Raw genomic sequence first — 144,179 nt, forward strand, 5'->3', positions numbered from 1 at the left:
GGCTGAGGGGAGATATGATAGAAGTGTATAAAATAATGAGTGGAATGGATCGGGTGGATGTGAAGCGACTGTTCACGCTATCCAAAAATAATAGGACTAGAGGGCATGAGTTGAAGCTACAGTGTGGTAAATTTAAAACGAATTGGAGAAAATTTTTCTTCACCCAACGTGTAATTAGACTCTGGAATTCGTTGCCGGAGAACGTGGTACGGGCGGTTAGCTTGACGGAGTTTAAAAAGGGGTTAGATAGATTCCTAAAGGACAAGTCCATAGACCGCTATTAAATGGACTTGGAAAAATTCCGCATTTTTAGGTATAACTTGTCTGGAATGTTTTTACGTTTGGGGAGCGTGCCAGGTGCCCTTGACCTGGATTGGCCATTGTCGGTGACAGGATGCTGGGCTAGATGGACCTTTGGTCTTTCCCAGTATGGCACTACTTATGTACTTATGTACATGGCTAACAGGAAAAGGCTGGACTGGGGAATGAGTGCTGACTGACAGCCAAGTGTTAAAGTACCTGTATATAATTCCAGAATACTGCAACTACTTTACTGTTTAATATGTTACATCATTTTGATTTTTTTTTAATACATAAATCCCTGGAATGTATACAGTGTGCATAATACCATCAGTAACAGAGGTACTGGGGAACGCAGCTAGTAGACAGTGAAGGGGTCCTTCCCTGCTGTGTTCAAAAGTGACCCTACTGTCCCTTTTTTTTTTTTGACCAGTTCTTGTACAGGGGGAGCAGTGTTCCCTCTAAGCTGTGCTATGCATTCAGTCACTGCGTAAAATTCAGAGTAGCTATAAACACAGTTAAACTACAGCTGAACACAAAGGGAAAGCATGCAGAGCATGACTTATGGAATTCTTTCCATCCTCCTTGCAAATATTTATGTATGCGTGCGTATTTTATTAGTAAGGTGTGATCACAATGTAATGCAATGGAAAATTTTTGTTCATGTCAACTCAATCCTTAGAGGGAATATTGCTCTAAATTTTTCTTCTCTACACCTTCCCTGCCCCCCCCCCCTCACTCACCCCTGTGAAAAGTTTAGTACCATACCTCTGTACTCCAGGGTGGTGATACTCTAACTGGCACAGTACCAAAAGCATCAATGCTGGCAGGTGCAGAGCTTTGAGCATCTGCGCATGCCCAAGGCCTGCCAGCTCCCTCTCCTCTGGAGGAGTAGGAAGCAGGCAGGGTTTGAGCATGCACAGATGTTCAAGGCCCCCCCCCCCCCCCCCGCACCCACCAGCATCGATGCTTTTGGTGTTGTGCCAGTTAGAGTTTCGTTGCCCTAGGGCACTAAACACTTTATGTGTGGGGGGGGGGGAGGGGGATGAGGAGGCAGAGAGAAGTGTTGGAGAACATGTGGGAGAAGGTTAGGGAAGGAGAGAAGTGCTGGAGACTATGAGGGGAGGAGAGATATGCTAGGCACCATGGTGGGGGGTTGAGAGGTAGGGAAGGATGCTGCACACTGTAGGGGGAATGACTATGGGATGGTAGATTTGGGAAGGGGAGGTGCTGGAGCTGAGGGAGGAGGAGTGGAGCTTGGCCCCCCGGGCCCCACCAAACAAAAAGTTGTTCCACTGTACCTGATCCCTATTGTCCCTCAATAAATACCAGTTCAATAGCCTTGTTGTCTGTTGAATTCTCAAACATTCAGGGACAGTAGGTTGAATTTCATCCCATGCAGGGCTCCCCTGGAACCAAAAAATAAAATAACACTACCCTTGAGGAAAAAAAAGGGGACTTAAACTTATAACCTTTGGTTCTCTGTTGGTTCCTAGCCAACTGCTCTAACCATTCAGTTATGGTTCAATGTAGGTAGCTATGTGGATCTTTTATACTATGGAAGTCCCTTTGCTGCCACACAGACCTCCATGTCCATGCTTTCTGCCCTTTTCTACTTAAGATGTGTCACTGTCTACAAAGGATGTTCCTTTTGGATGTTTATCAGCAAGTGCATTTGCCAGATAGCCCAGAACAGGATCTGCCAATATTTGTCCTGTTCCATCATTAATGAGACATGGATGTCCAAGTGCTGGCTCCATCTAGCATAAACATGCATGTAAGAAATGGAAAAAATCCAAACTATGAATAGAGCAACACAAGGGACTTGGATGTTTCTGAAGTTCTTCAACCTGTTTTATTTTGACTTTATGTAAATTACAACCCTTGAAAAAATATTTAGATTTCCAAGTTCTACATGCATTGATACACACTGTATCAGACGAGTTCCCACTCAGACAGTTCCCACCCACCAATTCCCCCCGAGACAATTCCTACCTAGGACAATTTCCACCAAGTACTCCACACCCCCCCCCCCCCCCCCCCCCCGGGTCATTTCCCACCCTCCCTAGCCTTTTTTTTTTTTTTTTTTTACCAACCGTAGCTTCCTTCTTGAATCTGGTCCAAAAAGTCTTGGCAGTGCTTTTTTTTTTTTTTTTTAAATGGCATCTGGAACAAGGAGGTTAGAGCAGCATACGGATCTACAGAGGACGTATAATAACAGCATAACGTTTCATAGGTAGAGTAGTAATTTGTTATAAATCGTAATCAGTGAATCATTTTGAGGGACTGAATTAAGTTTAAACCTAGTTTGGGGTGTGGGGGGGGGGCATTACCCCCCCCCCCCCCCACATGAGCTGCAGTTTGTATTTATCTATTGATCTATTTACTTACATTTAGATCCCAGATTAAACATGGATTAGGTTGAAACCTAGTTTGGGGGAGTAGGGGGCATTGCCCCCCCCCCCACATGAACTGCATGTCTGAAAGGGGAAAGGGATGTGCCAAAGATGTTTTGGGGGGGGGGGCAGGGTGAGGAGTGCTGCCCCCCCCCCCCCCAAATGATCTGGAAAAGAAAAGGGAGGGAGATTACTTGCCTTGTGAATTTTGTATTTTTTGGGTTATGGGTGGGAATTGTCCTCCCTGGTGAGGTGGGAATTGGGTCAGTGGGAATTGTCCAGATGGGAATTGGTGGATGGGAACTGTCCAGTTGGGAACTGACCTAGAACCAGTGGTGTGCTGGAGCAGGCTCTCACAGGCTCTCGAGAGCCGTTTGTTAAGTTTTGAAGAATTTTGGGAGTCAGTTCTCCATGGCTACTTTAACTAATGGATCCCAAAATGTGGGCTTGGGCCCCTCCTGAATTCTCTTTTACTTTGCTGGCGAGAGAGAGCCCCCTGTTAACAATTTACCAGCACACCCCTGCCTAGAACCATACATGCCTTTGTAATATTTATTTATTTATGTATTTATTTATTTATTGCATTTGTATCCCACATTTTCCCACCTATTTGCAGGCTCAATGTGGCTTACAGAGTATGGTTATGACATAATCATTTTGTGATAACAGATACAATTCTAATGTTTGAGGATTAGGTAAGGGAAGTTAGATATAATTATTTAATGGTAACAGATACAATTATTAAAGTTTGAAGATTAGGTAAAGGAAGATAGGCGGAAGGTGTTAGGTAGGATATGGGTGAACTGTAATAATTGTGTGGATTGTTGAGGTAGTTTCATAGGCTATGTGTTTTCTTTGTAGGCCTTTTGGATGAGATGTGTCTTCAGAGATTTGCGGAAGTCAGTTATTTCGTCAGTAGCTTTTAGCTCTGTAGGTAGAGCATTCCACAGCTGCGTCCTCAAGTATGAGAAGGTGGTGGCGTGTATCAGCTTGTATTTTAGTCCTTTACAGCTGGGGAAGTGCAGATTGAGAAATTTGCGGGATGATCTTACAGTGTTTCTGGGAGGCAAGTCCACAAGGTTTAGCATGTAGATTGGGGCGTCTGCATTAATGATTTTGTGTACAATCGCGCTACTGCTTTCGACTCCTAACCATGACTCTCTTACTCAACACCCTCACTTATCACCCCTACCACTGCAATTTCCCCACCCCTAGCTGTCTGTTCGTCTGTCCAATTTAGATTGTAAGCTCTGTTGAGCAGGGACTGTCTTGTCATGTTAATTTGTACAGCACTGCGTAAGTCTAGTAGCGCTATAGAAATGTTTAATAGTAGTAGTAGTAGTAGATCTTGAACGCCACGTGTTCTTTGAGTGGGAGCCAATGAAGTTTCTCTCTTAGGGGTTTTGCACTTTCATATTTAGTTTTTCCAAATATGAGTCTAGCGGCGGTATTCTGGGCTGTTTGGAGTTTTTTGATAGTCTGTTCTTTGCAGCCAGCGTAAAGTGCATTACAGTAGTCCAGGTGACTTATTACCATTGACTGTACCAGGGTGCGGAAGATATATCTCGGGAAGAAAGGTTTTATTCTTTTGAGTTTCCACATGGATTGGAATATCTTCTTCGTTGTATTCTTCACATGAGTATCAAGTGTGAGGTTTCGGTCGATGGTCACTCCAAGAATTTTTAGGTTTTGTGCGACGGGAAAAGAACAGTATGGTGTGGTTATTTTGGAGTAGTTGTTTTTATTGTGTTGTGAGGTTAGTACCAGACATTGTGTTTTCTCTGCGTTGAGTTTCAGTTTGAATGCATCCACCCAGGAGTACATGGTTTGGAGGCTTTGGTTGATCTCGTTAGTGATTTCGTTTAAATCATGTTTGAATGGGATGTAAATCGTGACATCATCAGCATATATATAGAGATTCAGGTTTTGATTGGCTAGCAGTTTGGCTAGCGGTATCATCATTAGGTTGAAGAGAGTTGGTGATAGGGGGGATCCTTTGACTACCGCAGGTCTACCCCAGTCGGAATTAAAACATCTTCAAACACATCACAATACTGTGGCAAGGTTTTTTTGTAATGCGTCTCTTTTCAATCACTCCACACTTTTGTTGAAATCTCTGTACTGGCTTCCTATTCATTGGCATACTCACTATTCAAAGTATTATGTTTAGCGTTCAAAGCACTTAATCTTTGTGTTCCATCCTATCTTTCTAATCTTATATTTGCTTACACCCCTAGAAGACAGCTTCGCTCCCTGGATACCCAACACTTGGTGCTTCCCTCACTTAAACTGCCCACTATCTACTAATCTACTAGACACTCTGCTTTTTTCTTCCTGGCACCCAGTCTTTGGAATTCAATACCCCAACCAATGTGTGCCTTGTTCCTTTTTAAACCTTTCATGGTTGCCCTAAAAACATTCTTTGAACAAGCCTTTTCTCCACCTTAGGGTTGATATTTTCTGGGATGGTTATCTGTTGTTTTGGTTCAGTTTTATGTTTTAATATTGTATTTTTAATAGCTTATTTTATTTTCATTTTTATGACTCAATGCTCTTTGTCCTTGTCTCTTTCCTGTCAAGAATGGTGTTCGTTTTCTTATTTAGTATATAGTCAGTACACAGCTTTGACCTGTCCAGGAAAGGCGGTATAGAAAGTCTGTTAATAAACTATGTGTGTGTGGGAACAGAAGACATTTCATATCATCAAAAGTTTACATTGGGAGTCAGGTGAAAGAGTAGCTTCATAGTCAGAGCAGGCTGCAGTGAACCAGACCTGAGAAGGTGGTGGTTATGGGGTTAGTGGTTTAAGTCCCACTGCAACTTTTCTTCCTTAACATTCTGTCTCTATTGTCAGCCCGCCAGGGACAGGAACATACTTCCAGTGATTTCCCTTACTGCATTCATTGGAGAACTGGTCAGTACCAGCACTTTTCTCTTACCTGGATGTGACAAGTTCCAGGCATAATTGCAGACATCCACATCCATCTTTTATTTAATTTTATTTAATCAAATTTTTATTCAGTATGATCCTACGTTCTTGGAGGATTACAAAGATCACATACATAATAATAAAAACACATAATAAAACACATCACTAAGACATGGATGTCCCTTCCCCGTCTGCAAATGGGATTGGACATCCACCTTTGGATCCCCTCCCCATACCCATTCAAAGCATGTCCAGACCAAGCTCCCTTGTCCTGTGGTCCAACAGCAGTTGTAGACTTCTATATCCTGACTTCATTAGAGGATCTGGATGTCCATCCAATATGGATATCTATATGGTTGGTTTCAGATGGGCCAAACAAGAGCTAAAATAAGTATTTGGCCCTCAGCACGCAAGCCCTTACCGCCATACAGAGTGGGTGGCAGTAAGTGTTCACATGGTTAGGTATTTATTATGGGTGTGCAGGAAAGTAAAACGAGCACATCGCTATTACAAGAAGAAATACAAATAAACCATGTGTAGCACTGTGGTAAAACTGGCCTTTGCACACAGCAAAGATACACCAAAGGGTACATTAAGGCCCCCTTTTACCTCAGCTTGATAAGAGGGCCTCCAACTTTGGAGCATAATCCTTACAATATAGAGTCGAGTTTTTTGTTGATAGCTTCACCCGAGACATAACTGAATTACACAAGAGATGGATATATATCAAAATTAAAAAAAAAAAAAGTATATATATATATACACTAGTATAAAAGGCCCGTTTCGGTAGGCAATGAAACGGGCGCTAGCAAGGTAATTTCCCCCCCCCCCCCCCCGCAGCGTCCTTCCTGTCTCCTCTGCCCCCCCTGCAGCGACCCATCTGGTCTCAGGACCCCCTCCCCACCAACCCTCCTCTGCCCCTGCAGCCACGCATGTGCAGCAGCTCTCCTCTGCTCCCCCTGCAGCCACCCATGTCCAGCGACTCTCCTCTCCCCCTGTAGCCACCCATGTCCAGCAAACCTCCTCTCCCCCTGCAGCCACCCATGTCCAGCGACCCTCCTCTCCCCTGCCCCCCTGCAGCCACCCATGTCCAACGACCCTCCTCTCCTTTCCCCTTGCCCCTCCTGTAGCCACCCATGTCCAGCGACCCACCTCTCTCCCCTGCCACCCCTGCAGCCACCCATGTCCAGTGACCCTCCTCTCCCCCTGCCCCCCCTGCAGTGTCCCTTCTGTCTCCCCTGTCCTCCCCTGCAGCCATCCATCTGGTCTCAGGACCCCCTCCCCAACTCCCTCTTCCCTGCCCCCCCCCCCCCCGCAGCCACCCATGTCCAGCGACCCTCCCCTCCCCCCTCGGCGCATTACCCAAGCCCCAACCCCCCCCTCGGGCACATCAACCCCCTCGCCACCTGCAGCCGCCAATACTAACGCTGTCTGACCGCTGCTGCGTCTCCTGTTGAGCAGCAGCGGCCGGTACAAAAAGAAAAAAGTAAAAAAAAGATTTTAAACCTGAAACACGGCTCTGTAGACAGCCATCTGGCATTGGCTGTCATCTCTGCAGACGCTCCTCCTCTCCCTTCTGACGTCGCTGCCCTCCTCCGGGGTCTTCCTGCAGGGGCAGTGACGTGGAGGGGAGAGGAGGGGAGAGGAGGAGCGGCTGCAGTGACGACAGCCAATGCCAGATGGCTGTCTACGGAGCCGCGTTTCAGGTTAAAAATCTTTTTTTTGGCTTTTTTCTTTTTGTACCGGCCACTGCTGCTCCACAGGAGAAGCCGCAGTGGCCAGACAGCGTTAGTATTGGCGGCTGCGGGTGGCGAGGGAGTTGATGTGCCCGAGAGGGGGAGGGGTAGGGGCTTTGGTGATGCGCCGGGGGGAGGGTCTTGGGTGATGCGTCGAGGGGGTAGGGGCTTGGGTGCTGCGCAGGGGCTTGGGTGTTGCGCCGAGGGGGGGGGCACTGACAGCTGTTTCCCTACTCCTCCCCTTGCCTTGGAATCAGCTGTCAGTGACATCACTGACGTCAGTGCATTCTAAACTGCCTAGCAGACCACCTCCGAGGGAGTCACGGTACCAGGCACATTAGAACGTTGGAGGTGAGAATTATTATATAGGAAATATATATATATATATATATATATATATATATATATATATATATATATATATAATCCAAAATAAAATCAACATGTTCCAAAACAAAGTTACAGCATCTTGCTTTTCAGATAAATTAACTCAAACATCCTATATAATAAAAAGCACCGCCAACGTTCTGAAGCTGACTCCGTGGCAGTGAAGCCTTGAAGCACGAACTGCTGTATCCATCTCCTGTATTGACGTCACGTACTTCCGGGTTCGTCACAAACAGCACTGACAAACCACAAGAAGGGAACGTTGCAGAGTTGCCAGGCAAAAGGAATGCGATGTCACAAGCATGAGGGTGTCGTCGTCCCTCCCGTCTTTCTTCCCTCCCTTCCAGTTCAAGGCCCCCTCCCTCCAAATTTTAAAAGTCATCTTCACTTACCACGTCGGGTTTACGGTGGCTGGCAGCAGCAGCGGTAAAAGGCGTGCAGGCTCGGCCCTTCTCTCTCTCTCAGCTCTGGTCCCGCCCTTGCGGAAACAGGAAATCAGGGCAGGACCAGAGCTGAGGGAGAGAGAAGGGCCAAGCCTGCACGCCTTTTACCACTGCTGACTGCCGCTGTAACCCCGACGTGGTAAGTGAAGATGACTTCTAAAATTCGGAGGGAGGGGTGCTGGAACTGGAAGGGAGGGAGGGATGACGACCCTGGAACTTGGAGGGAGTGACCCTGGAACTTGGAGGGAGGGGGGAACAACCCTGGAACTTGGAGGGAGGGAGGGATGACCCTGGAACTCAGAGGGAGGGAGGGAGTGACCCTGGAACACGGAGGGAGGGAGGGAGGGGACGACCCTGGAACTCAGAGGGAGGGAGGGAGGGGAAGACCGACCCTGGAACTCGGAGGGAGGGGACAACCACACTCTCATTCTCACACACTCACACTCACACACACACACACACACACACACACTCTCTCTCTCTCTCTTTCTCTCACAGACACACTCGCACCCAGCAGTCTCACTCTCTCTCTGTCACACACACACACTCACTTGCACATTCACTCTCTCTCTCTCACACACACACTCTCTCAAACGTACACACTCCGAGAAAAATCTTGCTAGCGCCCGTTTCATTTGTGTCAGAAACTGGTCTGTTTTACTAGTGATACTAGGAAAAAATGCCCGTTTCTGAGCGGAATGAAACAGGCGCTAGCAAGGGGCCCCCTCCCTCCGTCCCTCGAAGCTACTTGCCTTGTTCGCTGTGGGCCGTTTCGGCCCTCGAGTGTCAATAGCTCCGCCCTCGACGTCATGACGTTTTGACGCTTGACGCGAGGGCGGTGCAGACACTCCAGGGCACACTGGATATCTCGGGCGCCTCAACTTCCGTGGAGCCTTCAGAACGTTGGGGTTGCCTTTTATATATATGATATAATATTCTTCATGATATAATATTCTGCACAAAAACAATGAACATATATCAAAACCTTTGCAAATTAGGAGAAAAGCAATATAATAATATAATATAACAATATAATAATGATAGCTACATTCAGTGGGGAAATGAAAAACAAAAGTTAACAAATACATCAAAGCAATTATTACAAAATCAGGAAGGGGGAGGCGGAGTGAAATGATTCAGGCAAGATGGTGCTGTATGGCTGCAGTGGCTAGGCACACTTCTACCAGCTCCAGCACCACCACGGCCAGCCCATCAATAGAGGTCATCATTTCCCACGTCTCTATTAACAGCTCCCTGGCAATAGGGGGCTGGCCATGAGGGCCAGTATGAGGGTCTGGGCGTTGTGGCTACTGGGGTCCCCTTTAGTAGCGTAGCCAGGTTGAGGGCATGGGGGAGCAGAGAATGTACTGCTGATGACGCCAGCTCATATTTTAAATGCCCAGTCTCTCTCTCATGTACCCCCATCTTCGCCCAGTCTCTCTTTCTATGATACCTCCCCCCAACCTTCACCTAGTCTCTCTCTCTCATGTATCTCCTGCTCCTAGCCTTCACCCAGTCTCTTTCTCAAAGCTTGCAACCTATTCCCCTCACCTGGCTGACTTCAGATGCTGAAGAAACAGCATATTTCCTGCTTCTCTGATGTGACTCGGATCTCTGTAAGCTTAAGCCAAGCAGTTCAAGAAGTTTGGTTTGGTCTGGCTGTTTTTCTGAAGCACCACAACCACAAACCATTCAGGAGCATTAAATCCCCCACACCAGAGTGCAATATTTATGTGCCATGGTGACTTGGTGCCAGGGGTTTGTTGAGCCCTGACTTATGTCATTTTTCATAACTAGCTGCCAAGCCAAATAGCAGCACTTGGTGGGCCAGGTTCTAGCTTGTGGGCCGAGTGTTGGACAAGCCTGATACAGCTGATTGTGGTCGGTCTGTGGTCTATACATACATTCAGCACCGCTGACTACCCAGATAGTGGCACCAAATATTTGTGTTTTTAAAAATATGCATTTATAAAAACCTGCTGACCACTGTGGCTGAAGATTGACCTGTTTGTGTAGTATATATATTTTTGGACCACCCAGAACATTCCCCTTTGAATTTGTATGTCCTCTGGCAATTCTTTGAGTAAACAGCCAGATTCTAAAATTTGCACTTATGCACAGATAAAATCTACACATGTAAATACTGCTATTCCAAACAGAATTTCCAGGCAAAGTTTCTAAAATGACCTCCAAAGATTCATATTTCCAACTGTAACATGCATTACAAATCCACTGAAAACTAATCCTCTGACATGAACATTTGATGATTATTATATTACAAGAGAAAGTGGAACAGCAAAGGGAGTTAATATTGGCTTTTTTTCTCCTAGATATTTAGCCAGAGCTTTCCAAACCTGTCCTGAGAATACCACTGCCAGTTGGGTTTTCAGGATATCCACAATGAATATGCATGAGATCAAATTTGTGAATATTGAGTCTCCAGTGCATGATGATTGATTTCATGCATATTCACTGTAGATATCCTTGAAACTCAACTGACAGGGTTTCCTCAGGATAGGTTTGGGAAACTGCATTTAAAGATACAGTAGGACTGATATTTCTATACAGCAGAGAGGTTAAAGAATTTAACTGCAATATCAAACATTTAATGATGCAAATATAATGTCTGATTTTACTAAACTTCACCCCCACCCATATACACGCAGAATAGGAGAATATCAGTTCCATAGATGAAAAAACGTAATCATTCTCATGTCTAATAAATTATTGTAATCAGGAAGTATCTCAGAGTTGAGTTACCAAAGTTCTATTATAGCTTTTTCCTCTCACAATTGCAAACCATGGGGAAAAGCTCGTGGTTCCTCTCCATAAAGAGCTTTGTCTCTCAGATACTCTTCCAGGCATTCAACGACATAGTCATCCACACGGACATCAAACTTATTGACAAATAAATGATGCTGCTGAAGCATCCAGTGGAGATCTCCAGCCCCATTAATACAGACGGACCGTCGCACAATACCTGTGCATTGCGGATAAGCTGCCCCTTTACTTATATTTCCATCATTTCCAGCCCATTTCTGTAGCCTTGCAATTGCATTTGAGTCTGAAAGGTCATATTTTTCATGGTATGGAGAAGATCCAGGGACACCGGGCATTCGATTTAGTGTTGCCCACAGGTGTTCTTCCGGCATATGGGTATCCTTTGACCATTCTATTAGCTTTTGCACTTCAGGATTTTCCAATACGTACTTCACAAATTCTCTTGTTACCAAAAAATAAGCACTTCCAACAAACAATGGAGAACTGATTGGTGGAGGACCCTTTGTAATATCAGTTTTCTCTATAGATGCACTACTAGTTTTATAAGCAAACTTCCAACGAACTTCTTTACCTCCTGGCTTTTCAGACTCTAAGCTGTTCTTACCATTCAATACCTTCAGGGCTCTGACTATCTCAGCATTGGTTTTTATTGGGAAGTCAGTGCCACAAGTGTTTATCAGATATCTCCAGGGCACTGCACTTTTCAGCAGATCCTCCATGCAGTTCAGATCAGCTTGAGCCCTGAACCATGATGTGTAAACCAGTTTTTCTAACTTGGATGCTATAAATACATTTTTAAAACAAGAAACAATGGCTCGAACAGCTTTCTTGTATATCTCAGGAGACTTTTCATCCACATGGACACAGTAGATATTCTGAGGGTTGTAAATTGCCCTCAAAAGTCTTTCAAACATTTCAATTTGTTCATGGATAGCCATGGAATATGCAATGGGAAAATTCTCTTCCTCTTTGCTTAGTGGAAAAGGAATAAACTTCCGGCTTGTCTTGTAATGCTCACAGTCTTTAGTAAAGTTCAAATAGTCCATTTCGTTTACACGCAGCTCCTTATTGCTAGCATTCTTTTGGAGCAAAAGTGCCCATTGCACCGCTTGTTGATCTCCTTTTATTATTTTGGAACAGTTGGTTTGATCTCTGGAAGACAATTTCATTGAGGTGAAGAATTGGGTCTTGCAGTACCTGTTTCTCAGATTGTTTGCCTCTTGGTGCAGATCATCCAGGCCACATGGTTGAAAAATGTATTTAAGCGCTATGATGGCAATTGAAAGCAGTCCAAGAAACAAGAAATAGTGATTCCGTCTCATTAAAAGCTTTCTCCAACTCATTTTTCAAATTCATATGATTTGCAGTTTTTGTTTTATATCTGTTGTTTGTATTTTTCTCTAGTCCATATGCTGTGATAGGGAAGCTCCTTCTGGTGAGCTTCTCCTATACACACTCTGGTATTCCCTTTCAGATTTTTCTGTGTCCTCAATAAAACCTAGCCCCTCCCCTGCTCCACTTAAATGGGGTGTGCTTCTAGGGATCTTCTCTGCCTTTTAAGCACAGAGCTGGCAAGAAGTGCACAACTGAAGCCAGTTTAAATGAACGACCATAATACAAATTTATTATAAATCATGTGGTAAAGCCTAATACCAACTCACTACAGTTCAAAACATAAAAAATATTATTCATGCCTTACAGAAATGCACATGGTGCCATGAGGCACAAAGACACAATGGGCACCAGTTTCTACCTTACTCAAACAGGACTTTCTGACTCTCCTGAATCAGTGCTACAGTCCTTTATGCTCTGCTTGCAGCTCAACAGAACTCCTGAGTTCCTTCTGCCCCTTCCCCTTTCAGACAAACCCTCATCTCTTTAGTACCAACAAGGTTGCCTGTTTCTTTAGGAGAGTTAAATACAATATTCTAACAAATATTTTCACAAACAGCTTAACTAGCCCTGCTAACATTTCTCTCTTGTTTCATAGGAGAATTAGGCTATATGGTAGTCCTTTCCCTCTAACCAGCAATCTTTTAGAACAATGCCCTTCTACAGCTTTTCTTCAACCAAACACTTTATTTCTAACAAAGACCATAACAAACAACTAAGCCTGACAGAGTAAGGGTGCAAAAGTGTAGTGCTTTGGAATTGTTTTGTTAAAGGGGGAGAGATACCACATAGTCTGATCCTCTGTTATTGGGAAAGGAGAGATAAAAGGTTATTTCACAGGTGGGCAACCTTGGTTGGGTTTTCAGGATTTCCACAATATGCCTGAGATCTATTTGCATGCACTGCTGCCATTGTATGCAAATAGATCTCATGCATATTCATTGTGGAAATCCTGAAAACATGACTGGGTTGCCATCCTCGAGGACCAAGGTTGCATACCCGTGAAATAAGCTTTTATCCCCCCTTTCTCAATAACAGAGGACCAGACTATCTGGTATCCCTCCCCTTTTAATAGACAATTCCAAAGCACTACACTTTTGCATCCTTACTCTGTCAGGCACTTAAACACTTTCATAACACTGCACAAACAGGCTTAACTTAACCTAGCTATTACAGGACACTCCTCTCTTTGACTCTCTCACTGTCAGAATTTTTGCCTTGAAGGATTAATACTTCTATCCCTTTAGCCCTACCTGGGTTCTGACCTCACAGGCTGCCGTGGCTTCCTTTGGCTGTGGTTCTCCCTGTTCCTCAGGAGTACAAGCAAGTGCTAGCTGGGTTCACATGAAATGTTTCCTGACTCCTCCTTCCCCTCTTCAGGTGCCTCTGCCTCTGCTTGACTAGAAATAGCCAGACTTCAGAGGGGACAGCTCAAAGCCTAGCTCTGCTTCTGGCCAGAGGGCTTCTTCTCTTCAGCTAGAAGTATCTTTTCTTCTCCTCTTCTTTCTTTTTAAATTCCTTTCTTTCTGAGTCAGCTTCTCCGGCTTCTCTCATTACAGCCCTCCTGGCTTCAGAGCATATGGGCTTATGGCAGTGTTTCTCAACTTTTATTCTGTTGTTACACTCGTGACGGACAAGGTTCATGTATGTGACACACTGTTTCATTGTTTAACTCTTAGTATGAATTTGCCTATCCCATATCAAAAGCTGTATACAACACATCAGTTTCAGATTTCTCACTTGCCATACAACAAAAAATATATATATACTCAGCTTCTAATGTCACCTCAGTAACAGCAACACAAAATTCCTCCACTGCCAGATACTGTGAAGCAACACAAAAACCTACAAATATGCTACTCAATCTATATAGCAAATAGAATCTATGGATGGCAGACCTGCAACATTTTCTGTTGGGGCTGAAGGCAGCAGTTATTATTGGGGGTAGTGGGGAAGCAGAAATACAGTGGTGGAAATAAGTATTTGATCCCTTGCTGATTTTGTAAGTTTGCCCACTGACAAAGACATGAGCAGCCCATAATTGAAGGGTAGGTTATTGGTAACAGTGAGAGATAGCACATCACAAATTAAATCCGGAAAATCACATTGTGGAAAGTATATGAATTTATTTGCATTCTGCAGAGGGAAATAAGTATTTAATCCCTCTGGCAAACAAGACCTAATACTTGGTGGCAAAACCCTTGTTGGCAAGCACAGCGGTCAGACGTCTTCTGTAGTTGATGATGAGGTTTGCACACATGTCAGGAGGAATTTTGGTCCACTCCTCTTTGCAGATCATCTCTAAATCATTAAGAGTTCTGGGCTGTCGCTTGGCAACTCGCAGCTTCAGCTCCCTCCATAAGTTTTCAATGGGATTAAGTCTGGTGACTGGCTAGGCCACTCCATGACCCTAATGTGCTTCTTCCTGAGCCACTCCTTTGTTGCCTTGGCTGTATGTTTTGGGTCATTGTCGTGCTGGAAGACCCAGCCACGACCCATTTTTAAGGCCCTGGCGGAGGGAAGGAGGTTGTCACTCAGAATTGTACGGTACATGGCCCCATCCATTCTCCCATTGATGCGGTGAAGTAGTCCTGTGCCCTTAGCAGAGAAACACCCCCAAAACATAACATTTCCACCTCCATGCTTGACAGTGGGGACGGTGTTCTTTGGGTCATAGGCAGCATTTCTCTTCCTCCAAACACGGCGAGTTGAGTTCATGCCAAAGAGCTCAATTTTTGTCTCATCTGACCACAGCACCTTCTCCCAATCACTCTCGGCATCATCCAGGTGTTCACTGGCAAACTTCAGACGGGCCGTCACATGTGCCTTCCGGAGCAGGGGGACCTTGCGGGCACTGCAGGATTGCAATCCGTTATGTCGTAATGTGTTACCAATGGTTTTCGTGGTGACAGTGGTCCCAGCTGCCTTGAGATCATTGACAAGTTCCCCCCTTGTAGTTGTAGGCTGATTTCTAACCTTCCTCATGATCAAGGATACCCCACGAGGTGAGATTTTGCGTGGAGCCCCAGATCTTTGTCGATTGACAGTCATTTTGTACTTCTTCCATTTTCTTACTATGGCACCAACAGTTGTCTCCTTCTCGCCCAGCGTCTTACTGATGGTTTTGTAGCCCATTCCAGCCTTGTGCAGGTGTATGATCTTGTCCCTGACATCCTTAGACAGCTCCTTGCTCTTGGCCATTTTGTAGAGGTTAGAGTCTGACTGATTCACTGAGTCTGTGGACAGGTGTCTTTCATACAGGTGACCATTGCCGACAGCTGTCTGTCATGCAGGTAACGAGTTGATTTGGAGCATCTACCTGGTCTGTAGGGTCCAGATCTCTTACTGGTTGGTGGGGGATCAAATACTTATTTCCCTCTGCAGAATGCAAATAAATTCATATACTTTCCACAATGTGATTTTACGGATTTAATTTGTGATGTGCTATCTCTCACTGTTACCAATAACCTACCCTTCAATTATGGGCTGCTCATGTCTTTGTCAGTGGGCAAACTTACAAAATCAGCAAGGGATCAAATACTTATTTCCACCACTGTAGGAACCAGTTATGGGGGATTTCAAGAACCTGACTCAAGATTGCTGGTCTTCCCAGCTTTCAGGCACTAATCGATGTACAGGAAATTCAGGCTTGCTGTCTATACCACATTTTTTGTGACATACCTCCCACCTCTTGGGGAAATACCAGTGTGTCTCAAAACGCTGTCCGAGAACCACTGACTTAAGGGAAAAGTAGTCCTAACTGCTTGTGAAGGGATACAAACTTTAAGTATGCCTGAACTTGTATCTAGAATATTCCCTGGTTTTTTTTCCATTTTTGCTCCTACCTAGGCAGCTGCATCTGGGCTGCACAGCACACTACACTACATAACAATGAACACGAGAAGCCACATTGTTGTAGATACTGTAGTTACACCATCAGGGTTGGGAAAATAGCACCCTTTTGCCAAATTCCAAGTTGTTAATAATTTCTCCAAGGATATCTTCCTTCACATAGCATAATTCTCCTTGTAACCCTGGTTGGAATCACAGGGTAATAAAGGCAGACCACAGAACATAAGCTTTCTCTTATAAAGTTCCAACCTAAAATATTTAATCACTAGTAGAAAAGGCCCGTTTCTGAGACCAATGAAACGGACGCTAGCAAGGTTTTCATTGGAGTGTATATGTTTGAGAGAGTGTGTGTGAGAGTGAGTGAGTGTGTGTGAGAGAGAGAGACAGAGTGAATGTATGTGTGTGTGTGTGTGACATAGAGTGAGGCTGTCTGTTTGAGATTGTGTGTGTGAGAATGAGAGTATGTGCATGAGAAAGAATGAGAGTGTGCGGCAGGGCCCCCCCCTACCTCCCTCCCTCCGTCTCCTGCCCTCCTTCCCCCTCCACCCTGTCTCACCTCCCCCTGTCCTTCCCCTCCACCTCCCCTTTTTCCTCCCCTCCCCCCTCTGTGCTTCAGGGTCATGGCCCCCCTCCCACTGCCACGTTCAAGCTCCCTCCCACGTTGAGGCTGCCTGCGTGCCTGCCTGCCTCCCTCCCATGTTCATGCTGGCTCGCTCCCTCCCTCCCTCCTTCGTTCATGCTACTTTCCTCCGTCGCTTCCTGCTCCGCTCTTGATGTCATGGCATTTTGACGCAAGGGCGTGGCGAAAATGACCCCTTCTGTTGCTGATGCTGCTCCCTTCTTGGTTCAGCGATCCCTTCACTATTAGTGTTCCACCCTCGACATCATCACGGTTTGATGCTAGGGTGGGGCAAAGCGACATGGTGAGTTGGATGGCTTCACCACTTCGAACTGATGAACCGTTCACTGAAGCCGGAAGCTTCAGAACATTGAGGGTGCGTTTTATTATAGTAGATCATTGCCTCCACAAAGCAGCAATTGTAACACAACATAGTAAATGACGGCACATAAAGACCTGAACGGTCCATCCAGTCTGCCCAACAAGTAAAGAACAATTTGAAGCTCTTAGTTCCATGGTATGATGATTTGTCACTTTTACTGTTCTTTGACCTGACTTGATCTGGAGAAAGATAGACTCTCTTAGCTTTGTCCTGGACCATACAAAGATGACCTTATAAATCATTGTCTTGGCTTTGGTTGGCTGCATGGCCCAGTTCAGAACTGTTACTTGTTTTGTTTCTGCATCTAGAAGGAAAATGGAGCTGTCAGGTAATATAATCCTAAACTGTACTAAAATGTGGATTTCAATGCCATAAATTATTTCATGTTAACTCCTTGCACACTAGTGATTTGCACCTAGGATTTACTTTAGCAATGTTAGACTAAAAGGAAGTAAGTACTGTGGCTTTTCTGTGCTGCTCCCTTTTCACTCCTTCTGTGAAAACTTCTACCAAATTGCAAATATTCAGAAACAAAAAGCAATAGCATCTAGCCTGCCATGATTCTGTCCTCAGGTTGTGTCCAAACACCTGGGATACAGAATTTTGCCTTTTCTTACTCTTCTATATGTTACATCTTTGCTTTACCCTTCGCTATCAATTATAATGTTCTATTACGTATTGTGTTGACATTGTAAATAGTATACCATGCCATACTTTGTATTATTTTTGAATATTTTTATTGCTGTAATTGTCTATTGCTCATGCTTACTGTACACCGCCTTGAGTGAATTCCTTCCAAAAGGCGGTAAATAAATCCTAATAAATAAATAAATAAATAAATATTCTGTTTTTCCAGAAAACCTCCCAATAACCAAAAACATTATGCAATGACTAAACCTAGAACGCAGCACGATAATGAGAAATAGGAAAAGTACAGGATTTAATCTCTAATTGACATCTTTCCCAAAGTCCTGGCAGAAGAAAGAAAAAAGGAAAAGATATGTCTGACAATATCTTAGATGTGCTTATCTCCAACAAGAATAGGAAGCTGCACACCATGGTCTTTCGGAAAACAACAGATAGAAACACATTTTTGGATTACAGAAGTTGTCATGCAAAGAAGCTGAAAGACAGTTTACCTTTTTCCCAATTTATACACTATAGACGGATATGCTCAGAAGATACAGAATATCGAGAGAAAGCTAAGGAATTAGGTATTAGACTGATGAATAAGGGGGTACCCTGAAGAGATAATCCACAAGGCATACAGACGGGCCAAATACAATAATCGGAACTATCTTTTCATGCAGAGACACAAAGAGAAGACAACTGACAATGAACCAATTACGTGTGTGTTACGTCACAGTAACATGTCCAGAAAGGTTGCCAAAATAATCAGAAGAAATTGGCACGTAATACAAACACTACCTGGGTTAGATAAAACAGAGCTGAGGTTGTCTTTTAGTAGGGGACGGAACTTGAAAGAGATTGTATCACCCACAGTTTTGAGACAACCATTGACAGAACATGTGAGCGAGAAAGGTCACACCAAGTGTGGTAACTGTAATATGTGCATGATGATGCTGGAAACAAAAGAATTAATAGATCCACAATCCAACAGGATATATAATTTACACCACAGCACATCTTGCACTTCGGAATAGGTAGTTTATTGCATTATTTGTTTATGCAACAAACTATATATAGGTCAGACGTCCAGAAGACTGTCCACGAGATTAGTGGAACACAAAAGCAATGTTAATACTAACAAAATGACAGCTCTGTTAGCAGCGTACTGCATTCAAGAAGGACATGCATTTGAAACTTTAAAGTGCTTAGTACTCCAACATCTTAGATGGAACGTAGGTGGAGGTGACAAGAAACTCCGCTTATTACAACAAGAGCAACGGTGGATTCATCGGTTGAATACTTTACATCCATTAACACCAAAATTGAATGGAATCAATTCTTTTGAAGCAACTTACCTGCAATTCTTTTCAATCAATTCTTTTGAATCAATTCTCCTGCATGATTAACATCAATTAAGACTGACCACGTCAATCTACACGTGGGTCAGGATGTCATCTCCCCATTGGCGAACCACATTTTGAATGACGTTTAGCGTTTGACATCAGGCTTTTTAAAGGGAAGCCATGTTGCTTGCAGTTGAGAGATAGTAAGAACTGCAGCATTCAGTTTAAGGAAATTGTGAGTTTCACATGGAGGTCCCTGCATTCTGAATGAGTGATGCGACTACATTAGCGTTATGTATTTTTCAGGAACCACAGCATTGGTTATAGGCGGTCGATACCACGGACCCTGAGTCAGTCATCAAAACTCGGGCCGAAGTCGGGCCGTGGAGGGTGTGAGACACGACTACAAAGCTGTTGAGATAAGTGCAACTTAGAACCGTTAAGAGGAAAATGGGAAGCTCAGGTCAGGATGTTCAGAATTATACAAAAGACCCTGCTGAACATGGAATCTTCAATCCGTTCAGAACTCTGGTGCGCGTCTTATTTTCCGCCAGAGCTGATATGCTCATATCACCCCTCTCCTCAAGTCACTTCACTGGCTTCCGATCAGGTACCGCATACAGTTCAAGCTTCTCCTACTGACCTACAAATGCACTCAATCTGCATCCCCTCATTACCTCTCTACCCTCATCTCCCCTTACGCTCCTACCTGAAACCTCCATTCACTGGACAAATCCATCTTTTCAATACCCTTCTCCACCACCGCTAACTTCAGGCTCCACCCTTTCTGCCTCGCCTCACCCCATGCTTGGAATAGACTTCCTGAACCCATACGCCAAGCCCCCTCCCTGCCCATCTTCAAATCCTTGCTCAAAGCCCACTTCTTCAATGTCGCTTTTGGTACCTAACCATTATACCTCTATTCAGGAAATCTTGACTGCCCCAATTTGATTGTCTGTACATTTTGTCCTTTAGATTGTAAGCTCCTTTGAGCAGGGACTGTGTTAAACTGTGTTAAACTGTACAGCGCTGCGTAACCCTAGTAGCGCTTTAGAAATGTTAAATAATAAAATATGCTCAGAAGCATACAAGTGTACATAATGTACACCCAGATCATCCGTTATAAAAGCTCACAAGCACAGGAAAACAACAGCTCCACTCCAGACTTTATACATGTAAATGCCAGAATCTATATGGGTAGACAACAGTTTTGCAATGTACATATGTATCTGTTGGCACTTACATGAATGTATGTCATATTTTAACAAGTGCAGGTGACAACCAAAAGGACATTGATGCCACTGGTGTTACATGAAAAGATGGCTTTATTAAATTCCAGATGTTGAATATAAATTATAATGACTAATAAACCTGTTAATAAAAGGTCACTACAATTTATATTCATCACCTGGAATTTAAAAAAAAACATTTATTTTGGCACACCAGTGGTGTTAGTGTCTTCTTGGTTGTTACTGCTGCTTTTGTTCTATCTGTGGAGACAGTTTGTCCTCTTCTTACATAGTAACATAGTAAATGATGGCAGATAAAGACCTATACGGTCCATCCAGTCTGCCCAGCAAGATAAACTCATTTACATGGTATGTGATACTTTATATGTATACCTGAGTTTGATTTGCCGTTGCCTTTCTCAGGGCACAGACCATAGAAGTCTGCCCAGCACGGTTCTTGTACTAAAGGTTCTGAAGCTAATGTCAAACCCCTTAAAATTTACACTCCAGCCCATCCCTATCTATTCAGTCACAATCAGGGCATAGACCGTAAAAGTCTGCCCAGCTCCCATTTTGTTTCCCAATTATTTATTTATTTGTTACATTTGTATCCCACATTTTTACACCTATTTGCAGGCTCAATGTGGCTTACATAGTACCGGAGAGGCCTTTGCAGGCTCCAGTGTGAACAAATACAGGGTGGTGATGTGGTAAGATCAAGTTCATGTGGCACAGCCACTTTAGGGAATCGGAGAACAGAAGAGTTGTGTTATGTCCATTACGTGCTTTAGTTTGGTTGTGTTGCAGAGATTAGGCATTTAAGTTGGATCGGTAGGGTATGCCTTTTTAAACAGGTTGGATTTTAGTGATTTTCGGAATTTTTGGTGGTCATACGTCATTTTCAAGGCTTTTGGTAATGCGTTCCACAGTTGTGTGCTTATGTAGGAAAAACTTGATGCGTAAGTTGTTTTGTATTTTAAGTCCTTTGCAGCTCGGATAGTGCAGATTTAGATAAGATCGTGTTGATTCAGATGTATTTCTAATTGGTAGGTCAATCAAGTCTGTCATGTAACTCGGTGCTTCTCCATAGATGATTTTTACCAGCATCGCCACCCAATCTCCACTAAGATTCCACGGAACCATTCCTTCTAAACAGGATTCCTTAGTGTTTTTCCCACGCATGTTTGAATTCCATTATCGTTTTCATCTCCTTCACCTCCCACGGGAGGGCATTCCACATATCCACCACCCTCTCCGTGAAAAAATACTTCCTGACATTAGTCCTGAGTCTGCCCCCTTTCAACCTCAATTCATGTCCTCTAGTTCTACTGCCCTCTCGTCTCCGAAAAAGGTTTATTTGCGGATTAATACCTTTCAAATATTTGAACATCTGTATCATGTCACCCCTGTTTCTCCTTTCCTCTAAGGTATACATGTTCAGGTCAGCAAGTCTCTCCTCATACAGTTTGCAACGCAAATCCCATACCATTTTGTAGCTTTTCTTTGCACTGCTTCCAGTCTTTTTACATCTTTAGCAAGATACGGCCTCCAAAACTGAACACAGTACTCCAAGTGGGGCCTCACCAACGACTTGTAGGGGGGCATCAACACCTCCCTTTCTTCTGCTGGTTATGCCCCTCTCTACGGAGCCTAGCATCCTTCTGGCCACAGCCGTCGCCTTGTCGCATTGTTTCTTCAGCTTTAGATCCTCAGACACCAACACCCCAAGGTCTCTCTCCTGAGTCAAGCTTACTAATCTCTCCCCTCCTATTCAGTGTCTCTCTTTTGGGTTTCTGCACCCCAAGTGCATCACTCTACACTTCTTGGCATTACATTTTAACTTGACAGTTATATAGAAACCTATCAATTTGTCATATATGTAAATGAATCATGTTACTCTTTGAGATAAAACAATATGTGATAGTGCTCAGAGATTAGTGCCTGTATTTCAGCTATATAGCAGCTTGTACCAGTGCACTATTACCCGTCCATCATTGCGCTGCAGGTCCCTACCTCCTTTCCTGCCTATGCACAGTTAAAATGCAGCGATTTAACAAACTGTACTAGATCATTTTAAATCGGATAACTTATCTTGTCGTGATGTTTGTTGGTCTTCTCACAGTGACGGGTGTGCTACTAGATAACCGCTCTGAGCTGATGCTCTTGGTCTCTTTTTTTCTATTTTTCTTATGCTTGAGTGCTGTTTCCTTAGCCCCAAATTATTACTCTCAGATTATCGTTCTCAACATGCCTGCATGTGAAAGATGCTATTATTATAATTGTCTAATACATTTATCATAGCATCTTTCACAATCCATTTATTTTTATCTATAATTGTTGCTTGTCCCTCCCATCGGTACTTGCTTTTACATTTTGTTTTCACCTTTTTAATACTGCTCCTATTACATCGTAGTCCTAACCCAACACTGCCCCTAGTGTATTAAAAGAGTTACTAAACCTATTTCCTAAAGACTAGGGCGTTTTTCCAATAATGACGTCAGTACACGTAACCCAAATGGAGTATTTCAAGAACCTACAACCACTTGCACAAGTTTTTATGCTTTTTGCGTGATTTTGCTCACATTAGTATAAAGAAGCGTGGATACACTCTTCTTTGAAGGATTCTTCAATTCAACTTTTTCCAGGTATGCAATTGGTTTTTCTTACGCTGTTCGGTTTAGAAACTACTTAGACTGTTAACTAGTAGCTGTTACTTTCCCGCCACTTTTACTGTGCCTTCCGCTATTCATTTTAAAAGTTTATATTTTGTCAAGTCTTCGAGGATTTGATGATAATATTAATCTGGTTCTATAGACCTTGATTTGTAGTTCTTTATAGTAGTTTTAGTACTTTCCTAAGGTTGTTCGCATTAGAACTGACTCAAATTGGTGTCATTGAACTGCTGATGTTTTCCCCTTACTTTCCCGCCACTCTCACCTCATATCTGACATTATTGATCTATTATCTTCAATTTATACTTTTCCATATTGTTTTTTTCTCACCTGACGTTCACTGGACCAATTTTGTCTATACTACTGAGCAGGTTTCATTAATCTCCACTCACATAGTTTTTGCATCTATTTTTATTTTCTGGACCAGGTTTTGTTTGTTAAACTTTACATTTGGAGAAGACTTTCTCTTGGAGAACCAATAGTACGTTGACATACAGGAACTCTTTCTAGGATGAACTTTATAGTGCATTTTTACTAATATTTGCATATGCTTGTTTGCTATGCACAGCATTCAAAAGATTTGTAGACGGTCTGTCTACAAACTGGAATAAAGTTTTTGTTATATTTAACACAAAAAGCATCAAAGTGTTACGTTCACTTCCATTTAAGACACAGGCATTTAGTTCAATATGCATAAAATTTCCATGGTTGTATTTGATTTCAAATTTTCCTGTTTTTAATGAGAGGTTTTCTATTTTCCAATATTTGATTATATGATTGAGATGTAGGAACTCTTGTTTGCCCTTCTACATCATATTCATATACATAAGCCTTTTATGATTGTTCCTTGAAAAATTTTTTGAACTGTTTTTGAACTTGTTAATGTGTGTTTTTAATGGATGTTTTTATGAATAAGTTAAGAGTATTGCTGTTTACTTTAGAATGTCATATTTATGGTCATTTCCATGTGTTTTTTATCAATAATTTTTATTCATATCTTTTATTTCATTAGTTTGCGTCTTTTGTTATTAATTTTTTATATATATTTTTTATATATATTCTTTTTTATTACTATTGATGTTCAGTTATGTTGATCTACTGTATATTATTCATGTTAAGTCATGTTGACTTATTGTATACCATTGTAGGGACTCCTGAGGCAAGCCCGAGTGGCCGAAACACGATTCGTGTCGAGTCCAGGTTTTAATAATAAACTCTTGCTGTGCACTTTTTCTGAGTCCAGTAGAAGTTTGTTGAGCATCATCTACTTTGTCACCTTCACTATGCTCTTCTCTTAAATGTAGGGTTTAAGCAGCTGCTCCATCTGTTAGCCCCAATTTACAAAAAGTGCCCAGCAGAAGAACATTTAGGAGACAAGTGATCCCCCACTCTGTTCACTAGGTGGGCACTGGTGGCATGCAAGGCACTGGGTGGACAACAGTGGCAGTAGGCAGGGCACTGTTGGCACTGACAAAGATCCATAATGGTCTGCCATGAATAGGCATTTTTCTTGCATATGCTAGGAGTGTGTATTCACGAATAGTGCATACTCTCCTCCCAGCCAGAGTGCACACTCCACCAATAATAGTGTGCAATCGGCATGATATCACCCTAAAACGAAAATCAGGACTAATGACATGATATCAAACTGAACAATGTGCCAAATGACACAAGAAGTGACTGTGTATTATTATTATAGCTGAGCCTTGGTTCAAAGCCTGGCTTTGGTTTAGGATCTAAAAATGATAAGAAAAAGTACAGGCCTTTAACTGTAATTTGAACTCTGAAGTTCCAGTAAGCTCCTGAGCTATTGGGACATAACATGCAGCAAAATAAGGAAGGGCTAGGCTGCAAAAACCTCATGAACAGGATGGTGCGGTCTACCAACAGGGCAGGGTCAGTTACACCCAAGAAGATATGGTCAAAAATGTAGAACTGAGTGGTCTCACAAGAAGATGACCAAGCTTTCCGAGCAATGAAAAAAAGAGCCAACCATGTACGGTAAATGGTACCATATATGGTCACTAAGGTGGCTACTACAATATATTATATCCAATAAGGTGTGAAGAGTAGCAAATCTCCTGGACCGGATGGTATTCATCCTAGAGTACTGATAGAACTGAAAAATGAGCTTGCGGAGCTACTGTTAGTGATATGCAATTTATCCTTAAAATTGAGCGTGGTACCAGAAGATTGGAGGGTGGCCAATTTAACGCCGATTTTTAAAAAAAGGTTCCAGGGGAGATCCGGGAAATTATAGACTGGTGAGTCTGACGTCGGTGCTCGGGAAAATGGTAGAGGCTATTATTAAAAACAAAATTACAGAGCACATCCAAGGACATGGATTACTGAGACCAAGTCAGCACGGCTTTTGTGTGGGGAAATCTTGCCTGACCAATTTACTTCAATTCTTTGAAGGAGTAAACAAACATGTGGACAAAGGGGAGCCGGTTGATATTGTGTATCTGGATTTTCAAAAGGCGTTTGACAAGGTACCTCATGAATGCCTGCAGAGGAAATTAGAGGGTCATGGGATAGGAGGAAATGCCCTATTGTGGATTAAAAACTGGTTGAAGGATAGGAAACAGAGAGTGGGGTTAAATGGGCAGTATTCACAATGGAGAAGGGTAGCTAGTGGGGTTCCTCAGGGGTCAGTGCTAAGACCGCTGCTTTTTAATATGTTTATAAATGATTTAGAGATGGGAGTAACTAGCGAGGTAATTAAATTTGCTGATGACACAAAGTTATTTAAAGTCGTTAACTCGCGACAGGATTGTGAAAAATTACAGAAGGACCTTACGAGACTGGGAGACTGGGCGGCTAAATGGCAGATGATGTTTAATGTGAGCAAGTGCAAGGTGATGCATGTGGGAAAAAAGAACCCGAATTATAGCTACATCATGCAAGGTTCCATGTTAGGAGTTACGGACCAAGAAAGGGATCTGGGTGTTGTCGTCGATAGTACACTGAAACCTTCTGCTCAGTGTGCTGCTGCGGCTAGGAAAGCGAATAGAATGTTGGGTATCATTAGGAAAGGTATGGAAAACAGGTGTGAGGATGTTATAATGCCGTTGTATCACTCCATGGTGCGACCGCACCTTGTGTTCAATTCTGGTCGCTGCATCTCAAGAAAGATATAGTAGAATTGGAAAAGGTGCAGCGAAGGGTGACTAAAATGATAGCGGGGATGGGACGACTTCCCTATGAAGAAAAACTAAGGAGGCTAGGGCTTTTCAGCTTGGAGAAGAGACAGCTGAGGGGAGACATGATAGAGGTATATAAAATAATGAGTGGAGTCGAACAGGTGGATGTGAAGCGTCTGTTCACGCTTTCCAAAAATACTAGGACTAGGGGGCATGCGATGAAACTACAGTGTAGTAAATTTATAACAAATCGGAGAAAATGTTTCTTCACCCAACGCATAACTAAACTCTGGAATTCGTTGCCGGAGAACGTGGTGAAGGTGGTTAGCTTGGCAGAGTTTAAAAAGGGGTTAGACGGTTTCCTAAAGCACAAGTCCATAAACCACTACTAAATGGACTTGGGAAAAATCCACAATTCCAGGAATAACATGTATAGAATGTTTGTACGTCTGGGAAGCTTGCCATGTGCTCTTGGCCTGAATTGGCCACTGTCGTGGACAGGATGCTGGGCTCGATGGATCCTTGGTCTTTTCCCAGTGTGGCATTACTTATGTACTTATATGTCAGATTACTTGTATCCTAAATGGACATATAAGAGTGATTGTACTTCCTGCCATAAGAGAGAGACAGGCACAGCTGGTACCTTTGTAGCTGGGCTGTTCTCTCCCATGAGAAACCAATCAATTGTATCTGAATTGTGAATATATTTGGGTCTGCCAGAACGGTTTGGGCAGCGGAAGCACTGGGATTTCTACTACCCTGAAAAGGACTGCATATTCCCATAAAATACTTAATTACTCTGACCTTGTATTTGCTCATGACTGCTTTACGCAGACTGGGCAGTAGCAAGCTCCATAATTAGAAAGAAGCTCAATAGTCAGTAGATATAATAATATAGTTTATTAGCATTAGTATCTTACCCAAAGGCAGTACAGGCAAATTAGGCATTCATCTCTGGATAATGATGGGACATCGTTTCACACAGCCTTCTCCCCTGTTACCCTTCAGACTACCCTTTGTATACCCTTCTGACTCTATTCATCCCAATGGAACCTAGCTTTCTCACCAGAACTCTTTGGTCCTTATCAGTTGATAAGAATGACTTCACATGTTCCCAAACTCTAAATATAAACAAAATATGTTCAGGACAACATCTGTGAAGAAATGACTTCACAGGTCATTTTGCCCTCTTCAGCTCCCCCCCCCCCCCCTCTACTTGCACCTGACCAACTCGTATCTTCCACTAGCCAAAACATCTTTGCTCATGATTTCTCGCAGGTGCCAGTCCCAGCATTGTTGACAGAGCAGACCCTCCTCCCCTGTCAGCTCTCTGAGAACTCACTTCAGCATTTGCTGCAGTGAAATGTATTTTGTGTCAGAGATGATCTTTGATTTGTACAGGCCTAGTTCTTAGCCTGAGCCATTGGCCTGTATTTCACTGAGAGCAAGGGACAGCATATTTCTACAATTGGCAAGTAATCCAATTGCTTTCTCATGAGTACCCTTGGGTCCTTCATATCTGTAAATTGGCTTTAGCTGGTAATTTGGGATGAGGGTGAAAAAGACCATAAAATAAAACATTGGAGATCTCAGTAACTGTGTCACCTGTTTGAATCACTGACTGACCTCCCTATGAGAAATATCTGATTGTATTTACAAATCATCTTGTAATAACTGCTTTGGTGAGTATTAATAAAATTTGAGAGCTAAATTTCTTATACTCGCAGTTTCCTTCGGATTATTGTCTTTTTTAGTACTCAGAGTGTGAGCTCCACTCTGGGGACTAGGGAGTCAATGTAAGAAAGAGAAGAAAATATGCATCTTTTGTGACTTCCTGACTGTTGACTAGGAATGATTTAGCTCTGTGGTTTAATAACGTGGGGATTTCCCGGTTTTTCACCGGTCTTTGACTAAATTTAGTCACTATTAACTTTACAACCCCTTTCTCCTTTTTCTTTTTTTGTTGTTGTTTATTTTTGTTTTGTTATTTTTGTCCTTGCGGCTTAAGTGTAACAGCTGGTCTGTTGCTGCTTGTATATGCCTTTTTGCTCCAAATATTTCTCCCACCGAACCCCCTGATTTTTAGCCACTCTTGGACATCTTGTTCTAGATTTTGTCCTTGACTCTAAATTGCCCATACTTCTATTTTAGAACTTTATATAGTTTGGTGTCCGGGCCTGGAGTTGGTTCGACGCTGCCTGGCAAGGGTTTTACATGTTTCCCTTCCATGATTCTTGCAATCGATCCCAGAAAGGACGTTGATTTTGGGGATGCCCTTATCAATTACTTGGGTTTAGGACGGGAGTTCAACTGTGCCTCTTGACATTATTTTTTTTTTACTATCCCGGTGGCCTGCAGTGGCTCTGCGAGCCCCGTGGATACCAGCTCTTCTATCTGCATACTTCCATTGTGAGCTCCCCCGGATGAGGATTCCCAGTTGTACCCATACCACTGAAGAGCTGTGAGTATACACTGGTTGAGTTATTCCCAGTTGCCGGTAGAGTGATTCCCGGCCGAACGCATTGTACCGAAGAGTTGTGAGTTTCCTTGGCGTGAGGATTCCTGGTTACACTCTTCCCTTGAAGATTGGTGAGTATACACTTCATTTATTTATGATTTCTGTTTTGATGCATTTTTAGGTATAGCGGAATTTTTGTGTTTTGATTCAAGTTATTGTATTTGTGCCCATTACACTGTTCCTTTCCACTCCTTTTTCTTTCACTACTTACAATGACCACACCCCTTGATACATTAGTAAACCCTATGATCTGGCAGTCCTGAAGTTTTATATGAAGCCCATAGGTAGGAGAAAGTGGGAATTTTCAAAAGCAACAGGGAAGCTCTGGTCCTCACTATAATATTCAGTGCTTTCGATGTAAGAACTTTGGACATTTTGCTTGCCAGTGTAAGAGTTCTTAATTGTCTGGTTTAAAACCCTATTATGTGAAATTCTTTGTTCCTCTTTTTACTAGATGGAATTCTTGCAATGTGTCTGATTAGCTTTGTCTTCAGTTATACGCACTAATGATAAGGATTGAGTTACAGTTTTCATTATATATATGTGTGTGTGTGTGTGTGTTCTATAGAGATGACTTGGCTATGCCAGCTGAATATTAGGATTTTATTGAACTCCACGAGATTTGTTATCAGCTGCAGAGATAAGGGATCTCCAAGGAGCACAGTTTTTTTCCCCCTCTTTTTCTCTTCCTTACTGCTGGAATAGTTATGCCATGTAATTACATATGAAGTACTTCAAGAGAGAGAACATTGTAATTGCAAATGACTGAAATGTTTATCTGTTTATTTGCTATTTTTCACTGAAGTTTTGCTTAGATTGCATTTGAAGAAGTAGTTAATCTATGTTGCAGCATGAAATACATATACATTTTTGAGTTCTGCTGAAATGTTGCTAATGGCGAGCTAGCCACTTTTTAGTTCCAGTAAATTGTTGATATAGTTAAAACTTAAATTTATATATATATATATATATATATATATATATATATATATATACATTCACTTATCTTTGAATTGCATTCAAAGTTTGACATGTTTTAATGCAAGGGTGGGGTGAGTTTAGATGGGTGTTTGAATTTGAACAATGTTGAAATGTAGGCGTTGTGTGTATCTAAGAAAAGCAGTCTATTGTGCTGACCTAGAATACAGACAGTGCCTTTTTAGCCTACTGGGGAAAAATACTGATTACTTGGTGCCCTAATTTCATCTGTTATATAAGCTATTGATTAGTTTACTTAGGACAAATTTACAACTTCTACAGTTACTGATGTAATTTTATTTCTAGTTTAATTTTCCATAATTGTAATGTGCCTATTTAATGATTTTAAGCAAAAGCTTACCTCTAGTTAACCAAAGAAGAGAAAACTACCATGATAAAGATTTTAAATTTATGTTTTGAATTGCCAGGGAGAAATTGTACGTGAAAGGTTACAAAGATGCTCAAATAGATGAGTTGTAAACTTATTATCTGCACGTGTGCAAGTTCTATACACTTTTAACAGAGCCTCTTGGTTATAGGCTAAGAATAGCAATTGATTTTTAACTAAAACGTTGACGCTTTCCAGAAACTGCATGCCATTTCATATGTGAAACCCTGACTGTGTATAGTCTGGTGCAACTTTGTGCCAACTTCATTTTGCCGGAAAACAGTAGACGTTGCACAACAAGCGCTGTTAATTCATCTGTTACATTGACTTTATTTTTCTACTTTTCTACTACCGTAGGTTTCCTGATGTTATTCTGTGGTCTCCCATCCCATTGTAGTGAGACAAATTACAATCTGTAATAACATTTCTGTCTTGTTTCCCTCAGAATTCACAAGCCAGAAGGGGGGGATAGTATTGAAGGGATAATCAGAGATCTGGAAAGACCCGAATCTGGAAGCAGGAAACAGATAAATTCAGCATTAAGAATGCTTTCTATAAGACTGTTTGGACTTTATTTATTGAAAAGTTTTGGCAATAATTAGCTATTCTATCACAGCTTTTGAGAATAAGGGCCCTGTTTACTAAGCTGCATTAGTGTTTTTTGCACGCCTGCACTTAGCACGCTCGCTAACCATATAGGCGCCTATAGGCATATTGTAGGTACGTACATGGTTAACACACATTAAAAACATTAACACGCCTATAACGCTGCTAAGTAAACAGGGCCCTAAGAACAGATAAAATAACCTGGCTAGAATTTTTCAGTTTAAACTGGTCTCTGAGCTTCACTGGGTGCAGATAGGTACCAAAGCATAGAGCTGTTGGTCTCAGCTAGGAAATGAAGAGAGTTTAATAAATTGTTCATTTCCTGGTATTATCAGAATGGTTATGTCAGTGTATGGTTAAAACCTATGCTAGGGAAAAATAGCACTGATGACATGACTATAAGAAGTGTTATGAAATTTAACTTTTTATGACAATCTGTGTTAAGTTTCATAACTCAATCACTGAGAAACAGACGCCCGCAATGAAGACCAAGCGTGGGCCGCAACCAGCCTCAAAAAATCCTCAACACCCAGTAATACATGGTTGAAGTGGACCACATACAAGATCACAACAAAACAGTAACCACTGTGTCCAAAGACCCCTGTCCCTCAGAGTCGGCCTCTCAAAAGGGATCATCCACTCAGGAACAGACCCACAAGGAAGAGCCCAGAGTCAAGCGGGATCCAAAATGAAGGTGCCACCAGGAACTGCACCATATCCGCATACCAAGGGCGCCGTGGTTAATCTGGAGCTACCAGAATGACTCAACCCTGGTGGCAAGTGATCCAAAATAAACTCGGCCGCAGAGAGGCTATGGAGGAAACACTATCTAAGAACGTCCTCTGGTTAAGGAAGCAATTGAACAACCAGCTCTGCCGAATCGCCCTCTCTCTAATAACAGAAGAAAGAAGGCATCTGTGCATCCAGCCGGGATGCCATCAGATCTACCTCTAGAGCTCTCTACCTGAGGCCAAACTGGAGAAGCACTGTTGCGGAATAACTATTCTGCTGAGACCAAAAGATGGCAGAAAAGAGAACTCACCTTAGGAAAAGATGGCAAAGTGGGCCGCGTAAAAACAGAACACAAGGTCCTCCACACACTCCATGGGGGCGACATCCCTGATGGCCACAGTCTGACTCAGAGTCCCACTCTGTTGAAGAAGCAGCCACCACCTCATCTTCTCCGACAGCACAAGCACCGCCTAGCCCGCAATGTGTCCTGAAGTGCTAGAAGACGAACAGCACGTCCAGGCAGGGGAGAGAGCACAAGCACCACCTGGCCTGCAATGTGTCCTGAAAGGCTAGAAGACAAACATCACCAAAAGCGGGTCCAGGTGGGAGATCGTCTACACTGTCCTCTGTGCCATCCACCACCACGGAAATGGAAAAAGGAGGCAAAGGGCTCTCCAGTCCGAGAGACTCGCATCCATGACCACCACCATCCATTGCGGAAGTGCCAAGGCATCCCTTCCACAGAGAGGAATTGCAGAGCCACCAATTCATGCACAACCGTACCGAGAACAGCCACTGAAGACACTGCTGACACTCCTGGAACATAGGAGACCACCCGTCGAGAAGTAGGAGCTGTAGATGTAATCTATGAACACCACCCACGGCACTAGCTTCAAAGTGTCCACCACAGAGCCTTATACATGAATGCATATCCAGGCCAGAGGACTCAGCGCCCTGAGCAGACTGCGCACCCAAGTCTGAACCTAGATTCTCCAGTCACCAGAGCTGTCTGGAATGGAACGAGGTGGCTCATTTGTAGGGTGACCACCCAGCCCAAGGATTCCGAGAAGACCCGGGAAGATAGACTCTCAGATCTCGTCTAGAGCAAGGTGCACTCTGATGCTGTCCTTGCTTAGAATGCCGCAAAACTCCCAAACCTAGGAAAAGGTGAATGGAGCCATAGCCATGCCGAAAGGCAAAGCCTGGAACTGAACATGAGGGCCCAGAACGGCCAAACAGAGAAACCGCAGATGAGGGGGCCAAAGAGGAAAGAGAAGAAACTCTTCCCTAAGGGAGAAGTGCAGGGAAGAATGCTAAATTGAAGTAGCTCTGAATATAGCTAGCTATCCAATATAAAGAAAAAGTGCAATAAAAGCCTTAGAGACACAGCAACAAAAACTGCTAGCTAGAGGTGCTACAGATACAGTGGGAGCTGGTATGCAATAGTTTGATCAGTGCCAGAGAGCAAAACTAGAAGAGCAGAACTAATGTGGGAAACCACCACAGCTAACCTTTGGCACTGTAGCATAGTGTAAACTGTCCCAGTTATGCAAAGAACTGCTTGTCAAGGCAAGCAATATGAGAGAGGGAAGTAAATTATGCCCTATAGAAAAGGAGCCGAGGGCCACAGCTTCTAATATGATGCACAAACCAGCCTTAAACTTGTGATCTTCAGGCTGAAAGCCAACCATCTTCCAGAAAAATAAAACTATTTTGCTGAAACTACTGCATCTAGAGAAAATGCCCCCATGACAGCACTGAGGTTCCATGAATACCATAGAGACCAGAGCACTAGCTCCAGAAAATAACAATATGCAACATTTCCCACAGAAACGTGGAGCCAAAGGCACTAAGCCTAGAAACTCCCACCTGTAAAGGTGCAGAAAAAAAGAAAACCCACAGCACCTGGTATTCCCAGGCAGTCTCCCATCCAAGTAGAAACCAGCCAAGCCCAACCCTACTGAGCTTCCAAGATCAGAGATCAGGCACACTCAGGGTGGTCTGCTCATAGGCAATGCCTGTACAGCTAGTATAAAAAGAGTTTCACAAGGGAAGGAAGGAAACTTCCAAGCTGTTCAAGCAACTGCAGTCAGAGAAAAACTGAGGGAACAGCGAAGTCTGTAAATAAAAATACTAAATAGGCCCTTTCAAAGGCCCAACATACAAGGAGCCCTGCTCTAATGCTGTTCACTGTTTCCCATACCAGGAATAGCCTTAGCTAAAGCAGGAACTATAAGAAAATCTAAACTCACCACAGACACTGATGCCTATTACTATCAATGTATCCACTTAGGCAAACAACATGGCTTTTCAGCTCAGGTGATTCTTGCTGCCTTTGTGCAGAAAGGGACTGCCCTAAAAATACTCCATCAGAATAGAGGAAGACAGGGGAGCAATGCAGTGGTGTGCTGGTAAATTTTTAACAGGCTCTCTCCCCGGTCCACCTCGGCGCCCCCCACATATGCGCCCCCCCAAAATTGCAGAGCTGGCTATAGCTGGGGGGGGGGGGGGGGGGGCAATGCATTACTCTCTCCAGGAAAAAAAAATTAAATGATCCCAGATTCCAATCTAATTCATGTTTAATATGGGATAAAATGCCATAAATAAGTAAATAAATATAAACTTTTAATGTTCAGCACCTGATTCTCAAAGTGGACATATTCCAAACACTATAATGAAAATAAAATGATTTTTTTCTACCTTTGTTGTGTGGTGACTTTGTTTTTCTGATCATGCAGGCCCAGTATCTGATTCTGCTGCTATCTGTCCTCTTAACTCCATTTCCATGGCTTCCTTTCCATTTATTTCTTTACTTTCCGCCTTTCTTTTTCATTTCTTGCCCTACATCCGTAAGTAAAGGCTGGGTCCTCCGCAGACTTGACTGTCCAGTGGATCCAGCTTCTGCCTATTTTCTTCATCCATGTGCAGTTTTTCACCACTCTTCCTTTTCCCTCATCTCATCTCTTTCCTCACTCTTCCCTCCTCTCCATCCATGTCCAGCATTTCTTCTCTCTCCTTTCCCTCTCCTCAATCCGTGTCCAGCAACCTTTGTTGTCTGGTGACTTTCTTTCTCTGATCATGCTGGCCCAGTATCTGATTCTGCTGCTCTCTATCTGTTCCCTTGACTCCGTTTCCAGGGCTTCCTTTCAATTTATTTCTTTTCTTTCCTCCTTTCTTCTTCATTTCTGGTCCTCCGCAGACTTGACTGTACAGTGGATCCAGCTTCTGCCTATTTTCTCCATCCATGTGCAGCTTCTCTCCTCACTTCCTTTTCCCTCATCTAATCACCTTCCACTATCTTCCCTCCATGTCTAGCATTTCTTCTCTCTCCCTTCTCTCTCCCCTCCATCCATGTCCAGAATTTCTCTTGCCCTCCCCTCCATCCATGTCCTGAAACTCTCTCATCTCCCCTGCCCCCCTCTACCCATCCATGCCCAGCAATTCTCTCCCCTGCCCCCCTCTACCCATCCATGCCCAGCAATTCTCTCCCCTGCCCCCTCTGCCCATCCATGCCCAGCAATTCTCTCCCCTGCCCCCTCTGCCCATCCATGCCCAGCAATTCTCTCCCCTGCCTCCCTCTGCCCATCCATGCCCAGCAATTCTTTCCCCTGCCTCCCTCTGCCCATTCATGCCCAGCAATTCTCTCCCCTGCCTCCCTCCCCTCCCGCTCCCATCCATGTCTAGCGATGTCCTTCACCTCCACCCTCCCCTCCCGCTCCCATCTGTCAGTTTCAATTACCTCCCTCAAAGCGCTGCATTATTTAAGGCCCTGCTGCCCGTCTCCAGCTGCCTTCCCTGCTTGCTTCTGAGGAGTTTGCGCCCTTAGTCCCGCCGTCGCGGAAAAAGGAAATGACGTCAGAATGACGTCAGAAGGCGGGACTAAGGGTGCGAACTCCTCAGAAGCAAGCAGGCAGCTGGAGACGGGCAGCAGGGCTTTAAATAAGGCGGCACTTCGAGGGAGGTAATTGAAACTGACGGATGGGAGCGGCAGGGGAGGGTGGGGGCGAAGGACATCGCTAGACATGGATGGGAGCGGGATGGGAGGTAAGCATGGTGCCCTCCTGCCATGCTTACCTCGTGCAATGGAGCCGGAACAACAACCGGCTCGCAAGAGATGTCAAAATTTAACAAGCGGCTCTTGCGAGCCGATGCGAGCCGGCTCCAGCACACCACTGGAGCAATGTACCATACTGCTGAGCTGGAGAGAAAACATCCCCTCTTCGGGGCAGGGCCCATCAGAAGAGACTGAGACAGGGAACAAGCCAGAAAATGCCAAAGGCTAAACTAAAAAAGAACTGTCAGTTCCCCTACCAGAGTTCTGCAACATATAGGCATACAGAGCAGCTGAATGAGCTCGGGGAGGGGGGGGGTCAGAAGCCCCCTGGCCCAGAGAAGCCCCTAGAGTGGCTGACGTGCATCCTGAAAAAAAAACAAGGCGCATCAAGGGACCATCAGATTCCTTCTGCAAAACTTAGCCATCTAGAACCCATCTGCCTGAGATGGGCATAAAAACTCCCCCAAATCACGAAAAGGGCTACTGAGGCCAAGCTCTCTTAAGAAGAAATGTTCAAATTAAGGGTCCTATAACAGAGGAGATCCTGCTCAGAAGATATAGAAGCAGCTTAAAGTAGTTCTGTTTTTCCCTTGGATCCCCTTGCATAGTGGGGTCAGTTTGAGAAGAATTTGTGCCACTGCTTCAGGTACATTTTCTGACTCAACAGTGATTTTGGTAAAGGAAATCAAAGGCTGGAGAAAATAAAGGGGAATCCCCTGTACCAGCAGTCTCTAATGGAACACAAGGTCCTTTAGAAGAAGCCTCCCCCCCCCCCCCCCACCCCGCTCATGCACACATGAAGGCCGCAGGGCGGGAAAGGATCAGAGCCAATATCAGGAGAAAAGAGAGGGCATGCGTTCCCACCATTTTAGCGCAGGAAAAGGCTGCTCAGGGAAGGGGAAGTTCAGTGCTTCCCTCTCCAGCGTTCGAATATGCCACCACAGAGTCCCGCTGCGGAACATCTGCTACCGCAGTGGGAACAGCTTTCAAACGCCAGCGTCGCCCACACTAAAGCACGGTACCCCCGTGGTGAAAAGAGAAAGGCAGGGACTCACCGAACAGCAGGTGTCTCCAGAGGAGAAACAGAGTCCCACTGACACAGCAGCCTGCTGCCTAACCAGCACACTGACTGAAAGAACAGCACTAAGACAGGGAAACCCTGTATTGCCCAGTCCTGTCAGAAATCTTCTGTTACACCGAATGAAGGCAAAGGAGCTCCCTTGGGTTTTGTTTTACTGGTGAGGAAGGCTAGAGCTCCAAAGACTGGGAGGCAAGGGGGGAAAAGGTGAAGCAGGGACACAGTAGACTGATTATGCCCCCCAACTTAGCCCCACCAGCCAGACACCCCTAAACTCAACTGGTCCACAGGACCCAGGAGTATCCCCAACAGACAAATTCAGGAGCTGCTGAAGAGCCATCCACCACCTGCTGGAGATAGAGATGTACTGAGGTGAAGGAGGAGCTGGCCGTCTGGTATCACTGCCTTCAGCTTTGTAATCTCTATCTCCACCTGCTGGTAGATGGCCACAACCCCACCAGTTCTTGGATTCATCTGCTGCATACACTAAGGAAAATATAGATTCACAAGTTCAGGGATGTAATATTTATGCCATGCAATGTGATATACTAAGGGACTCTTTTACCACACCACGCTAGTGATTCCCATGTGACAATGCCAACAAAGCCTATTGATTTTGTCGGCATTGCCACGCCGGGAATTGCTAGTGTGATTTGCTAACAGAGGCTCTAAGAGTGTAATTCACTTTTGGAGTGAATGTCATCTTAATAGCGTTGTCAACCCCACGAAGTTACTGTAGGTATAAGAGGGACCAAGTTGTGTAGCAAATACGTCATGGTTTTGGGAGCAGTGGGTTACCATTTAAATTAATATTGTGTTATATCTGATGGACAAATAATTTTGTGAAGTGGAAGACATTCTGCTTTTTCCCCAATTGATTTTCTGTCCAGATATTTTGGAAAATTGATTAATGAGATCTAATATTGCTGGAAGAGAAAAAAACCTAGTGTATTGTAATAGATCATCTGCGTATAGAGACAATTTGATTTTCTTTAATCAAGGAAGACTTACGAATGGCTATTGCTAGAGGATCTAGGGCAGTGTTTCCCAAGTCCAGTCCTGGAGTACTCCTTGCCAGTCAGGTTTTCAGGATATCCAGAATGAATATGCATGAACTTTATTTACATACACTGCCTTCATTATATGCAAATCTGTTTCATGCATATTGATTGTGGATATCCTGAAACTGGGCCGGCCCTGGGGCAAGGCTGCCACCAGGGCCCTGCCCCCGCCCCCCCCCCCCCCCTGAGGTTGCCGCCACCGCTCCTCCCCCCTCCATCCGCAGGGCAGGACATAGGGAGGGAAGGAGACCTGAAGGGAGGTGATCTGCTACTACCTGCAGCGCTTTTACACGGAGGTGAGAGGCACTGTGATTTCAGTGCAGGGGGCCTGGCCCAGTGGCAGACAGTCGACGACGGAGGGCGGGTGGGACTGCGGTGCCGGGCTCCCCTTGGAGGCCCAGCCCGGGGAATTTTGTCCCACCTGCCCCCCCCCCCCCCCCTCTCGGCGGCCCTGTCCTGAAAACCTGACTGGCAAGGTGCACTCCAGGACTGGACTTGGAAAACAGTGATCTAGGGCTTAATTAAACAAGACAGGTGATAAGGGACATCCCTGTCTGGTACCTTTGGACACAGAGAAGGACCTGAATAGCTTACCATTTGCTAGAATTTGGGCTGTAGGGGCTGAATAAAACAATCATAACATTTGTTGAGAAACAGATGACCAGTTCTGAACCAGTTTAAGACTTGACAGAAGTACTGTCATTCAACTCGATCAAAGGCCTTCTCTCTGTCCAGGGCCAGGGCAACTAATGGTTGAGGATATCTGGGAGGTATTATTAATATATTACAGAATAATCTTGCATTATTAGAGGTAGATATGTTTTTCATGAAACCATTTTGGCCAGAGTGTATAATGGAATTGAGGACATGAGATAAGCAAGTAGCTATGATGGACGTCCTTCTCTTTCGAAAATGAGCCCGAAAGTCATCCCCACCGGGATCAAACTTACTGGCAAAGAGGTGATGCTGCTGAAGCATCCAGTGCAGATCCCCAGCCCCGTATACACACACTGAGTGTCTGTGAGTCCTGTGCAGGGAGGAAACGGTGCTCCTTTCTTGGTGTCTTCTTCCAAGTAGGACCACTTCACCAGCCTTGCGACTGTGGTCATGTCAGAGATCTGGAATTTATCATTTTAAGGGATAGATCCTGGCATCCCAGGCATTCGATACAGTGTTGCCCACAAATACTTGTCTGGGCTGTAAGTATCCTTTCTCCATTCCAGTGGCATAGCCAGACCTGACTTTTTGGGTGGGCCCAGAGCTAATATGGGTGGGCACTATGTATATAGGTATAAGTAGTGCTGCTTGGGATACTACAAAATAATGCCTTAGAATGCTGCCCAACAGCTGCCCTGCATCAATATAAACCATATACATACTTAAAAAATGATATTTGTAAATATAGTTACATTATGCCATATCAAACTTGACCAGACATAAGTCTACTATAATGGCAAACATCTCAACACACATGACAGGATCCTGCATTATAATTACAGCAATGACATATAACAATGTATTCAAATTCTGGTAGCACCTCAATAATAGCAACAAAATCCTGTCACTGTCAGGTACTTTGTGAAGTAACACTAAATCTTGCAAGAGACTTCTTAGAGCCTGTATTGCAAACCATAACACCAGTTCCAATAACAGTACCTTTAAAAAGGCAGCAGTGAATGTACACAACAGCAATACACATCCCATTGGAAAAGTCAGACAAGTCAGACTCATTGATCCCCATACAAACCACTTGCCAGCAGAAACTCTTACCTGCTCTGTCACATGCAGACCACAGACCAACCCTCATCAATTACAGAATAAAGGACCAAAAATTAGAAATTTATTGATTTAATTTCTAAATTTCTATGCTGCAATTCTAAGCAAATCACAATTCAACACACATAATTTTAAAACATATTACAAAAACATAAAAATAAGGACCTCTTCCCTACCCCCACCCATCCATTCCAGCAGCCTGGCATCAGCTTTTCCCTTCCCTACTCCCTATCCATCATCCCCATAGCTCAGCATCAGCGCTTCCCTTCTCTACCTTACCCCCCCCCCCATCCATCCCTGTAGTCCAGTATCAATCTTTCCCTTCCCCACAATCCATCCCATAGCTAAGCATCAGCCCTATCCTACCACCACACCCCTCCCTCCCTGTAGCCTAGCATCAGCCCTGTCCTACTCCCTACCCCCCCCCCCCCCCCCCCATGGCATTAAATATAAAAGACTTTTTTTTTAATGTCCTGGGCAATGCAGAACCCACCTCCGCACCGGTCCACCCAGAGAAAACCCGCCTACACTTTTTTTTTTTAATTTTAACCTAGGCACTGCAGAGACCATCCCCACCCAAAAACCCACCAAAATGAGAGAAATAGACAACTTTTTAAAAATGAACCTGCCTGGGCACTATTAAAATTTATGGTTGGTGAATTTCTGGGTGGGGATGTGCTCCTCATTGCCTAGGACAAACGAGATATATTTAATGATTAAATATACTTTTTTTATTGTCCTAGGCAGTGAAGAGTCCACCCCCCCCCCCCCCCCTCCCACCAGACCAGAGCCATCATTTTGATTACAAGACTTCTGGGTGGGGGTGGGCTCTTCACTGCCTAGGACAAAAAAAGGTATATTTTAATCATTAAATGTACCTTTTTTGCCCTAGGCAGTGAAGTGCTTACCCCACCCAGAAGCCCACCACCACCAGCATTTTGAGTACAAAATAGTGAAATTACTACTACATGACAACATGTAAAAAAATTTTAAAAATGTATGTATTACCTGGCTTCTGTAGCTGAATGGTGCCGCGGGGGAGTGCTACTGTGATCGAACGAACCGACTGAAAACAATCACAGACCCGGCCAGCAGGGAACAAGCAGGCACATTGTGGACTTGGTGCTGTGCCCTGACCTTTCCCATGTTGCACTGCATACTGCACAGCCTTGCCGCCATCATGCTGTGCAGGCCCCAGCTGAGCCAGGGGAGGAAGGAGACGGCAGTGCAGCGTGGTGGTGCGTGTGTGCACCATAGGTTCGTATAGCAGCCGGGAATCTGCGACTCTTCGAAACTGTGTGTTTAGCCGCACACTTGCACAGAACAGCACAAGATAACATGAGGCCGCGCTGGCCGATGAGGAGCTCTCGTGCTGACTACTGATAAAAGCAGGTGGGAGGTGGCTGAGCGGGCCATGCTACACCGACAGAATAAAGTAAGTCTGTGGCAACACTGTGGTTGGCTGCTCTGCTGCTGTAAACTGGGTGGGACTGAGTCGAGATTGGGTGGGCCTGGGCCCACTCAGGCCCACCCGTAGCTACGCCCCTGCTCCATTCAAGTAGTGTCTGCACATTAGGATTTTCAAAGGTATGCCTCACAAAGTATCTAGTAACCACAAAATAGGCATTACCAGAGAATATTGGAGAACTTACAGGCGGTGGTGGACTTTTCTGAATGTTAGTTCTTATCACAGAGTTACTTATTTCATTGTGAAATTACCAGCGTTGCTTTTTTACCTGTGATGGCTTTTCAGACTCTAGGCTGTTCTTGCCATTCAGGACCTTCAGGGCTCTATCTCAGCGTTGGTCTTTATTGGGAAGTCGGTGCCACATGTGTTTATCAGATATCTCCAGGGCACTGCACTTTTCAGCAGATCCTTCATGCAGTTCAGATCAGCTTGAACCCTGGACCAAGATGCATAAACCACCTTTTCCAGTTTAGAAACCACAAACACATTTTCAAAGCATAATGCAATGGCCCTCACAGCCTCCTTGAATACCTCAGGAGACTTTTCATCCACGTGGACACAGTAAATGTTCTGAGGTGTATAAATGGCCCTTAAAAGCCTTTCGAATATTTCAATATTTTCATGGATCACCATAGCACATGCAATTGGAAAATTTGCTTCTTCTTTGTTCAATGGAATGGGAATAAATTTCCTGGTTTTCTTATAAAGGCTGGTCTTTTGTTAGATTTACGTAGGCTTTTTCAAACTTCATTACCTTTTTGTTTTTAGCAATCAGTTTATCCAGTCTTGTTTGTTCAATGGCTTGTTGGCCCCCTCTGATAATGTTGGAACAATGTCCTTGATTCTCTGTAACTGGAATTTGCTAGAACTTTGTTCTTTGTCTCTCTGTAGAAGCATATCTGAATTAGAATGCTTGTGATTAAAATGTGAGGGTTAATTTTGTAAAGATTTGGCATGTAAAGCTTATTGGTAAAAACCATGCAGATAAAGGCATTTATATAACAGTGCTCCAGTATACAAATGGATAACCACACGTGGTGACCCAAAAACATATACAGTGCAATCTGCTTAAGTGCAAGGGTCTGGGACCAAAGAAATACATGCAGTTAACTGGAGCGTGCACTTAACCGTTGTGACCCAAAGAAGCTTGACATCTGATAAACATACGTACAGTACTGTTTATTATACGTACAGTATACAGTTTCCGTTAACTGATGTTATACAGTCATAGTCCTCTGTACACTCTTGTGTCTGTGAGTTCCATGTCTGCCAGATGGTAAAAACTGTCATAGCACTGACATCCAGTGGCCTCCAGATAGGCCCGCACGGTGTTAAGACTCTCCAGCGCTCTTGCAAAAGTGACAGGAGGTTGTTGAATGTCGATAGCATGTGCCTCGCTGCTCATTTTGTAACAGGATTCACAGCTCGTAAATCAGGAGACAAGAGGTAACTGGTTCCAAAGGCAAGACAGCTTTTATTAGCTAGCTGACACAGTACTAAGTTCAGACTCAGGATACTGTGTGTCCCGAGCGTCACCTGACACTCGTTCTTATACACTCTTATCAGTAGTCATGCGCAGTTACAGACAGAGGGTCTTACACAAAACCCAGGAAACGAAACTTATCTTTGGTTTTGCACACAACCCTCTATTTCCAACACTGGCCTCTAGTCTATTCACAGTTATTTGGCATTGCATATACCATATAAGGCAATATACTGATAAGCAGCACAAGTTCCAGCTGGTTTCTGCTATCTGGTTACAGCTGCGTCCTCTGAGCTAACTGTCAGCTTGCAAGCCTTACATTTCAGAAAAGGCACAGACGGAGAGAAAATGTATTGAAAATGTATTTCACAGAAAAAGCAAAGTTAATGGCTGCCATGTTACAAGTTACAGCTTCTTTTAGCTAAGCACAATAGATTGTCCTTTACAGCAAAATCTAACTCTGGTATAAACTGACTCCAGTTTCAGCAAAACAGTCAAGCTGCCCCCCCCTACAATTTCATCATCTGTTTCATCATCAGCCATTGCCTGCGTGTAGGCGCATATCTAGACATCAGTGCTGTTGTCAGCTGTTTGTAGATCGTAATCAACAGCTATGTAGTGATGAAACTCCTCTTCAGTAACACCGGCCGGGATGTCAATAGTCTGTTCATCTGACGCGTTTGCAACAGCTGCATCTGTTTCGTCTCTCTCCACATCCCTAACAAAGCTTGCCCGCTTGTAGCAGTTCACAATGGTTGCCTGTGTAACATGATTCCAGGCTTCTTTCTGCATATGTAGGGAATCCAACAGTGATAGATTACGAGCCAGTTCAACAGCACGTTTATCCTTGCCAGTCTGGTCATCCATAACGCTCATCAGACGACGTAGCACAAGAGCCAGATAATGTTGTTTGAAATTGGCTATTATGCCCTGATCCATAGGTTGGATCAGAGAGGTAGTGTTTGGTGGCAGGAAGACCACCTTGACGTTAGACAGCCTGACATCATCCCTGTGTGCAGCACAATTATCACAAAGCAACAAAATCTGATGCTTTAGTGCCTGCATTCTAGTGTCTAACTTCTTTAGCCACTGCTTCCAAATTTCCCCAGTCATCCATGAATTTGCGTTAGCCTCGTATGACACAGGTTGTCGCTTAACATTCTTGAAGCAACGGAGCTGTTTGCTCTTTCCAATGATGAGTGGTTCCAACTTCTCACTCCCATCCATATTGCAGCAAAGGAGGATCGTCAGTTGGTCCTTCGACGTTTTACTTCCTGTAGTTTCGGCTTGTTTGAATGCAAGTGTTCCATCAGGAATCGCTCGCCAGTAGAGACCGTTTTCATCAGCATTGAAAATGTCATGAGGTGCAAACTCGTTCAAGATGGTAGGAAGAACTAAAACAACCCAATTTTCAGCACCAAAGTCATCAGCGTCTTGTTTTTCACCATGCTGTTTCTTGAATTTTATGTTGTTCTTCTCCTTCCATCTTTCCAACCATCCAACAGTGGCTTTGAATTCAGTTAGTCCAAGACTTTCAGCTAGCTGATTAGCTTTCTCCATAAGCAGTGAACCACTGACAGGAAACTGTCTGCTCCTGACTTGAGAAAACCACCGAAGAGCATTTTCTACCTACTCAGCTTTTCCCGCCCGTTTTCGTTTCCGGTGTGGATTTGTATTGTTTTGCCAGTCTTCCAGAAGCTGGTCTTTCTGCTTCAAGATACATGAAATTTGACTGGGATTGACACCATATTCTTTAGCAATAGATGCTTCACTTTGTTTTCTAATTTTTTAAGAACTTCTATTCGTTCAGCCACTGTTAAAGTCTTACAGTTGTGCGACGACAATGACTCCAGTGTACACTCTAACAACATTCTTTTGCTTCTTCTGCTTGTGGCAGTTAACCAACGAGATTTCAAATTTACAGCTCCTTTGTCACGCGTCAATCGGCTTCCATATTACGTGCGTGCGCTTATGTGGAGTCTTTCCTGCAGAGGAGCGGTTTTAAACCATGCATGTAAGCGAATCTTGCAATTCTCAATAGTGCGCTAAACAGGTTTGTCCCCATAAAATTGTTGGCGCCAAAAACGGGACCGAAGTACAGCATATACAGTTAAACAGAGCATGCACTTATCCGACGTGCACTTAAATGGAGTGTGCACTGTACTTAGATGTGTCCCTCATGTAAGCTTTAACATGTAAATGCCAGTATTCAAGTCATAAACCTATAAATGACCATTTTCTGGCTAAATGCTATTCTGAAAGCGCCAATATTCGATGCAGCGTATTTGCAGATGGGCATTTTAGACTGGTGCAATGTGGGTAGGGCACACATTTACACATGTACCTTATAAAATGTATGCGGATTCCTTAACAATCTAGGCACAAGCATGTACACCAGCTGTATGTTTGGTTTAAGTGACCATGCCTAAATAGAGGTGCACTTTTAACCTAGTAGGGTAGTATTCTGTAAAGAAAAGTAGACACTCCTTTTCCTCATAGAACAGACTCCAAACAGGCACTACTTTACAGAATTACCCTCTTCTGGGGCAATTGTATAACTTAGGTACACCCATTTATGCACAGGTTATGCACAGAAATGTTTAGAATCCTAGAATTTACATGCTTATGTGAACACATCCATTAAATGCTCCTCTGCAAATTCCCACTGAACTTACTCAGTGTCTATTTTCAAAGGGGAGTACACAGGGATGGAGCATGGGTAGGACATAGCTAGGGTTCCCACTTACAGATTTCTGTAAGCTACACATGTACCTTAGGCACTCACACTTACAGCAGCACTGTGGTACCCTCAGGGTGCCTAAATTGAGGCACCCGCTTACAGAATTACCCCCAAAGTATGAATGATTCCTGAAAAGGAAATTGAATACAGAAAAAAAAAAGAGAAGTTGGTTGCCACCTTGCCTTTCAGGGTATTTTTGCATCTTAAATTTTTTTCCATCAATACATATAGGAGACACAACTCTCATTCTGTAAATGTTTTCAAGAGTATTTGTTCAGTAACATTTTCGTATTTTCAAAAGTAATCGTTACACACAATACAACAATGGGCAGAAGAGATATGCTGAGAAGGTAGAGTGCAGCCCCTTTTAAGGGAGCACAGCTGGGGCATTTACATACTTCAGGCAGCTTTATTCGCATAAAACCTTCAGAAGCTAAGAAAAGAATAATTATAAATAAGAGTCTAGCTTTCTTTGAGCTCTAGCTGAAAATGATTTTGCTTAATCCGTACTGTGTAACACTGTCCTTTAGGAAGCCTCACAGGGGAAAATGTGATTTGTTTTCAGAGCAGCGCTGCGTACTCTTTGTAGCGCTATATAAATGCTAAATAGTAGTAGTAGTAGTTTTCAGATTTTTTTCACCATTTGCTGACTTTTTAAGCTTCATATCATATATGTTGCTACTAATTGGGTTTCTGCCAGGTACTTGTGACCTGGATTGGCCACTGTTGGAAGCAGTATACTGGGCTAGATGGACCATTGGTCTGACTCAGTATATTGTCATGCTCTTATTTAAATAAAAAAATGTTTAATGAATGTTAAAAACAATTTGACATATACAAATGAATTATAAAGTAATTAATTTGAAGGTTAAAATATTTAAATTGATTTTGTGTATGCTAAATTTTTAGCACACTGAAAAAACAACTGCAAATGCCCCTCTGTTCCCAGGGTCTTGTAATCATGAATACCTCAAAGTCCAATACAGAGCAGTTTCACCTTGCTTGTGGGTTCCTGGACAGGTTTTATAGCAGTCTTTCTCCTGTTGCCAGCATAAACATCCAGTGGTGGGGAACTTCCTTCAGTCTGCAATTCAGCTCTAAAGTACTTCTCTGTAAATATCTCCCTCACTCTCTTCCTCTTCCCCCTCCCGGAAGCACACACAGTTTTCAAGAAGTTTGAAATTCTCTCTAATGAAGAGAAAGAAACAGGGACTTAAATGAAATGATAGTTTCAAGCAAGCTGGAAAACATGTAATAGGATTCAGAGAGCTTACTTTAAATGTAGGGTACATTTTGGGGGTTATTCTATAAGGGACTTATGTGTCTTGAACTGCTTTTTACTGCAGAAGATTCATAAAATGGCACAACCAACGAATAGTAAAGAACATTGCGTGATATGCATGTAAGCTATTAGATTGTAAGCTCTTTGAGCAGGGACTGTCTTTCTTCTATGTTTGTGCAGCGCTGCGTATGCCTTGTAGCGCTATAGAAATGCTAAATAGTAGTAGTAGTAGGTGTTCCTGAGGGCAGAGAGTAGATAGAGCGGGGGCAGGATTGGTGCATAATCTGCATACGTGCATATTTTATGAAGTACACACCAATGCACCAATTCTTACTGAGCACGCCTGCATTACTGGCAATACATTTACAAGACTGTTTAATAAAGGTGCCTACATCCAGGTATTCCTCCGATTCTATAAAAAGTGCTAGAGACTGCACATACAAATTAAGGGCCCCTTTTACTAAACTGCACTAAAAATTCCTGTTGCGGCAAATGACAGGAAGCCCATTCAGTTCCTATGGGTTTCCTCTCATTTGCTGTTCGGCTTTGTAAAAGAAGCCCTTATTGAATAGTGAGGAAATTAGTGCCGATAATTTTGATTGTATGCAATTCTTGGTGCTAATTGGATTTAATTAAAATTTATGCAAATAAATTTAGGCACGGGATCTGTGCATAAATTTTACCTGATCCAAAATGGGGACGCAGCCATGGGAGGGTCATGGGAAGATCAAGGACGTTCCTATAATTTATGTATGTTGTTATAGAATAAAAGGGATCTGTGCCTAAATTATGTCTAAATTAGGCGTGGGGATTTACAAGGTTTTGTTGGTGTAAATGCGCCTAAATGTATTTGTTCCCGGCGCTAAGCACTGTTCTATAAACGGTGCCTAACTTTAAGTACTGTTTATAGACAGTGGCGTAGCCAGGTGGGGCGCAGGGGGAGCGGTCGCTCCCCTAAATGGATTTTTAAACAAAATGGCGCCTATGCAATTTTGAATCGGCGGGGCCGGCACGTTTTTTTAAAATTTGCAGTTTCTCCTCTCTCTTCCCTTCCCACCCTACCGTTCCACAACAGGCTTCCCTCTCCGAGTCTCCAAGCCCAACACCACTCTCGCTGCAGCAGCAACAACAACAAAGTGCTTGATTGGGCCCGGCGACGGATCCTTCTGCCTTCGTCACGAGTCCCGCACTCGCGCAAACAGGAAGTGTCTGAGCTGGAGGAGCGAGTCGAGATGCGGTAGAGGGAAGGAACAGAACAAAGCAGGTTTGACGATCCCGGGGGGGGGGGGGGGGGGAGGGACGACGACACAGAAAGTGGCGCTGGACTCGGGGAGGGTGGGGGATGGAAGGAGAGAGGGGAAACAGCGGTGCTGGACTCGGAAAGGGTGGGGGATGGAAAGAGAGAGAGGGGAAACAGCGGTGCTGGACTCGGGGAGGGGGAGAGAGGGGAATCAGAAAACAGTGCTGGATTCAGGGAGGGGGGTTGAAGGCAACGAACTAAAGGAGGAGACGCTACTACCCACTTACAAGAGGAGAAGAAATGGAAAGCCCAACCTGGGAAAGAATTTGTAAGGCTGACTTATGGAACAAGGGAAAAAAAAGACTGGGACCAGCCAAATTCCCAGACAAAGGTAGAAAAAAAATATTTGTATTTAATACTTTGTAGGGACTGAGATACTGCTTTGTAAAATGTACATTTTTTCCTATTTTTATTTTGCAAAAATGTACATTTAAAAAAATGTTTTATTTTGCATTTTTCTCTTTTTTTACCAGTAGAGTCTAGCTTCCTTGGGCAGATTGGGGGGAGGGTCTCTATTTCAATTTTTGTTGTTTTGTTTTGGTGGCTCCTTATTCTGTATTAGATTGGTAGCAAGGAATGTTGTCACAATTTGTGTTTCTGCCAGGTGCTTGTGACCTGGGTTGGCCACTGCTGGAAAAGGAATACTGGGCTAGATGGACTGTTGGCAGGGGTGTGCTGGTAAATTTTTAACAACGGGCTCTCTCTCTGGGCATAGCCGGCCCTGAAAATTTGGGGGTGGGGGTGGGGTGTGGGAATACATGCCTCTCTCTCTTCTCCCTTGTGCGGGCACGCTAGGCATACCTTTGCCGAGCCCCACCAGTCAATAAATGGACTGCCACTATTCTCTGCTGCTTGTTTCTGGCTCTGAGCAACATGATGGAACCTTCTTGCACTTGCATGAAAAGTCCCAGCCTGATGATCAGAGTCAGAAACAAGGAGCAGGGAGCAGCAACAGTCTATTTACTTGGCTGGTGGGGCCAGCATCACTGCCAGCAAAGTAAAAGAGAATTCAGGAGGGGGCCCAAGCCCACATTTTGGGAGTCAGTTGTTAAAATAGCCATGGGGAGGCCTACTTTAACAACCGGCTCCCAAAATACTTAAAAACTTAACAAATGGCTCTTGCGAGCCCGTGAGAGCCCGTTCCAGCACACCACTGACTGTTGGTCTGACCCGGTATAGCTACTCTTACGTTATATACAGTGGGGGAAATAAGTATTTGATCCCTTGCTGATTTTGTAAGTTTGCCCACTGACAAAGACATGAGCAGCCCATAATTGAAGGGTAGGTTATTGGTAACAGTGAGAGATAGCACATCACAAATTAAATCCGGAAAATCACATTGTGGAAAGTATATGAATTTATTTGCATTCTGCAGAGGGAAATAAGTATTTGATCCCCCACCAACCAGTAAGAGATCTGGCCCCTACAGACCAGGTAGATGCTCCAAATCAACTCGTTACCTGCATGACAGACAGCTGTCGGCAATGGTCACCTGTATGAAAGACACCTGTCCACAGACTCAGTGAATCAGTCAGACTCTAACCTCTACAAAATGGCCAAGAGCAAGGAGCTGTCTAAGGATGTCAGGGACAAGATCATACACCTGCACAAGGCTGGAATGGGCTACAAAACTATCAGTAAGACGCTGGGCGAGAAGGAGACAACTGTTGGTGCCATAGTAAGAAAATGGAAGAAGTACAAAATGACTGTCAATCAACAAAGATCTGGGGCTCCACGCAAAATCTCACCTCGTGGGGTATCCTTGATCATGAGGAAGGTTAGAAATCAGCCTACAACTACAAGGGGGGAACTTGTCAATGATCTCAAGGCAGCTGGGACCACTGTCACCACGAAAACCATTGGTAACACATTACGACATAACGGATTGCAATCCTGCAGTGCCCACAAGGTCCCCCTGCTCCGGAAGGCACATGTGATGGCCCGTCTGAAGTTTGCCAGTGAACACCTGGATGATGCCGAGAGTGATTGGGAGAAGGTGCTGTGGTCAGATGAGACAAAAATTGAGCTCTTTGGCATGAACTCAACTCGCCGTGTTTGGAGGAAGAGAAATGCTGCCTATGACCCAAAGAACACCGTCCCCACTGTCAAGCATGGAGGTGGAAATGTTATGTTTTGGGGGTGTTTCTCTGCTAAGGGCACAGGACTACTTCACCGCATCAATGGGAGAATGGATGGGGCCATGTACCGTACAATTCTGAGTGACAACCTCCTTCCCTCCGCCAGGGCCTTAAAAATGGGTCGTGGCTGGGTCTTCCAGCACGACAATGACCCAAAACATACAGCCAAGGCAACAAAGGAGTGGCTCAGGAAGAAGCACATTAGGGTCATGGAGTGGCCTAGCCAGTCACCAGACCTTAATCCCATTGAAAACTTATGGAGGGAGCTGAAGCTGCGAGTTGCCAAGCGACAGCCCAGAACTCTTAATGATTTAGAGATGATCTGCAAAGAGGAGTGGACCAAAATTCCTCCTGACATGTGTGCAAACCTCATCATCAACTACAGAAGACGTCTGACCGCTGTGCTTGCCAACAAGGGTTTTGCCACCAAGTATTAGGTCTTGTTTGCCAGAGGGATTAAATACTTATTTCCCTCTGCAGAATGCAAATAAATTCATATACTTTCCACAATGTGATTTTCCGGATTTAATTTGTGATGTGCTATCTCTCACTGTTACCAATAACCTACCCTTCAATTATGGGCTGCTCATGTCTTTGTCAGTGGGCAAACTTACAAAATCAGCAAGGGATCAAATACTTATTTCCCCCACTGTAGATGAGGGTCTGTCCATGTTCTGCATCTGTGACTGAGGTAAAGGATTCTGCTAGCATGTAGTGTCTGTGTAGGAATGTGTAACAGTGCAGCTTGTTCCAGTTTCTCAACAGTAGGTATATTGGTGCTCCAGAGCCTAGTGTAATATATATAGCACTGTCTTTTCATAGGTGGGTTCAGTCTGTTATGGTGTGGTAAGTTTGGTGTTCTAGGGCATTTCTGGAGTACCCTCTTGCCAGTCAGGTTTTCAGGATATCCACAATAAATATGCATGCCATTGATTTGTATATACTGCCTCCATTAAATGCAAATCTTTTTCATGCAGATTCATTGAGGATAACCTGAAAACCTGAACGGCAAGGGGGTACTCCAGGACCATCTAGGGAAACACTTCTCTAGGTCCTACTGTAATATTTATATCGCCGTCTTTTCATAAGTGGGTTAGGGCTGTTATGATGTGGTAACTTTTCAGTATAGGTTTTGGGTGTCTTTTTGCAGAGGTTTATGTTATTTCACAAAGGGGCCTGTTTACTAAGGTGCGTTAGTGTTTTTAGAGCACCTACACTTAGTGCGCTCGCTAGCCATGTATGCGCCTATAGGGATATTGTAGGCACATACATGGTTAACGCGCGTTAATAATGATAATGCTGTTTAGTAAACAGGGCCCAAAGTGTCTAGCCCTATTTGAGGCTCTGGGGCAAGGGCCACCAAAATAAAAATGTTCAAGACTAGTGTTCTTCACATCCTGTAGAGTCACCACACAAACAAAAGCCCATCTTGATTTAAACAAGGTGTTTAGCAGTGGAAGGACTGGGTGTGCTATTCCTGAGGTAATGGTCACGATTTGAATATTTTTATTTGAAGTTAAGAAGACAGGTTGCCTGCTCTGGCCAGTCCAGGGACCTCTTCTGCGTCCTGCCTACTGATGTAACTTACTGTTTCCTTGTAGGCAGGACACAACAGAGACATCCTGTATTAATCAGTGCCTGCTACAGCCCCTGAGCAACAACACAGACACTACTGTCTAGCTGACACCAACTGGCGCCTATTTTATAAAAGTCTGCTCCCCCTGCGATGAAAACCTGGCTACGCCTCTGTTTATAGAATAGCGCTTAGCACTATTTTTTTTAGATGCCATTTATACATTTCAGTCCATTGCCTTTTTAAACAGGCATACAATAGATATCCTTTCACTTTTTCCGTAGACATCCTCTTATAAAATAATCCTCAATGCAGCAGCTTCCATCTTCTAGAACAGGAGCTTAAAAAGACTGTTTGAAAATGCACAATAGAGGCGTGATTTTATTAACCTTTATCAGATATAAAATGCTGTTTTACTTGCATAAATGGTTTCTTATGAAATTGGGTCATACCTAAAAGTATGTACAGTGCAAGCCGGTGCATACTTGTACAGTAAGCTTCTTCAGGGGAGGGATTTGCGCACAGCAAGGGAAGACTCATGATTTATACATGTATTTTATAAAACACATTTAATACCCCATGGGAATGGGTATTACTAAAGTGATAGAGTTTTCTAGAGCCCTGGGAGGATGGAGGTCCCTGCTAGAGGGCTAGAGTGGTAGGATGTCCCTGGGTGGGTGGATGCTCAGCCCATGGGGAGTGGTTTGGAAATAGAATATAGGGGGAAAGAGTTACCCTTGTGGTGAATGACCAGAGGGAGGAGTTGCAAAGGGGATAAAGGTTGGAATTATGCCCATAGAGGGGTCTTTGGTTGCCAGACAGTCCCCTGCCTAGAGACCAAGAGAAGGAAAAGGGGAATCCTGAGTGAGGGGTGTGACCTTTGGCTGTAAAGGAGGGTTGTGGCTCTTGAAAGCGGCAACTGGGATACTGTGTGTGCTCGGGTGGGCAAAGGAGTGACCTGGCCCGGGAGCAGGGATTGGAGCTAGGGGGAGCTCAGTCTCAGGACAAAATATGGCTCCTTAGGGGCACGCCCCAAATGCAAGCAGGATGCAGCTACAGTCAGTCACATGTTTTGGACCTGTCCTCAGATTCTCCAATTCTGGCTTCAGCTATTAATGAAAATGCATAGTTATGAAGGTGATAGAATGGAATTGCACCCTTTGATTCTGTTTGATATATATAAGTACTCTAAGCCTGCACACCTAGGCTTCAGATGTTTCTTCAAAAAGCTATTTTAATAGGGAAAAAAGTTATTTTGCTATGCTGGCAAGAATCCTTTGCTCCAACATTAAGCATGTGACGTGTACACATGATAGACTTATTAAAGCTAGAACGCTGTGGGATTAATGACGTCTCCTCTGAAAAAGGTAGAGAATTTCAACAGACTTGGGAGTGCTTTTGGAACACGTTACAACCTGCGGCTCGTAGCAGACTTTTGAACCAATAGTGTTGAGCTCCTCTCATGGTGATCCATTTAATGTCTTGTTTCTACATAGAGAGTTAAAGGGGGGGGGGGGGGCTGAGGGGATTTGGTGGGACGAAGGGGGTGGATTGTTGAATATGGTCTGTTATTCATGTTTGTGATGTTATTTGGTGATAATAATAAAGATGATTTCAACATAAGTCAAAATAAAACTACATATTTTTTTCATGCGTTTCAAAAGTTGGGAAAGAAGAGAGATGTGCTGTTGCTGGGAGATTTCAATCTGCCGGATGTAGATTGGAAGGTTACATCTGCGGAATCGGAAAGAAGTAGAGAGATCGTGGATGCTTTTCAAAGTGCTCAGCTCAGACCAGTGGCGTAGCCAGAAAGCAATTTTTGGGTGAGCCAACAGGTTGGATGGGTGGGCACTAGTCGTGTGCTGGTAAATGTTTAACAACAGGCTCTCTCCCCGGTCCACCTCTGTGCCTCCCCTCAAAATTGCAGAGCTGGCTATAGCTGGGAAGAGAGCCGGGGGAGGGGGGGGGCAATGCATTACTATCTCCAGGAAAAAAAAATTAAATGATCCCAGGTTCCAATCTAATTCTTGTTTAATGTGGGATAAAATGCCATAAATAAGTACATAAATATAAACTTTTAATATTGAGCACCTGATTCTCAAAGTGGACAAATTCTAAACACTATAATGAACATAAAATGATTTTTTCTACCTTTGTTGTCTGGTGACTTTGTTTTTCTGATCATGCTGGCCCAGTTTCCGATTCTGCTGCTATCTGTCCTCTTAACTCCATTTCCAGGGCTTCCTTTCCATTTATTTCTTTACTTTAAGCCTTTCTTCTTCATTTCTTGCCCTACATCCGTAAGTAAAAGCTGGGTCCTCCGCAGACTTGACTGTCCAGTGGATCCAGCTTCTGCCTATTTTCTTCATCCATGTGCAGTTTTTCTCTTCCTTTTCCCTTATCTCATCTCCTTCCTCACTCTTCCCTCCCCACTATCCATGTCCAGCATTTCTTCTCTCTCCTCCATCCATGTCCAGCAACCTTCCTCTCTCCCCTGCCCTCCCCTCCATCCACCCATGTCCAGCAACACTCCTCTCCCCTGCCCTCCCCTCCATCCACCCATGTCCAGCGATTCTCTTCTCTCCCCTGCCCCCCTCCAGCCACCCATACCTATGTCCAGCGATTCTCTTCTCTCCCCTGCCCCCCCTCCAGCCACCCATACCTAGTGATTCTCTCCTCTCCCCTGCCCCCCCTCCAGTCACCCATACCTATGTCCAGCGATTCTCTTCTCTCCCCTGCCCCCCCTCCAGCCACCCATGTCCAGGGATTCTCTCCTCTCCCCTGCCTTCCCTTCCAGCCACCCATACCCAGCGATTCTCTCCTCTCCCCTGCCCCCCCTCCAGCCATCCATACCCACCCAGCAATTCTCCTCTCTCCCCTGATTATCTCAGTCGAAGTGGCCGCATTATTGAAAGTCTTGCCCGTCTCTAGCCTTCCCTTCGAATTCGTTCCCTCAGAGTCCCGCCCTTGCGGAAAGAGGAAATGACGTCAGAAGGCGGGACTCTGAGGGAATGAACAAAGGGAAGGCTTGATGGGCAGGGCTTTCGATGACACGGCCGCTTCGATGGAGGTAAAAAAAAGATTTAAACCCCGGGCGAGGGGATGTTGGGTGGGCGGGCCTGGAGGAAAAGTGGCTGGGCCTGGGCCCCTCCAGGCCCGCCCATGGCTATGCCCCTGGCTCAGACAAATGGTGACAGAACCCACAAGGGAGGGAGTGACACTGAATTTGGTGCTCACAAATGGGGATAGCGTGTCAAATGTCCGAGTGGGTGCCCACCTGGGCAGCAGTGGCCATCAAACAGTTTGGTTTGATATGACAGCTGAAGTGGAGGGCGGCTACTCAAAACTCAAAGTCCTGGATTTCAAGCATGCTGACTTTAGTAAAATGGGGAAATACCTGAGGAAGGAGCTGATGGGCTGGGAGAATGAATGAGAAGTGGAAGGACAGTGGTCCAGGCTGAAAGAAGCTATAAATATGGCCACAAACCTTTATGTAAGGAGAGTAAATAAAAGCAAGAGGAAAAGGAAACTGATATGGTTCTCCAAGCAAGTGACTAAGAAAATAAAGGCTAAAGAGTTGGCATTCCTGAAATACAGAAAAACTCAAGAAGAGGAACACGGAGAGGAATGCCGGCTGAAACTGAAAGAAGCCAATAGAGAGATACGTCTGGCGAAAGCGCAAGCGGAAGAACAAATGGCTAGAAAGGTAAGGAGGGGGTGACAAAAATTTCTTCAGGTATATTAGTGAAAGGAGGAAGACTAAAAAGGGAATTGTGAGACTGAAAGATGCTGCAAACCACTATGTAGATAATGATGAAGAAAAAGCAAATTTGCTAAATAGATACTTTAGTTCTGTTTTCACAGAAGAAAATCCTGGAGAAGGACCATGATTGACTGGCAAAAGTACATATGAGAATGGCGTGGATATAGCACCGTTCACGGAAGAGAGTGTGTATGAACAACTTGAAAATCTAAAGGTGGACAAAGCCATGGGACCGGTCGGGATCCACCCTAGGATATTGAGGGAGCTTAGAGAGGTTCTGGCAGGTCCTCTTAAAGATTTGTTTAATAAATCCTTGGAGACGGGAGAGGTTCCATGGGATTGGAGAACAGCGGATGTGGTCCCTCTTCACAAAAGTAGTGATAGGGAAGAAGCCGGAAACTATAGGCCGGTAAGCCTCACTTCGGTTATTGGAAAAGTAATGAAAGCGATGCTGAAGGATAGTGAAGGATAGTGAATTTCCTGGAAGCCAATAAGTTGCAAGATCCGAGACAACATGGTTTTATTAAAGGGAAATCGTGCCAAACAAATCTCATTGAATTCTTTGACTGGGTGAGTGGAGAATTGAATCATGGACATGTTATAGACGTAATCTACTTAGAATTTAAGCAAAGTTTTTGACACGGTTCCCCACAGGAGGCTCTTGAATAAACTTGACAGGCTGAAGATAGGACCCGACGTGGTGAACTGGATTAGGAACTGGTTGACGGACAGACGCCAGAGGGTGGTGGTGAATGGAATTCGCTCGGAGGAGGGAAAGGTGAGTAGTGGAGTGCCTCAAGGATCGGTGCTGGGGCCGATTCTGTTCAATATATTTGTGAGTGACATTGCTGAAGGGTTAGAAGGTAAAGTTTGCCTTTTTGCAGATGATACTAAGATTTGTAACAGAGTGGACACCCAGGAGGGAGTGGAAAATATGAAAAAGGATCTGCAGAAGCTAGAAGAATGGTCTGAGGTTTGGCAATTAAAATTCAATGCGAAGAAATGCAAAGTGATACACTTAGGGAATAAAAGTCCACGAGAGTCGTATGTGTTAGGCGGTGAGAGTCTGATATGTACAGATGGAGACAGCGATCTTGGGGTGATAGTATCTGAAGATCTGAAGGCGACGAAACAGTATGACAAGGCGGTGGCCGTAGCTAGAAGGTTGCTTAGGCTATATAGAGAGAGTTGTGACCAGCAGAAGAAAGGAGGTGTTGATGACCCTGTATAAGCAGTTGGTGAGGCCCCACCTGGAGTATTGTGTTCAGTTTTGGAGGCCGTATCTTGTTAAGGATGTAAAAAGAATTGAAGCGGCGCAAAGAAAATCTACAAAAATGGTATTGGATTTGTGTTACTACTACTTAACATTTCTAAAGCACTACTAGGGTTACGCAGCGCTGTACAATTTAACATAGAGGGACAGTCCCTGCTCAAAGAGCTTACAATCTAATAGACATAGAGGGACAGTCCCTACTCAAAGAGCTTACAATCTAATAGAGTACTAGACATATGAGGAGAGACTTGCTGACCTGAACGTGTATACCCTGGAGGAAAGGAGAAACAGGGGTGATATGATACAGACATTCAGATATTTGAAAGGTATTAATCCGCAAACGAATCTTTTCTGTAGATGGGAAGGCAGTAGAACTAGAGGACATGAAATGAGATTGAAGGGGGACAGGCTCAAGAAAAATGTCAGGAAGTATTTTTTCATGGAGAGAGTGGTGATACTTGGAAAGCCCTCCCACAGGAGGTGGTGGAGATGAAAACGGTAATGGAATTCAAAAATGCGTGGGATAAACATAAAGGAATCCTGTTCAGAAGGAATGGATCCTCAGAAGCTTAGCGGATATTGGGTGGCAGAGCCGGTGGTGGGAGGCGGGGCTAGTGCTGGGCAGACTTCTACAGTCTGTGCCCTAAAAATGGCAGATACAAATCAAAGTCAGGTATACACATAAAGTAGCACGTATGAGGTTATCTTGTTGGGCAGACTGGATGGACAGTACAGGTCTTTCTCTGCCATCATCTACTATGTTACTATCACGCTTATGTTCGAAGGAGAAGGGCGCCAATCTTCTGACACAAATCGGGAGATGGGCACCCTTCTCCCAAGGTTGGCCAAATCGGCTTAATCGAAAGCTGATTTTGGACGTCCTCAACTGCTTTCGGTCGTGGGGACGGCCGAAGTTAAAGGGGCGTGTCAGCACTGTACAGAAGGCTGGACGGGGGCGTGGTTAACAGATGGGCATGCTCGGCCGATAATGGAAAAAAGAAGGGCGCTCCTGACAAACACTTGGCCGACTTTACTTGGTCAGTTTTTATTCACGTCCAAGCCTCAAAAAGGTGTCCGACCTGAACAGATGACCACCGGAAGGAATCAGGGATGACTTCCCCTTACTCCCCCAGTGGTCAGTAACCCCCTCCAACCATAAAAAAAAACACTTTAAAAATGCCGCTATGCCAGCCTCAAATGCCATACTTAGGTCCATCTCAGCAGTGTACAGGTCCCTGGAGCAGTTGTAGTGGGTGCAGTGTACTTCAGGCAGGCGGACCCAGGCCCATCTCACCCCCGTTTCACTTGTGGTGGTAAATGTGAGCCCTCCAACCCCCCCCCCCCCCACAAACCCACTGTTCCCACATCTAGATGCCTCCCCCCTTCATCCCTAAGGGCTATGGTAGTGGTGTACAGTAGTGGGGAGTGGGTTTTGAGTGGCTCAGCACCCAAGGTAAGGGAGCTATGCACCTGGGAGCAATTTTTGAAGCCCAATGCAGTGCCCCCTAGGGTGCCCGGTTGGTGTCATTAGTACATAAGTATTGCCATACTGGGAAAGACCAATGGTCCATCGAGCCCAGCATCCTGTTTCCAACAGTGGCCAATTCTGTTCACAAATATCCGGCAAGATCCCAAAAATGTACAAAACATTTTATACTGCTTATCTATCCCAGAAATAGTGGATTTTCCACAAGTCCATTTAATAACGGTCTATGGACTTTTCCTTTAGGAAGCCGTCCAAACCTTTTTTAAACTCTGCTAAGCTAACCGACTTTACCACATTCTCTGGCAACAAATTCCAGAGTTTAATTACATGTTGAGTAAAGAAACATTTTCTCCGATTCGTTTTAAATTTACTACATTGTAGCTTCATTGCATGCCCCCTAGTCCTAGTATTTTTGGAAAGCGTAAACAGACGCTTCACATCTACCCGTTCAACTCCACTCATTATTTTATAGACCTCTATCATATCTCCTCTCAGCCGTCTTTTCTCCAAGCTGAAGAGCCCTAGCCGCTTTAGCCTTTTCTCTTAGGAAAGTCGTCCAATTCCCTTTATCATTTTCGCTGCCCTTCTCTGTACCTTTTCTAATTCCACTCTTTTTTTAGATGGGGCGACCAGAATTGAACACAGTATTTGAGGTGCGGTCGTACCATGGAGCAATACAAAGGCATTATAACATCCTCATTTTTGTTTTCCATTCCTTTCCTAATAATACCTAACATTCTATTTGCTTTCTTAGCTGCAGCAGCACACTGAGCAGAAGGTTTCAACGTTTCATCAACTACGACACCTAGATCCCTTTCTTGGTCTGTGACTCCTAACGTGGAACCTTGCATGATGTAGGTATAATTCGGGTTCCTCTTTCCCACATGCATCACTTTGCACTTGCTCACATTAAACGACATCTGCCATTTAGATGCCCAGTCTCCCAGTCTCGTAAGGTCCTCTTGTAATTTTTCACAATCCTCCCGCGATTTTAGACTTTGATTAGCTTTGTGTCATCAGCAAATGTAAGTACCTCACTAATTACTCCCATCTCTATTTGATTTATAAATATGTTAAAAAGCAGCGGTCCCAGCACAGACCCCTGGGGAACCCCACTAACTACCCTTCTCCATTGAGAATACTGACCATTTAACCCTACTTTCTGTTTTCTATCTTTTAACCAGTTTTTAATCCACAATAGAACACTACCTCCTATCCCATGACTCTCCAATTTCCTCTGGAGTCTTTCATGAGGTACTTTGTCAAACACCTTCTGAAAATCCAGATACACAATATCAACTGGCTCACCTTTATCCACATGTTTGTTCACCCCTTCAAAAAAAATGTAGTAGTTTGGTGAGGCAGGATATCCCTTCACTAAATCCATGTTGACTTTCCTGCTTATAATCGAACGAGAAAAACGCCCAAGTTCCGACCTAAATCGGGAGATGGGCGTTTTTCTCACAAAAACAAATAAAGCGGTATAATCGAAAGCCGAACTTTGGACGCTTTCAACTGCACTCCGTCGCGGATGCGGACAAAGTTGACGGGGGCGTGTCGGAGGCGTGGTGAAGGCGGAACTGGGGCGTGGTTATCACCCGAACAGAGATGGGCGCCTTTCGCCGATAATGGATGCGTTTGTAGCTAGAATTTAGGGCACTTTTCCTGGACCCTGTTTTTTCACGAATAAGGCCCACAAAAGTGCCCTAAATGACCAGATGACCCCCAGAGGGAGTCGGGGATGACCTCCCCTGACTCCCCCAGTGGTCACTAACCCCCTCCCACCACAAAAAAATGATGTTTCACAACTTTTTACTTTCACCCTCAAATGTCATACCCTCCTCCCAAGCAGCAGTATGCAGGTCCCTGGAGCAGTTGTTAGGGGGTGCAGTGGACGTCAGGCAGGTGGACCCAGGCCCATCCCCCCCTACCTGTTACAATTGTGCTGCTTAATGCTTAGTCGTCCAACCCCCCCAAACCCACTGTACCCACATGTAGGTGCCCCCCTTCACCTCTTAGGGCTATAGTAATGGTGTAGACTTGTGGGCAGTGGGTTTTGAGGGGGATTTGGGGGGCTCAACACCCAAGGGAAGGGTGCTATGCACCTGGGAGCTCTTTGACCTTTTTTTTTGTTTTTGTAAAAGTGCCCCCTAGGGTGCCCGGTTGGTGTCCTGGCATGTGAGGGGGACCAGTGCACTATGAATCCTGGCCCCTCCCACGAACAAATGCCTTGGAGTTATTCGTTTTTGAGCTGGGCGATTTCATTTTCCATTATCGGTGAAAAGCAAAAACGCCCAGCTCACACCTTGGCGAATAAAACATGGGCGTCTATTTTTTTTGGAACATACGGTTCACTCCGCCCCTTCACGGACCCGTTCTCGGAGATAAACGCCCATGGAGATAGGCGTTTCCGTTCGATTATGCCCCTCTTTGTCTCATTAATCGATACTTTTAAATATGCTCTGTAATTTTGTTCTTAATAATAGTCTCTTCCATTTTGCCCAGCACCGACGTCAGACTCACCGGTCTATAATTTCCCGGAACTCCTCTGGAACCTTTTTAAAAAATCGGCGTTACATTGGCCACCCTCCAATCTTCCGGTACCACGCTCAATTTTAAGGATAAATTACATATTAATAACAATATCTCCGCAAGCTCATTTTTCAGTTCTATCAGTACTGTGGGATGAATACCAGCCGGTCCAGGAGATTTGCTACTCTTCAGTTTGTAGAACTACCCCATTACATCCTCCAGGTTTACAGAGAATTCATTAAGTTTCTCAAACTTGTCAGCTTCGAATACCATTTCTGGCACCAGTTTCCCACCCAAATCTTCCTCGATGAAGACTGAAGCAAAGAATTCATTTAATCTCTCCGCTACGGCTTTGTTTTCCCTGATCGCCCCTTTTACTCCTCGGTCATCTAACGGTCCAACCAATTCTTTTGCCAGCTTCCTGATTTTAATATACCTAAAAAACTTTTACTATCCAGCTTATTTTCGAAAGTGATGGGCACCCATATTTCGACCCAAATTGGGAGATGGGCGCCCATCTCGCAAAGGCGCCCAAATCGGTATAATCGAAAACCGATTTTGGGCGCCTGCAACTGCACTCTGTCGTGGAAACGGCCAAAGTTGATGGAGGCGTGTCGGAGGCGTGGTGAAGGCGGGACTGGGGCGTGTTTATCGGCCGAGCAGAGATGGGCGCCTTCAGCCGATAATCGAAAAAAATGGGCGTTTTTAGCGAGAATTTAGGTCACTTTTTTGGACCCTTTTTTTCACGAACAAGTCCCAAAAAAGTGCCCTAAATGACCAGATGACTACCGGAGAGAATCGGGGATGACCACCCCTGACTCCCCCAGTGGTCACTATCCCCCTCCCACCAAAGAAAAAACAACTTTAACAACTTTTTTTGCCTGCCTGTGTGCCAGCCTCAAATGCTATACCCATCTCCATCACAGCAGTATGCAGGTCCCTAGAGCAGTTGTTAGTGGGTGCAGTGGACTTCAGGCAGGTGGACCCAGGCCCATCCCGCCCCCTACCTGTTACACTTGTGGTGGTTAATGTTCAGCCCTCAAAACCCCCCCAAAACCCACTGTACCCACATGTAGGTGCCCCCCTTCACCCCTTAGGGCTATGGTAATGGTGTAGACTTGTGGGCAGTGGGTTTTGGGGGGGATTTGGGGGGCTCAGCACATAAGGGAAGGGTGCTATGCACCTGGCAGCTATTTCAATGTGTTTTTTTAATTTGTAAAAGTGCCCCCTAGGGTGCCCGGTTGGTGTCTTGGCATGTGAGGGGGACCAGTGCACTACGAATCCTGGCCCCTCCCACGACCCAATGCCTTGGATTTCTTCATTTTTGAGCTGGGCGCCTTCGGTTTCCATTATCACTGAAAACCGATAGCACCCAGCTCAAAAACGCCCAAATCCTAAGCATTTGCCCCGCACAACCCGTATTATCGAAAAAAAGATGGGCGCCCATCTTTTTTAAAAAATACTACTACTACTACTATTTAGCATTTCTATAGCGCTACAAGGCGTACGCAGCGCTGCACAAACATAGAAGAAAGACAGTCCCTGCTCAAAGAGCTTACAATCTAATAGACAAAAAATAAATAAATAAATAACTAAATAAAGTAATCAAATCAATTAATGTGAACGGGAAGGAAAAGAGGAGGGTAGGTGGAGGCGAGTGGTTACGAGTCAAAAGCAATGTTAAAGAGGTGGGCTTTCAGTCTAGATTTAAAGGTGGCCAAGGATGGGGCAAGACGTAGGGGCTCAGGAAGTTTATTCCAAGTGTAGGGTGCAGCGAGACAGAAGGCGCAAAGTCTGGAGTTGGCAGTAGTGGAGAAGGGAACAGATAAGAAGGATTTATCCATGGAGCGGAGTGCACGGGAAGGGGTGTAGGGAAGAATGAGTGTGGAGAGATACTGGGGAGCAGCAGAGTGAGTACATTTATAGGTTAGTAGAAGAAGTTTGAACAGGACGCGAAAACGGATAGGGAGCCAGTGAAGGGTCTTGAGGAGAGGGGTAGTATGAGTAAAGCGACCCTGGCGGAAGACGAGACGGGCAGCAGAGTTTTGAACCAACTGGAGAAGGGAGAGGTGACTAAGTGGGAGGCCAGCAAGAAGCAGATTGCAGTAGTCTAAACGAGAGGTGACACGGGTGTGGATGAGGGTTTTGGTAGAGTGCTCGGAAAGAAAGGGGCGGATTTTACTGATGTTGTAAAGAAAGAAACGACAGGTCTTGGCAATCTGCTGGATATGAGCAGAGAAGGAGAGAGAAGAGTCAAAGATGACCCCAAGGTTTCGAGCTGAGGAGACAGGGAGAATGAGAGAGCCATCAACAGAAATAGAAAACGGGGGGAGCGGGGAGGTAGGTTTGGGGGGGAAAATGAGAAGCTCGGTTTTGGTCATATTTAATTTCAGGTAGCGTTGAGACATCCAGACAGCAATGTCAGACAAGCACACTGAAACTTTGGTTTGGATGCAAGGTGAGATATCAGGGGTAGAATGGTAGATTTGGGAGTCATCAGCATAGAGATGGTAGGAAAAGCCATGGGATGAGATTAATGAACCAAGGGAAGAAGTGTAGATAGAAAAGAGGAGGGGACCAAGAACAGAACCCTGAGGTACACCGACAGGCAGAGGGATAGAAGTAGAAGAGGATCCACCAGAGTGAACACTAAAGGTGCGGAGGGAGAGGTAGGAAGAGAACCAGGAAAGGACAGAGCCCTGGAATCCAAGTGAGGACAGGGTATCGAGAAGTATGCTGTGATCGACAGTGTCAAAAGCAGCGGAAAGATCAAGAAGAATGAGGATGGAATATTGACCTCTGGATTTAGCCAGTAATAGGTCATTGGAGACTTTAGTAAGTGCAGTTTCGGTTGAGTGGAGAGGGCGAAAACCAGATTGTAGTGGGTCAAAAATAGCATGTGAGGAGAGAAAATTAAGGCAGCGGCAGTGAACAGCACGCTCAAGTAATTTGGAGAGAAAAGGAAGGAGGGAGATGGGTCGGTAATTAGAGGGACAAGTAGGGTCGAGTGAAGGCTTCTTAAGGAGAGGTGTTACCACAGCATGTTTAAAGGCAGCAGGGACAGTCGCAGTGGAAAGTGAGAGGTTGAGAATGTGACAGATAAAAGGAATAAGAGCAGGAGAGATGGCATTAAGAAGGTGGGTGGGAATGGGATCAGAGGAACAGGTGGTACATTTTGAGGAAGAAAGGAGAAGTGTAGTTTCCTCAATAGTAACTTCAGGAAAGGAGGAAAGGGAATGAGGGGAAGGAGAGAGAGGGGAACGGACTAGTGGAGGGAGAGGTGGTGAGGTAGAGAAAGCAAGGTTTATCTTTTGAACCTTGTTGTGAAAGAATTCAGCAAGGGTCTGAGAAGGTAATGAAGGGGGAGTTGGGGGAGGGGCACCTTGAGGAGAGAGTTCAATGTGGTGAAGAGAAGTCGAGGATTAGAGCCAAGAGAGTTGGTCAGTTGGATATAATAATCCTGTTTGGCACGTAAAAGAGCAGATTGGAAGGAGGTCAGCATGAACTTAAAGTGTAAGAAATCAGCAAGGGCCCGAGATTTCCGCCAGAGGCGTTCGGCGGAGCGGGTACAGGAACGTAGGTAGCGGATATTAGAAGTCAGCCAAGGTTGGGGTTTTGTACGCCTTACAGGGCGGGTCATCAAAGGTGCAAGGGTGTCTAAGGCAGAGGATAGAGTATTGTTGTAAGAAGAAACAGCCTCGTTGACAGACGTGGATGGTGCCACAGTAGAGAGGAGGTTTGAAACATGGGAGGATAGAGATGAAGGGTCAATATCGTGAAGATTCCTAGATAAATTAGATAAGATAGGACGGGACTGGGAGGGAGGAGATTTTAGTGTTTGTCCCGCCCCTTCGCATGACTGCCCATGGAGATGGTCACCCACTTTCGATTATGCCCCTCTATGTGTTTTTGCCTCCAATGCAATCTTTTTTTCCCAAGTCCCTTATAACCTTCCTTATCAGTGCTTTGCATTTGACTTGACATTGCTTAAGCTGTTTCTTATTATTTTCAGTCGTTTCCTTCCATTTTCTGAAGAATTTTATTTTAGCTCTAATAGCTTCCTTCACCTCACTTTTTAACCACGCCGGCTGTCATTTGGTCTTCCATCCCAGTGGCGTAGCCAGACCTGAGATTTTGGGTGGGCCCAGAGCTAATATGGGTGGGCACACACTGTCTATATAAGTATGAGTAGTGTCTCTTGGGATCCTACAAAATAATGCCTAAGAATTCACTTGATGATGGATTTCTAAGTAGTCTGCCCAACAGCTGCCCTGCATCAGTTTAACCACATACATACTTAATGGAAAAATTGATATTTTTAAATATAATTACATTATCCCACAATCTCTCCACTGCAAAATGCTATACACAAACTTGTGCAAAAACACACTCATATCTTTAAAACCGTAACAGCACTAATTCCAAGGACAGGATGAGCTACAACATTATGCTTGAAAAGGCAGAACTGTAATTACACTAGGCTCTAAAACACCAATACACTACCTCGTGAAAAAAGCAAAACAAAAAGGGCTGCGAATACTACATGCTAGCAGAATACTGCACCTTGATCACATTTGAAAAACACATGACACAACAGACATGACACAAGGAACTAAAGATCAAAAAATATGAAGGCAAAATACTGAACTGGAAAGTTAACTTAAGAAGTCAGACTCAGCATGCAGCAATACCAGAAAAATTTAAACTTACATGCAAAATATCACAGATGCAAATTTCCAAAAGATGACATATTCAAATTAATAAATTCTGAATAAAATAGTTTTTTCTACCTTTGTTGTCTGATCTATTCGCTTTGGTCCCAGTGTCTTCTGTTTTACGCAGTGTCTTCTTTCCATTTGATATTTTTTCACTCACCATGTCCACCATACTCCTGTGTCCTTATGCGTCCTGTCTACCATCTGTAGCCCTGCCCCTATCCTTCCTCGAGTTTCAGTATCTCCCCTCAACGTGTTCCAAACCAGCCCCTAAACTCAGCAGTTTTCCCTCCATCCATATCCAGCATTTCTCCTCACTCCCCTCCATCCATGTGCATCTACTTCCATTGTCTTCCCTTCCCTCCATCCATGTCCAGCATTTCTCCTCTCTCCTTTCCCCTCCATCCATGTGCATCTCCTTCCTTTGTCTTTCCTTACCTCCAGCCTTGTCCAACATTTCTCCTCTCTTCCCTGCCCTCCACTCCATCCATGTCCAGCATTTCTCCTCTCTTCCATCCCCTCTATCCATGTGCACCTCCTTCCTGACTTCTCTCCCCTCCCTCCATCCATTCGTCCAGCAACTCTCCATTCTCCCCTGCCCTCTCCTCCAGCCATCCATCTCCAGCAAATTTCCACTCTCCCCTTTCCGCTCCATCCATTCATGTCCAGCAATTTTCTTCTTTCCCCTGCCCTCCGCTCCATGTCCAGCAACTCTCCATTCTCCCCTGCCCTCTCCTCTCCTCTAGCCATCCATCTCCAGCAAATTTCCTCTCCCCTTTCCCCTCCTCCTTCCATCCCTGTTGTCCAGCAATTCACCTCTCTCCCCTGCCCATCCTGTTTCTGTCCATCCCCTTCCCCCTTCTATCCAGCGTGTCCCCCCTCCACCTTCACAGCATCTCCAAGCCAACTTCCGTTCCAGTCTACTCCCAAAGTCGCAGCGACGAACGGGCATGCAGCGCTGCGGTAGTAAAAGCAACAAGGAGACTGGTTCGACTCTCCGTCCTTCACTTCCTTCCCTCTGCATCCCGCCTTCCTCTGACGTCATTTCCTTTCGGGCGGGACGCAGAGGGAGGGAAGTGAAGGACGGAGAGTCGAACCAGTCTCCTTGTTGCTTTTACTACCGCAGCGCTGCCTGCCCGTTCGTTGTTGCGACTTCGGGTAAAAGTCGCCGTTCCAGTCGTCGTCGCTTGGGCGGGCCTGAGCCAAGATTGGGTGGGCCTGGGCCCACCCAGGCCCACCCGTAGCTACGCCCCTGTTCCATCCTCCTTTTTTAATATGCGGAATATATTTGGCCTGGGCTTCCAAGATGGTGTTTTTGAATAGCATCCACGCCTGATGTAAATTTTTGATCCTTGCAGTCGCTCCTCTAAGTTTTTTTTTTCACCGTTCTTCTCATTTTATCATAGTCTCCTTTTATAAAGTTAAACGCTAAAGTATTTGATTTCATATCAGACTCATTTTCGAAAGAAAAGGGCGCCCAAAAAGCAACACAAAAGGCACATGGGCGTCCCCTTGAAAGAAGGTCGCCCAAATCCAATAATCAAAACCAGGCCGTAAGGGCGTCCTTAGTTAGACCTGAAATAAAAGCGACCAGAGTATGGGGGAAGTCGTAGACCCATTAGCGATTTTGTGCAGTTGGAGAGTGGCGAGAGGGTTGTTCAGAGAGAAAGCTGAGAGTTTGTTCAGTACCTGTTAACCTTTGTCTGTGTGCCGTAGTCGGAATGTTTTCACCCTCACCTGCCTCATTTGTGTTTTACCATTTCAGTTTTCCCTACCCCTTCTAGCCCCCAAACCAGTGGTGTGCTGGAGATGGCTCGCTCCGGCTCGCAAGATCCGGTTGTTAAATTTTGCTTGGACTTGCGAGCCGGTTGTTGGAAAGGGCGAGCCGGGTCTCCCTCCCTCCGGATTCGGTCCCTCACTGACCCTACCTTGGCCATCAAATTCTTCGGGGCAGGCAGTGTTGCCTGCCCGCTGCCATCGCTGACTCTCCCCCGCTGCCTGTTTGCGCTTTAAAAATGGCCACCGAGACTTCCAGAGGCGGCCTCGCGAGACTTCTGTAAGTTTCAGCGGCCATTTTGAAGCGTGATCGGGCGGCGGAGAAGAGTCAGCGATGGCAGCGGGCAGGCAACACTGCCTGCCCCAAAGAATTTGATGGCCAAGGCAGGGTCGGTGAGGGACCGGATCCGGAGGGAGGGAGGAAGCAGGAGAATTTGCTGAACAAGTCGGGAGGGGGTGGAAGGGGAGAGAAGGGAGCTGCTGGGCATGGGTGGATGGAGGGGAGAGAAGGGTCGCTGGTGCATACAGGGCAGGGGAGAGGAGAGGAGGGTCACTGCTGGACATGGGTGGATGAAGGGCAGGGGAGAGGAGGGTCTCTGGGTATGGATGCATGGAGGGCAGGGGAGAGGAGGGTCACTGCTGGACATGGGTGGATAGAGGGCAGGGGAGAGAAGGGTCGCTGGACATGGGTGCATGCAGGGCAGGGGAGAGGAGGGGAGAGAGAAGAAATGCTGGACATGGATGGAGGGGAGGGAAGAGTGAGGAAGGAGATGAGATGAGGGAAAAGGAAGAGAGGAGAAAAACTGCACATGGATGAAGAAAATAGGCAGAAGCTGAGACCAGAAATGAAGAAGAAAGGAGGAAAGGAAAGAAATAAATGGAAAGGAAGCCCTGGAAACGGAGTTAAAAGGACAGATAGCAGCAGAATCGGATACTGGGCCAGCATGATCAGAAAAACAGTCACCAGACAACAAAGGTAGAAAAAAAATCATTTTATTTTCATTATAGTGTTTAGAATATGTTCACTTTGAGAATCAGGTGCTCAACATTAAAAGTTTATATTTATGTACTTATTTATGGCATTTTATCCCACATTAAACATGAATTAGATTGGAACCTGGGATCATTTAATATTTTTTTCCTGGAGAGAGTAATGCATTACCCCCCGGCTATAGCCAGCTCTGCAATTTTGGGGGGGGGGCGCAGAGGTGGATGGGGGGGGAGGGGCAGAGGTGGACGGGGTGGCGCAGTGGTGGATGGGGGGGGCGCCAAGGTGGACCGGGGAGAGAGCCTGTTGTTAAAAATTTACCAGCACACCACTGCCCCAGACACCACTACTCCTTCCTCTCTCTCCCCCATCCCCTCTCCCTATCCCTCTCCATTTACTGTCCCCCAAGTTCATATTTCATTCCCTTACCTGTTTGTAGTCTCTGTTTGTCTGTTTCTCCTGTGTACACGTTGGGTGAAGAAAAATGTTCTCCGATTTGTTTTAAATTTACTACACTGTAGTTTCATCGCATGCCCCCTAGTCCTAGTATTTTTGGAAAGCGTGAACAGACGCTTCACATCCACCTGTTCCACTCCACTCATTATTTTATATACCTCTATCATGTCTCCCCTCAGCCATCTCTTCTCCAAGCTGAATAGCCCTAGCCTCCTTAATCTTTCTTCATAGGGAAGTCATCCCATCCCCGCTATCATTTTAGTCGCCCTTCTCTGCACCTTTTCCAATTCTACTATATCTTTCTTGAGATGCGGCGACCAGAATTGAACACAATACTCAAGGTGCGGTCAGAAGTAGGCAAGATGCCATTGCACTATTTTCCACCCTCTGTCCATCCTCAGGATGTCGCGTTTTTTCCCTGGACGGGGGAAAAGGCGTTTTTCATTTATGGTGAAAAGCTGCGCCAGCCACAGCACATCCATTTCCGAGAAGTTTGGTTTTCTTCCCCGTGCAGCCATTTGTCCGACGTGTGTCATTAGTAGTAGTTGTAGTAGTGTGCACACTGACGTACCCACTCATTTATAGCGCGTCAAAACATTGCACGCACTACATAAACGTGTTATGACGTGCTTTATGACAGCCGGGCAGCCCCAACGAGAGGTACAGACCTCTCATTAGCTTTCCCGTTGTTTTCCAGCGTTAGGGCAAGCGGTAAACTTTGATGCATCTCATTTCAATAGAGTTTCTACACAGTTTTCTCATCTGCATTCCGTTTTCCTTTGCTGCTACCGTCGTCGGAAATTGGGCTTTATTGCATGCCAGGGTAGGAAAACTGTTCGTTAAAGCCTCGTTTAGTTTAGTTCATCTTGCCCTGAGTGGCTAGAGTGTCTGGCAGGAGAGTTTGTAGTGGGTGTTTGTCGGTGGTGGGAGAGTGAGTGGCAGCTTCTGTTTGTTGCTGCTGTGTTTCACCAAGTTGGTAGGGAGAGGTGAGCACTGGTGGCACTGCATTGCACCTGTAGTGTGGGCAAATGGAGGCACTAAATGCACAGGTGGCTTACATGTTGGAGGAAGAGGGGAGGCACAACAGGAGGTACTCACGCCCCAGAGTTTTCAGGCCCTGTAGCACTTTCCTAGACCTCACTGACCTGCAGTGTCTCACTAGGTACCGCTTTGATAGGGTTGCCATTCAGCACCTTTGTGACCAGCAAAAACCCCTCCTGCAGCCCAGGCCCCGTAGGAACAACCTCATCCCTGTGCACCTAAAGATCACTGCTTCTCTATCTTTTCTGGCCACTGGGAGTTTCCAGTCTCTCCTATCTGTGAACACGGGTCTCACCCAGGCTTCCATTTCTAACTGCCTCACCCAGTTCCTTGATGCCTTCCTTACCCACACCTCTGAGTACATCACCTTCCCCACCACCCCCCAGGCTTTGTAGAACAACATGGCTGACTTCTACGCTGTAGCTCTCTTCCCCTTGGTCATAGGCGCCATTGACTGCACACGTGTCGCACTCAGACCCCCTCCCCCAGGGCATGAGAGGCCACTTATAGGAACAGGAAAGCATTCCACTCACTCAATATGCAAGTTGTGAGTGATGCCCAGGGGTAGATTCTAGACGTGTGTGCCTGTTACCCAGGTTCCACCCATGATGCCTGTATATTGCAGCACTCAGGAATCTTCCGCAGGTTTTAGTGAGGGGAGATCACCAGCGGATGGCTCCTTGGTAAGTGCAGCATGGATCTGCCCAAACTATACCTCCTCCAACAGGCAGCCCTCAGCACTGTCTCCCTCCAGCTCAATCCACAACCCACTATTCCCCCCCCCCCCCCCCCCACCACCTCCACAAGGTACCCACTCCAAACAATACACACTCATCTTTCTCATCCTGCTTCTCCCCAAAGGTGACAGAGGCTACCCACAGTAGAGTTGGCCCATGACCCCCATAGTTCACCCACAAACAGGGTCAGAGGAGAACTACAACAGTAGACATTGGACCACCCGTGGCATCATCGAGCGCAGCTTCGGACAACTTAAGAACAGGTTCTGATGTCTGGACTGTTCTGGAGGGGGAGCTCCTGTACAGCCCCTAAAAGGTGACAAAGATATTCCTGGCCTGCTGCATGCTACATAATTTGGCAATGCGCAGAGGACAGGCCCTCCCAGAAGAGCCACAGCCACCAGAGTAGCAGGCCCCAGATGAACAGGATGAGGAGCCCCCTCCACCTCCTGCCCACAGAACAGAGCAGAGTGTACACCAGCTGAGGGTCAGAGCCAGGCAAAGACTGATCGAGACAAGTTTTGTGTGAGAGTAAGTTGACATTTATTTATATCACACACATTATTTACACACCAACACCACCCCCCCTCCCACCACCATCACCCGCTCTGTGCATATTCCCCTCCCTCCAACCCTCACCCCCAACCCCCCAGCATGTCCCATCACTTTCCCCACCCCCCTCCCCTGGCCTTGTCCCCGTCCCCTCCTACCCCTCCCACCGTGTTCCTTTGCAGCTAGTGCTGCAGGGGAGCTCCATTGAGAGTCCTCTGATGAGCTCCCACTCTCCTTCTCTGTGTCCACAAGGCAGCCTGCTGCCTCGGCTGCCCTGTGGAAGTCCGGCCACCTTGCGCTCTGTGGCTTGCCCTGCAACCTGGGCACAGGACCCAGGAGGGGAGCTGGTGTGGTGGCTGCTGGTCCAGTGGCTGGGGAGGCTGAGGATCTCAAGCTCCTCTTCTGAGCAGGCGGTTGCTGTGCAGTGGTGGAAGTCGACGCTAGTTGTTGGGCTGTATTAGGTGCTCTCAGGTCACGACATATGCTCTCGATGCTGTGCTCCAGCCGTTGGAGCTGCTGTATTACTTCACGTTGGGTCTGTACCGCTTCCCATTGCACCTGGAGCGCTTCCCGTTGGGCCTGGAGCGCTTCCCATTGCAGCTCCAATTTCTGGCTCCGGTAGTCTTCCATCTGCACATTCTGGCCCAGAAATTGTGTGGCGAGGCGCAGTAGCTGCCTCCTCTGGCTGGATGGCCTCTGCTGAGGAGGTGCCCCCCCTTCTGCATCTTCAGCTTCTTCTTCAGTGCCACCATCAGCAAAGGCTGCGGGTGGTGGAGGGAGAGCCTCTGCTGCAGGTGGTGGAGGGAGAGCCGGCGCTGCTGCTGCTGGGTCTTGTGGTTCCACCCCATGGTCCTGTGTGGTTTCTTGTGCAGGCCCACTGGTTTGCTGCTCTGTGTGCTGGGGCTGGTGGCCACTAGGGCCAGCTTCTTCCTCCTCCTGGTCGTCATCACCTGCATAGCAAAAGGGGACAAATTGTGTTGGTCAAAATAACCCACTTTTGTTTTTCAGCATTCATATACATAGCCCCACAGGCAAACACCCAGCATAGAGATGGTGAGAAAGGTAAAATTATGTATCATACCTGATAATTTTCTTTCCATTAATCATAGCTAATCAATCCATAGACTGGTGGGTTGTGTCCATCTACCAGCAGGTGGAGATAGAGAGCAATCCTTTTGCCTCCCTATATGTGGTCATGTGCTGCCGGAAACTCCTCAGTATGTCGATATCAAAGCTCCATCCGCAGGACTCAGCACTTAGAGAATTACACCCACAAAGGGACACTCTGCCCAGCTCACCACCGCCGAAACGGGGGAGGGGAATTAACCCAGCTCATCCCCACACAAGTGGGGGAGGGGAATCCGTCCAGCTCATCCCCGCGGAGCGGGGGAGGGACATCACCCTGCCAATGCGGGGGAATCTGGCTTATCCTGCAACCGCGGGAGGAGCTGACTGACCCTAACACCGCCGAAGCGGGAGGGGTACAAAGCTGCCCTACAGCCGCACGAAGTGGGAGGGAGCGCCGGCAGGTCTCAATCCAGCCCCGAAAAACAGAGGGGAGAGGAATGCAGCAGCTCACTGTAACACAAAATCATCTCAACTCCTGAAGAATCCAATTGAAAAAAAAAAACTTGAACACGAAGTCCTCCTGAATAGGAACTGAAGACTAAACTTGAACCTGAAATGCAACCAGGATAAAAACAGTACAGATATCCGGGAGGGGCTATGGATTGATCAGCTATGATTAATGGAAAGAAAATTATCAGGTATGATACATAATTTTACCTTCCATATCATCATGCTGATCAATCCATAGACTGGTGGGATGTACCAAAGCAGTACTCACCCAGGGCGGGACATAGAAATCCCTGACCGCAACACTGAAGCTCCAAACCGGGCCTCCGCCCATGCAGCCACAGTCAAGCGGTAATGCCTGGAGAAGGTATGAGCCAAGGCCCAAGCTGCCGCTTTGCAAATCTCTTCCAAGGAGACGGACCCGGCCTCCGCCATCGAGGCCGCCTGAGCTCTAGTGGAGTGAGCCTTCAGCCGGTTAGGCGGCACCTTCCCTGCGGCCACATAAGCCGCTGCAATGGCTTCCTTGACCCATCTTGCCACTGTAGGCTTAGCAGCCTGCAGACCCTTATGAGGACCTGCAAACAGGACAAACAGATGATCCGACTTCCGGAAATCATTGGTCACTTCCAAGTATCTGATGATGACTCGTCTCACATCTAGATATCTGAGAGCAGAGTACTCCTCTGGGTAGTCCTCCCTACGAAAGGATGGGAGACAGAGCTGCTGATTCACATGGAAGCGAGAAACAATCTTGGGCAGGAAGGAAGGCACTGTGCAAATAGACACTCCTGCCTCAGTGAACTGCAGAAAGGGCTCTCGACATGATAGCGCCTGGAGCTCTGAAACTCTTCTGGCTGAAGTGATAGCCACCAAAAAGACTGCTTTCAACGTCAGGTCTTTCATAGATGCCCTTGACAAGGGTTCAAAAGGCGGCTTCTGCAAGGCTCTTAGCACCAGATTGAGATTCCACGCAGGTACCACTGAGTGCAGAGGAGGGCGCAGGTGATTAACTCCCTTGAGAAAGCGCACCACATCTGGCTGCGAAGCCAGGGAAGCACCCTTCAGGCGGCCCCTGAAGCAAGCCAGAGCCGCTACCTGGACTTTAAGGGAACTGAGCGACAGGCCTTTCTCCAGACCTTCTTGCAGGAACGCCAACACTGAAGAAATTGGAGCAGTGAAGGGAGAAAGGGAGCCTGCCTCACACCACGATGCAAAGGTACGCCAAACCCTGGCGTAAGCAGTAGAAGTAGAGCGCTTCCTCGCTCTCAGCATAGTGGCGATGACCTTGTCTGAGAAGCCCTTCTTCCTCAGACTCTGCTGCTCAATAGCCAGGCCGTAAGACCAAAGGGGGAGGGATCCTCCATCACCACGGGACCCTGATGCAACAGGCCCTGCTCCGCTGGCAGTCGCAGAGGGCCGTCCACTGAGAGCCTGATCAAGTCCGCATACCAGGGACGTCTGGGCCATTCCGGACCCACCAGGATTACCCTGCCCGGATGCTTTGCCACCTGGTCTAGCACCCTGCCCAACATGGGCCAGGGTGGGAACACATAGAGAAGCTCCTGTGTCAGCCACTGTTTGAGAAGAGCATCTACTCCCAGAGATCGAGGGTCCCGTCCTCTGCTGAAAAAGCGCGGCACTTGGCAATTGGCCGATGACGCCATCAGATCTAGGCTCGGCTGGCCCCAGCGCTTCGTGATGTCCAAGAACGCCTGAGCCGATAACTGCCACTCTCCGGGATCCAAGGTATGGCGACTGAGAAAGTCCGCCTTGACATTCATGACTCCGGCAATGTGGGCCGCCGACAGCTGTTCCAGGTTTGCTTCCGCCCACTGGCATAGATTCATGGCCTCCTTGGCTAGAGGGACGCTCTTGGTACCTCCCTGGCGATTGACATAGGCCACAGCCATGGCATTGTTCGACAGGACCCGTACTGGCTTCAACGCCAGTACCGGGAGAAACTCCAAAAGCGCCAACCGAATGGCTCTGAGTTCCAGGAGGTTGATAGACCACTTTGCCTCTGCAGGAGACCAGAGTCCCTGCGCTGTCCTTCCCAAGCAGTGGGCTCCCCAGCCCATCAAAGAGGCGTCCGTCGTGACGACAACCCACTCCGGGGTCAAAAGAGGCATCCCTGCGGACAACTTGTCTGTCCTCAGCCACCAGCTCAGCGCCTTGCGCACCGCTGGGTCCAAGGGAAGGCGCACAGCGTAATCCTCCGACACTGGAGTCCAGCGCTGCAGCAGAGAGTGTTGTAGTGGTCTCATATGAGCCCTGGCCCAGGGCACTACTTCCATCGTGGCCGTCATAGAGCCCAACAGCTGCACATAGTCCCAAGCCCGAAGAGGAGAGGCTACTAGGAACTGGTCCACCTGAGCCTGAAGCTTGACAATCCGATTGTCCGGCAGGAACACTCTGCCCACTTGGGTGTCGAAACGAACTCCAAGATACTCCAGGGACTGAGTCGGGCGCAGCTGGCTTTTCTCCCAGTTGATGATCCACCCCAGGGAGTTCAAAAGAGCAATCACCCGGTCTACAGTTTTGCCGCACTCTGCATAAGAGGGGGCTCGGATCAACCAGTCGTCCAGATAAGGATGGACTTGTACTCCTTCCTTTCATAGGAAGGCCGCAATGAGGAGGAGTGGCCTAGTGGTTAGGGTGGTGGACTTTGGTCCTGGGGAACTGAGGAACTGAGTTCAATTCCCACTTCAGGCACAGGCAGCTCCTTGTGACTCTGGGCAAGTCACTTAACCCTCCATTGCCCCATGTAAGCCGCATTGAGCCTGCCATAAGTGGAAAGCGCGGGGTACAAATGTAACAAAAATAAATAAAAAAATAAATGACCACCATTACTTTGGAGAAGGTCCGCGGAGCAGTAGTCAACCCGAACGGGAGGGCTCTGAACTGGAAGTGTCGGCCCAGGACTGCAAAACGCAGAAAGCATTGATGAGGAGGCCAGATGGGAATGTGCAAGTAAGCTTCCTTGACGTCCAAGGATGCCAGGAACTCCCCTGCCTTCACTGCCGCTATAACAGGGCGGAGAGTCTCCATTCGGAAGTGCCGAACTTTCAAGGCCCGATTGACCCCTTTGAGGTCGAGGATAGGCCGTACCGAACCTCCTTTCTTTGGTACCACAAAGTAAATGGAGTAACATCCCTTGCTAAGCTGATCTTCTGGCACCGGAACGACCGCACCCAGGCGGATCAGATTGTCCAAAGTCTGCTGCACTGCCACAGCTTTGACCGGAGACTTGCAGGGAGAGTGCACAAACCCGTCTCTTAAGGGTCGGCAGAACTCTAGCTTGTAGCCATCTCTGATGACTTCCAGCACCCAAGCGTCTGACGTTACCCTGGTCCATTGGCCCAGAAACGAGGACAGGCGTCCTCCAATCTGCACTGGGCCATGGACCAGGGCCCCGTCATTGGGTACGAGACCCTGGGGGAGGACCGGAGGACGCACCTCCGGGACGGCGGTCTCTGCAAAAGGAATGCTGCTTGGGGGAGAAGTTCCTCTTGAAGGAAGAGGGGGCAGAGGAGCCCGACTTGCCCGGGCAATACCGACGGGCTTCCTGAAACTGTCCTTTGGAGGAACCGGGCCCGAGCCCTGACCTCTGGTAACCTCTTGCCCTTAGATGTGCCGAGATCGGTCACAATTTTGTCCAGCTTGACCCCAAAGGCAGCTTGCCTTTAAAAGGCAACTTAGCCAGGCGAGACTTAGAGGCGTGGTCAGCAGACCAATGCTTCAGCCAAAGCCAACGCCGTGCAGAGACTGTCTGAGCCATACCTTTAGCCGAAGCTCTCAAGACATCATACAGCAAGTCTGCCAAATAAGCCAAGCCCGATTCCAGGGCCGGCCAATCAGCCCTCAAGGAAGGATCCGAGGGGGAAGCCCGCTGTACAATCGTCAGGCACGCCCTGGCCACATAGGAGCCGCAAACTGAGGCCTGCAAACTTAAAGCAGCCGCCTCGAAGGACGACCATAAGGCCGCCTCCAATCTTCTATCTTGGGCGTCCTTAAGGGCCGTGCCACCTTCCACCAGCAACGCCATTTTCTTAGTCACCGCAGTGATTAAAGAATCCACGGTAGGCCAAAGAAAGATCTCCCATTCACTTTCAGGCAGAGGATAGAGGCGGGACATAGCCCTAGCCACTTTGAGGCTCGCTTCCGGGACATCCCATTGAGCCGAAATCAAGGTGTGCATGGCATCATGCACGTGGAAGGTTCTAGGCGGGCGCTTCGTCCCCAGCATAATGGTGGAGCCAGCAGAGGCTGAGGGAGAGACGTCCTCCGGAGAGGAAATCTTCAAAATGCTCATGGCCTGCACTAACAGGTTGGGCAAATCCTCTGAGCGAAAGATCCGCGCTGCAGAGGGATCATCCGCTCCATCCGAGCGGAAATCCGTCTCCTCCAAGGAATCCCCAAAGGACCGCTGGGAGAACTCTGATACGCTGCCCTCATCTACATCAGAGGAGACAGAGTCCTCTAGGTCCTGGAAATCCACCCGAGGGCATTTGCTTCCGGAGGCCTCAACCCCTTTATCAGACGGGGCAGGGGCAGCGTTTTGCATAAGAAAAGCCTGATGCAGCAGCAAAATGAACTCAGGGGAGAAGCCCCCCGAACTGTGCACTTCTGCAGCTTGGGCCAGGGCCCTAGACGCACCCTCAACCGGCGCTCGCAAGATCGGGGGAGAAACGTGCTGCGCATCCAAAATGACGTCCGGCGCGAAACTCCGAGAAGGAGCCGCGCGGGAAGAACGGCGCTTAACTTTGGCCGCTTTCTTACCGTCACCCGAATCAAGGGCGACCATAGTATTAACATCTCCCAGCTCGAGGGCGGCCCAAGAAGAAGCCGTCCGAGCAGAGTGGCCGGTCAACATGGAGTGGGCGAGCAGCGGGGGATGGGTGCTTATGGCGGGAAAAACCGCCGCACTGGAGGAAGAACCGGGACACTGACCGGACTCCAAACTGATGCTTAACAAAGGCAATTCAGGTTTTGAAATCCCCGCATCCCCGCTAGACGCACCCACGCGGTCCGGGGAGCGAATTCTCGCGCCCTCGCCCTCCGACGCCATAAGCCACGTGGAGACCGAACGGGGAACCCCCTGCCCGCTATAAAAAGGTAAAATTACCTGCTTCTCGCTCCGAGTTGTAACGAACTGGTGTCCCAGTGAGCAGCTGCAATAAACGTTGAAATAAACGCCCTTAAGGACGTCCAAAATTTTTTTTTTTTTTCAACGGAGCCAGCAGGAGGGGGGAGAAAAGGAGGGACCTGGCACCACCAGGTTTGCACTTGCTCAAGAAGAGCCCTCAACCCCAGGTACTCAACAAAACCTAAAAATTAGGCTTGGAGACCTAGCCAGAGCTGCTGCTGTGTGTGACCACCACCTGCTGAGATAGAGAACATACTGAGGAGTTTCCGGCAGCACATGACCACATATAGGGAGGCAAAAGGTTTGCTCTCTATCTCCACCTGCTGGTAGATGGACACAACCCACCAGTCTATGGATTGATCAGCATGATGATATGGAATGGGATTGGCAGGCAAGCCACAGATGTCATTGTACATGGTACAGAGCTGGAGATAAGGAGTGCAGTGTACTACAGAGACTGATGTGCAAGAGAGCCACACAAGCAGGTGGGTAGACATAGAACTGTGGAAGGAGTGCAGAGGATACAGTGGCTAGAGCACAGAGGTATGGGAAGGAGATATGCAGAGTTTGGTGATCAGGAAGGCCACCCAAAGCTGTGAAACAGTGGTAATCTACACACACATTGCTGGAAACCCTCCCCCCTCCACTCTCCCCTCCCCCTCCCCCCTGCTACTCCGTGTGTCATGGTCTGTAATGAATAGTGATTTGCATTGCAAGTGGTGTTCTCCTCCAATTTCCCTACTGAGGAGCACCACACTGTCCCCCACTTGTGTAAAACAGAGTATAGCACAGCACAACACATACCCCAGCTTCCTAATGGTCAACCTACCAGAGCCCTCAGGCTGTGCTGATGTGTCAAGTGACTCAATGCCATGGATCCCTTCTGGGGCAAGAGCCCATGAATAATGCGCTTGATGGGGGTCAAGTTAGTGGTGTCATCTGCTGGGGGGTTGGCACCAACCTTCCTCCTGACATCATGCCTCAGCCGGTGCCACTTTTGTTTACAGTCTTCCACATCCCTGCCACAGTGGAAGACCGCGTTGAGCTGGTCCCTTACTGCCTCCCTTTTACTCTGCTTCGTTGTAGCAGCAGCCAGCCTTTGGCCCGTGGGAGCAAAGAGATGCGTGTGCCTCCTCTGCATTTCCTGAACCAGCAGTTCAATTTCAGGGTCGCTGACATTACCTTTTCCGGTGGGTGGTTGCTTTGGTGCCATTGTACCACAAGTTCAAGGTAAGCTCATACCTCTCAGCTACCTCTTCCCTTTCTGCTATGTAGGTGCTAAACAAACACTTCTTGCATCTTGCAAAATCTCTTCTGCAAGATATAAGTTTGTACACCAGGAGTCAGGGGATGGCCCTTCTTGCCTTCAGCACAAAAATTCATTTGGAAATCAAATAGGAGAGACTCACAACAATGATTGGGGGTAGGGGGACATTACATTGGTACAGATGATGTCATTGAGGTGGACATGAGGACAGAGAGTACCGTTTGTGTGCAGTATTGTAGGGATGTGGGAATGTTTTTTCTTTCTAGTACATAGATTCTGTTAATGAATGTGCATGTGCACATATCACTGATTACCCTTGAATGCAGACTACATTCTCCGAGGACAAGCAGGCTGCTTGTTCTCACTGATGGGGTGACGTCCACGGCACCCCCTCCAATCGGAATCTTCACTAGCAAAGACGTTTGCTAGCCCTCGTGCGCCGATGCGCACTGCGCATGCGCGGTCGTCTTCCCGCCCGAACCGGCTCGTGTTCGTCAGTCTTCTTTTGTCCGCGCTTGGGACGGTCGTGTTTTGCCGCCGTTTCGTGCCCCTCAGAGGACCCTCGCGCGTCTTTCGTGTTTTCATTTTTAAAAAAACCCTTTTTCCCGTATTTCTAGTTTTTTCCCAGCGTAAGTTTTCTTTCGCTTTCAGGAGCGGCCTCGTTGGCCGCCCGCACGGGTTTTTTTCCCCTTTTTGTTCGGTGCCTCTTGTCATCATCGCAAATTTTGATTTCACCGGCGCGATTTTTCCGCCCATGACATCGAAGCCTTCCAGCGGCTTCAAGAAGTGCACCCGGATAATCTCACTCACTGATAGGCACGCCTCGTGTCTTCAGTGTCTGGGGGCTGGGCACCGCCCGCAGGCCTGTAGTCTTTGTGCTCTTTTGCAAAAGAGGACTCGGGTAGCGAGATTAGCCCAGTGGAACGTTTCTGTTCTCCGGCGCTTCGACGGCATCGGCATCTAGAGATTCGTCGGGTACATCGATGTCGGCAGCACCGAAGTCTTCGGGGACCGCATCGACGTCGACTGCATCGAAACGTCTTCCTCCTGCATCGTCGGTACCGAGGCTTCAGAAGAGGGCGTCGGTGGTACCAGGACCCCCTCTGGTGCTGATGTCGTCGGACGGTGGTGCTTCGTCTGGAGTGCAGGTGAGGGCTGTCCATTCCCCTGCTGGTGGCGGTGAGCCTTCGGGTAGGTCTCCTCCTGCCCTGAGGGCTCCTGCGGTACAGCCCCCCCAGGATCGACCTTCTTCGGCCCCGAGGAAGCGACGTCTGGATTCAACGTCCTCCTCATCGGTACCGTGGAGCTCCGGTGACATGCTTCGCTCGAAGAAGTCGAAGAAGCATCATCACCGGTCACCTTCCCGACTTGGTACCGGGAGCTCTGGGTCGCCGAGGGAGTCGGCACCCAACAGGCATCGGCACCGGGAGGACCGCTCACCCTCCATCCAGGAGGTGTCGGTGCGCTCTACCCCGGACAGCCCGGTACCGCCTCCATGCCCGGAACAGATTCTGACCTCGACGCCTGCACCGGCTTCTCAGTCTTTCTCTACAGCCGCTCTGCACGAGAGTCTCCGGGCCGTTCTTCCTGGCATTCTGGAAGAGCTGTTGCGCCCTTCTCCTCCGGTACTGGGGGTGCTTGCGCCACCGGTGCCGTCGAGTGAGGCGACAGCTGGCCCTTTGCCCGGGGTGAGGTCCCCGGTACCGGTGCCGCTTGCGGTACCGGTTTCGGCTGCCTCCCAGGTGGACTCCCCGACGACGTCGGGGGAGGGAACTTCGCCGCTGCCGGCCAGGGAGTCCACCTCTCGACGCTCCCACCGTGGCCGTGGTTCCACGGAGTCGAGACGGACACGGCTTCAGACACAGGTCCGTGAACTTGTGTCTGATACCGATGATGAGGCCTCGTGGGAGGCAGAGGAGGACATCAGATATTTCTCTGACGAGGAGTCTGATGGCCTTCCTTCTGACCCCACTCCCTCCCCTGAAAGACAGCTTTCTCCTCCCGAGAGTTTGTCTTTCTCGGCCTTTGTCCGGGAGATGTCTACGGCCATCCCCTTCCCGGTGGTTGTGGAGGATGAGCCAAGGGCTGAAATGTTTGAGCTCTTGGACTATCCTTCTCCACCTATGGAAGCGTCCACAGTACCCATGCATCATGTCCTGAAAAAGACATTGCTGGCGAACTGGACCAAGCTACTAACTAATCCCCACATTCCCAAAAAGATAGAATTCCAATATCGGATCCATGGGGACCCAGAGCTGATGCGCACTCAGTTGCCTCACGACTCTGGTGTGGTGGATCTGGCCCTGAAGAAGGCTAAGAGTTCTAGGGAGCATGCTTCGGCGCCCCCGGGCAAAGACTCTAGAACCTTAGACTCCTTTGGGAGGAAGGCCTACCATTCTTCCATGCTCGTGGCCAAGATTCAATCTTACCAGCTCTACACGAGCATCCATATGCGCAATAATGTGCGGAAGCTGGCGGACTTGGTGGACCAGCTCCCTTCTGAGCAAGCCAAGCCGTTTCAGGAGGTGGTCAAGCAGCTGAAGGCATGTAGGAAATTCCTGGCCAGAGGGGTATTTGATACCTTTGATGTTGCGTCCAGGGCCGCTGCTCAAGGTGTGGTGATGCGCAGACTCTCATGGCTGCGTGCCTCCGACCTGGAGAATAGGATCCAGCAGCGGATTGCGGACTCCCCTTGCCGTGCGGATAACATTTTTGGGGAAAAAGTCGAACAGGTGGTAGAACAGCTCCACCAGCGGGATAACACTTTCGACAAATTCTCCCGCCGGCAGCCTTCAGCATCTACCTCTTCAGGTAGACGTTTTTATGGGGAAAGGAGGACTGTTCCCTACTCTTCTGGTAAGCGTAGGTGCAATCCTCCTTCTCGACAGCCTGCGGCCCAGGCTAAGCCCCAGCGCGCTCGCTCTCGTCAGCAGCGTGCGCCTCAGCAAGGCCCCTCAGCTCCCCAGCAAAAGCCGTGGGCGAGCTTTTGACTGGCTCCAGCAGAGCATAGCCGAGATCAAAGTGTCCGTGCCAGACGATCTGCCAATCGGGGGGAGGTTGAAAGCTTTTCACCAAAGGTGGCCTCTTATAACCTCTGACCAGTGGGTTCTCCAAATAGTCCGGCAAGGATACACCCTCAATTTGGCCTCCATGCCTCCAAATTGCCCACCAGGAGCTCAGTCTTTCAGCTTCCAGCACAAGCAGGTACTTGCAGAGGAACTCTCCGCCCTTCTCAGCGCCAATGCGGTCGAGCCCGTGCCACCCGGGCAAGAAGGGCTGGGATTCTATTCCAGGTACTTCCTTGTGGAAAAGAAAACAGGGGGGATGCGTCCCATCCTAGACCTAAGGGCCCTGAACGAATATCTGGTCAAAGAGAAGTTCAGGATGCTTTCCCTGGGCACCCTTCTTCCCATGATTCAGGAAAAATTGGCTATGCTCTCTGGACTTAAAGGATGCTTTCATGCATATCCCGATACTGCCAGCTCACAGACAGTATCTCCGATTCCGTCTGGGAATGTGTCACTTCCAGTATTGTGTGCTACCCTTTGGGCTCGCCTCTGCGCCCAGGGTGTTCACGAAGTGCCTGGCTGTGGTAGCAGCAGCGCTTCGCAGACTGGGAGTGCACGTGTTCCCCTATCTCGACGATTGGCTGGTGAAGAACACATCCGAGGCAGGAGCTCTACAGTCCATGCAGATGACTATTCGACTCCTGGAGCTACTGGGGTTTGTGATAAATTATCCAAAGTCCCATCTTCTCCCAGTACAGAGACTCAAATTCATAGGAGGTCTGCTGGATTCTCGGACGGCTCGTGCCTATCTCCCGGAGACAAGGGCCAACAATCTGTTGTCCCTCGTCTCCCGGGTGCAAGCGTCCCAGCAGATCACAGCTCGGCAGATGTTGAGATTGCTCGGCCACATGGCCTCCATAGTACATGTGACTCTCATGGCTCGTCTTCGCATGCGATCTGCTCAATGGACCCTAGCTTCCCAGTGGTTTCAGGCTGCTGGGGATCTAGAGGACGTGATCCACCTGTCCACGAGTTTTCTCGAATCCCTGCACTGGTGGACGATTTGGTCCAATTTGACTCTGGGACGCCCTTTCCAAATTCCTCAGCCACAAAAAGTGCTGACTACGGATGCGTCTCTCCTGGGGTGGGGAGCTCATGTCGATGGGCTTCACACCCAGGGAAGCTGGTCCCTCCAGGAACAAGGTCTACAGATCAATCTCCTGGAGTTACGAGCGGTCTGGAACGCTCTGAAGGCTTTCAGAGATCGGCTGTCCCACCAAATTATCCAAATTCAGACAGACAATCAGGTTGCCATGTATTACATCAACAAGCAGGGGGGCACCGGATCTCGCCCCCTGTGTCAGGAAGCCGTCAGCATGTGGCTGTGGGCTCGCCGTTACGGCATGTTTCTCCAAGCCACATATTTGGCAGGCGTAAACAACAGTCTGGTCGACAGGTTGAGCAGGGTTATGCAACCTCACGAGTGGTCGCTCAACTCCAGAGTAGTGCGCCGGATCTTCCAAGTGTGGGGCACCCCCTTGGTAGATCTCTTCGCATCTCGAGCCAACCACAAGGTCCCTCAGTTCTGTTCCAGACTTCAGGCCCACAGCCGACTGGCATCGGATGCCTTCCTCCTGGATTGGGGGGAAGGCCTGCTGTATGCTTATCCTCCCATACCTCTGTTGAAACTCAAGCAAGACCGAGGCACCATGATTCTGATTGCTCCTTTTTGGCCGCATCAGATCTGGTTCCCTCTTCTTCTGGAGTTGTCCTCCGAAGAACCGTGGAGATTGGAGTGTTTTCCGACCCTCATCACCCAGAACGAAGGGGTGCTTCTGCATCCCAACCTTCAGTCTCTGGCTCTCACGGCCTGGATGTTGAGAGCGTAGATTTTGCCTCTTTAGGTCTGTCAGAGGGTGTCTCCCGTGTCTTGCTTGCTTCCAGGAAAGATTCCACTAAGAGGAGTTACTTCTTTTTATGGAGGAGGTTTGCCGTCTGGTGTGACAGCAAGGCCTTAGATCCTCGCTCTTGTCCTACACAGACCCTGCTTGACTACCTTCTGCACTTGTCTGAGTCTGGTCTCAAGACCAACTCTGTAAGGGTTCACCTTAGCGCAATCAGTGCATACCATTACCGTGTGGAAGGTAAGCCGATCTCGGGACGGCCTTTAGTTGTTCGCTTTATGAGAGGTTTGCTTCTGTCAAAGCCCCCCATCAAACCTCCTACAGTGTCATGGGATCTCAATGTCATTCTCACCCAGCTGATGAAACCTCCTTTTGAGCCACTGAATTCATGCCATCTGAAGAACTTGACCTGGAAGGTCATTTTCTTGGTGGCAGTAACTTCAGCTCGTAGAGTCAGTGAGCTTCAAGCCCTAGTAGCTCATGCTCCTTATACCAAATTTCATCATAATAGAGTAGTCCTCCGCACTCACCCTAAGTTCTTGCCAAAGGTGGTGTCAGAGTTCCATCTGAACCAGTCAATTGTCTTGCCAACATTCTTTCCCCGTCCTCATTCCTGCCCTGCTGAACGTCAGCTGCACACATTGGACTGCAAAAGAGCATTGGCCTTCTATCTGGAGCGGACACAGCCCAACAGACAGTCCGCCCAAATGTTTGTTTCTTTTGATCCCAACAGGAGGGGAGTGGCTGTGGGGAAACGCACCATATCCAATTGGCTAGCAGATTGCATTTCCTTCACTTACGCCCAGGCTGGGCTGGCTCTTGAGGGTCATGTCACGGCTCACAATGTTAGAGCCATGGCAGCGTCAGTGGCCCACTTGAAGTCAGCCACTATTGAAGAGATCTGCAAAGCTGCGACGTGGTCATCTGTCCACACATTCACATCTCATTACTGCCTGCAGCAGGATACCTGACGCGACAGTCGGTTCGGGCAGTCGGTGCTTCAAAATCTGTTTGGAGTTTAGAATCCAACTCCACCCCCCTAGGCCCAATTTTTATTCTTTTCCAGGCTACACTCTCTGTTAGTTGGATAAGTTGTTAGGTCAATCTCAGTTATGTCCTCACCGTTGCGAGGCCCAATTGACCATGTTTGTTGTTTTGAGTGAGCCTGGGGGCTAGGGATACCCCATCAGTGAGAACAAGCAGCCTGCTTGTCCTCGGAGAAAGCGAATGCTACATACCTGTAGAAGGTATTCTCCGAGGACAGCAGGCTGATTGTTCTCACAAACCCGCCTGCCTCCCCTTTGGAGTTGTGTCTTCCCTTGTCTTGCTATATACGGGACTGACGAACACGAGCCGGTTCGGGCGGGAAGACGACTGCGCATGCGCGGTGCGCATCGGCGCGCGAGGACTGACAAACGTCTTTGCTAGTGAAGATTCCGATTGGAGGGGCTGTTGTGGACGTCACCCCATCAGTGAGAACAATCAGCCTGCTGTCCTCGGAGAATACCTTCTACAGGTATGTAGCATTCGCTGTTTGTGCTTACACTGCTGAGGGAGCTCTTATATGTGTAGCTACAGGAGATGGCCCTGATAGCCCAGGAGGGGGGGGGAGCAAACACTTACCTCTCCAACCTGTCCCTTATCTCACACCAGGCTTGGATTGAGACAGTCCTGGGGGGGCAGGTGGTGGTGGTAGCGAAAAAGAATGCACAAGTGCTTCAATCACAGGTGCACTAGGCACAAAGTTTCCTGCTCACTAAAATTTGGCTCCCGTCTGAGAGCCATGTTTCTCAGTAAATAACCATTGAAAAACGTGCATCGCCTTATATGGACGCCCATGCGTGATGGGCATCCTTACATGCACAGTTCCATATATGGACGACCATCCGATATATGGACAGGTCAGTACGTGCACATCCTGGCATATATAATGGCTGCACACATGGACGGCCGTCATGCATGGACGTCCATGGACCATCGTCATGCGTGGGGGGCCTTATCTGGATGAGTACGTATTCACACGTGTGGAGCCTTCCTTATATGGATCATTATCAAGTGTGCGAACTTCATATATACACAATAAAATATGTATGTTCCTTATATTTTCCATAGCTGCATGTTCCGGAAGTACAGTGCATGTAGTTGCGGATATGCAGATATGGGGAAAATATAAGGAACATTGAGAAGTATAAAGTACAGTAACAAAGACGTGTTTCTCACAGAACTGCCGAAGTATGTCCCTGTTACAGGGCCACCGTCCTTAGGTCGGCCTAATAAGATGGACGTCCTTCGGCAGTTCTATGAGATACGTGTCATTGTTACTGTACTAAGGACATCTTTGCAGTATTTTTCCTATACTTTGGGCGTCCCTGATTTGGGCATTTTCAACTGCGATAATGGAATGTCTAAGCATGTCCATGCTATTTTTCCATTATACCTACCTGATTTTGGCCAACTTCGTGAGGGCATTCTCATTCAGACTTGGACGACCTTTTGAAAATGCCCCTCCACGTATACTTCAAAGCTAATATCAAATCCGATCATATTATGATCACTGTTATCAAGTGGCCCCAGCACCATTACCTCCCGCACCAGATCATGCACTCCACTAAGGACTAGGTCTTCCTTCTCTCGTCAGCTCCTGTACCAGCTGCTCCATAAAGCTGTCCTTGATTTTATCAAGGAATTTTATTTCCCTAGCGTGCCCCGATGTTACATTTACCCAGTCAATATCGGGGTAGTTGAAATCACCCATTATTATTGTGTTGCCCAGTTTGTTTACATCCCTAATTTTATTTAACATTTCTGCATCTGTCTGTTCATCTTGGCCAGGCGGACAGTAGTACACTCCTATCACTATCCTTTTCCCCTTTACACATGGAATTTCAATTCACAGTGATTCCAAGAAGTGTTTTGTTTCCTGCAGAATTTTCAATTTATTTGATTCAAGGCTCTCCTTAATATACAATTCTACCCCTCCACCAATTCGATCCACCCTATCACTACGATATAATTGACCTGAACATGTATACCCTGGAGGAAAGGAGAAACAGGTGTGATATGATACAGACGTTCAAATATTTGAAATGTATTAATCTGCAAACGAACCTTTTCCGGAGAGGGGAAGGCGGTAGAACTAGAGGACATGAAATGAGATTGAAGGGGGGGGCAGACTCAAGAAAAATGTCAGGAAGTATTTTTTCACGGAGAGAGTGGTGGATGCTTGGAATGCCCTCCCGTGGAAGGTGGTGGAGAGGAAAACGGTAACGGAATTCAAACATGCATGAGATAAACATAAAGGAATCCTGCTCAGAAGGAAGGGATCCCCAGAAGCTTAGCCGGTGGTGGGAGGCAGGGCTGGTGGTTGGGAGGTGGGGATAGTGCTGGGCAGACTTATACGGTCTGTGCCAGAGCCGGTGGTGGGAGGCGGGGGTGGTGGGAGGCGGGGCTGGTGGTTGGGAGGCGGGGATATTTCTGGGCAGACTTATACGGTCTGTGCCCTGAAAAAGACAGGTACAAATCAAGGTAAGGTATACACAAAAAATGGCACATGTGAGTTTATCTTGTTGGGCAGACTGGGTGGACCGTGCAGGTCTTTTTCTGCCGTCATCTACTATGTTACTATGTAATTTGTACCCCGTTTTGACAGTGTCCCACTGGTTATCCTCCTTCCACCAGGTCTCAGAGATGCCTAGTATATCTAATTTTTCATTTAGAGCAATATATTCTAACTCTCCCATCTTATTTCTTAGGCTCCTGGCATTCGCATATAGACATTTCAAACTATGTTTGTTGTTCCTATTTACATCATCATGCTTAGTACTTGACAGTATTAATTTGTAATCTTTTGTCTGATTTTTATTTTTATTTAAGGACACCTGATCTACTACGGTCTCTTTTGCCAGAGTGGCAATCATTTTCAAAATTTAGTTTTCCTAAAAGAAAAGTGGATAGAATTGTAGGTCAATAAAGTTGTTGGGATAAGAATGTTAACAATAGTTGCAGTATTTTTACTTTTTATTCAAAAAGTATTATATTAGGCAATAACTTTTTACTTAAGTACATTTTTATTGTGTTCTTCACTGCACTTTTACTTAAGTATTAAAATATGCATTTATTTTTACTTTTACTTAAGTACTTTGACCTAGTATTTTAAACAACACTGCACACTGGCCAAACACATGTATCCTGTGCAGCTGAACACCTGGCCTGGGACAGAATTCAAACAATGTACCACCACCTCATATTTCCATTTTCCATGATAGTGGGTACCTCTTGAAAAGAAAACTGCTTACTCCTGTGAGACTCTCGGAGACACCAGTGCACTGGGCTATGTTTGAGCAAACCCTTGGGTTCCTCAAGAGCTGCTTCCAGTGCCTGGACAGAACAGAAGGGGATCTCCTCTGTTTAGTCCTGAGAAGAGCTATGATAACAAATACATCAAAGCAATTATTACAAAATCAGGAAGGGGGAGGTGGAGTGAAATGATTCAGGCAAGATGGCGCTTTATGGCTGCAGTGGCTTGGCACACTTCTACCAGCTCCAGCACCACCACGGCCAGCCCATCAATAGAGGCCATCATTTCCCACATCTCTGTTACCAGCTCCCTGGCAATAGAGGGCTGGCCATGAGGGCCAGTATGAGGGTCTGGGTGTTGTGGCTACTGGGGTTTCCTTTAGTAGCGTAGCCAGGTTGAGGGCATGGGGGAGCGAAGAATGTACTGCCGATGGCGCCAGCACATATTTTAAATGCCCAGTCTCTCTCTCATGTACCCCCATCTTCGCCCAGTCTCTCTTTCTCTGAAACCTCCCCCCATCCTTCACCTAGTCTCTCTCTCATGTATGTCCTGCTCCTAGCCTTCACCCAGTCTCTTTCTCAAAGCTTGCAACCTATTCTCCTCACCTGGCTGACTTCAGATGCTGAAGAAACAGCATATTTCCTGCTTCTCTGATGTGACTCGGATCTCTGTAAGCTTAAGCCAAGCATTTCAAGAAGTTTGGTTTGGTCTGGCTGTTTTTTTGAAGCACCACAACCACAAACCATTCAGGAGCATTAAATCCTACACACCAGAGTGCAGTATTTGTGTGTCATGGTGACTTGGTGCCAGGGGTTTGTTGAGCCCTGACTTATGTCATTTTTCATAACTAGCTGCCAAGCCAAATAGCAGCACTTGGTGGGCCAGGTTCTAGCTTGTGGGCCGAATGTTGGACAAGCCTGATATAGCTGATTGTGGTTGGTCTGTGGTCTATACATATATTCAGCACCGCTGACTACCCAGATAGTGGCACCAAATATTTGTGTTTTTAAAAATATGCATTTATAAAAACCTGCTGACCACTGTGACTGAAGATTGACCTGCCATTGTGGAGGGGCGGAGCAAGATGGCGGCACCAACAGCTCCTTGTGAGTGATTCACCTGAGTCTTCTGAGCTTTCTTTCTTTTTCTTCATTTCCTATGAAACATTTTCTTACTTACCGCGAAAATGCCACATATGAAGAGGAAGGGATCCGTTAGAGTCGGAGCCCAGCCGACACTGGCATCAACGCCAACTCAGCAGACCCTGGAGAGTTTCATAACGAGGCAATCCACTCAGTGTGTGATCGGAGACCCCGCTGATCTTTTGGCGCAAGTAGAAGCCGGGATCTTGGGGTTGGACACGTCGTTTTCCCCTCCGACGCTCTTTACACCTCTGCAACCGGCTGTAATCGGCGACGACGATGGATCCCTAATCCGCAAAGACGGAAAAAGGGCAACATGTCTGGGACCCGTAGCCAAATTAACAACCGAGGCCTCAATTTCATCTGAGGCTCAGAGTGCTGTTATGGTGCAGAGGCCAGGAACAACTATGGTCTCCTCTGCAAAGGTAACGCTGGAGGCCATTTGGGAAGCGCTCCAATACTGGTGCCAGCAGGGTTCCCACGCCTGTTGGTCAACATTTTACAGGACCAGGACACTGTACCAGTGACTTCACAGTGAGAATCCTCAAAGGTAACTTTAAAACCATACAAGAACGTAAGACCTTTGAAGTCAGAATGATTGAATATTTTAACACCCAACAGAAAGGACTTAACAAGGATCTGGGGTTCCTAGCCCATTATAAACCATAAAGCTGTATGTCTCTGTTGATCACCCTCCCCTCACCTATCCACACCCACCCTGTTAGAAAGCGAATGCTACATACCTGTAGAAGGTATTCTCCGAGGACAGCAGGCTGATTGTTCTCACTGATGGGTGACGTCCGCGGCAGCCCCTCCAATCGGAATCTTCACTAGCAAAAGCCTTTGCTAGCCCTCGCGCGCCGATGCGCACCGCGCATGCGCGGCCGTCTTCCCGCCCGAAACCGGCTTGAGCCGGCCAGTCTCATGTGTAGCAAGACAAAGACAAGGGAAGACACAACTCCAAAGGGGAGGCGGGCGGGTTTGTGAGAACAATCAGCCTGCTGTCCTCGGAGAATACCTTCTACAGGTATGTAGCATTCGCTTTCTCCGAGGACAAGCAGGCTGCTTGTTCTCACTGATGGGGTATCCCTAGCCCCCAGGCTCACTCAAAACAACAAACATGGTCAATAGGGCCTCGCAACGGCGAGGACATAACTGAGATTGACCTAAAAAATTTACCAACTAACTGAGAGTGGAGCCTGGAACAGAACAAACAGGGCCCTCGGGGGGTGGAGTTGGATCCTAAAGCCCAAACAGGTTCTGAAGAACTGACTGCCCAAACCAACTGTCGCGTCGGGTATCCTGCTGCAGGCAGTAATGAGATGTGAATGTGTGGACAGATGACCACGTCGCAGCTTTGCAAATTTCTTCAATAGAGGCTGACTTCAAGTGGGCTACCGACGCAGCCATGGCTCTAACATTATAAGCCGTGACATGACCCTCAAGAGCCAGCCCAGCCTGGGCGTAAGTGAAGGAAATGCAATCTGCTAGCCAATTAGATATGGTGCGTTTCCCCACAGCCACTCCCCTCCTGTTGGGATCAAAAGAAACAAACAATTGGGCGGACTGTCTGTTGGGCTGTGTCCGCTCCAGATAGAAGGCCAATGCTCTCTTGCAGTCCAATGTGTGCAGCTGACGTTCAGCAGGGCAGGAATGAGGACGGGGAAAGAATGTTGGCAAGACAATTGACTGGTTCAGATGGAACTCCGACACAACCTTTGGCAGGAACTTAGGGTGAGCGCGGAGGACTACTCTGTTATGATGAAATTTGGTGTAAGGAGCCTGGGCTACCAGGGCCTGAAGCTCACTGACTCTACGAGCTGAAGTAACTGCCACCAAGAAAATGACCTTCCAGGTCAAGTACTTCAGATGGCAGGAGTTCAGTGGCTCAAAAGGAGGTTTCATCAGCTGGGTGAGAACGACATTGAGATCCCATGACACTGTAGGAGGCTTGACAGGGGGCTTTGACAAAAGCAAACCTCTCATGAAGCGAACAACTAAAGGCTGTCCTGAGATCGGCTTACCTTCCACATGGTAATGGTATGCACTGATTGCACTAAGGTGAACTCTTACAGAGTTGGTCTTGAGACCAGACTCAGACAAGTGCAGAAGGTATTCGGCGACCCAGAGCTCTCGGTACCGACATGGGAAGGGGACCGGTGACGATGCTTCTTCGACTTCTTGGGACGAAGCATGTCACCGGAGCTTCCCGGTACCGACGAGGAGGACGTAGAATCCAGCCGTCGCTTCCTCGGGGCCGAGACCGAAGAGGGTCGGTCTCGGGGGGGCTGTACCGCAGGAGCCCTCAGGGTAGGGGGAGACCCACCCGAAGGCTCACCGCCACCAGCAGGGGAATGGACAGCCCTCACCTGCACTCCAGACGAAGCACCACCGTCCGACGACATCAGCAGACGAGGTCCCGGTACCACCGACGTCGATGCAGCTATCCGATGTCTCGGCGCCGATGCAGAGGGCCGATGCCTCGATGCACTCGATGCACTGGCCGCCGAGGTTGAAGGTCTGGACGCTGAAGACGTCGATGCACTCAATACCCCCGGTGCCGATGCCGACGAAGAGCCCGAGAACAAAATGTTCCACTGGGCTAACCTCGCTACCTGAGTCCGCCTTTGCAAAAGGGAACACAGACTACAGGCCTGAGGGCAGTGCCCAGCCCCCAGACACTGAAGACACGACGCGTGCCTGTCAGTGAGCGAGATTACCCGGGCGCACTGGGTGCACTTCTTGAAGCCGCTGGAAGGCTTTGATGTCATGGGCGGAAAAATCACGCCGGCGAAATCGAAAGACGAAATGGCGAAATTTGGCACAGAAAAAAGGGAAATTTCGACCGGGGCCTAAGTAAGGCCTACCCCGACGACGAAAGAAAACTTAACGGGGCGAAAAAACTCGAAGTAGAGGAAGGAAAAACCGAAAGTGGCTAATCCGAATGATTTCTGGATTTCTCACAGAAAAATGTTGAAAATGACGCGCGAGGTCGACTTTCCGGGGCACGAACGGTAAAACACAACCGTACCGAGCGTGGAGAAAAGAAGACTGGCCGGCTCAAGCCGGTTTCGGGCGGGAAGACGGCCGCGCATGCGCGGTGCGCATCGGCGCGCGAGGGCTAGCAAAGGCTTTTGCTAGTGAAGATTCCGATTGGAGGGGCTGCCGCGGACGTCACCCATCAGTGAGAACAAGCAGCCTGCTTGTCCTCGGAGAATATCAATGATATGCTTTGATGTCCCCATGCATACTTCCTACCCACCCCCCTCCTCCCACCCTGTCAGACTGTCATAGTAATGCTTGAATGTTTTCACTTATATACACTGTCAGCTAGCACATTTGCTTATTTCCGATCTGAGGAAGAAGGGCAACCTTCGAAAGCTAATCAAGAAATGTATTAAGTTATGTCCAATAAAAAAGGTATCATCTTATTTTCTTTTCCATGTTTTATTTTGTTTGATTTCTATTGATCAGCTTATAATCGAAAGACAAAAACGCCTATATTGGCCTAAATCAGGAGATAGGCGTTTGTCTCCCAAAAATGAATAACGCGGTATAATCGAAAGCCGAACTTGGACGTTTTCAACTGCACTCCATCGCGGAAGCGTACAAAGTTGACGGGGGCGTGTCGAAGGCGTGGTGAAGGCGGAACTGGGGAGTGGTTATCGGCTGATCAGAGATGGGCGCCTTTCACCGATAATGGAAAAAAAATATGCGTTTTTAGCGAGAATTTAGGGCACTTTTCCTGGACCCTGTTTTTCCACGAATAAGGCCCCAAAAAGTGCCCTAAATGACCAGATAACCACTGGAGGGAATCGGGGATGACCTCCCCTGACTCCCCCAGTGGTCACAAACCCCCTCCCACCACAAAATATGCCGTTTCACAACTGTTTATTTTCACCCTCAAATATACCCACCTCCCTGGCAGCAGTATGCAGGTCACTGGAGCAGTTATTAGGGGGTGCAGTGGACTTCAGGCAGGTGGACCCAGGCCCATTCCTCCCCTACCTGTTATAATTGTGCTGCTTAATGCTTATTAGTCGTCCAACCCCCCAAACCCACTGTACCCACATGTAGATGCCCCCCTTCACCCCTTAGGGCTATAGTAATGTTGTAGACTTGTGGGCAGTGGGTTTTGAGGGGGATTTGGGGGGCTCAACACACAAGGGAAGGGTGCTATGCACCTGGGAGCTGTTTTACCTTTTTTTTTTTTTTTTGTAAAAGTGCCCCCTAGGGTGCCCGGTTGATGTCCTGGCATGTGAGGGGGGACAGTGCACTACGAATCCTGGCCCCTCCCATGAACAAATGCCTTTGATTTATTCGTTTTTGAGCTGGGCGCTTTCATTTTCCATTATCGCTGAAAAACAAAAACGCCCAGCTCACAAATTGTCAAATAAAACATGGACGTCTATTTTTTTCAAAAATACGGTTCGGTCCGCCCCTTCACGGACCTGTTCTCGGAGATAAACGCCCATGGAGATAGACGTTTTCGTTCAATTATGCCCCTCACTGTGATGGCTTCAACGGGCAAAATAGAAACACTTGTGAGTAATGTTCAAAACTTATCTGTTGCATTTACATCGATGAAAAATGAGGTTAATGAGAAAATAAATCTGTTGAATGAGGAAAATATTAAATTGAAAGAAGTGTCGTTGAAACTTATAAAGGATAATACACTGATACATAACAAACTGGAATACTTTGAAAATTATAATCGAAGGTTAAACCTTCGTTTGTTGAACTTTCCTCGAACCTCAGTGTATACTCCGCTGGAATTATTTAAATGACACCTGATAATATACCACCTTTAAACAAAATATACTTTTTGCCTACAAAAACAACTAAAGAAGACCCACAGAATCCTTTACAATTACAAGGAGACTTGAATGTTTCAGAACTTTTGGAAACTTCTTTATCATCATCAATAATGGAGAGGCAAACGTTGCTTGTATCATTCATTTTTCAACAAGACTTAGAATCTGTGAGGAAAAGGGCTTTAAAAAACTTGCAAATTCCATTCTATGGGGGGATAGTTTGGGTTTTCCCGGATGTTACTAAACAAACCCAAGCAAGGAGAAAAGATTTTTTTGCATTACGGACTGCCGCTTTAGCTTTGGGCGCTATGTTTAATTTGAACTATCCCTGTAAATGCAACATAAAATATATGGGTGTAAAATATGTTTTCTTTATTCCTGAACATTTAAAAAAATTTATCGATCAGAAAAAGGTATTATGATGCAAGTTGGAATCATGCAGTTTGATCCAGGGATAAAGTATAGATGTTATTATTTAGTGGACAATGTGTTAAGCTTTACTTCAACTTTAATGACTAATTCTCATCTCCTGAGTTTGTAACGACTCTAGCCCCTCTTATTTGGTGGTCTAATACAAATTGAAAAAAAAAATGTCTTTATATTAATGATTTAAGATTTCCTGGAATCAAGTAATCTGTTTTTTTTCTGATTCAAGTATTGTATGTTTGTAAAATTTAAAATGATAAATAAAGAATTAAGATTGACCTGTTTGTGTAGTATATTTATTTTTGGACCACTCAGAACATTTGAATTTGTATGTCCTCTGGCAATTCTTTGAGTAAGCAGCCAGATTCTAAAATTGGCACTAAAATTGTTCAGTTTTGGAGGCCGTATCTTGTTAAGGATGTAAAAAGAATTGAAGCAGTGCAAAGAAAAGCTACGAGAATGGTATGGGATTTCCATTACAAGACTTATGAGGAGAGACTTGCTGAACTAAACATGTATACTCTGGAGGAAAGGAGAAACGGGTGATATGATACAGGCGTTCAAATATTTGAAAGGTATTAATCCGCAAACAAACCTTTTCCGGAGATGGGAAGGTGGTAGAACGAGAGGACATGAAATGAGATTGAAGGGGGCAGACTCAAGAAAAATGTTAGGAAGTATTTTTTCACGGAGAGAGTAGTGGATGCTTGGAATGCCCTCCCGCGGGAGGTGGTGGAAATGAAAACGGTAACGGAATTCAAACATGCGTGGGATAAGCATAAAGGAATCCTGTGCAGAAGGAATGGATCCTCAGGAGCTTAGGCAAGATCGGGAGGCGGGGCTGGTGGTTGGGAGGCGGGGATGGTGCTGGGCAGACTTATACGGTCTGTGCCAGAGTCGGTGGTGGGAAGCAGGACTGGTGGTTGGGAGGCAGGGATAGTGCTGGGCAGACTTATACGGTCTGTGCCAGAGCTGGTGGTTGGGAGGCAGGGCTGGTGGTTGTGAGGCGGGGATAGTGCTGGGCAGACTTATACGGTCTGTGCCCTGAAGAGCACAGGTACAAATCAAAGTAGGGTATACACAAAAAGTAGCACGTATGAGTTATCTTGTTGGGCAGACTGGATGGACCGTGCAGGTCTTTTTCTGCCGTCATCTTCTATGTTACTATCCAGCTTATAATTGAAAGTGATCGCCGGCCATCTTCCGACACAAATCGGGAGATGGCCGGCGATTTTTTAAAAGCGGCGAAATCAGTATAATCGAAAGCGGCATTTTTGACTGCATCGCCGCTTTCCCGTCGCTTCGCCGGCGAATGTTCAAGGGGGCGTGTCGGTAGATTAGCGAAGGCGGGCATGGGCTTGGCTACCAGATGGCCGGCTTTCGCAGATAATGGAAAAAAAAAGCGTCGTTAAGCAGTATTTCGCCGGCTTTACTTGGTCCTTTTATTTTCATGACCAAGCCTCAAAAGGTGCCCCAACTGACCAGATGACCACTGGAGGGAAAGGGGGATGACCTCCCCATACTCCCCCAGTGGTCACCAATCCCCTTCCAAACTAAAAAAATAAAACTAAAAACCTTTTTTGCCAGCCTGTATGCCAGCCTCAAATGCTGTACCCACCTCTATGACAGCAGAATGTGTTGTATCCTCCGACAGCCTTTCCCTGGTTGCGATGTGGCTCTCGGGTGAGTGTGACACCTTTTCTGTTAGGTGCCCTGCAGAGTCACATTAGCAATGCATTGTGGTGGGTGTAGGGTACTGGGCTCTACTCCCATGGTGCTTCCCCCCCCCCTGCTAACTGGGTCAGAGTGTGCCCTGTTTTGTTTCCTGTTGTAGTCCATTTGATAGTGGCCATTTTTGTAAGCCACTTTTGGATCCCTTTCCTGTGTTACCCACGTTAGAGAATGTAGTTCTTACCTTGCATGGTGCTGAAAGAGGGCATTGTACACCATTGTGCCAGCTCTGACCTACTGCTAATCTTAGTACCAGGGGACTCTTTGCCAGTGGGGCACAACCTCTGATCTGCAGTTAACTGTGAGTAAACGTGCTTATTTCAAGAAAGGACTTTTTCAGAGAGATTAGTCTTTAGGTGTGAACTGGTATGCCAAAGTTATACAGCAGCAATAAGTCCTAGAGGCTGTATGTAGGTCCCTGGAACAATTTTAGTGGGTGCAGTACATTTGTGGGTAGTGGGTTTGGGGGGCTCAGCTCCCAAAGTAAGGGAGCTATGCACGTGGGAGCTTTTCTGAAGTCCAGCGCAGTGACCCCTAGGGTGGCTGGTTGGTGTCCTGGCATGTCAGGGGGGCCAGTGCACTAAAAATGCTGGGTCCTCCCATGGCCAAATGCCTTGAATTTGGCCGGGGTTTGAGATGGCCGACATAACTTTCCATTATCGCTGAAAAACAAACCCGGCCATCTCAAACCCGGCGAACTCCACGGCATTTGGCCGGGCTAAACCGCATTATCGAAAAAAAAAGATGGGCGGCCATCTTTTTCGATAATATGGTTCTGGTCAGCTGTAGCACCGCCACCAACATAGATCGCCGGCGATCTATTTGGCCGGCGACATTCGATTATGCCCCTCCACGTATGCTATTCCAAAGAGACTTTCCAGGCAAAGTTTCTAAAATGACCTCCAAAGATTCATATTTCCAATTGTTACGTGCATTACAAATCCACTGAAAACTAATCCTCTGACATGAACATTTGATTATTATATTACAAGAGAAAGTGGAACAGCAAAGGGAGTTAATATTGGGGTTTTTTCTCCTAGATATTTAGCCAAAGCTTTCCAAACCTGTCCTGAGAATACCACTGCCAGTTGGGTTTTCAGGATATCCACAATGAATATGCATGAGATCAAATTTGTGAATATTGAGTCTCCAGTGCATGATGATTGATTTCATGCATATTCACTGTAGATATCCTTGAAACTCAACTGACTGGGTGTCCTCAGGATAGGTTTGGGGAAACTGCATTTAAAGATACAGTAGGACTGATATTTCTATACAGCAGAGAGGTTAAAGAATGTAACTGCAATTTCAAACATTTAATGATGCAAATATAATGTCTGATTTACTAAGCTTCACCCCCCCCCCCCCCCCATATACACGCAGAATAGTAGAATATCAGTTCCATAGATGAAAAAACGTGATCATTCTCATGTCTAATAAATCATTGTAATCAGGAAGTATCTCAAAGTTGAGTTACCAAAGTTCTATTATAGCTTTTTCCTCTCACAATTGCAAACCATGGGGAAAAGCTCGTGGTTCCTCTCCATAAAGAGCTTTGTCTCTCAGATACTCTTCCAGGCATTCAACGACATAGTCATCCACACGGACATCAAACTTATTGACAAATAAATGATGCTGCTGAAGCATCCAGTGGAGATCTCCAGCCCAATTAATACAGACGGACCGTCGCACAATACCTGTGCATAGGGGATAAGCTGCCCCTTTACTTATATCTCCAGAATGATATTGCCATTTCTGTAGCCTTGCAATTGCATTTGAGTCTGAAAGGTCATATTTTTCATGGTATGGAGAAGATCCAGGGACACCGGGCATTCGATTTAGTGTTGCCCACAGGTGTTCTTCCGGCATATGGGTATCCTTTGACCATTCTATTAGCTTCAGCACTTCAGGATTTTCCAATACGTACTTCACAAATTCTCTTGTTACCACAAAATAAGCACTTCCAACAAACAATGGAGAACTGATTGGTGGAGGACCCTTTGTAATATTAGTTCTCTCTACATATGTACTAGTTTTATAAGCGAACTTCCAACGAACTTCTTTACCTCCTGGCTTTTCAGACTCTAAGCTGTTCTTACCATTCAATACCTTCAGGGCTCTGACTATCTCAGCATTGGTTTTTATTGGGAAGTCAGTGCCACAAGTGTTTATCAGATATCTCCAGGGCACTGCACTTTTCAGCAGATCCTCCATGCAGTTCAGATCAGCTTGAGCCCTGAACCATGATGTGTAAACCAGTTTTTCTAACTTGGATGCTATAAATACATTTTTAAAACAAGAAACAATGGCTCGAACAGCTTTCTTGTATATCTCAGGAGACTTTTCATCCACATGGACACAGTAGATATTCTGAGGGTTGTAAATTGCCCTCAAAAGTCTTTCAAACATTTCAATTTGTTCATGGATAGCCATGGAATATGCAATGGGAAAATTCTCTTCCTCTTTGCTTAGTGGAAAAGGAATAAACTTCCGGCTTGTCTTGTAATGCTCACAGTCTTTAGTAAAGTTCAAATAGTCCATTTCGTTTACACGCAGCTCCTTATTGCTAGCATTCTTTTGGAGCAAAAGTGCCCATTGCACCGCTTGTTGATCTCCTTTTATTATTTTGGAACAGTTGGTTTGATCTCTGGAAGACAATTTCATTGAGGTGAAGAATTGGGTCTTGCAGTACCTGTTTCTCAGATTGTTTGCCTCTTGGTGCAGATCATCCAGGCCACATGGTTGAAAAATGTATTTAAGCGCTATGATGGCAATTGAAAGCAGTCCAAGAAACAAGAAATAGTGATTCCGTCTCATTAAAAGCTTTCTCCAACTCATTTTTCAAATTCATATGATTTGCAGTTTTTGTTTTATATCTGTTGTTTGTATTTTTCTCTAGTCCATATGCTGTGATAGGGAAGCTCCTTCTGGTGAGCTCCTCCTATACACACTCTGGTATTCCCTTTCAGATTTTCTCTGTGTCCTCAATAAAGCCCAGCCCCTCCTGTGCTCCACTTAAATGGGGTGTGCTTCTAGGGATCTTCTCTGCCTTTTAAGCACAGAACTGGCAAGAAGTGCACAACTGAAGCCAGTTTAAATGAACGACCATAATACAAATTTATTATAAATCATGTGGTAAAGCCTAATACCAACTCACTACAGTTCAAAACATAAAAAATATTATTCATGCCTTACAGAAATGCACATGGTGCCATGACGCACAAAGACAATGGGCACCAGTTTCTATCTTACTCACAGGTGGGCAACCTTGGTCCTTGAGGACCGCAACCCTGTTGGGTTTTCAGGATTTCCACAATATTCCTGAGATTTATTTGCGTGCACTGCTGCCATTGTATGCAAATAGATCTCATGCATATTAATTGGGGAAATCCTGAAAACATGACTGGGTTGCCACCCTCGAGGAGCACGGTTGCCCACCTGTGAAATAACCTTTTATCCCTCCTTTGTCAATAACAGAGGACCAGACTATCTGGTATCCCTCCCCCTTTAATAGACAATTCCAAAGCACTAAACTTTTGCATCCTTACTCTGTCAGGCACTTAAACACTTTCATAACACTGCACAAACAGGCTTAACTTAACCTAGCTATTACAGGACACTCCTCTCTTTGACTCTCTCACTGTCAGAATTTTGGCTTGAAGGATTAATACTTCTATCCCTTTAGCCCTACCTGGGTTCTGACCTCACAGGCTGCCGTGGCTTCCTTTGGCTGTGGTTCTCCCTGTTCCTCAGGAGTACAAGCAAGTGCTAGCTGGGTTCACATGAAATGTTTCCTGACTCCTCCTTCCCCTCTTCAGGTGCCTCTGCCTCTGCTTGACTAGAAATAGCCAGACTTCAGAGGGGACAGCTCAAAGCCTAGCTCTGCTTCTGGCCAGAGGGCTTCTCCTCTTCAGCTAGAAGTATCTTTTATTCTCCTCTTCTTTCTTTTTAAATTCCTTTCTTTCTGAGTCAGCTTCTCCAGCTTCTCTCATTACAGCCCTCCTGGCTTCAGAGCATATGGGCTTATGGCAGTGTTTCTCAACTTTTATTCTGTTGTGACACTCGTTACGGACAAGGTTCATGTATGTGACACACTGTTTCATTGTTTAACTCTTAGTATGAATTTGCCTATCCCATATCACCATATCAAAAGCTATACACAACACATCAGTCCCAGATTTCTCACTTGCCATACAGCAAATATATATATATACTCAGCTTCTAATGTCACCTCAGTAACAGCAACACAAAATTCCTCCACTGCCAGATACTGTGAAGCAACACGAAAACCTACAAATATGCTACTCAAACTATATAGCAAATAGAATCTATGGATGGCAGACCTGCAACATTTTCTGTTGGGGCTGAAGGCTGCAGTTATTATTGGGGGTAGTGGGGAAGCAGAAATAGGGACCAGTTGTGGGGGATTTCAAGAGCCTAACTCAAGATTGCTGGCCTTCCCAGCTTTCAGGCACTAATCAATGTACAGGAAATTCAGGCTTGCTGTCTATACCACATTTTTTGTGACATACCTCCCACCTCTTTGGGAAATACCAGTGTGTCTCAAAACGCTGTCCAAGAACCACTGACTTGAGGGAAATGTAGTCTTAACTCCTTTTGAAGGGACACAAACTTTAAGTATGTCTGAACTTGTACCCAGAATATTCCATGTTTTTTTTCCCATTTTTGCTCCTACCTAGGCAGCTGCATCTGGGCTGCACAGCACACTACACTACATAACAATGAATACGAGAAGCCACATTGTTGTAGATACTGTAGTTACCATATCAGGATTGGGAAAATAGCACCCTTTTGCCAAATTTCAAGTTGTTAATAATTTCTCCAAGGATATCTTCCATCACATAGCATAATTCTCCTTGTAACCCTGGTTGGAATCACAGGGTAATAAAGGCAGACCACAGAACATAAGCTTTCTCTTATAAGTTCCAACTTAAAATATTTAATCATCATTGCCTCCACAATGCAGCAATTGTAACGTAACATAGTAAATGACGGCAGATAAAGACCTGAACGACCCATCCAGTCTGCCCAATAAGTAAAGAACAATTTGAAGCTCTTAGTTCCATGGTATAATGATTTGTCACTTTTACTGTTCTTTGACCTGATTTGATCTGGAGAAAGATAGATTCTCTTAGCTTTGTCCTGGACCATACAAAGATGACCTTATAAATCATTGTTTTGGCTTTGGTTGGCTGCATGGCCCAGTCCAGAACTCTTACCTATTTCGTTTCTGCATCTAGAAGGAAAATGGAGCTGTCAGGCAATATAATCCTAAACTGTACTAAAGTGTGGATTTCAATGCCATAAATTATTTCATGTTAACTCCTTGCACACTAGTGATTTGCACCTAGGATTTACTTTAGCAATGTTAGACTAAAAGGAAGTATGTACTGTGGCTTTTCTGTGCTGCTCCCTTTTCACTCCTTCTGTGAAAACTTCTACCAAATTGCAAATATTCAGAAACAAAAAGCAATAGCATCTAGCCTGCCATGATTCTGTTCTCAGGTTGTGTCCAAACACCTGGGATACAGAATTTTGCCTATTCTTACTCTTCTATATGTTACATCTTTGCTATACCCTTCGCTATCAGTTATAATGTTCTATTACGTATTGTGTTGACGTTGTAAATAGTATACCATGCCATACTTTGTATTGTTTTTGAATATTTTTACTGCTGTAATTGTCTATTGCTCATGCTTTCTGTACACCGCCTTGAGTGAATTCCTTCCAAAAGGCGGTAAATAAATCCTAATAAATAAATAAATATTCTGTTTTTCCAGAAAACCTCCCAGTAACCAAAAACATTATGCAATGACTAAACCTAGAACGCAGCACAATAATGAGAAATAGGAAAAATACAGGATTTAATCTCTAATTGACCTATTTCTCAAAGTCCTGGCAGAAGAAAGAAAAAAGGAAAAGATATGTCTGATAATTTTTTAGATGTGCTTATCTCCAACAAGAATAGGAAGCTGCACACCACGGTCTTTCGGAAAACAACAGATAGAAACACATTTTTGGATTACAGAAGTTGTCATGCAAAGAAGCTGAAAGACAGTTTACCTTTTTCCCAATTTATACGCTACAGACGGATATGTTCAGAAGATACTGAATATCGAGAGAAAGCTAAGGAATTAGGTATTAGACTGATGAATAGGGGGTACCCTGAAGAGATAATTCACAAGGCATACAGACGGGCCAAATACAATAATCGGGACTATCTTTTCATGCAGAGACACAAAGAGAAGACAACTGACAATGAACCAATTACGTGTGTGTTACGTCACAGTAACATGTCCAGAAAGGTTGCCAGCATAATCAGAAGAAATTGGCACGTAATACAAACACTACCTGGGTTAGATAAAACAGAGCTGAGGTTGTCTTTTAGTAGGGGATGGAACTTGAAAGAGATTGTATCACCCACAGTTTTGAGACAACCATTGACAGAACACGTAACTGTAATATGTGCATGATGATGCTGGAAACAAATGAATTCACTGATCCACAATCCAACAGGATATATAATTTACACCACAGCACATCTTGCACTTCGGAATAGGTAGTTTATTGCATTATTTGTTTATGCAACAAACTATATATAGGTCAGACGTCCAGAAGACTGTCCACGAGATTAGTGGAACACAAAAGCAATGTTAATACTAACAAAACGACAGATCCGTTAGCAGCGCACTGCATTAAAAAGGACATGCATTTGAAAGTTTAAAGTGCTTAGTACTCCAACATCTTAGATGGAACGTAGGTGGAGGTGACAAGAAACTCCGTTTATTACAACAAGAGCAACGGTGAATTCATTGGTTGAATACTTTACACCCATATGAGATTAACACTAAAATTGAATGGAATCAATTCTTTTGAAGCAACTTACCTGCAATTCTTTTCAATCAATTCTTTTGAATCAATTCTCCTGCATGATTAACATCAATTAAGACTGACCACGTCAATCTACACGTGGGTCAGGATGTCATCTCCCCATTGGCGAACCACATTTTGAATGACGTTTAGCGTTTGACATCAGGCTTTTTAAAGGGAAGCCATGTTGCTTGCAGTTGAGAGATAGTAAGAACTGCAGCATTCAGTTTAAGGAAATTGTGAGTTTCACATGGAGGTCCCTGCATTCTGAATGAGTGATGCGACTACATTAGCATTATGTATTTTTCAGGAACCACAGCATTGGTTATAGGCGGTTGATACCACGGACCCTGAGGCAGTCATCGAAACCCGGGCCGAAGTCGGGCTGTGGAGGCTATGAGACACAACTAGAAAGCTGTTGAGATAAGTGCAACTTAGAACCGTTAAGATTTAAATCATTTGGTTCAAGTGTGAAATTGCAATTTAAGAGGTTTTTAGCCCATGATGAATGAAAGGGGGCTCCCTTAAGTTGGTGTTCCAACGAAGGAGTTCTCCTTGGCATTTGAGGCTTTTTCCTCATTCAAAACATTGCATCATGCACAACCAGTATTTGGATATCCTAGCACATTTTATCATTGACAATTTTTTGTCTCAGTTACAATGTAGAAACCTATCGTTTGATGCACCTATTCTTTGACTCATGATAGGTTGATCTCTTGGCCGTATTGACTATAACGCGGAGCTTCTCTTTTTTTTACTAAAACGACACAAATAATAATACGATTATATTTCCTATGATCTGGTTCACATGAACCGCTCTCATATCATGATCACTCAAACCCTCTGTGTCAAAGATAATATATATTCTTAAATTACTTAGAAATAAAGGCCAAAAACAAGTTGTAATTATCAAATTACATTAATATTTTGTATTCTTGTTCATAATAATATCAATAAAATTTCAGGAAAAAATAGATTTCCAAACAGCTCCCTTTTTAAGAATGAGCTTACAAATCTCTCAAAAATGTCAAGGCTATAGCTGACAATAGAATAAGCATGAGAAAACTTTTTTCTCTACCCAGTGAAATAGGAACAATGTTTCTGCTTGCTTTTTAGAGTTTTCAGTCAGTAGAAAAAAAAAAAACCACTGAAAGCCCCATTTTGTATACAGGTTCTAAGAGGAACATGGGAAGCTCAGGTCAGGATGTTCAGAATTTTACAAAAGATCTTGACTACAGATAAATTCAGCATTAAGAATACTTTCTATAAGACTGTTTGGACTTTATTTATTGAAAAGTTTTGACAATAATTAGCTATTCTATCACAGCTTTTGAGAATAAGGGCCCTCTTTACTAAGGTACATTAGTGTTTTTAGCATGCCTGCAGTTAGCACGCGTGCTAAACATATAGGCGCCTATAGGGATATTGTAGGCACGTACATGGTTAACACACATTAAAAACATTAACGTGCCTATAACGCTGCTTAGTAAACAGGGCCCTAAGAACAAATAAAATAACATGGCTAGAATTTTTCAGTTTAAACTTGTCTCTGAGCTTCACTGGGTGCAGATAGGTACCAAAGCATAGAGCTGTTGGTCTCAGCTAGGAAATGAAGAGAGTTTAATAAATTGTTCATTTCCTGGTATTATCAGAATGGTTATGTCAGTGTATGGTTAAAACCTATGCTCGGCAAAAATAGCACTGATGACATGACTATAAGAAATGTTATGAAATTTAACTTATGACATTTTGTGTAATGTTTCATAACTTCAGGATATGGATTTTAATGAGTGCATTCTTCTGATATTTTCCTTGTACAGTGAAGAATTGCAGTATGGTAAAATTATGCCTTACCTGCTGAAAATTTTCTTTCCTTTAGTAGCAGCAGATGAATCCAAGAACTGGTGGGGTTGTGTCCATCTACCAGCAGGTGGAGATAGAGATTACAAAGCTGAAAGCCGTGATACCAGATGACCAGATCCTCCTTCATCTCAGTACGTCTCATCACCAAGCAGAATCAGACAAGAAACCAGGAAGCCTTCCTCACCAACTATACAAAACAGAAATTTGTCAGTCTGACTTAAGAGAAACCACAACTGCGATGGAGTCCTCGTCAGTGGTTTGTCTGGGAGGAAGTGTTCAGCGTTGCCTGCCTGCCTGCCTTGAAATCTTTCTTCTCCCCAGGCTCCGCTGCCTCGGTCCCTGCATTTTTTTTCCGCTCATCGCGTAGTGTTCTCATTCACACAGGCAGCTCCACTCCCCCCTGCTGCCTTCATTTGGCCCTACGTAAACAGGAAGTGCATCAGAGAGGGCCGGATGGACACGGCAAAGGGGAGCGGAGCTGCCTGTGTGAATGGCAGCACTGTGTGACGGGTGAGAAAAAGAATGCAGGGACCAAGGCAGCGGAGCCTGGGGAGAAGAAGAATTTCAGGGCATGCAATGCTGAACGCTGCCTCCCGAATGGCCGTTCCTGGAGCCGCGGGAGAAAAGGCAGTGACAGCGAGCGAAGGATGTTGGATAGGCGGGCCTGGAGGGCACAACTAAAGTAAGTGCTGGACTTTGGGGGGGCGGGCTGCAGGAAAGGGATAGTTTTGCCAGAGTCGGACTTGTGGGTGGAAGGTGATTGGAGGGAAGGGAGAGAGTTACTGGATGTGGGAGGAAGAGGAGGAGGGGATCTGAATGGAATGGAGAGAGTTGCTGGAGGTGGGAGGAAAAGGAGGAGGAGATCTGGATGGAAGGGAGAGAACTGCTGGACATGGGAGGGAGAGGAGGAAGGGGCTGGAGAGCTGCTGGACAAGGGAGGAAGAGGAAGAAGGGACTGGAGGGAAGGGATAGAGTTGCTGGACATGGAAGAGCAGGAGGGGACTGGAAGGAAGGAAGAGAGCTGGTGGACATGGGGGAGAGAGAGGAGGAAGGGGCTGGAGAGATGCTGGACAAGGCAGGAAGAGGAAGAAGGGACTGAAGGAAAGGGAGAGAGCTGCTGGACATGGGAGGAAGAAGAGGAGGGGACTGGATGGAAGGGAGAGAACTGCTGGTTGTGGGAGGAGGAGGAGGGGACTGCAGAGAAAGAGCTGCTGGATGTGGGAGGAAGAGGAGGAGGGGATCTGGATGGAAGGGAGAGAGCTGCTGGATGTGGGAGGAAGAGGAGGAGGGGATCTGGATGGAAGGGAGAGAGCTGCTGGACGTGGGAGGAAGAGGGGGAGGAGAACTGGAGGGAAGGGAGAGAACTGCTGGTACAATACAAGGAGGGAGGGAAGGGAAACAGAGATACCAGACCAAGGAGATGAAGGAAAAGGGAACAAATACTAAACCTACAGCGTGAGGGAGGAAGGGAGGGCGGGGTGGGTGGGCAGGCAGGGAATCAAGCAACAAACCAGATGCTGGAAAGAGGAGGGAGTGAGAGGGAGAGAAGCTGGATGGGGTAGGGTCAGAGAGGGTAGAGATATATTGGCACTGGGGACAAAGACAGGGGAGAAGCTGGACAGAGAAATATAGGGACACAGAGAAAGGGAGATACTAAACATGGAGGAAGATAGAGGTACAGAGATGGAAGAAGATGGATAGTGGACATGGAGAGAGAGTTGAAATATCAAATGGACATGAAACCTTGGTGAGTGAGTTAAGAGAAGACAGAAGGATGTAGAAACTAGAGCCTGGGACCAACATGACTTGGAAAAATGAAATGAGCAGACAACAAAAGGTACAAAAAAAAATTTATTTTTCTATTTTGTGACTAGAATATGTCAGATTTGAAATGTACATCCTGCCAGAGCTGATGTTAGATATGGCTGAGGCCCAAGGCAGATATTTAGGAGGGGACCCCAAAGCTTACTAACAGGCTGCACCTTCTTCAGCTTCCAGCTGACCCGGGGTTCTCTCTGGCTAGGGGGCCAAACGCAGTTGCCCTAGTTGTACCTCCCCTAACACTGTCTCTTGCATGTGCTATCATATTTTGCACAGTATAGGAGAAACTACATCTCTTTGTATTTCTCTGTGCTGTGCTAAATGCAAGGTCTAGTCTCTTGGGATTTTGATTTAATTTGTTTATGGTTTGTGGTCACTTATTCTGTATTTGGCATTTGTGTTCTGTGTGTGTGACCAAAGTATTCTGTTAGCATCAATTTTCTATGTAGTATTCTACAGTACTTTGGCTTGTTCAGTTTTCTTGATGTATTGATATTTTAGGGCCCCACTGTAATATTTAGGGCATATTTGGGGGAAGTATATGTGTGTTGGTGGACTGTGGCACAGTGGAGGATGAAGAGTGCACCCTCTTATATTTCCCCTAGCTCTCAATGTGGCCTACAGCCACTGAGGCCAGCACTGCTACTCCCATTGAAGCTATTGGAAGTGGAGTAGGTGTGCGGTAGGAGTAGGGGCGTGGCCATGGCATATCAGGTGGCAGGTGTTTCTCTAGTGCCCATCCATCCAACCTGTTGGCCCACCCAAAAATTGCCTTCTGGCTATGCCACTGGAGGGAAAGTGGCTGGGTCTGGGCCCATCCAGGCCCACCCGTGGCTACACCCCTGATTCAGAGAATGTAATGCTCTTAGAAGAACAGAGGGTTAATGAAAATGAGGAAGAGTGTGAAAATATGTTAACCAGACTGGAAGAGACTTGTGGGAGATTATAGATGAAAATGCAATAGAGGGTAAAAGAAGAAAGTAGGGAATTGTGAGAAATGTTTAAATATATTGTGTTTTCATATAACATAGTTGCAAAAGTAGAATGTATAGTTTAGGATAGAAAGCATCATATTATAGCTGTCTGAATCCCTAGACAAAGGAATTGTGTTTCTCTCACAGTCAGGCCCCAGAGCTGAGATAAACTGTAAAAACACTTCAGGGACAACCATCTGCAAGATAGCAGTGAACTATAAACAAAGAAAAGCAGAGGGGAGGGGGAAGGGAATAAATTAATTAAGTCTTGCTTCATCAATTGGATTTTGAGTCCTGTTTTAGTATAGGTTCTCAGGTTATCTGGGGACTGTTTATAACACTTTCAAAAATTGGCCAAGATTAAGGAAATAGCGGATACAAGGCCTGCTGACTCAATTCAAATTTCTTACAATTCTGTTTCAGCCTGTTTAACTTTAAATACTGTTTAGTCACTAGATGGCCAGTCTTAATTCCTACAGTCTTACCATTTCCTTTCACTGGCGTCAGCGTAGTAACAACTCTTCAATGCACCTACACAACAGGGCACTATACATATTAAATAAGGAAATACTCTAGAAGTTCAGAACCCTTTGGCAGTTTGATTCATTCTATGGCTCCCAGATGAATACCGGTTCATCACCAGTCTTTGCAATGTATCCTTCAAAAATGAAGCAAACCATCTCAAAACACTCTCACCTGCCATTATCTCCGTCAGATAGTCCAAGAATAAAGAATGATGGACTTTGTCAAAAGTAGGGTTACCATATTTGCAGATAAAAAGAGGACACGAAAAATAAAAATGGTTGTTACCTTTGCTAAAAAAAATATTTAATAGCAAATGTGTAAATGTCTTTTAGTCAATGAATATACATAAAACGGTAACTGACTTATAGTACAACAGTTAACAATAATATACTTTTCAAAAACTTCCAGATTAGTTTGACTGAGTCAGGGCCAACGAGAGAAACAGCTGGGCCCAGGGCAGGACCGCTGACTGTCCCCCCCCCCCCCACTACCTGGGCTGTTGCATCATGAGCACCCCCACTACTCAGGTTGCCCCTTTAGCTTCCTGTGTCTGACTCAAGGAAGTTTGATGTTTACTGCTCCTCCCTCGTTCTGTCGTCTCCTGCTTCTGTGTGCCAGAGACAACAGGCCAAGGGAGGAGTAGTCAGACCATCAAACCTCCTTGAGTCAGACACAGGAAGGTAAGGGGGTGGCAGATCACTTGGGTTATCATATTAATAAAGTCATCCGGGTCCTGGCACACAGGAGCAGGAGAGAGACCTGGAAGCAAGCAGGTAGGGCTTGCCGGTGCCAAGCCCTCCGTCCTCCCCCCCCCCCTCGATGACCCTGGACTGAGTCTGAGCCCAAGCGTACCTATCAGAAGAGCGGATATCTCTTAACAACTTTGGCTGGCTTCTGAGATATGTATGAAAGTCTTTGCCTGACATATGCTTAAAGTTGTGCTGTTTGAACAAAATTCCTTTAACAGATTCAACCAGCAGGGAAACAGAGAGGAGATCAGCCTTTCTCTCTCTTTAGCACCCTCATGTGTCCAGACTGACTAATAAGCCACAGATGGTTATGTCTGCATTAGCGCACTGCAGCCGCTAGCGTGGCTTAGTAAACAGGAGTAAATATCAAAGGAGCAGAAATAAACTACAGTAGTCCACAGCCGGACGCATCATTCCCCATGGTTAACCTCAGGGCTTACTACAACTCCAATTTCTTCTCTAGTCAGAATGAATTCAATCTGGGCTCAAAGATACCTGGTTGGTGCTAAGGTACGTTAAGACATTCAGTGATCTTCCCGAAGTGGGCTGTGTAGTTGCAACTCGTCGCATCAATTCTCCCTCAGGGGTGGACTGTATTATATGCCTCGGAGCCTCAGAGGTCGGAGGGCAAATCTTCTGAGCGCCTTTCCTTTTCCCCATATCTGCCAAGGGCAGTCTGGGGTCTGGTAAGCACACAACATTAGAGAGAGCAGCGCTTCAAGCATCTGATCTGGACGCCATTCTGTTTGCATTATTTTTAAAAATACATTAGTTAAATTCTTTTTGTTAGAAAGTTCAATAGTTGTACAAAAAGTATCCGTGAACAGAATACATGATTATCAAAGTATGACACCAGAAAATAACAATAGAAAAATAGTTGTTATTTCCACCCCCTACAATAAACCAATCGATGACCCCTCACCAACACATAAAACCATTAATCCCATCCTCCCTATAATTCCCCAACCCCACTCACTCACCCAAACTCGAAGCCCTGAAAATGTTATTATATTCTAGAGTCTGTATCTTTAAGTCCATTCGCACTTGGCTATGTGCTCTAGGGGATATCTACTCTATGTAGTTCTCCCAAATATCTAGAAATGCTTTTTGTCTTTTGGGATATAAGGGGAAAGGGAATGGGGCTTGATATACTGCCTTTCTGTGGTTTTTGTAACTACATTCAAAGTGGTTTACATGCCTTGTGTATACAGGTACTTATTTGTACCTGTGGCAATGGAGGGTTAAGTGACTTGCCCAGAGTCACAAGGAGCTGCAGTGGGAATTGAACCCAGTTCCCCAGAATCAGAGTCCGTTGCACTAGCCACTAGGCTACTCCTCCACAGTACCATTAATGTATGGAAGGGCCCTGATTACTAAGGTGTGCTAGCATTTTAAGTGTGCCTATAGTGCATCTTAGTAAACAGGGCCAAAGGTTATTCCTTGAGTACCAAATATTCAGAGGTTAATTTTGCAGCTAGTGATTTAAGGTACATTTTTTCAACACCATATAGGCTCTACTCAGAAACAGCCTTTCCACCCGAGTTCTGGCCCCATATAAGTTTGATTTATTGAATAGAATCCCCACAGCAGTTATGCAAATATGTTATAACTAGTAAAAAAGGCCCGTTTCTGACACAAATGAAACGGGCGCTAGCAAGGTTTTCCTCGGAGTGTGTATGTGAGAGTGACTGTTTGAGAGTCAGAGTGAAAGTGTGAGTGTGTGAGAGTGACTGTTTGAGAGTCAGAGTGAAAATGTGAGTGTGTGAGAGAGAGAGTGAGTCTGGGTGTGAGTGTGTTTGTGAGAGAGTGTGTGTGTGAGAATGAGAGTGTGTGCAAGTGTGTATGTGAGACACAGTGTGAGAGAGAGTGTGTGTGTGTGGGCGAGAGAGAGAGTGTGTGTGAGACACAGATTCTCTGTGAGAGTGAGTGTATGAGACCAAGCGAGTGTGTGAGTGACTGTGTGGCACATAGAGAGTGAATGTGATACAGTGTGAGACAGAGTATGTGAGAGTGAGAGTCAGAAAGACATTGTATATGAGAGAGAGAGTGTGAGCCCTGCCCTCCCAATCCATGGCCATCTGTCACCTGCCCCCTCCATCCCTATCCAAAAATTCCCCTCTCTGCCTGAGCCCTGCCCTGCAATCCATATCCATCCATGCCCATCTGTCCCCTCCATTCATCCCTATCCAGCAATTCCCCTCTCCCTGAGTCCTGCCCTTCCAATCCATGCCCATCCGTGCTCCTCTGTCACCTGGCCCCTCCATTCATCCCTATCCAGCAATTCCCCTCTCTCCCTGAGGCCTGCCCTGCAATCCATATCCATCCATGCCCATCTGTCCTCTCTATTCATCCCTATCCAGCAATTTCCCTCTCTCCCTGAGTCCTGCCCTCCCAATCCATGCCCATCCATGCTTCTCTGTCCCCTGCCCCCTCCATTCATCCCTTTCCAGCAATTCCCCTCTCTCCCTGAGGCCTGCCCTGCAATCCATATCCATCCATGCCCATCTGTCCCCTCCATTCATCCCTATCCAGCAATTCCCCTCTCCCTGAGTCCTGCCCTTCCAATCCATGCCCATCCATGCTCCTCTGTCACCTGGCCCCTCCATTCATCCCTATCCAGCAATTCCCCTCTCTCCCTGAGGCCTGCCCTGCAATCCATATCCATCCATGCCCATCTGTCCCCTCTATTCATCCCTATCCAGCAATTTCCCTCTCTCCCTGAGTCCTGCCCTCCCAATCCATGCCCATCCGTGCTCCTCTGTCCCCTGCCCCCTCCATTCATCCCTTTCCAGCAATTCCCCTCTCTCCCTGAGCCCTGCCCTCCCAATCCATGCCCATCCATGCTCCTCTGTCCCCTGCCGCCTCCATTCATCCTTTTCCAGCAAGTCCCCTCTCTCCCTTCCATGACCCCCCCTCGCATCCATGCTCCTCTCTCTCCCATGTCCCAGCCTGGCCCGCCCTCTTCTCCCCCCCCCTTCGCATCCATGCCCCCCCCCTTCACATCCATGCTGTCGCATCCATGCATCCCTTTTTGTTTTTTTTCTTCTTTTTAAATTTACCTCCGTGGCGGTTCCGGCAGCGAAGCGTCAGGGAAGGAGGCGGCGCTCCCGACATCTAGCTTTCCCTTCGCTGTGTTCCGCCTTCTTTTGATGTCATCCTTGACGTCAGAAGAAGGCGGAACACAGCGAAGGGAAGGCTAGACGTCGGGAGCGCCGCCTCCTTCCCTGACGCTTCGCTGCCGGATTTGTTTGTTTGTTTTTTTCCGCCCTCGACGTCATGACGTTTGACGCGAGGGCGGGGCAGAGACGGCTGGCTGGCTTGAAGGCTTCACACCACGAATCCACGAACCCTTCAGCCTCGGAGTGACGTCAGATGGCTTCATGGCTTCAGAACGTTGTCCTCAGAACGTTGAGGGTGCGTTTTATTATATTAGATTGCTCCCCAAAAGGTATGTATCTTTCTAAATTTCAAAATGCCACGGAAAAAGGTGTTATCGCCATTTTAGCTTTTCAGACATCATACTGTACTAGCACAGCCTACGTGGAAGGCCTGTTGTTGAGAAAAATAGGCTCTGTGGATTACTCTGTACTGACATTCTTGCAACTCTGCATTATATACCACCCTCGGTATTGCTTGAATTAAATGTTGAAATTGAATACAACCGAAGGGGCGTCCCATATTGCGCTCAGTTCTGGTCGTTGTATCTCAAAAAAGTAGCGGAATTAGAAAAGGTTCAAAGAAGAGCGACCAAATGATAAAGGGGATGGAACTCCTTTCACATGAGGAAGGGCTAAATAGGTTAGGGCTCTTTAGCTTGTAAAAGAGGCGGCTGAAGGGAGATATGATTAAGGTGTACAAAATCCTGAGTGGAGTAGAACTAGTAGAAGTGAATCAATTTTTTACTCTTTCAAAAAGTACAAAGACTAGGGGCACTCAAGGAAATTACATGGAAATACTTTAAAACAAATAGGAGCAAATATTTTTCACTGAAGGAATAGTTAAGCTCTGGAACTCATTGCCGAAGGATGTGGTAACAGCGATTAGCGTATCTGGGCTTAAAAGAAGGTTTGGACAAGTTGTTGGAAGAAATGTTCATAGTCTGCTATTGAGACAGACATGGGGAAAGCACTGCTTGCCGTGGGATTGGTAGCATGGAATGTTAATATTACTGTATTTGGGTTTCTGCCAGGTACTTGTGACCTGGATTGGCCACTGTTGCAAACATGGTACTGGGCTAGATTGACCATTGTTATGACCCAGTATGGCTATTCTTATGTTCTCTACTCCACCCCTCTATCCGGGGTACATATGTCTTATGTGGTTGATATTTGTGAAGCTCCCTATGCAGCCAAGACAGAATGTTTTAAACTACATTAATATGAACCACTGTAACTCTTTAATGCACATTAGTAAATGAGGCCCATAATTTTGAAAATACAAACTGTGTATATTATTTTCATTTTGAGTAAAACATGTAGTCAGGAACACCTCCTGGCAAAATGGGTAAAAGAAATGTATTGTGGGGTTTTATCCATGTTAAGAAAGTTAATTTTCAAAAAGTCAATTAACCTGGGTAAAATGTGTTTTACCTGCAGAAATCAGCTATCAGAGTTGCCGTCTATCTTAAGAGGAACAGATATTTTTTGGTGAGGGCTCCAAGGTTAAAATGGGAGGTGGGCACTAGGTATACAGATCTGCTTTTTATCTGCAACACCCTATATTAGCCTTCTACAACCCCCCCCCCCCCCCCATGTCTGCCTTCCTCCTCACTCACCCTTTCTAACAGTACCAGCTAACTAGTGAAAAGCTGTCTCTCTGCTTCCCACAGCTCTGTTTCCTGGCTCTTGCAACATCTTCCAGTCACTCAAAGCTCCTTCCCTGGCTTGCTCCCTACCTGCTGAGTATTGCCCTTAATTGGTTAAGTGCTGACTCCACCCCGGAATGTCCCCAGAATAGCTGGTTTCATCTTGAGCACTAACCAGGCATGTAAGTGCCACTGAAAATTCCCAATTAGCCCAGACAGGTGATTTAAACAGCCAGGAGCCTCCCTTGGCCTTTTAAATCATTTTGAATATTAGCCCCAACATATTTAAAAGACAGCTTGATTAACACTCAAATATAACACAGTAATTAAATACTGTTCAAGGTATACAGGAGACTTATAATAAACTAACCCCCACATATTCATTTGGTGGCAGGGATGCCTGAGAACATAGGAGAAAGCACATCTCAGACGAGACCAAGAATTGTAATATTTTGAACATTGTTGATACTTTTTGCTACTACTTTACTTTGGGGGCCCTTTTACAAAGCTGCAGTAAGCACTAATGTGTGCTAACTGTAGCAAAAAATAGCATACCACAGGGTGCGCTGAGGCATCCTGTGGTAATTTCAGGATGTGTGTGTGCTTCCCACATGCTAAAAAATAATTTTTTTTGTGGTGGGGTTTAATTTAGATTATTAAAGTTTATTAAAGCTTGATATACTGCCCAAACTGGCAGTTTACAATCTAAAATAACATTAAAATAAGAAAATTGAAAGGAACTACAATGTACTGATAGGACAGGTTCAGGCATTCAGCAGTAAGATCAGTAACTCGATATAAACAAAAGGATAGATGGAGGTAAGGAAGCAGGGATTTTACAAGGCATAGGCATAGGCAGTTCCTTGTGACTCTGGGCAAGTCACTTAACCCTCCATTGCCCTATGTAAGCCGCATTGAGCTTGCCATGAGTGGGAAAGCGCAGGGTACAAATGGATTTTTTAGCAGCAGTTAAACTTCAGTTGGGAGGAGGTCCAATTTGTTACAATCCAGAGTTTCCTCCAGGCCTAATCCACTCGCTTTTCAGAACTTGGGAACAGAAAGGGTTGCAGCAGTGGGGTCAACTGTATGATGAGGGTGATAAATTAATAACGCGGGCAGTCGGCATATACTCATACATACTTCTTGTCAGCTAATCACATATACTGGAGTCCTTTTCCGATATCATTTGGAGTTTATTTGGCCGCAGCCAGGTGCATTAACATTTCAAATCTTAATCTAACACATATAATTTCTAATACTTAACATTATGACTAGTAACATTACATATACATGTATGTATGGGTACACAGCTTCCTCTGTCCGACAGGTCGTGCCGTTGGAGCAGCCTGTTCTCCCGCTGTAGTGCCTCTTGCGGCACCAATCTCTCCGGTGTATCCCGTTAGAGGACATACCCATGATCCTTTTCTTCGGCGCATCCCGTTGTAGGATGCACCCCGACCTCTTTCTCTTGATCTGATGATGTGGGCCTCCTGGCCGTCAGAGCCAGTAGACAAGCTATGACTCAGCTACCATGCGGCATATGACTCTTGGTTACATTTTAACTTTACACTAAGCTGTTTCACTTAACAGTATCACATTTCTTATCATTTTGTCTGTCCGTCGGCTGTGTACCTGTTGCTGTGATCGTGTCACTGCTGTAACTTGACGCCACTGCCTGCAGTAGCGACTCCTCCTCACTTGCCGCAGGCTCCCCCTGACTCCTGACTGCGGCCTTCGACAAAAGTTATTGACTCGATGTAGTCTTGCAAATCTGAATTAAAATGTCTAGCTCTACATCTGATAAATGGACCCCGTCTGCTCTATACATGCCCTCACAGGACTCTGTTATTAGATCATGCGTGACAACATGCCCTCTAAGGCTGTGCATGAATTTCATCATCCATATATTGAGTTTCTTCCTGGTCCTATCTATTGCTTGGGGGGATCTCGCCCCTCTCCATACTTGCCGTGGGATGACATTAGACAACACCAAGCGGAACCTTGGCATTCAGCTGGCTAATTCCAGGGTACTGGGCTAAATGGACCATTGGTATGACCCAGTATGGCTATTCTTATGTTCTCTACTCCACCCCTCTATCCGGGGTACATATGTCTTGTGTGGTTGAAATTTGTGAAGCTCCCTATGCAGCTAAGACAGAATGTTTTAAACTACATTAATATGAACCACTGTAACTCTTTAATGCACATTAGTAAATGAGGCCCATAATTTTGAAAATACAAACTGTGTATATTATTTCCATTTTGAGTAAAACATGTAGTCAGGAACACCTCCTGGCAAAATGGGTAAAAGAAATGTATTGTGGGGTTTTATCTATGCTAAGAAAGTTAATTTTCAAAAAGTCAATTAACCTGGGTAAAATGTGTTTTACCTGCAGAAATCAGCTATCAGAGTTGTCGTCTACCTTAAGAGGAACAGATATTTTTTGGTGAGGGCTCCAAGGTTAAAATGGGAGGTGGGCACTAGGTATACAGATCTGCTTTTTATCTGCAACACCCTATATTAGCCTTCTACAACCCCCCCCCCCCCCTTATGTCTGCCTTCCTCCTCACTCACCCTTTCTAACAGTACCAGCTAACTAGTGAAAAGCTTTCTCTCTGTTTCCCACAGCTCTGTTTCCTGGCTCTTGAAACATCTTCCAGTCACTCATAGCTCCTTCCCTGGCTTGCTCCCTACCTGCTGAGTATTGCCCTTAATTGATTAAGTGCTGACTCCACCCCGGAATGTCCCCAGAATAGCTGGTTTCATCTTGAGCACTAACCAGGCATGTAAGTGCCACTGAAAATTCCTGATTAGCCCAGACAGGTGATTTAAACAGCCAGGAGCCTCCCTTGGCCTTTTAAATCATTTTGAATATTAGCCCCAACATATTTAAAAGACAGCTTGATTAACACTCAAATATAACACAGTAATTAAATACTGTTCAAGGTATACAGGAGACTTACAATAAACTAGCCCCCACATATTCATTTGGTGGCAGGGATGCCTGAGAACATAGGAGAAAGCACATCTCAGACGAGACCAAGAATTGTAATATTTTGAACATTGTTGATTCTTTTTGCTACTACTTTACTTTGGGGGCCCTTTTACAAAGCTGCAGTAAGCACTAACATGTGCTAACTGTAGCAAAAAAATAGCATACCACAGGGTGCGCTGAGGCATCCTGTGGTAATTTCAGGATGTGTGTGTGCTTCCCACATGCTAAAAAATAATTTTTTTGTGGTGGGGTTTAATTTAGTTTATTAAAGTTTATTAAAACTTGATATACTGCCCAAACTGAATGTCGGATCAGGGCAGTTTACAATCTAAAATAGCATTAAAATAAGAAAATTGAAAGGAACTACAATGTACTGATAGGACAGGTTCAGGCATTCAGCAGTAAGATCAGTAAATCCATATAAACAAAAGGATAGATGGAGGTAAGGAAGCAGGGATTTTACAAGGAGAGAGAAAAACACAGAAGTGGTAGCAGAGGCAAGGAAAAACAGACTGGAGCCACCTCTAAAGCTGACCACCGGAAGAGAAGGTAAGTCCAAAAGTGAAGGAGTGGCCTAGTGGTTAGGGTGGTGGACTTTGGTCCTGGGGAACTAAGGAACGGGGTTTGATTCCCACTTCAGGCACAGGCAGCTCCTTGTGACTCTGGGCAAGTCACTTAACCCTCCATTGCCCTATGTAAGCCGCATTGAGCTTGCCATGAGTGGGAAAGCACAGGGTACAAATGGATTTTTTAGCAGCAGTTAAACTTCAGTTGGGAGGAGGTCCAATTTGTTACAATCCAGAGTTTCCTCCAGGCCTAATCCACTCGCTTTTCAGAACTTGGGAACAGAAAGGGTTGCAGCAGTGGGGTCAACTGTATGATGAGGGTGATAAATTAATAACGCGGGCAGTCAGCACATACTCATACATACTTCTTGTCAGCTAATCACATATACTGGAGTCCATTTCATATAATTTGAGTTTATTTGGCCGCAGCCAGGTGCATTAACATTTACAATCTTAATCTAACACATATAATTTCTAATACTTAACATTATGCCTAGTAACATTACATATACATGTATGTATGGGTACACAGCTTCCTCTGTCCGACAGGTCGTGCCATTGGAGCAGCCTGTTCTCCCGCTGTAGTGCCTCTTGCGGCACCAATCGTCTCTCCGGTGTATCCCGTTAGAGGACACACCCACAATCCTTTTCTTCGGCGCATCCCGTTAAAGGATGCACCCTGGTCTCTCTCTCTTGATCTGATGATGTGGGCCTCCTGGCCGTCAGAGCCAGTAGGCAAGCTGTGACTCAGCTACCATGCGGCATATGACTCTTGGTTACATTTTAACTTTACACTAAGCTGTTTCACTTAACAGTATCACATTTCTTATCGTTTTGTTTGTCCGTTGGCTGTGTACCCGTCGCTGTGATCGTATCACTGCTGTAACTTGACGCCACTGCCTGCGGTAGCGACTCCTCGCTTGCTGCAGGCTCCCCCTGACTCCTGACTGCGGCCTTTGACAAAAGTTATTGACTCGATGTAGTCTTGCAAATCTGAATTAAAAATGTCTAGCTCTACATCGGATAAATGGACCCTGTCTGCTCTATACATGCCCTCACAGGACTCTGTTATTAGATCATGCGTGAGAACATGCCCTCTAAGGCTGTGCATGAATTTCGTCATCCATATATTGAGTTTCTTCCTGGTCCTATCTATTGCTTGGTGGGATCTCGCCCCTCTCCATACTTGCCGTGGGATGACATTAGACCACACCAAGCGGAACCTTGGCGTCCACCTGGCTAATTCCATAAAATCGCTTTGTATGTGCTTCCTGAGTACTATGCTATTAACCTGTGCCATATTGTTGCCTCCCGCATGTATTATTAACGTATCCGGAGGGTGGCAGGGTCTGCAACTTCCAGCGTAAGTTCGGCATTAGTTGTGACCATGTCATCCCCCTAATACTTATCCATGTAATTGATACCTGTCTGTCATGCATACCGAAGTTCTCCCCGGCTGGTCTGATATCCGCCCTCTTATGTGCCCAGTGAACGTACGAGTGTCCGCATATCCAAATTCGCTTCTGCTCGGTCTGGCAACCTGTAAATCATGTGAAGTGGGGTGTTATACAATTAATACAGGATACTGTCCCCAGGACATGGGTCAACCGCGAGGGTCGCTTAACAAGTGGGTCTAATGTAGCGCTTATAAGCATTCGACTTCCATCTCCCTAGCTCTTTGATTCTGTCTACGGGCAATCCATTTGCCGCTGCTGTGGTGGCCGCTCTGATTCTAAAGGAGTGCGTACTATATGCGCTAGCCTGCATGCCTGCCCATTGGACACACATGCGCAGTACCCTGGAAAATTGGAATCACGTTAATGGGGTATGATTTTCATGCACTAATAGCCAGCTCAGGGTGGGCGGCCTTCCCCTCAAATATGCTTCTAGATTGTTAACGGGGCATGTTGGGTCGCCCACTATCCGTCTTAGCAGAATGTGGGTTCCTTTGGCCAGTTGGTCTGTTTTGGATTTCCTAATAACTATGTCAGTGGCCTCGCTGCTCATAGTCACATCACGAATCAGCACTCGGAAAGCGAATAGAATGTTGGGTATTATTAGGAAAGGTATGGAAAACAGGTGTGAGGATGTTATAATGCCGTTATATCGCTCCATGGTGCGACCGCACCTTGAGTATTGTGTTCAATTCTGGTCGCCGCATCTCAAGAAAGATATAATGGAATTGGAAAAGGTGCAGCGAAGGGCAACTAAAATGATAGCGGGGATGGGGCGACTTCCCTATGAAGAAAGACTAAGGAGGCTAGGACTTTTCAGCTTGGAGAAGAGACGGCTGAGGGGAGACATGATAGAGGTATATAAAATAATGAGTGGAGTGGAACAGGTGGATGTGAAGCGTCTGTTCACACTTTCCAAAAATACTAGGATAGGGGGCATGCGATGAAACTACAGTGTAGTAAATTTAAAACAAATTGGAGAAAATGTTTCTTCACCCAACGCGTAATTAAACTCTGGAATTCGTTGCCGGAGAACGTGGTGAAGGCGGTTAGCTTGGCAGAGTTTAAAAGGGGGTTAGACGGTTTCCTAAAGGACAAGTCCATAAACCTCTACTAAATGGACTTGGGAAAAATCCACAATTCCTGGAATAACATGTATAGAATGTTTGTACGTTTGGGAAGCTTGCCAGGTGCCCTTGGCCTGGATTGGCCGCTGTCGTGGACAGGATGCTGGGCTCGATGGACCCTTGGTCTTTTCCCAGTGTGGCATTACTTATGTATTCCCATGTCCAACCTGGCAGTTTTGGATTTGGCTACTAATTCGCTAATCCTTAGTGCCCCATGGAATGCCAATGAGAGAGCGCATTTGAATAGGCGGGTCTCGTACACGCTGATACATATCTCACCTAAGGTCTGGAATAAGTGTGTCAGCTCGTCTATTGTAATAGGGTGTCTGCTATCTGGTTGTGTCACCGTCTCCTTGTTCCAACCCCTCATCATTCTAGTAATGGAGAATTTTCTCGTCGGGTTGTCTATACCCACCACTTTTGTGAAGAAACTTATACTCGCTATCGTGGTTGTTATCTGCGCTCTGCTAACTCCTGCTCTATGCGACGACAGAATAAAATTAACCAAAGCATGTACACTGAATATGTCAGTCTGACCCTGTTCTTCCATGTAATGAATAAATGATAGGAAAGCTGCTGTGTATCTTCTCCGTGTGGCCTCAGACAATGATCGCAACACCAAGTCCCAGTACTCTACGGGCCAAACTGCCATATGCTGACTGGAAGCGGAGTCTGCGTCTTGTCCGCCCCTGGTGCCAGGGCCTTGAATTCTGCAAACTTAAAACGAGAGAGAGCGTCTGCTATAGCATTCTCTTTGCCTGGAATGTGTTTTGCTCTAATAGTAATGTTGCATACAAGGCACTGCAAAACTATCTCTCTGATCAGGTTAATTGTTAGCATTGTGTTGGCTGACAATCTATTAATGGCCTCCACCACTGCCATATTGTCTGATTGAAAGATAATTGCCCTGTCCGCTAAGCAATGACCCCAAACATGGAAAGAAGCCATGGTCGGGAAAAGTTCTAAAAAAGTGATATCTCTCGTGATACCTGCCTCTTTCCAATGTGTAGGCCAACGAGCTGCGCACCATGCTCCCTGACAATAGATCCCGAAGCCCTCTCCCCCTGCTGCGCCTGTATATAATTGGAGAGCCACAGCCTCTATTGGGGTGCCTTGCCAAAATGATATTCCATTAAAATTGTGTAGGAACTGTGCCCAGACTGCCAAATCTTCCTTAATGTCTTTAGAAACTCTGATATGATAGTGCTGCTTCTCTATCCCTTTGGTTGCTAAGGCTAATTTTCTAGCAAAGATGCGCCCCATCGGTATGACTCTGGTTGCAAAACAAAGGAGACCCAAAAGCTCCTAAAACTGTTTTAAAGTCGCTTTCTTTTTTCATTCTCATCTGATTTACATCTATAGTTAGCTTTTGTATTTTGTCTTGCGGTAACCTAGAGTACTGCTCTTTCACATCTATTTCTATCCCTAAGAATGTGATAACTGTTCTCGGGCCTACTGTTTTGTCAGCAGCTAGTGGTATGCCGAATTCCTCCGCTACCTTATTAAAAGTCTTGAGCATGACTGCGCAGTCATGTGCATCCCGGCCTATGAACAAGAAGTCATCGAGTTAGTGGACCAGAGCTCCTACTGTTGCTACTTGCTCGACTACCCAATGAACAAAAGTACTGAACTGCTCAAAGTATGCACACGAAATTGCGCAGCCCATGGGAATACATTTGTCAAAATAAACCTGCTCCTCAAACCTAAAGCCTAAAAGTGGAAATGAATCTGGGTGAACGGGTAGGAGTCGGAACACGGCTTCCACATCTGCTTTCGCTAAGTGTGCTTGCGGTCCGTGACTCCGTATAACTTCTATCGCTTGGTTGAAGGATGTGTATTGTACTGAACAACATTGGGGATCTATATAGTCATTCACAGAGTTTCCTAGCGGATGGGAAAGATTATGAATGAGCCTAAACTTTCCTGGTTCTTTCTTAGGTACTAACCCTATTGGAAAAATGATCATAGACTCGAATGGGGGTTCTCTGAATGGGCCTGCTATTCTTCCTAGTTTCAACTCCTTTTCGATTTTTTCTCTTGCTATCACTAAGTGTTTGTTAACGGATACTGCGTTTCTATGGTAGGTGACTGGCTCATGTTGAGGTCCTGTGTATGGGATGCGGTACCCGCTTTCAAAACCAGCGGTAATGGATGCTGCTGCTACTCTATCGGGGTACCTTTTGAGCCAGTGTGCCATAGCTTTATGCTTGATGGGTGATGGGGCCATTTCCTCCTGTGCTCTGATTGACCATTTGCCTGCCTCCTATCCCTGTGTTGCCTACACTGAGTCGCTGAATGTCCTCCTCCGCACATTGTGCAGGAATGGCGAAACCTACATGGTTGCTAAGTACACTGCCCTTGATTAAATTGTCTGCATGGATGTTTTGCTGCTGGCATCATATACTGTTTTTGCCCCGTTCCCTATGACTGAAATGTCTGCAAGAATCTGTTGCCTATTGGGTCTACCAGGTTATAATTTCTGTCATGTGCGAAAGGTCTGTGATCTGACATTTCATCCAGCCAGAAATCTAGTACCCTATCCTGCTTATAATCGAAAGAGAAAAACGCCTATATTGCGACCCAAATCGGGAGATGGGCGTCTTTCTCCCGTGGGCGCCCAAATCAGTATACTCAAAAGCCGATTTTGGGCGTTTCCAACTGCAATCCGTCGCGGAAACGGGTAAAGTTGACGGGGGCGTGTCGGAGGAGTGGTGAAGGCGGAACTGAGGCGTGGTTATCGGCCGAGGAGAGATGGGCATCTTTAGCTGATAATCGGAAAAAAAAAGGTGTTTTTACCGCGATTTTGGGTCACTTTTTTTGGATCCTTTTTTTCACGAACAGGTCCCAAAAAAGTGCCCCAACTGCCCAGATGACCACTGGAGGGAATCGGGGATGACCTCCCCAGACTCCCCCAGTGGTCACTAACCCCCTCTCACCAAAAAACCCCCACTTTAAAAACTTTTTTCCTAGCCTGTATGCCAGCCTCAAATGCCGTACCCACCTCCATGACAGCAGAATGTGTTCTATCCTGTGACAGCCTTTCCCTGGTTCTGATGTGGCTCTCGGGTGAGTGTGACACCTTTTCTGTTATGCGCACTGCAGAGTCACATCAGCAATGCATTGTGGTGGGTGTAGGGTATTGGGCTCCGTGATTCCACTAGCTTGTGGCAAATGCTCACGATGTTGGTAGTTGGTAGGCTCTACTCCCATGGTGCTTTTCCCCCTGCTTACTGGGTCAGAGTGTGCCCTGTTTTGTTTCCGGTAGTCCATGAGGTAGTGGCCATTTTTGTAAGCCAGTTTTAGATCCCTTTCACGTGTTAGCCACGTTACAGAACTTAGTTCTTACCTTGAATGTGGCTGAAAGAGGGCATTGTACAGCATTCTGCCAGCTCTGACCTACTGCTAATCTCAGTATCAGGGAGAATCGTTGCCAGTGGGGCCATAGGAGCCAACTTTTCATAATTATTGGGGGTGCTAAGCCCAGTAGAAATAACCCCTCCCTGGACACATGCAAAGAATTTTCTCAATATTGGGGGTGCTCAAGCACCCACAGCAACCACAGAGTCGGCTCCTATGAGTGGGGCACAACCTCTGATCTGCAGTTAACTGTGAGTAAGCATGCTTATTCCAATAAAGGACGTTTTCGGAGAGACTAGTCTTCAGGTGTCAACTGGTGTCCCAATGTTATATAGCAGCAACAAGTCCTAGAGGCCTGAGTGTATGCAGGTCCCTGGAGCACTTTTAGTGGGTACCGCAGTGCACTTCAGCCAGGTGGACCCAGGCCCATCCCCCCTACCTGTAACACTTGTGCTGGTAAATGGGAGGCCTCCAAAACCCACTGTACCCACATGTAGGTGCCCCCTTCACCCCTAAGAGCTATGGTAGTGTTGTACATTTGTGGGTAGTGGGTTTTGGGGGAGGGGGTTGGGGGCTCAGCACCCGTGGTAAGGGAGCTATGCATGTGGGAGCGTTGTCTGAAGTCCACCGCACAGACCTCTAGGGTGTCCAGTTGGTGTCCTGGCATGAGTGTACTACGAATCGTGGCCCCTCCCACGACCAAATGGCTTGGATTAGGACGTTTTTGAGCTGGGCGTTTTTAGTTCCCATTATCGCTAAAAAAAACAAACGCCCAGCTGAAAAACGTACATTTTTTCGAAAATACGGTCTGTCCCGCCTCTTCACATACCCATTTTCGGACATAGACGCCCATGGAGATAGGCGTTCGCGTTCGATTATGCCCCTCCACGTTTCCATATTATGGTTGGATTGTCTGCCATGGTTTTTCTGAATTTAATATCGTAATTCAGCCATGCCCATCCACCATAACGCTTATGAGCCCTAATGATGGTGTCCATGTACGATCATATATGGGCCCATCTCTGGTTCTTTTTCTATCACAACTGTTATGAAAATATGAAATGCAGATACCCAATTCAAAATGGATTTAAAAATCTTGGGTCTCTTTTCTCGCTGAAATGGCCAGAGAAGTTTGTCATTACTGTTGTCGCCCTCATCTGGCTCTCGTAAGAAGTGTGAAAATATATCTATAAATTCCTTTTTGAGAATTTTTTTCTTTCATCGTTTTAGATACACAACTAGATAACGTGAATACTCCACTTAATACATCACTTCTGGGGTTACATACTCCTACGCCATACCCCCCATTATCAACTAATTGGAGCTCTGTATTAGCTGTCTGCAGTGGCATATCCGGTTGTCCCGTACTAGAGCTTGCTGCTGGCCTGAACTCGTACTCTTGCAGCGCGCTCCTAATGCCCACTGCTAATGATGTATCTTGCCTCTGTGTATTTATATCTGTCAACTGAGTCCTGAGCGTAACCCTGTCTGGCGACTTACCCCGTGAAGACTCTAGGGTAGTCGATGTCGCCTCTAATGCAGGTCTCAGCGTCGCACCGGGCATATGTGGCGATGTATTTGCTAATCCGCCACCTAAGGATTGTAGTTGCTCCGTTACTGAGGATACTCCGTGCCTTTCAACCAGTTTGGTCAAGTCTGCCATAAGAGCACCTAGATCAGCTGCAGACTGTCCTCGCGCTCCCTTAGACTTGGCTCCTGCTTTCGCGCTGGCTTTGGGCTGTCGAGTGGCATTCTTCTGTTTGTCGCTTGTCTGCTTTTTTGCGGTCTCCTTTTGCCCTTGCCGGCTCGCCACTACTGCCGCTGTATGTCTCTTGGAGCGCTGAGATGGCATTTCTGTCACAGAAAAACTAACAAGATAGTCAATTACTGAACATGCTTTCAACACTTCCTTGCACTTGATAGGGAAGCCCTCTGTATACTGCAACACGTTTATATGCATTTAAATGGCTACAGCATCAGAGAGTTATAAGTTGTCCTTATTCTTACTCACCAGCCCAGGTACCAATATCAGTTTGAAAATGTTAGGATTTCAGTATGACCTGTACATAATCTACTATTAGTAGATTAGTTAATAAGAGTAAAATTTAAACTATGCTGATAAAGACAAATTGTAAGTAACACTGGAAAATGAGAAATTATCTCCACCATTTGCGATTCTTTGCATATCCCATAAGTTTTCCAGGGAAAACTATAATAAACAAGATTGCCCAAGTCTGGATACAACTCCCTTTCTTTTTCCAATGCTATTCTTAAAGTAGCGTTTTGCTGCCTTCTGCTGCCTTTCTGTTGTCCCTGCTCTTGTTATGTACTTGCTTTAAACGTGCTCATCTTTTACCAGTGATCCCAAGACCTCATGTCATCGTTTTTTGTTTTTTTGCAATATGTGCCCTCGCGCTGCCTCACCCCTCTTACCGACAGTACTGGATCTCAATTGGATGCTGCCCAGCAGACGCGGGCCAGTGAACCCCTTTTCTTCGCTATTTAAATGCTGGCCAATAATCTTACCCTTGCGCCGGATTGAATGCGTCTGCCCGACCTCCCTCCTACAGCAATCGCCGGTACCTTTGTCCACTCGCCCATCTACGCAGTATCGCTGCTGGCACAGTGACGTGCGACCTGCCACGAGGCTTTTTGGACGCGTGCACGCGCACTGTCTGTTCTGACGGTACCCGCGCGACGCATTCGGCAACTCCTTGCCTTCCTCTATGTTCGTGGCTAAGGCCATTCATTCTATGCCCCGCTCCCTGCCGATGCTCACCCGTTTGTTTTAATCTCTCCCTCCCACGTGTTATGGGATGCGAGTGCACGCCCTGTCCGATCTGCCAATACTGGCGCGGTGCTCTCGGCGAATCATTGTTTTCCCCATGCGTCGCTACACCCCGCTTGCTTTTCTTCACTCTCCCTCTGCCTGCTATACATCCAACCCTCATCTACCGCCGCTTGCGATCACGACTGCACGGACTGCCTACTCTGGATGTACTGGGGTGGGTGCTTGCAGTTACTCATTGCCCCTTTTCCCACGCGTCCAGCCCCACTGCTCCATATGCTTTGCGTATCTCTCTTTCTGCCCGCTAACCCTCCACACCTACCGCTGCTTGGAACTGCCGACAGGTGTACTGAGGCCTCTTACAGGGTAAGTGACTGGCAAGTGAGAGTTCAGCGTTGCTTCCTGCGCTGGCTGGATCAAAGTGGGCTGCCTGTTCTCGCCCCGTGCCTTTTTTACCCCTCACGCCCCTCCTCTTCATCCCTGTCCCTCACCTTCTTAACCCTTTTCTTACTTTTATCCTGCACCTCTTCCCTTACCCTATCTCCGCCTATCCCTTCTTCCTCTGCCCCTCCCTCTCTTCCTTCCTTTTGCTCTCCTGGCCTTCCGCCCGTTTGTGTACGGCATTCCCTTAAAGGGGTCTGCCTTCTTCTTTTTCTTCTGAACAATGGCCAGGGATATAAGCTTCCACATTCACACCCTTATGCCTATTTACAGTTAGTGCATTTATGAGGTCTTTTACAAAGGCACGGTATCATTTTTATATGCGCTAAACACTAGAGATGCCCACAGGAATATATGGGCATCTCTAGCAGTTAGCGCATGCTTTTTTTTTAGCATGTGCTAAAAATGCTAGTGTGCCTTTGTAAAAGGCCCACTTAGTGTCCTCAAAAAAAATCAGATCATGATTGATGGGCCCTTATACCTTTTTAGAGGACATTTGTGAGAATTTGAGGTCTACCAAGATTTTGGTGGGTACGCTCTATGGTTACCTTAGGGATCTTAGGGTTCCTGAGCTGAGTCATAGAAGCAAATGGGAACAAGAATTGGGAGTAAAACTATTCTATGGAGGAGTGGGACTCTGTGGAGCAATCTCTAGCTAAAATTGCGATAACCTCTAATGTTAAAGGGAACATCCCTCAATCTTCACCATTGTGTTGGAGAGACTGGGGAGCCAGGGGCACTATGGGACATATTTGGTGATCATGTCCGAAGGCCAAAGTTTTTTGGAATACTATTCATTTTCAGATTAAATGGATTACTGGCCTGACAATTCCATGGGATCCGATATGCGCATCTGAAAAATTTATTTTTGGGCGCACGTAATGGACACACGCCAAGTGGCATTTGACGCGTGCAGGTAATTACCTCCCAGATTCTTTACCACTAGTTCAATGGCTGGCGGTAAGGTCTCAGACCCAAAATGGACATGTTGCAATTCTGATTTTTCAGCAAAAAAAAAAAGGCCTTTTTACAGGCGCACTAAAAAATGGATGGGCGCACAACCAAAACCCGCGCCTACACTACTGCAAGCCATTTTTCAGCGCCTTTGTAAAAGGACCCCTTAGCAAGGAAGTCAATTCTATGTCTTGCTGACATTCATTCATGGCATCTGCTATTGACATATTTGGCAGATCTCAACACAGCTCCTATTATGTGTTTTTTCATCCCGAATATGCAATGTAGCTCCTATCAAGAATAATTCCAGGAAGGTGATCTCTAGTAATACTGCACTCGTGCCATGCTTCTGGCTGAGCCTTTGTTCACCATAAACCCTGGAAGTAGATACCAAATCCAAATCCATATAAAACGTTTGTGAATAATTCTAACTGTTGAACACTAATAGGTCAGACCATTAAAGGACTGCAAGAATGATTCCCAGACCTCTAAATCATTCTTAATTGCCATCTTTTCTTTTATGAAGTGGTGTCATCTCATCATACCCACTATGGCTAAGGCTAAGCACCAACTAAAGTTATAAATGCTATAGGGGTGTGGAAATACACAATCCTTAGATGATGTCAAAACACACTACTTTCCACCAACCTGAAAATGATTAGAGATAATACTGTTCTAGGCCTCACAGAACTCCTAGATTATAACCATCTATTGGAGCTTAAATGGCTCTAAGGAGATCCGCTATTCATCATTGGCCCAAAAACCTTCTGTAATGTGTGTTTTTTATCTTTCACACAGCTACACAAATGCAAAAGTGATCTGTTATGCTGTTAAGCTAAATATCACTGATAGTTTGACATTGTTATTGTGTTGATCTACAGAATAGTATGAATGTAGGTATTGAAAGACCACTTATCTTTCAAACCGCTGGCTACCAGCACTAGGAAGTTCTTCAATTAGAGCTCGTTCCTTGTCTTCCTCGCTCCAAGCCAACGATGGCCAGCATTTCGTCAGGTTGCTTCAGGGTCTTGGTAGCGGGACATTTTTGGAAACGGTCTCTAGTTCTGTTGTGTCTGCCTGTGCTCAGCGCTTCATGAAATTCTGGAACATGGGAATAACTCTGTAAGCGATACAAGAAGTCCCAATAGGAAATGAAACTGTTGCCAGCCACTTTTTTTGGCAATTTTCATGCTCTTGAATACCTTCAATATCTTATCTTGCAGCAGTTTTGAAACCCTGTCATGTACAGATCTATCACTAGAATGTTATCAATAGGGAGGAACCATTATTTTTTTTTTTTACCTTGACAAAATTGTACCAGCATAATTCCCTGGAAAATTGGTAAAAGGGTTTTGCATTCCTTAAGGCTACTACTGATGAAAAAATCCTGAGGGTAATGTGTAACATTCTGTGACACCCTGTGGTCTGCTCCACTATTTAATGCAGTATGGAGCTGAACCTTTCAAAATAATCTGTGAGAATGCACTGATCATAATAAGAGCCCATGAATGCCAAACCTAACAAAAAAGGGATCTACCATTTCCTAGTAGTAGGTGGAAGACAGATTCAGTATCAGCTTTTGCCATCATAATGTGGATGCCAAATTGCCTGATGAAGGTTATTAAGTGGTTGAATGAAGCATACTGCACTGAGGATAACTGCGGGTTGATGTAATCATTCACAGATTCCACCTTGGGGTAAGACTAATTATTGTATATGAGCATAAAATTTCTCATCTCTTTCTTTGGAACATTTCCTAGCAGTGAGATGATCACGTGGTGGGGAACGTTTATTTATTTAAGATTTATTTATCACCTTTTTGAAGCAATTCACCTAAGTTGGTGTACAACAAATGTAAATTTGACATAAAACATTTGTAATAATAGTAACGGTATCTCAAAACCAGAACCATTCAGTCATACCTTCTCTATCTAGAGCAGTGTTTCCCAAGTCCGGTCCTGGAGTACCCCTTGCCAGTCAAGTGTTCAGGATATCCATAGTGAATATGCATAAAAGAGATTTGCATATAATAGAGGCAGTGCATGCAAATGTCTTTCATGCATATTCACTGTGGATATCCAGAAAACCTGACTGGCAAGGAGTACTCCAGAACTGGACTTGTGAAACTGATCTACAGCAAGATTAGATTCTACATGTGAGTTTACATTTTAAAAATTTGGCTCCAGCCCTATGGAATTCTCTTCCTGCGCATCTTCATTTAGAGACCAATTTACAAAAATTTAAGAAAGATCTGAAGATGCATTTTTTTTAGGTTGTACTTTTAGACCTTTAGGGACTCATTTCAAAACAAAACAACGTCCAAAAATCGTCATAAGATGGGAGATGGACATTTTTCACTGAAAAACATCAAGTTGCGATTTTTGACACTCCATTTTAATACATTTTTCTGTGTGTATTTTGGGTATGTTTTAGGCGGGACATGGACTGCACTAAAAGGTACACTTTTTTCTGCAATAATCAAAGAAAATGAAAACATCTAAGGCCACAATTAAGATGCTTTGGCAAGAATAAAAATGAATGACAAAGATGTTTTTGGATAGACCTGTTTCAATCACAAATAAGTGACCAAAAGGTGCCCTAAATGACCAGATGACCACTGGAGGGATTAAAGCATAACTCCCTTACTCCCCCACAGACCCCTCCCACCCACCCTAAGATGTGACAGTGACGGTACATACCAGGCTCTATGATAGCTTTAGATATGATGGCCATTCTTGTTAGAGCAGCAGGCAGGTCCCAGAAGTAGCCTAGTGGTTGCTGCAGTGGACTGTAAAGAAGGAAACTCAGGCCCATAACCCACTCTATTACACTTGTGGTGGAATGTATGAGCCCTCCAAAAACCACTAAATACCTACTGTAACTATATGTATACTGCACACGGCCTTGAATGAATTCTTTCAAAAAGGCGGTAAATAAATACATATAGGTGACATCTGTAAGCTTGAGGGTTATTGTAGTGGTATACAGTGAGTTACAGTAGGGTTTTCTTTGTTCCTGGAGGGCTCACCAAGGGGGTTATGGTGAGATGTGTACCTGGGACCTTTTATGTTGTGAAGTCCACTACAGTGTCGCCTAGACTGCCCCCCTGCTCGGCTGGGATGGGATGTCTCTGTGTCCAGTCTACAAAGAATGATGGCCCCCGGACATCCCAATGGCTGGTTTTTGGATGCTTTTCTCTTGGATGTTTTTTTTCCAAAATGGTCCCAAATGAAAATTGCACTGAGCACAAAACATCTAGAAAAGGTGATTTTCAAACCAAAAAGATAGATGTTTTTCTGGTTCGAAAACAGCTATGTTTACCACTTGATTTTTGGACGTTTTTAGGAAAACATCCAAAATGAGATTTAGATGTTTTATCAACAATGCCCCTCATAGGGTGATGGAATAAGTCTCCGTAACCCTCACTTTTTGGAACACTAATCTTTTCATCCTTACTTTTATTTTATTTTTGACTTGGTTAAATTTTTTATCTTGTAAACCGATTCAGTAATTATGTTCAGAGAGATGGTATAATAAATAAATAACCATAATAAATATTCAAATATCATCATACTGCACAATGCACAGTCTGATATACTTGCTATTGTTTTTGTTCTGTTGTCTTGAACATTTCAATAAAGGCCTCCTTGAAGTTAAAAAAAAAAAAAAAAAAGAACCACAAGGTAAACTTAGAAATAGGTAAGATAAATTATATTAATAAAAATAATATGACACAGGGAGGAAATTATCAATGTTATGTGGGCTACCATTAAGAAGTGTTATTTTACTGTTAACTAGTAATAAGAAACTAGCAGGCTCATTTTTGGAAGAGATGGATGTCCAAAAAGTGACATTAATCAGCATTTGGACGTCCATCTCACAGAAATGTCCAAATCGGTATAATCAATACCACATTTTGGACATCTTTCTCGGAAGTCAATCGGGGGGCGTATTGGGGACATGTTCAAGGTGGGACTTGGGCGGTCCTAACACTTGGATGTTTTTGAGCCATAATGGAACAAAGCAAAAACGTCCAGCTCTAAAACTTGGACGTTTTGAGCTAGACCTGTTTTCCTTACGAATAAGGCACAAAAAGGTGCCCCAAATGACCAGATGACCACTGGAGGGAATCAGGGATGACCTCCCCTTACTCCCCCAGTAGTCACTAACCCCCTCCCACCCCCAAAAAGTGTGTTGAAGAACATTACTTGCCAGCCTCTATGCCAGCCTCAGATGTCATACTCAGATGTCATACTCAGGTCCATGACAACAGCATGCAGGTCCCTGGAGTATTTTAGTGCACTTCAGAAAGGTGGACCCAGGCCCATTACCTCACTACTTGTGAGCCCTCCAAAACCCACCAGAAACCCACTATACCCACATATAGCTGAGGAGGAGCGTGATATGACTCTCACCTCATCTACCACAAGTGGTCAAAGGCTGCACTGTGGGTTGAGAGATAGGGTGTATAGTTTTGGTGGTAGAGGCTGACCAAAACTGTCTGAAATGAAAGCTTTTGACTGAAACCAAAACTGCAGCCGAAACCCATCACCTGGTTTTGGCCAAAACTGAAAACTCAAGTTTGGTTGTGTGAATGCAGTGGCGTAGGAAGGGGGGGCGGTGGGGCGGTCCACCCCGGGTGCACGCCGCTGGGGGGGGGGGGGGTGTTGGCTTCGCTGGTTCACTGCTTTTTCTGCCCCGGAACAGGTTACTTCCTGTTCCGGGGCAGAGAGAGCAGGGAACCAGCAGAGCCGACGCAGCTCCCAGCGATGTGCACTCGGGGCGGAGCAGCCCTCCCGCCCACCCTCTTTGGTAAGAATATGCTCTGGGGGGGGGGGGGGTGCATGCGTGTGCCGAGGGGGGGTGCGCAGCGGCAAACCGCCCCGGGTGTCAGCTGCCCTCGCTACGGCACTGTGTGAATGTAAACCAGTATGTGCCCCTGGGGATTGTCAGAGCTTGCAGTTTGCATCTCTCTGCAAAACCCACAGTATCAAAGCCAGAATAATTTACTAATGAAAGACCGTATTTTACCTTCAAGCAAAATAGCCTCCACACACATGGACCACAGCTGATGAAAACTAAAACTAAAAGCACAGTGCTTTTACACAGGCTGCGCTACACTTGTAGAGTCAGCTGGTATCATTTAAACTATTGGGAAGATCATAATTGCATTACTTGAAATCACAGTGCAAAAAAGAAAAGGAAGAAAATAATACAAAAGCCCCCCCCCCCCCCCGCCCCAAGATTACCTTACATTCGCTGGTGGTCTAGTGGTGTAGTCAGGGTAGGAGCGATGCCCCAATCTTGGCAGCCATTTTGAGAGCAGAACTGGAATATTCAGAAGTAACTGGGGATTGCTTATGTCCCACCTACACCTCTAGACCACCAGGGATTGTAAAATAAGCCCAGGGGGGCCTACAGGTGGGGTGAGGGGGAGGAAGACAAATCGGACAAAATATAAATTTTCAACTTCCACCGAAAGCACATGGCCATTGGCTGAAACTGGGCAGAAAAAGAATTTGGGGCCAGTTTCGATGCCGTAACCAAAACTGAAATTTGGTCTGCCTCTGTTTGGTGGCTGCACATTTCTTTTTGGCACTTAGAGCTGCAGCAGTTTTTGCTTTTGAAGTGCTGTTTCAGCTAATATATTTTTCTGATGCCACAGTCTTATTCACGATGGTCTTTTTTGATGTGCCCTTTGGGTTTATGGTCTTCTTTGTCTTTGACTTCACTTGTGAGTCTATTGGGTGACATGACCTTAAAACCAATTAGTTCATGCAGATAAAGCAAAGGAAAAAGGCAGAAAAGTTAACATACAGGTTTCCATTCCACTGCAAAAAATAAAAAATCCCGTGGAATTTTTTGTAACATGAAGATTATTCTTTATATAACCTCAGTGTTGCTTCTTTTCTGTTAATTCCAGAGAACTTAGGAATTGAACAACCAACTTTACACATACTAATGTGCATATTCTCCCAGATTCTGTATAGGTCATCCAAGTGTGGGCGCAGATTCCAGATCCATGCGTACTCACTTAATTAGCAGTAATAATGACTTGCACGTGGATCTGCCTTAGATCCAATTCTATAACGTGTGCCTAAATTTTATACACAGCAAAACAGGGGAACACTTATACGTGAAGTCCAAGAAGAAAGAAGAAGCAGAGAGTGTGACACAAGCTTCAACACAGGGAGTGTCTGTCACAATTCCTTTATTGCACCAAACAGAGACCCAACATAGGGCCGTGTTTCGGTGGTAAGAACCGCCTGCCTCAGGGGTCAAAAATACAGTATCTGTTGTTGAATGAATTTGAAATCCACGGTGCCCAAAAGGAAATGTGTTGAATACACATATTCCAAAGGTGTGTAAAAAAACCGCCTTGATGCCAAAATCGCCACTGTAGCACACCTTTGGAATTTGTGTATTCAACACATTTCCTTTTGGGCACTATTGATTTCTAATTCATTCAACAGACTCCTGAGGCAGGTGGTTCTTACCACTGAAACACGGCCCCGTGACGGGTCTCTGGTGCAATAAAGGAATTGTGACAGACACTCCCTGTCTTGAAGCTTGTGTCGCACTCTGTAATCCTTCTTTCTGCCTAAATTTTATAGTATGCAACTCAAAAGGGGGCATGAGTGGATCTTGGGTGCTCCCAGAAATTAGACGCAATGTTAAAGAATACTTGCATTTGCGCACTTGTCTGCCATTAGTGAACTATAACCCTCACATTAAATTTTAATGTGAAGACATGTAGAGTTGTGCATGGCAGAAATCCAAAGGAGCTGTATCATAGTAACATAGTAGATGACGGCAGAAAAAGACCTGCATGGTCTATCCAGTCTGCCCAACAAGATAACTCATATTTGCAGCTTTTTGTGTATACTCTACTTTGATTTGTACCTGTGCTCTTCAGGGCACAGACCGTATAAGTCTGCCCAGCACTATCCCCGCCTCCCAACCACCAGCCCCACCTCCCAACCACCGGCTCTGGCACAGGCACAGACCGTATAAGTCTGCCCAGCACTATCCTCACCTCCCAACCATCAGCCCTGCCTCCCAACCACTGGCTCTGGCACAGACCGTATAAGTCTGCCCAGCCCTATCCCCGCCTCCCAACCACCAGTCCCGCCTCCCGATCTTGACTAAGCTCCTGAGGATCCATTCCTTCGGCACAGGATTCCTTTATGCTTATCCCACGCATATTTGAATTCCGTTACCGTTTTCATTTCCACCACCTCCCGCGGTAGGGCATTCCAAGCATCCACTACTCTCTCCGTGAAAAAATACTTCCTGACATTTTTCTTGAGTCTGCCCCCCTTCAATCTCATTTCATGTCCTCTCGTTCTACCACCTTCCCATCTGTGTCATATGTCCCCTGTCTCACCTCTCCTCTACGGTATACGGTATGCGATAACGGGTGAGATGCAGTTGTTTATTGGTTCAGGAGAGAGACCTCAGGTTGGCAGTGTCTGAGGAACTCAAGGTGGCAGCCAAAAGTAGAAGGATGTTAGGCAGCATAAAGACAGCCATAACCAGCAGGAAAGAAGAGGTGACATGAGGTCTCACTTGGAGTACTTTAGTCAGTTTGGTACATAGGAGCTAGCTTTGTGAGTGCTTGAACACCCCCAATATGAGCAAACTCTTTGACTCTGTCTAGGAAGGGATCATTTCCATTGGGTTTAGCACCCCCAATCATTTTTAAAGTTTGGCTTCTATGGTTTGGGAAACTTTATCTGACTAAGAATGTAAAGAAGACACACGTAATTCAGAGAAAAGTGATCAAATTGCATCAGAAGATCTCTGAAAAGCAACTTGAAGACCTAAATATGTATACCGTAGAGGAGAGGTGAGACAGGGGACATATGACACAGATGTTTGCATTCTTGAACGGTATTAATAGAAACAGAGAAATGATTGCAGAAGAAGGCCATATGGCCTATCCAATCTGCCTATCTATACAGTCTATTATCTTTTTGTAGCGCCCTCTGAGTTTCTGCACTGTCTTCATCCAACTGTAGCAAAGCTACTAATGTCACAGTGGAAGGTGGTAAGCAAGCCTCCCCTGGATTAAGAGATACATCCACCCATAACCGCTTCAGCAGTAAAAAAAAAACAAAAAACAGCGTTGGCACTGAAAACATGTGATAACCCTTAGAAAAATAAACACACATTCTTTTAAAAGAAACTTCTTTATTGCCCCATGGCATAAGAAAAAACTTGTGAAGCTGCTTTTCTTTAAAAGTAGTCAAGCTCTCAAAATTACCCAGAATACCTCTAATATCCTCTCATGAAATCATATTCTCTAAATGCAGTATTTTTTTACGATTGTAACATTAACCTTAAAATACATTAGTGTGTATATCACTCAGTTTGCTAAAAACTATGTTACTATCCAGCTTATTTTCGAAAGAGAAGACACCCATATTTCGACCAAATCGGGAGATGGGTGTCTTTCTCCCGTGGGCGCCCACATCGGTATAATCGAAAGCCGATTTTGGGCGTCAACTGCACTCCGTCGCGGAAACGGCCCCAAGTTGATGGGGCGTGTTGGAGGCGTGGGAAGGCGGGACTGGGGCGTGGTTATCGGCTGAGAGATGGGCAGCTTTCGCCTATAATGGAAAAAAATAGCCATTTTTAGCAAGAATTTAGGTCACATTTTTTGGACCCTTTTTTTCACAAACAAGTACCAAAAAAGTGCTCTAAATGACCAGATGACCACCGGAGGGAATCGGGGATGACCTCCCCTGACTCCCCCAGTGGTCACTAACCCCCTCCCACCAAAAAAACAACTTTAAAAACTTTTTTTCCCAGCCTGTATGCCAGCCTCAAATGTCATACCCAGCTCCATCACAGCAGTATGCAGGTCCCTGGAGCAGTTGTTAGTGGGTGCAGTGGACTTCAGCCAGGTGGACCCAGGCCCATCCCCCCTACCTGTTACACGTGCTGGTTAATGCTGAGCCCTCCAACCCGCCCCCCCCCAAACCCACTGTATCCACATGTAGGTGCCCCCCCTTCACCCCTTAGGGCTATGGTAATGGTGTAGACTTGTGGGCAGTAGGTTTTGGGGGGGATTTGGGGGGCTCAGCACACAAGGGAAGGGTGCTATGCACCTGGGAGCTCTTTTACTGTTTTTTGTTAATTTGTAAAAGTGCCCCCTAGGGTGCCTAGCTGGTGTCCTGGCATGTGAGGGGGACCAGTGCACTATGAACCCTGGCCCCTCCCACGACCCAATGCCTTGGAGATGTTCATTTTTGAGCTGGGTGCCTTCGTTTTCCATTATCGCTGAAAAACGAAACCACCCAGCTCAAATCCACACAAATCCAATGCATTTGGCTGGCACAAACCATATTATCGGAAAAAAGATGGACAACCATTTTTTTTCAAAAATACAGTTTGTCCCGCCCCTTCACGTACCCGTTCTTGGAGATAGACGCCCATGGAGATGGGCGTTCGCGTTCAATTATGCCCCTCCACGTGTTACAGTTCATTTCTCCCTCTCTCTCAGAAAGTTGCTTTTCTTTTAATTACAGGACCCTCCTTATAGATAAGGAATTTCATAAAAGAATTCTTAAGAAGGTTCTGTTTTACAAACTTTCCTTACAAAAAAAACATTCTCAGTTAACTATTTAAGTAGTTCAAAAGCAATGTCTTTCAAAGGAACAGAGAAGAAAAAAAAAATGAATTGACCCCCCCCCCCCCCCCCAAATATATACATAGTAACATAGAGGGGCATAATCGAACATCGCCGGCCAAATAGATCGCCGGTGATCTATGTTGGCGGCGGCGCTACAACTGGCCGGAACCGTATTATCGAAAACAATGGCCGGCCATCTTTTTGTTCGATAATACGGTTTAGCCCGGCTAAATGCCTTGGATGTCGCCAGGTTTGAGATGGCCGGTTTTGTTTTTCAGCGATAGTGGAAAAAAATGCCGGCCATCTCCAACCCGGCGACATCCAAGGCATTTGGTCGTGGAAGGAGCCAGCATTTGTAGTGCACTGGTGAAGGGGGCACCTACATGTGGGTACAGTGGGTTTTGGAGGGCTCCTATTACCAGCACAAGTGTTACAGGTGGGGGGGGGGGGGAATGGGCCTGGGTCCGCCTGCCTTAAGTGCACTGCGGTACCCACTAAAAGTGCTCCAGGGACCTGCATACACGCAGGCCTCTAGGACTTGTTGCTGCTGTATATCTCTTTGAAAAAGTCCTTTATTTGAATAAGCATGTTTACTCACAGTTAACTGCAGATCAGAGGTTGTGCCCCACTGGCAAAGAGTCTCACTGGTCCTGAGATTAGCAGTAGGTCAGAGCTGGTAGAATGGTGTACAATGCCCTCTTTCAGCCACATTCAAGGTAAGAACTAAGTTCTCTAACGTGGGTAACACATGAAAGGGATCTAAAACTGGCTTACAAAAATGGCCACTACCTCATGGACTACCGGAAACACAACAGGGCACACTCGGACCCAGTTAGCAGGGGTAAAATCACCACAGGAGTACAGCCCACTACCCTACACCCGCCACAATGCATTGCTGATGTGACGGTGCAGTGCACCTAACAGAAAAGGTGTCACACTCACCCGAGAGCCAAATCACAACCAGGGAAAGGCTGTCAGAGGATAGAACACATTCTGCTGTCATGGAGGTGGGTACGGCATTTGAGGCTGGCATACAGGCTGGCAAATAAGGTTTTTATTTTTTTAGTATGGGAGGGGGTTGGTGACCACTGGGGGAGTATGGGGAGGTCATCCCTCATTCCCTCCAGTGGTCATCTGGTGAGTTGGTGCACCTTTTTGTGGCTTGGTCGTGAAATAAATGGACCAAGTAAACCTGGCGAAATACTGCTTAACGCTGTTTTTTTTCCTATTATCGGCGAAAGCTGGCTATCTGGTAGCACGCCCATACCCACCCATGTCCCGCCTTCGCTTCGCTGCCACCACGCCCCTTGAACTTTCGCTGGCGAGGCTGTCAAAAAAGCAGCTTTCGATTATACCGATTTCGCCGCTTTTCCGAGATTGCCGGCCACCTCCCGATTTGTGTCGAGAAATGGCCAGTGATCACTTTCGATTATGAGCTGGATTGTAACATAGTAGATGACGGCAGAAAAAGACCTGCACAGTCCATCCAGTCTGCCCAACAAGATAACTCATATGTGCTACTTTTTGTGTATACCCTACTTTGATTTGTACCTGTGTTCTTCAGGGCACAGACCGTATAAGTCTGCCCAGCACTATCCCCGCCTCCCAACCACCAGCCCCGCCTCCCGCCACCGGCTCTGGCACAGACCGTATAAGTATGCCCAGCACTATCCCTGCCTCCCAACCACCAGTCCCGCCTCCCACCACCGGCTCTGCCACCCGATCTCGACTAAGCTCCTGAGGATCCATTCCTTCTGCACAGGATTCCTTTATGCTTATCACACGCATGTTTGAATTCTGTTACCATTTTCATTTCCACCACCTCCCGCGGGAGGGCATTCCAAGCATCCACTACTCTCTCCGTGAAAAAATACTTCCTGAGATTTTTCTTGATTCTGCCCCCCTTCAATCTCATTTCATGTCCTCTCGTTCTACCACCTTTGCATCTCCAGAAAAGGTTCGTTTGCGTATTAATACCTTTCAAATATTTGAACGTCTGTATCATATCACCCTGTTTCTCCTTTCCTCTTGTAACGCAAAATCCCATACCATTCTCGTAGCTTTTCTTTGCACCGCTTCAATTCTTTTACATCCTTAGCAAGATAAGGCCTCCAAAACTGAACACAATACTCCAGGTGGGGCCTCACCAACGACTTATACAGGGGCATCAACACCCCCTTTCTTTTGCTGGTCACACCTCTCTCTATATCTCTGTATGTGTGCACACAAAAGGTTTATACTTGCAAGATTTTTCTCAAAAAGGCTGTTTGCTCTGCCTCCCTGTTAAAGCTCTGTTTCAGCAGTTCTGGTCCCACAGCTTTCTCTCTTTCAGTTGGAGCTTTGATTCTGCAGCTCTGTCTCTCTCTGCTGAGGTTTTGAATCTGCAGCTCTGTCTCTCTGGAAGCCCTGATTCAACAACTCTGATTCTTCAGCTCTGTCTTTCTCTGCTGGGGTTTTGAACCTTCAGCTCTGTCTCTCTCTCTGCTGGAGTTTTGAATCTGCAGCTCAGTCTCTCCTAGTTGTAGATTTAAACTTGTAGTTCTGGCTCTCTGTGGAAGCTCTGATTCAACAACTCTGAATCTGCAGCTTTCTCTGGCATTACTACAAGCACTTTTCCCTCAACTTTTCAGACTTTGATCCCTAATCTCTCTCTGTAAAGCTCATAACAGCCATAGCCCTTTTCTTAACTTCCTACTCTTCCTTTAGCTGTAACCATAACAACCAGAATGCTCTGACATCATCTTTCCCTTACTATCCAATCAAAAAGTCTTTCAGGGAAGTCACAGTTTGTACTGATGAAGATGGAACTTTGAATCTTTAAATATCAGCTCCATTTTTTAAACTGAATTCCCATAGACTTTAACGGGATAAGACATTTTCTTCAATATGTTAGCACCTGAATATGATACCTCTTCCCCACTCGCTGCACTCCTATAGCACACCTCTTATGACATCTTCACAAGTTTAGATTTTAAAAATCTGTCACACCCTGAAAATGCCACATTTTCCCCATTAAAAACAACCAAACCATTACGAAAATTCCCCATTAATCACTTAATAAGTTCCCATAAATTCCCTCTATCAAGTATAACCCTTAGAATATTAAAACAGGTGCTCAAAGATGTTTAGCCCCCTTGAAACTGCACCTTTCTATAATCCAGCCTCAAACCAACTCCACTTTCAGCCAGATCCCAAAGCTCACCTGCATTTATCCTCTTCATTCCCCAAATACTAAAAAAACAACAACACATATTCTCCCTCACTCATAGCCAGCAAGCCCAGCTGTTCACAGCTTATGCCAGCTCCTGTTCTGAACCCCCAGGTATTTATTAATTTCTTTTACTGAGCTTACATCTTCCTAGTGGGACCTTGGCCAGAGTGATCCCCATTTGCTGATTCTGGCACTGGGTTCAAATTGGCACTGGTGACCCCCTAGTGGTAACCTTGAGGTACTATCTCTAGGGGGGGGGGGGGGGGATGGTCAGGTTCTTTTTTCACATTGTAGTACCATGAGATTGCTGCTAGGAATTGCTGGAGTCATTATAAACCCTTTTTGGTGTGTTTCCTGGTGGAGCAAAGTGACATCAGAGGGAGTTTCTGGGGGCCTGTAAAGTGAGATGGCTTTGATTTAGGGGTGTCAGGTTTTGGGGTGAGGCTGTCAGAAGGGGCCTTATCTATAGGGAGGGGGGAGGTCATTTGGAAGGATAATGTAGGATGGAGTGACAACATCATATAACTATGGATGGCCCCTTTAAGATGTAGCCCAGGAGCACCAGGCTGTGACTTTGTGGCTCAATGCTCCCAGGGCAGTAGAATAACAAGTGGCTCACAAGCACCATTATTCATTTACTTCAGGAGTACCTGGTACTGAGCAGTGTTGTTCAAAGTACTATGTCAACATACTTAAGCAAAAGGAAAAATAAATGTATATTTTAATACTTAAGTAAAACTACAAGTACAGTGAAGAACACATTAACACCTATGTTTACTAAGCGGTGCTATGGGCACGTTAGCATTTTTAACGCATGTAAATGTTTTTTGCGTGTTAAACACTAATGCGCCCATAGAAATGTATAGGCGCGTTAGCGTTTAATGTGCCTTAAATTTACAGGCACGTTAAAAACGCTAACACACCTTAGTAAACATACCCCTAAAAATTTACTTAAGTAAAAGTAAAACAGTTAAAGTAAAAAGTAAAAGTACTGCAACTATAATGAATGCAACTATTGTTAACATTTTTATCCCAACAACTTTATTGCTCTACAATTCATCCCACTTTGCTTTTAGTAAAACTAAATTTTGAAAATGATGGTCATTCATGTGAGTGCGCTTGTAAGTCATTAATCCAACACAGCTAAAAAAATGTTCAACAACTGTACTAGCTGGTGGACCGACCCTACCAGTCCCCCACCTCCAGGTCATGCATCATTTCTCAGCCATGCACAGAGTTTTACTGCAGGAGCTGGCAGCCCAGTGCCAAAGACTGGGCCAGATTGTGGCAGAGCTCAGAATGCTGCATCTGGAGTGGGGCCAGCCTCAATAAGGGCAATGGACAATAAAAATCTTGTATATAGTTTTTAGTGTTTATTGGATACAAATACAATGTTTATAGTTTTTCCACATACAAAGAAGGTCTGTGTCTCTACTCTGTAAAAAAAAATGTGTTGATTTCCTGATATGCAAGCTGACAGGTGTTGTATGCTTACTTTTCCACAACCAACAAGACTGAGGGCTTTGGGAAGATGCACAAAAGATGCACAAACAGCTGCTTCATATCTACCTATTGACATCATTATCCCTTCTTTCTCCCCTCAGATCTATTTAGTCAGACTGTCACCCATTCTACTTCCTGGTTCAGACCACACAGTGTTACTGACTGCAATCTAAATATCCATTGTTGTCCTTTAAAATTTAATATTCTTTCAGTGGACTCCCTCCCACCCTAATATTATATATAATACACCATTTAAAATCAGTCACTAAATGAGATTTTTTTTTTCCTAGTGTTGTACCAGAGGGGCTTGTTGATTATGAGTAGTAAGTCTAGATTTATGTTCAGTTAGCCTAAGGACTACTTGCCTCACATAAGACAACCCACATGGACATATAATCACATATACAACGTTAGAGCTAGAAAAAGGTGTATTCATCTGAGCTTGAATGGTTTGATGTATCTGAGGATCTGTCCATTCAGGTCCAGATATGGTATTCTGACACCATGGCATTGGCCACAGATTTCATGGGAATATTGTTCTGTTGTTGCCACTGGCAATTTGAATCTAAGATTTGCCAAATGTTCACCAGTTGTTTTTCCCTGCTTATAAGTCACAGTTGGAAACTCATCAAAAATAGAATATAGTTGCATAACATGCCAGTGTTTACACATACTTAATACCAAATGTCAACTCATCTTTGAAAATGGTAGACAGCAAGTCAGTAGTTCTTCAGGATCAGTCTTATGGTCTTGAAGTAACAACTCCCTCTGAGCAAATCTTGATTTCAAATATGCCTGACAAATGGCCTGTTTCAGATATCCTTGTTGACAGAATCTCTTCTTCAATACCACAACCTCCTTAAATGCACTCAGAATGGAACATACTCTATGTAAACGTAAAAACTGACTCACTGGTAAATTAAATTTCAAACGTTAAGGGTGGAAGCTCCCAACGAGTAATAGTGTATTTCTTTCAATGGGTTTCCAAAACAGAGTCGTGATCAACCTTCCCATCTCTTTATCTTCAAGTCCAAAAAAATCAATTTCAGATAAACTATATGTCACTGTAAATTGAATATTCAGATCTAACGTATTCAACCAGCATACAAATTGGTGCAAAGTCCCAAGGGTATGTGCCCCCAGACTGCACTTCTGTGGGCAGGTTGAAAATGTGTATTGTATTTCTGATGGGTTTGTTTGTTATATTGCTGTGCTATTATTAGTTGTGTATTTCTATTACAGTCGACCCTTGATTCAATGGACTAATAGGGAGGGAGAGGGAGTACTTAATTGTCAAATGTCTGTAGTTCCTGCGGGACATTTAAACAATAATAAATACAAAAATGATAAGAAAAACCAATAAATTAGTGTATAAATAAAAAATTGCTGTGTGTACTTGATTCTTTGGTCTGTTGTTTCTGAAATCCATTAAATTAAACTCTGTTGTAGGAGAAGATGGGAGGGAGCAGGGTATGATGGGTCATATCTAGTGAACTTGTCATGAAGTTAGAGCACACTGGAAATAGATTCAGACTTGGCTACAGGTTACAGTGTCATGGGAACCTAGCATTTATTTACTTAACAAACTGATGCCAGGTTTGCTTCAATAGCAGCAGTGCCTAATTCAGCACTGTCTTAATGCAGTTGGACTAACATTGGCAATGGCCTGGAAGTCATAGGGAGTCTCACCTGCACCTGTATACAAGTGGATCCCTAAACTTTGGTATATTTCAAATATGGAAAAACTTGCAGCTCAGGACAGTAGGACTCTGAGGCAGCCTTTTCTTTCTCATTGTTCCTAACATGTTGTGGACTTCTATTTTAGGTCTATGCTGTCCAGTTCGCCCCCTTCACTTCCTACTGCCTTTTTTTGAAGGGGGGGGGGGGTGGTGTGGAGGGAGGTGATTGCCTGATTAGTATTAGAAATTCAGCCTGAGATATATGTTTGGAAGTTTGTATTGCATTTTGTATGTTGTATGTAAAAGCCCTCTGTTTCATTGTTTTTATTTGCATTATTCATGTGTTCTTCATTAGTGATCTAATAAAAAGAAATCTAAAAAAATTGAAGTCCATTGTATCCAGGGCCAACTCTATAATTTGTTATCCACTGTACTTTATGTAGAGTCAACATGTAACAATATGAACATGTTCCATTGTTGATGCATAAAAAAGAAAGAAAGAAAAGGGCAATCAACATTTCATAGTAACATAGTAGATGACGGCAGAAAAAGACCTGCATGGTCCATCTAGTCTGCCCAACAATTTAAACTTATATGTGCTACTTTATGTGTATACCTGACCTTGATTTGTTTCTGCCATTTTCAGGGCACAGACCGTAGAAGTCTGCCCAGAACAAGACCCACCTCCCCCCACCGGCTCTGCCACCCAATCTCGGCTAAGCTTCTGAGGATCCCTTCCTTCCGAACAGGATTCCTTTATGTTTATCCCACGCATTTTTGAATTCTGTTACCTTTTTCATC

General features: G+C 45.7%; 2 protein-coding genes and 1 pseudogene across 2 annotated transcripts; all 3 read right to left on the reverse strand.

The window, feature by feature from the left end:
- Nucleotides 1-9,066: 9,066 nt before the first annotated feature.
- LOC115458592 (beta-1,3-galactosyl-O-glycosyl-glycoprotein beta-1,6-N-acetylglucosaminyltransferase 3-like) lies at nucleotides 9,067-12,413 on the reverse strand. The gene has a single exon (XM_030188465.1). The coding sequence runs from the start codon at nucleotides 12,313-12,315 to the stop codon at nucleotides 10,978-10,980; it is 1,338 nt and encodes a 445-aa protein (XP_030044325.1). The 5' UTR covers nucleotides 12,316-12,413; the 3' UTR covers nucleotides 9,067-10,977.
- Nucleotides 12,414-38,348: 25,935 nt separating this feature from the next.
- On the reverse strand, nucleotides 38,349-88,219 carry LOC115461638 (annotated as a pseudogene).
- An 8,799-nt stretch (nucleotides 88,220-97,018) lies between these two features.
- On the reverse strand, nucleotides 97,019-98,989 carry LOC115460633 (beta-1,3-galactosyl-O-glycosyl-glycoprotein beta-1,6-N-acetylglucosaminyltransferase 3-like). Its single transcript, XM_030190400.1, has one exon. It carries the CDS (start codon nucleotides 98,874-98,876, stop codon nucleotides 97,542-97,544), a length of 1,335 nt encoding a protein of 444 aa, XP_030046260.1. The 5' UTR covers nucleotides 98,877-98,989; the 3' UTR covers nucleotides 97,019-97,541.
- Between the last annotated feature and the right edge of the window lie 45,190 nt (nucleotides 98,990-144,179).

The sequence above is a fragment of the Microcaecilia unicolor genome, chromosome 1, assembly GCF_901765095.1.
Source record: "Microcaecilia unicolor chromosome 1, aMicUni1.1, whole genome shotgun sequence".
Lineage (NCBI taxonomy): Eukaryota > Metazoa > Chordata > Amphibia > Gymnophiona > Siphonopidae > Microcaecilia > Microcaecilia unicolor.

Bases quoted from the DNA above. Each gene is read 5' to 3' on its own strand.
- LOC115460633 (XM_030190400.1), bottom strand. From the start codon at position 98,876: ATGAGTTGGAGAAAGCTTTTAATGAGACGGAATCACTATTTCTTGTTT.
- LOC115458592 (XM_030188465.1), bottom strand. From the start codon at position 12,315: ATGAGTTGGAGAAAGCTTTTAATGAGACGGAATCACTATTTCTTGTTT.